The following is a 104,721-nucleotide window of genomic DNA, read 5'->3' as shown; positions in this document are numbered from 1 at the left end:
TTGCTATTTTTAAATGCCCACACCCTCGCGAGGCACTCCTGTTCATTTACATGATAGCAGCAATCTGTTGGACCGAACATACTGCTGGCATACTCTATAATGAGACACTCACCCTGGTCGTCCTCCAGGTACAAACCTGCTCTCATGCCTACGTGACTGGTATCTGTTTGCAAGAAAATTTGTCACTCTTGCTGTAGTCGTGTTAGTGTGTGACACTCAATAAATAGTTGCTTCAGTTTGTCGAATGCATGCTTCAAAGTATCAATCCAGCATAGGGGTATTTTTGTTGACAGAAGATCCCTCAAGTGGGCAGCCATTACTGTGAAATTTAGAATGACATATCTTAACCAATTGACCAATCGTATGAAACACTGCAACAGTTTAAGAGTTCGTGGAAGTGGTTTATTTTCAGTTATGCAAGGTTGGGCTGGAATCGACTGCCCTCGGTGCTAACCAGGTGACCAAGGAGCTCCAGTTCCATAGTGCCAATATAGCACTTGTGCTGAGTGCAAGACAAGCTGTGTGTGACAAAGAATTCAAAGTCCAACATAAGGTGGTGAGCGTGGTCCTCCCCCTGTTCGCCAATTCACTATAACACCAAATAGCCATTCACAAACAGATCTCTGAGATGTTTCTTAGCGGGTTCATTGAGCAGATGCACAACCCATATAACTGTGGCATAGCTATGGCAAAGAAAAAGGACGAATTTCTTAGATTTTATATAAATTTTAAACCAGTCAATGACAGTACCATCTTGGCTCCACTTACACTCATCGTCAGTGATACCATCACCCGCCTGGGTGATGCAAAGGTGTTTTTATCATTGGACATAAAGTCGGGCTACTGGCAGGTGCCAGTATGGCAGAAGAACCATTCGAAGAAAAACTTTACCACTCCTGATGGTCGCAGGTTCAATTTCTGCACCATGCTGTTCGGCTTTCAGTCAATAATAGTACGCGTGCAGGATGGCTATATTGGCAAATTTAGGCACAAGTATCTTGAAAGTGTAATACGTTAGCCATTCGCATGTGGTTTGACAAACACAGGAGTATATCTCACAGTTGGAATGGAGTGTTCTGTGATGTTATGCATCTGCGAACACCTGTGGTTGTTTTTTTAAGAATCTGTCTAATCAGAGTCTGTTTTGGTTGGTGACGATGAGTAGCCTAGTTATTGCAACATGCGATGGTAGTGGGCACCCACAAACAGTTTGCCAATATGCACCTTGAGGTGTGCATTTTCTTGGGTCAACCAGAAGAGCCCAGTATAAAGTCATCCTGCAACCTGGCACGAATAAGTTGACTGAAGCACGGACCTTATTCTAGGTGGTAATGGTCACCTAGGCATGTCCCACAGCATGATAACATCCCTTGATGGTGGCCAGCTGGAATGGTTCATCCTCTCGTACCAGGTTCCCCTCGGGATCAGGCATGCTGCCACATATGTGTGATCCCCAATTGTATCCACCAGTTCACAAATCAGGCGGCCATTGAGCTGAAATGAGATGTGGATCAGCGATGCCGAACTCGATCCCATATGACCGATGTGAGAACACATCACTGCCTTCCTACTCCTAGGTGTCATGGCAGTAGTTGGGCTGGCCGGGAGAGAAGGCATCTCGGTCCTGGGTGTCCATCCCACAAGGTCACCTAAGAACGCCAGAGCGTTACTCGCTACTGGTCGAAATGTTAGCTGTGTTGTCGAGACTCCTGGGCCCATGAAGAAGTGCTTTACACCCTTTGCAGCGTTTGTGGCAGTGAGATCGAGACACATTGCGGTGTTAGGTGCACCGTACCCTCGTCTGGCAGGACACCTTGGCTCAATGGCAGGGGTAGCTTTGGCATTTGGATGCCTGGACTAACTTGGAAGTGCACAATTTCCTCAGCCGGTCACACAGCTGGGTAGGACAGGGGTGGAACCTCAGGGCTGGATTTGACGGTTGGTAAGACAGACATGTCGCGATACCGTACCACGTCAGTTGACAAGTAGGTCAGTTGACCAGTAGGTCAGCAGCCGTTAATTTGTGAAAGGATGCCTGTAGTGGTTCAGCAACACGCCATGCCGTCAAAGAGTGGGGCAGTCATGTGACGCAATGGGTGTAGTACCGGCATGTCAGGGCCAGATCGTGCAGATGGCGTGCTCCTAGACGTCAGGACAGCTTGGCTGGGAGGTTGCACAGTTCATGGACAGCCTGGAGGACAGCCATTCGTACAGCAGTAGCATCGTATCACCTAAACAGGTGCGTAAAATCACCTCATCGGCAGTTTGTAGGATACCAGGGTCAGACGTTGGCAGCAACGATGGAATTTTATGACTAGTGTGGACACGCACCGTGTCAGCATGAGAGAGGGTTGTCAAGGTAGGCAGTGATGGCTGCGACCAGATGACAGTGCTTAAATGAGTGCGCACCGTACCTCCGGCCGACTGGGCAGCTGGGCAGAATGGCAGCGACTGCATCGGTGTAGGTGTGAGCTACGCCGGCCAGTAGAAGGGCGAAATGATGTACATTGGCACCTTCATCAATATATTTATATGAGAAGAAGGAATTTTTAATCTTCTATTTTTTTAGTTTATTACAGTTCATAAAATATTTTTGATAACTTAAAATCAAATATTGTAATGCTTGTGTTTAAATCTGTTTTGGCTAGAAGTTTTAAAAATATCTGATTTTTCTTTTCTTTATATTTTTTAATCTATATAATTTTTACTTTATCAATAAAATGGTCAGTTCAATAAATTTGCATGAAATGAATAACAAAAGTATCATAGTAAACGGTGTAAACAGGATGGTAAGTATTAAACATAGAAAATATTTCATCAAATAAACATGCAAACTAATATCATATTAATACCTGTAAAAACATGTACTTGCTTATATGCTAAAAATATATTTAAAGAAATGGGAAGTTTTCTGTGATTGAGGAAGATATGTTGTTAACGATTATATCAAAAAGCTTAAATAAAATTGATGACATAATATTTATCAAATTCAAAATTCTTCAAATAAGGTCGCATGAATTGCGACTAAATATAATTGTAACGAAATGTAAAAACTGTTTTAATGAATATTTGAAGAAATAGCACAGAAAAAAAAGGGGGTGGCCCGTAAGTCGGTTTACGGACGATAATTTTACGTGATAACGTCATAAGAAAACATTCATGAAAAATTGCATACTTTTTAATTTTCAAATATTATTTACAGTTTTTGCAAATTTAATTTCAATAATTTGTTTAAATAAAATCACGAACAATTCGTTATATAGCCCGCCTTAACCTGTTTGATATTAAAGAAGATTTTCTCGCACGCTGGTTGGCCGGTTCTTGCACGCTCGGCTCAGGCGGAACGTGACAATGAGTCATGCTTTTTTGTGCGTGCAGCCGGCGATCATCGATTTATAAGACGTTATCACGTCTAAAAAGCTAAAAAAAAAAAAAAAGTTAATGATTTTAAATATTTCAAAAATGTTTTAAACTAAATAGTGACTTTAAAATGTCGACGGCAAATATGAGTGTTGTTAACATAAAACAATAAAGATAAAAATTATGAAATAGTACGTCATAAATTAACTAATATAAAAAGAGAATAATTAATATTTTTACTAAACAAAAAAAAATCATATTTTACAGATAGAAAAAATATAATTTTACTAACACAATGATAAAACAATTTAATTACAAATGGCTAATGGGCTTACGATCAACCATTCAACAATTTACCTCCTTCAAATGGTAATGCTAAAAATAAAAATTACCAATGATGAATCTTAATGATTATAAAATGAAAGAAATCAGATCTTCATATACAATAAATGATTTAGATATGTTGCATGAAAATTAAAACTAAACCACTTTCAAAACTAGATAAAGATGATTTCATTATAATTATCGTTGCATATTTAATAATATTACATTGCAAGAAATTAAAATGGAAAAAATTACCATTTTCAAAAATTAATCTTAAAGAGTCATTTATAGAAAAAAAAACAAGAAGCTAGAAATAAATTATAAGAAATATTTTCACTTTATTATGATGATGTTTATGCCGAATCTTAAGCTGTTGAAAACGAATAAATAATATTCAACAAATTAATGAAGCATTTCATTGTAGATTATTAACATTTTTCATAGAAAATGCCAGTGTTATAACCGAACCAATTAATTTTTTTTCCCCATTCATCACACGTTTAGGTATTTAAGATAATCCAAGATAATCTTAGAAGACTTAGAGGATGAATTTACATATTTGTTTAGCTGCTGATTTTCGTATGCTGAAAACAAATGAAATAGATATATTTATTTTTAATTCATCCACATTTATAATAGTTCATTAAAGAGATATAGCACAATTTTAAAGATGAGCTACAGAAGAATTAGTTATACTATTAACAATTTTTGAAAAAACAAAAATTGGATGGACTTCAGAAGAAACAATTGGTTTTTAGTAATCTATTAATAATTATAATCCATTAAGAGGTTTATCATTTATCGATTATCAAAATGGTTTTCAAGATATAAAAGCAAGTAGTAATATAAACAATAATATCTCATGAACATTAAATAAATATGAAAATTATAGCATGTCAAGTTTGGATACATAATAAAAGTTGATGTAGGTACTATTTCCATATTAACATAATGAAATCAAAATAAAATGATAGAGTTGAATTGTGCTATTAAATTGCTTATTCTAAAATTTCTAACATAAACAAAGAAGATTATTTCAAAGATAGAAAAATAAAGATTGATCAACTTCATAGAATGGATTTTTCTTTAGACACAATTGTATCATAACAGTCAGCTAGGTAAAATTAAAAATGAATGTAGTGATAAAATAATGAAATGGTTAGTTAAAGAGCAAAAAATTAAGCTAATAAAGTTGATGAAGTTGAAACAAGCCACAAGGAGTTGAAAAGTGTATAATTAAAAAGAAAATTATATTTCATGACTATAATAATTGTTTGTTTAAAATGAAAATTCAAAATATAACAAAGAAATTAATAAGAAGCAAAAAGCATGAAATTTTTCACATGAAGTTAATTAAAATTGCTTTTAACCCATTCGATAATCAAATATTTATATTGGAAATTTAATTTCATAAGATACTCTGTGGAAAACAACATATAAATATATGTATATATATATATATATATATATATACCAGGACCAAAATTAATTAATTATATCTCCAGTCTCATCTCTAATTTCATCGCTACATCTCTGATTTTAGTGTGAAGAAAACCAATTAAATAAATAGATTTATTTTTAATTCATCTACATATATAATATAATATTTAATTAAAGAGATAGAGCACAATTTTATATAAGCGCAACACGAGAATTAATTGTGCGATTAACATGGACTTTAGAAGAAGCAATTGGTTTTGAGTTATCTATTAATAAATATAACACACTAAGCGGTTCATCATATATTGATCTACTAAATTGTACTCTGTTCCAGTATGCTCCAAACACAGGCTTAGAGTTGTTAACAATGGAGAAATGTTGAAACTTGTTATTTTACAATGATGCAAATAAGGAAGTTATTTGATGAATTAATTTTTGTTACCAATCATAACACATCAAGGGAATTCAATGGAAACAACTAACAATTTTATGTTGATCTTTGATATACTCAACTTCTTTTAAAGACATGATTATGAAAGTACATACAAACAATACTGAATGATTTTTGAAAGGTACATGATCATTTGCATTTGAACAAAATACAAACGTACGCACATGCAACGTAATTCAGCAACAAATCAAACTTATAAGCCTTGATATGCAATAATCATTGACCTTCAAATGGTAGCGCTAAAAAGAGGTCAAGGAAAGGCACGCTTACACAACACGCACAGATTACAAGATTGTACATCAACAAATAGATTATATTACAATTAGGAGCAATAATAAAACTGGCTATACAATGCTGATCTGCACTCAGGTATTATTTAGCTCTGGCAAGAGGTAGGCCTACCTCTCTGAATTACAAATTCAAATGCAACAGAAGTGCAAACTTTCAGGACCAGTAAGCCTTAGCAAATGTTACGTGACTATAAACCCCGGGGGAGGATCGAGGATATTCATGGCATCACTTCAAACTAGGGCTTATTGCCAATCACAATACTAAACTATAATTTAGACGATGATGGCCAAAATAACAATTTATAGACAAACAGAAGGTAATACTCGCTTTACATTTAAGGGCGTGTTCACCTCACACCTTCACGTAAGAAGACTATACTTGATGGTAGTCATGACTCACCTCTAACCACTCGCCGGGAACTCAAGGACTACTAACATCAGAAGATCGTTTGCCAAATGCCAGAAATAAAGAAGAAGAGGGAAGAAAGAGAAGACGAGGAGTCGCGATGACTCCCGTGAAAGTGAACAGTTCAATGTAAACATTAAAATCTGATTGTACATCCATTAGATCACAAAGAGTAACTTAATATGTAAATGTTAGCATGTCAATTTTAGATATATAAAAAGAGTCGATGTACGATTTTCATATTAACATAATGATACCCAAATGTAACTATAAAATTTTATTGTGCTATTAAGAATCTCATTCGTCTATTTATAACATAAAAACAAAAGATCATTTCAAAGATATGAAAATAATTACTGATCAATTTGATACAATTGATTATCCTTAAGGCAAAATTTGTTCATAACAATCCACAAATAAAAATGAAATTTTAAGCAAAATTAAAAATGAATGTAGTGTTAAAATAATTAAAAATATTGTTAGTTTATGAGAAAAAATTTAAGCTTATACCTAAAGTTGATGAAGCTGAACAAGCCGTAAAGTAAATAAGAAATCAAACGTAGTTAAAAAATTTGTAATTAAAAATATATCTTTTTACCATAATTAATGTTTTCTTAAAGAGAAAAATTTAAATATAACATAGTACTAAACAAGAAGCAAACTTATGAAATGTATTTAGTCGAAGTTTACAAAATTACATTAAGCCCATTCAATAAAAAAAGTTCATATAAAAACCAAAATTGATACTGTTACGAACGCGGGAGGTAAGGGCCAGGGCCCCCACATGGACGGTGCTACCGTTGCTATAGCAACGGGGCCCATGGGTCTAGGGGGCCTGCGAAGTAAAGAAAAAAACTTAAAACAAAAAAGTAGACGATTTGAAATAAATCATATAAAACAATTAAACAGTAAGGCCTAAATTTAGTTATCGATGAAATATTACACCAGAGTAATATTATTCGGAATATGCTGTGGGTACAGAACGTGTCTGAATCTACAACTGTAACAAAACCACCACCAATTGACGTGACACCATGTTGACAGTGCAGAACACTTACACTCATTTATTTGCCATTATTCAAAATAAATTTACAATGACAATCGAAACACTGACTTAAAACTATTTTTAATGTGTTTTAAAAATAATTGTGAAAAGGTTAAAAATATATAATTAAAACAATATACATAAAGGAAAAAACTTTTTTTATCTCTGTTAGAAAAAAAGGGGGGGGGGCATCATGACTTCTAGCAATGGGGCCCACAGAATGATGTGGGGGGTCTGGTAAGGGCGCAACGCCCCCCCCCCCCCCCCCCCCCCGCACGTTTACTGACGTCATGCGTGCATTCCTTCTGGGATTACAGCGCCCCGGCCTCGACCATCTTCCCCCCACCCTCATTTTGGTCAGCGTGCTATACTTCCTCGGCTCGGTTATCTATGCCCTGGTGGCCTGTGAATTCCTCGTGAAGTGGCGTGAATAAGCGTCATTATTCTGGATACATCGAGCATCGGGTCGGCCCGGGACGACGCGACACGTCACAGCACTCCAGTCGGTTCCAGAATGACTACCACGGTTATAAAAGCAGTGACGCTGGCTTCAACCAAAGTTCCGAAAGTTTCGAAAGTGCGAGTTGAGTAAAGTGCAACTTCGGCGAGGACGAGAGAAACCCCCCCCCCCCCCCCCCCCTTTCCCAAACAACACAACACCCTTGCGAGCAGTGCGAAGCAGAGCGACGGGACCATGCTGTGTGACCGAGTGGCGCGAGACTGTGTGTGTGGAGAGGTGCGTGGTAAGGGGCGAACCATTTTTTAGCGCTTAGCTCTAGCGCAGAGTGTCAACTGCGGACTGGACAGATATCTAGTGATTAATGAACATACAGTTTTAAGTGCGAGTGATTTGTGAAGAGACATTAAGATTGGTAATTAAATTAGTAATGTAGATATTAGTAGTAAATAAAATTCAATAAAAATTAATTGGGCTATCCTTACGAACCCGTTTTCCCCACAATACAATACCATATAGATATAAAAATGTTTAGTTTTAAAATATATTTTAGTTTTAAAACAATATATACCTGCATCATTTTCATTTATAATTGTTTAAAATATATGATTAAACTGTTCATTATTAAATTTATAAGGAATTGATTATGAAAGTTAAAAAATAATATAATATCCAAACCCGAAAAATTGTTTTTGGAAAAAAATTATAAGGTACGAAATAATTCTTTGCGACTTTATTTATAAACAGTCCGTATGCCAAGTTACGAGAAAATTAAACTAATCTTTTAAACCGTATTACATAAGGTAATTTATTACCTATAACAATTTTTTTAATTGTTATAGTTCTTTTAATACCTAGCGTATCCAAAAGTAGATCATCTAATTCAATATCAAACATAGATTTAACCAATATTCTATTTTCACATTTTCTGATGTTATTTCAATTATATTAGTTGAAAATGGTTCCATTGATTTATAGTATGTTTTAACGATTCGATATTGTATACACCTCTAGAGATATTTATAACATCATTTTTAACAACTAAATTAGTTTGCAGTTTATTTATCACTGTTATAGTATTTAAGTTCATTTTCAGTGTTACATATTATGTATGAAAACTACTCAATGCAATAGAATTTTCTTCATGAATAATATCATAATTTCGTTTCTTGTTTAGTACAGAACTACTATTTGTCTGCTTTAATACTCTGTTTGTAATTAATTACTCAAAATTTTTATTTTAGCTTATTAAATAAAAAAGTTGAATAAGGAGCCGGTGTTTTAACAACCGAAGATAAATCTAAAAATAGAAAGAACCAGCTATAACCTGATAATATACAAGCAATAATTGTTGGAACAAGTAATTGCGGAACAAAAAATATTTTTATGGTTGTAAGAAAGAATGGGGAATTTTTAGTAATTATATATATTTTTTGAATTTAAAATCAACCAAATATATAGAGTTGCAGAACTATTTTAATGAGCTATAAAAAATTGGAATACTTTTAAAATAACAATGATATTATGATTCGATTAGACGATTGCAAAAATTGTTCTTTACTTATACTCGATGTTATTTTAGACAATAATTTTTTTTTTTGTCGTGAGTATTTCACTATAGGAAGGCACACCAATATTAATGTATCTTAATGTATCATATCTATTTCAAATATATTCGAAAGTATAAAAATAACTCGTAAATGATAATAAACCTTTCCTTTGTATATTTAGACCAGCTTAAACCAAATTAATAAATTATTATAATTATGTTGCTGTTGGTGAAATAATTTATGAGAAATTATTGCGAAGGGTTAGGAAGAAGATTATGGGTTTATTACATAAGATTTTAATAAAAATATTAATGAGGGGTAATACAGAAATGAAATCAAATACTTTATTATATATATGTATATATATTTAACGGCTGCTAAACGGCTGTAAATGGTTGTTAGTAGATGTTGTTAGAAAATTGTAAAATATATAATTTAATTAAAATATTTATATTTTCTTTAAAACTATAAATTTTATATGTATTAACTAAAAAAACTATTCCTTACTAAAAAAAGTAGTTTTAGGTATCAGTAACATTAAGCTTGCAGTTAATGGTAAACAAATTTTCGTTATTATTAATGAATAAAATAATTCTAGGTTTAAATTAAAATGAATTAATGAAATTTAAGAAAGTAAAAACACTAAAGTAGAAATTTAAATACATGTTGATAATGATGATAAAAAAAATTACTGAACTTAAACGGATATGCAAAACTTAATAAAAACTGAATTTTTTTTAATATGTAACATTATTAAAATGTTATAAATACTTACGGAATAAGAACTCATCTTAAAAAATTTAAGACACCAAATCAAAAAGTTTTAATGATTTAATTAATTTATAAAACTTACCAGAAGTATGATTATGCCGATCCGGCACCAGGCTTCAGGCTGAGTGCCGAGGTGCCCACAGCCATTTTGGATTGTAACGTCACTCCATCTTGTATGAGCTTGACTTTCTAAATTTGCCCAAAATTGTTGAAATTATCGCAAAATTCGCCAAAATTTACATTATTCACCAAAATAGCCCAAAATATCCCGTTTTTAGAAAGAAAAAAAAACTTTTCACCAAAGAATCTGAAAATTAAAAAAATTCCATTTTCAATTTTTTCTCCTCAAAAAATTTTGAGAGGCCATTTTCCTCAAAGATGTGATATTTTCTTAAAATTGGGGACATTTTCTCAGAAGCATTATCAGAGGTGACCTTGACTTTGATCTGAATCCTGCCCAACATTTCGAATTATGACATCACATCCATCATCTTGTTTTTCTAAAATTAACCGCCAACATTGTTTTCTATAACTCTCCGCCATCTTTGATTCTGACATTTTGAATTATGGCATCACATCCGTCATATCGAACATCTGTAAATACTATCGAAAAAATGGAAAAAAAATTTAAAATTTATAAAAAATTATTTAATTATAATTTTAATAAAAAATCTCTTACATTACGGAACTTGGAGTCCTTGGTTCGAACCTGGTGAGGGCAAAAAAATTATGACTGGTCCTTCCTCCAGGGAGACTACTGGTAGACTTCCTTTTTCAGCAAAGACATATATAACGCAACCACTATGATGTCATGGTAGCCATCTTGGATCCGCCATTTAGTTTTCGTCTACTAGAGGACACTGCCACCATATTAGTTTGATGTTTTCCCACTAGAGTGCAGTAGTGACAATCACCAGATCGTCGCAGCATCCTCCATCTTGTCGGCCATCTTAGCTGCCAGCTTGAAAATCTGTAATAATTAACCTAAAAATTCCAAAAATCATTTTAAAAATCTCCCATTACTGTATTGTTTGATTCGATCGATTCCTGTCCTAGGTTATATCATTTGTCGATTCAAAAAATAATAGTTTTAGCTAAAAAATATTTATTTAATTCAGTATCACTTCATTTAACATTTTACCATAAAAGTGCCAGGTTAAAAAAAAATAAAAGAACACGTTTTCACAAATAAAATGTATTACAGTAGTTCTACACTGCTACAAGTACAAACATAGGAGAAAATAATAAATGTTATTCCTTCAGTGAGCAGTGTCTGCTTGTTCTCAGTGTGCAATCTATCTGTATGGCTAGGTGTCCATTCGATAAATTTTCCCTGGTATGCTTTTTCTTCGCAGCAGATTTTTTCAATACCTTCATTTACAGACACTTCTACATCGTGCGATAGGTAAAGAACAGTATTCTTAGTCTTAAATGCTCTTTTGCAAGTCTGGTCTTGATATGGTTCAGGTTCATCATAAGTACCTTCCAATCACAAATTATACCAAACAGAATGATCATTTTCCAATACTTCAAGTTGATTAACTGTATCTTTCTTGGCATCAAAAAGAAAGTTACAAAAATCTCATGGTGCAAGAGAGCCTTTCAGGTAATATATATCTTTCGGCATTCCAAGGAAAGAAGATTTCGCTAGGAAATATCCAATTTAATTCTGTCTGAATGCACTGAGAACAATCGTAGGCGGAGTTGTACGTTGGGTCGATTTCAAAGCTTCTAGCTGCGGATCCGTTTTACTGTTAGAGTCATTGAGCCTACGATTCTCAACCTTAAATTTTGGGTCATAATGCAACACTAGCTGGTCTGCAGTAGGTGAATGAAACTATCACCAGTAGAATATGATAGCCGGAGGTGGCCCAGAGATCAGGGTGTTGTGCCGGTAGTGTCGTATGTAATCTTCGATTTTGACGTCACGGCGGCCATCTTTTATGACCTTGACCTTTTAACTTTACCTTCAAAATTAGACAAAAATTACACAAAATTTGCCCAAAGTTTGCCTTAATGTGCCAAAATGTCCAATTTTTTTGGGGAAAAAATCAAAACATCTCAAAAAAATCGAAAAATAAAACTTTTCCTATTTAGAAGGAAAAATTTCCGTTTTACGGGAAAATTTCCCGTTTTAAACATCAAAAATTTCTGTGGCTTGAAAAGTCGCAAAGCGGCTTAAAGACCACATCTACAAGCCACCCTAAGCCGCAACCATTAGGATATCATAGTTACCATCTAGAAATTATGACATCACCATTGCATGATGTAGGCTTTTGGACGTACGCCATTGCTTAGCACATGTATGTCTGCAGAAGAAAACTACAAAAAAACACAAATGACAAAAAACACAAATTAAGCAAAAATTGCTGTTGTCAGGATTTAATGCCACACAATATTCCACAACAGGAATATGGTCAACAAACAAGGAAAAAACAAAGAAAAATGTACTAACAGAACGAAAAAACCCCCACAAATGATGACAGCACAAAAATTCCGAACCCAAAAAAATTCAACACAACAGATGAAACGAGACAAAAAACACAGCAAAACGAAAAGACGAAACAAACACAATAGTTTTCCAAAAAAACAAAAAAACAAAAAGAGAAACGAAAAAACCCCCACAAATTATGACAGCACAAACAATATTGAACCCAAAAAATTCAGCACAACAGTCAAAACGACACAAAAACACGACTAAACGAAAAGACGAAACAAACACAACAGTTTTCTAAAACAGAAACAAGCGACGTTTCGGGAACTGCTGTCTGCTCCCGTCCTCAGGCAGAGACGCACATGGTACGGAAACACAGGTAGCAGTTCCCAAAACGTCGCTTGTTTCTGTTTTAGAAAACTGTTGTGTTTGTTTCGTCTTTTCGTTTGGTCGTGTTTTTGTCTCGTTTTGACTGTTGTGCTGAATTTTTTGGGTTCAATATTTTTTGTGCTGTCATAATTTGTGGGGGTTTTTTCGTTTCTCTTTTTGTTTTTTGTTTTTTTGGAAAACTATTGTGTTTGTTTCGTCTTTTCGTTTTGCTGTGTTTTTTGTCTCGTTTCAACTGTTGTGTTGAATTTTTTTGGGTTCGGAATTTTTGTGCTGTCATCATTTGTGGGGGTTTTTTCGTTCTGTTAGTCCATTTTTCTTTGTTTTTTTTTGTTTGTTGACCATATTCCTGTTGTGGAATATTGTGTGGCGTTAAATCCTGACAACAGCAATTTTTGCTTAATTTGTGTTTTTTGTCATTTGTGTTTTTTGTAGTTTTCTTCTGCAGACATACATGTGCTAAGCAATGGCGTATGTCCAAAAGCCTACATCAAGTCATGCACTCCCATTGCACAAATCTTTCAAAGATAAAATCACCATTGCACCTTTCGTTACGGCCGCCATGTCGAAATTCCATAATTATTATCTGATTTTTATGAGGACAAAATTTAAAAATAAATAAAAAATATAATTAACAAAATTTTAGTGAAAAACATTCCGCTATTTTAAAAATCGTCCGTCATCTTGGAAATCCGTAATTAATATCTAATTTTAATGGGGAAAATATTAAAATAAATTTAAAAATTCAATAATCAAATTTTAATTAAACCACGCACTTACATCATGGAGCTTGGAGTCCTCGGTTCGAACCCGGTGAGTTTCTGCAACAAACACGCAGACGTTCATGGTTGAATACTGTGAAGAATAAACAAATCTTTTGACTTACTACAATAAAAGGAAAATATTGCAGAACGCATCCGTTTTCACCCGTTAAAACATAACAAATAAAAAATTAATAATCTTTTTTATATTCAGAAATTCACGTTTAAAATTAGGTTTAGGCTATAAAAAGAGTATGGCGTAATAATAAATTTAAAACATAAATAACAAAAGAATAACATAACCATGTCTTCTGTTAATGGCATGTTACATCCAAGGGTTCGAATAAATTTAAGAGATATCTTATTCGTCAGCAGCAGGCGTACAGTAGCATACATGCTTGATTACGATCGAGAGGTCAACAGCTGGTGAAAAAATTCAGGATAAAATAGGCTCAATGATTGTACTGCTCTGCAAAAGAAAATGTCGACTCGTTTGGTCGTGTTTTTGCCTAAGCTAAACAGTTTGAATTCTGATATCAGTGTCAGGCTAAAAATTGTTACTCGATGGTATATGTAGCTACAACATTCTTGAAATGAGTTCAGAAATTCTGGTGCGCTGATTAAACAGAAAAATTTTGTATCATGAATTTTTAAACTTTGCTTTATACAATTTTACAATTACCATAGTAAATGTTTGCTTGGAATGTAACCTGGATGGATTTCAAGGACACCCTAAACATTATTTTTCACTGTAACTTTCTTGAAACTAGCACTAGATAATACCAGAAATAATAATGTTTTTGGTTTTAAATCATTGAACGAGATGCTGTTTTGGCAAACTACTGGACTCTTAATGTTCGCAAGGACCGCGAGTTAGAATCTTGGCACGGCTAGCCGGCGAGTTTAGTTCTACCAAGTTTCTTCTCCAGGCATATTCTGGAATGGTTTCTTACAAGAGGCCTTGGGTAGTTACTTTATAACAGTCTCGCTGCGTCGATATCGTACGGTACCCTTGCGCGTATGCTAGTTAGCACACTTCATATAGATAGAGACCGGAAAAATTCGCGGGTTCAATGACCTCCAGGATAGACTCAAATATCCTCTACACACTCTGGCAAATGCCAACTGTTCATTGGCTGTTGACTTGTGAGTCGTCTCGACTGGGTGGCCTGTGATTCGACACTTCTATGAGTGAGGGTCTCTAATTGGCCCTCAGTCCTCCAGATTAACAGTGAACCAATGGCAGAAGCAGACTTAGGTATAATTATTTGAATCTTAGCATAACACGAAATGAACCCGCGAATTTTTCAGGTCTCTACATATAGGATAATCATGGTAGGACAGCTGTAACATTGGGTGGCAACCTGTATTCTTAAAAAAAAAAAAAAAACGCGGCTGGGTTTAGTTTTTTTACATTTTGCCTGATAATTATAGCACCTCAATAAAAATGGTAAACACTTTTGTCATCACCCACTGTTTCGTTCAACTGAAGGGATCTTCTTTGACATTAAATATTTGCCTGAAAATATAAATTTCCTGTTAACCGGCAAATCGGTTTTACAAAGATTATGAATTTTAATTTATTACTTTCATCACTTGTCATCTTTTGTCATTATTTTAAAAATTTATGTTATTTCTAAAAAAATTTTTGAAGAACGGTGTCAGTGTTAAATATATTTGTGTAATAATAAAAACTGTATCGTTTTCAAGATTTGGTAAAAACGTCATTTAAAAAAAACGCATCATAATCCTGATATAGATATTATAGCAAGGTCATGTGAAAAATATTGTTTTAATATAATGTTGATTTGTTTAAAATATCTGTTTTTTTATTGTAGCTGAAAATTTATATCGGTGTGATCATATTAGCCTATCTTAAATGGTACAGTGTGTTTGAAACATTGCCTACTTTTTTTGTTCTTTCATTTATTCAACGTTTTTATTAGCAGTGAAGTTTAGGAAATACTTATTTTCTTAATATTAACCGCATACAGTTCTCTACAATTACATAAACTATTACGGGTAAACAACTTAACATTACAAGAATTATGCATTGAAATGTTAAAGAAATTAACAATACGTCCAAAGATAAGAGTAATATATTACATAACTTTACGAAAGAGCTAGTTATCATGTAACTCAAAATAACCAAAGGCATAAACTTGCTGGAATGTAATTAAAGTTAAAAAAAACACTATATATAGAAAGATAACATAAAATAAGTTGAGTTTTTATATTGCCTTGTCACCTGGTCAAGTTCTTTCCATAGCCAGTTACTAGTGGCTGCAAAAGATCTCATAACCTTTAGGCAAATTTACTAGGATTTAAAGCAAAGACTTTTCTGTTTACTGTGTGTCATATGTTTCTGCCATAACTTATAAACACACAACTAAGAAACACACAACTTAAAAACACACAACTTAAAAACACACAACTTAGAAACACACAACTTAGAAACACACAACTTAGAAACACACAACTTAGAAACACACAACTAAGAAACACACAACTTAAAAACACACAACTTAAAAACACACAACTTAGAAACACACAACTTAGAAACACACAACTTAGAAACACACGACTTAGAAACACACGACTTAGAAACACACAACTTAGAAACACACAAAATAAAATTTTATAAGTTATGCCTGTTAAAAGTTGCGTGTTTCTAAGCTATGACTATTATAAGTTATGTGGTTCGGCGTTGTGTGCGCAGGAAGCCTTAAACGTAGTAGTTATTTTTGTGTATTGCAATGTGTGACTCTCCTGTAGATTTGTAGCATTATCAGAGTGTATAATGTTAGTATTTTTAAGAAAATTCATTAATCTTATCCAAAGCCATGGGAATTTCGCTTGCCACACTCATTGGGACTGCATGTCCTTTATAAAACAACAGAGCCATGTCTTCCTATAGAGAGGTGAACTATCATAAATATTTACGTAACGTAAAAATAACTTCAAACAATGAAACTGTAGTTTTTAAATCTATCTAACTAACACTCTCCTTTGAAAAAATTCTTTGTTTGCTATGTTAACAAATGTACCTATAATCTCGAGAATAATTCCACGTATCACTCCGAAATTGGGTTTCGTAGGTCTTTCAACAATACATTTTGAGTATATTTTCTAATTTAAGTGAAATCGATTTATCAATCACAGTCCCACAAAAGAAAAAATTTATAACATAAATGCAAACTATACGTTGAATTGAAATATGTCCTAAGGAAACATTGTAGAGCCATCCAAATACAAGTACATAATTGTATTGTTTTGACAGGTGGTGACAGCGGTTGGGCCAGCCAAGCCTCCGCGCACGCTGCCGAACAAGAAGCCCGAGTGCTTGGAGCCAGAGACGTGTCAGCTGCTGGAAGCCAGGTCCCCGAAGGAAGTGACGCCCCCTCACAAGCTGTGTCTGGAGACGAGCTTCGCCTCGCTGCAGAGCCCCACGTCGGACAGCGAGGGCAAGACAGTGCAGTCGCCCTCCTCAGCTAGTGCCGCGGAGCTGACGGTGCAACCAGCCTCCAGGCAGTTCTCGTCCATCGCCGAGGAGACCCCCGCCCCACAGGGACTGGCGCCCCTCGCGTCCCCCGAGTCGTGGTCGGAGCTCTCCGGAGTCAGCTCTGTGTCCGACCACAGCAGTCCCTGCTCTTCTGCGGCGGACCTCAGCTTCGAGTCCGCCTGCTCCCCGCGCAACAGTGCGTCCAGCGAGCTGTACTTCAGCATGAGAGGCTCGCCCACCTCGTCCTCCAGCGAGCTGTTCGTCAGAGGCGACTGGTGCCTTGATGTGTTCCCGAAACACGCCGCGCCCGGTGCGGTGTGTGAAAAACAACCGTGTCTTCGAATGTGTTCCAAATTCCACCCTGCAGATTGCGATCTGGCACACGAAGATGTATCGCAGATTGCTTCTAGACAAGCAAACATTTTCAACCTTCCTGTTTCATTTCGAAGAAGCAGATTTATGCACAGTGATGAAGTACAAAAAAATAGTTCTTCCACCAACTCTAAAAACACGCTCCAAGAAAATGCTTGTTGTGAAGACTGTAAAGAATTGGCTTGTTTTTCGTCTGAAGAAAGTGGATCCTGTGTGAATGCTCATGAATATCATTCCAGGCACGAATGTGATGTGGAATGTAAAAATAATCTGAACCAGAGGAAAAAAAACTTATTGCATGATTCTAAATTAGATTCTCACTTTATCAAATTTGGCAAAGTTAAAGGGATAGATCATAGGGTAAAGCCAAAAGATCTTACAAATAATGAATTTTTGGAATACTTGTGTGATAGTAATAAATCCAAAAAATCTGTTGTTTTTATTGATGAAATAGTACACGATGTAGAAGAAAGTAACAGTCACAGTTCAAATACTTGTAACAACAATATCCAGCATTATAATATTCTCCATTTTGATGCAGAGAAGAGTTGCGAAAACTCTTGTAATTTTAAGCTAGTTCAGCGAAACACTCTGAAAGAGTTCCCTTTCAACAATCATGTTCAGTTAATGGAATCTTTACCCCTTTTAACTAATATTGGAGAGCTTCCAGAAAGAGATTTATCTGGCAAAAAGAAGTTCACTTTTGCGATAACTTCTGTAGGACGCGGAGAAAGCAGTGTTTGAATTAGTTGATCGAAGGAACAAGATACCCCAGGATTGTGAAGCAATTAATGTTGCTACTCTGGGATTTCATCTTCACTTTGTTCTGTCATTTGTAAAGTCCAGTGTATTGTTCACTTCTAGTGAAAAAGTGGCTGTGCATTTATTTCCTATTTTCTTGCTGCACCAATCAGTGGGCAGTGTATTTATATATGAGAAAATACATAGAGAGAAAGAGAGAGCAGATAAATATTTTAATTCAAGACTATTGAAGCAGCTCTATATTCGGTTTGGATATGTAGTGATTGCACGAAGAAGAATTATTCCTTTCATAGGTTTTATGTATGTATATTCTTGAACTATACAAAAATTTTATTATAGTATTTAAAAATTAAATCAGTTTTTTTTCCAACTTATCAGTTCCTACATTATTTATTAGACCTATTTACCAAACAAATTTATATATCATTTACGATGTCACTTTAAAGAAGCATATAACCAAATTAACGACTTTTTTCCGATATTTAATTGATAGAAATACATCATCCTTTTAATATCCAAAATTATGGTTTTCAATTCACTAATCATTAAAAGAAAATATTTTCCCAAGAAATATTTTGATATAGACATAAAACAAGTTTAAAATGAAGTTGATTTTCGTAAAAAAATGCTAAAAAAAAGATAAGTTTTAAAGGTTTACATATTTTAAAATGAAATGTGGAAAAGATTTAAAAAATATATATATAAGGAATATTGTTTAAATATTTTTGGTGAAACCATGTTAAAAACATATAAAATACTAAAATTATTGCATTCTGAAAATTCTCATGGATAGTATTCCAACAACTTTAAATATTTTATGTGGTTAAAACGATGCATTATAAAAACTTAATAAGTGTCAAACACATTTTCTTGTCTGTTAAATACTCTATAAATAAATTTAGGGCCTACTACACGAAATGTTATTGTTCTTAAATTTTTTTCTACCTGCGATGCGGAAATCAATTGACATCATCTTGAAAAAAATTCTTTACTATATTGTTAATTTAATATTTGTTTTATAGTTATTATATTTCAAATATAGTATTCATTTTTGATAAATATAAAAAAACATAAACCGAATAATTTAAAACATTTAAGGCAGGAATACTGAGGTTCAATATAAAAAAAAAAAGACTGAATGCCCTTTCGACATCAATACATCGTTAATGTGTCCAGATGTCGTTCGAAGTCAAGCTAACGCAAACGTAACCAGATATTGCACACGAGGTCAACACAACGTCCATTTGACCATTTGTCCCAACATTGCCTATGTGGCCAGGTGTTACTATTGAATTCTCAACATTGTACATGTGCCCAGATGTTACTTTAGGTCAACATTGTCCAAGTGGCAGTAGACGGAAAATGGGGGTACAACACCAGGCACAGGAATGAGGAGTACCTATTCTAATTAGACAGGGTTATTTGGCGAGGGGTAGGGGGGTTGAGAAGGGGGAGTTGGTGAGGGGTCGTAATGCGGCAGTCTGTTATGGCTGAAACCCAGGATAATAAAGCGTATAGGCTTCGGCCTGAGAATTACTTAGAGTCTTCACTTACCCAGACCCCTCCGAACCCAGTGGTACACTTATTTAGAATAAGTTAGGTTAGGAAAAAAATCTGTTGGAGGTCGCCATCGTGAACGAGCGCCAACGGATAGTAACGTCACGAATAGTTAGGTCGTGGCGTTGCTGCGAGAGAGCGCTAGTTCAGCGGTGTCATTATTTTTAATTTTTTTTTTCAATCTCAAAAAATCGAAAACAAATATATGAATATAAAAATTGAACCGGCAGAAACCCGTTAATAATCAAATGTAAAAATTAAAAATATACGCCTTTACCCGCTCGACCACCATGACATAATTTAATATATTAGTCTTTTAGAGTTATGTATACAATAAGAATATTTCATAAATAAAAAATATATATTACTAGTCTTTTAATAAATAAATATTTTTGAATACAATATAATTTAAACCTTAAAGTTTATTTATATAATTCGAATTAAGACCTAACAAGTTTATAGTTAATCTTATTGTATAGGTATGTCTCTATCATACACCCGTTTAATATATCACTAATTTAACTAAAATATATTTTGTAATAAAATGTTAATACAGCACTTATCTTATGGCATTAGACTACACCTCTTTACAGGGGCGCAACAACTAAATTTATAAAGAATCATCGATCCCCACTATTGAAGCGCCGGGAAAATTTGTATTTCAAGGTGGAAAATGGTGCTATTTAAGCAGTTTTATTATCTAAAAATTGATTACACAGCACTTTCTTTGCACCCGTTTGCCCCCACTTTAAGGTTTCAGAGGGGGGGCAAAATACCCTTGCCCCCCCCCCCCCCCTGTTGTTGCGCCCCTGCCTCTTTATACATAATTTATAATACCATACATTATGAAAATAGTTTTAAAATATTTTTAGATAAATAATTAATATAGCTTTAATATAATGCATAGGTATATCTTAAGCACTTAAGCTTGAGCTCTTTTCATTCATGCCGTATATAATAAAAATCATATTAATACATTGAAAAAGTTTTTAAAATAAAACCTATATAATTATAATCTTATGACATAGGTAAGACATGTAACTTATAATGCTTTCATTTGTGCCATATATAATAACATATTCTATAAAAACATTCAGTTTTTGTAAATAAAACTTAATTCAATTTAAAATCTCATCTCATAGGTATGCCTTTCACATAAATTCCTTTACCTATACAAATATATTATTTCTTTCGTTAAAAACTGAAATTAAAAATTTTAATAAAATACTAATATATATGTAAGATTTAAACAATAGTTATGTCTTTGAACTTAGCTCTTTACAAGTAACTTACATCCACATTAAGGCTAAAAATATATTAATTTTTTAAAGTATTAAAATATTTAAAATCTTAAGACGTAGTTCTATCTTTTAACATATGTCTTTTTATGTGTATATTATATTGATATGTATGCAAGAAAACTACATTTAAAGTTTTTCAATTTAAAATGATAGTAAAACTAAACTCTTACGACATAGGTAAATCTAAAGACCCCTCGATTCGTTGATAAGATGCTATTATCACAAAAGCAAGCACAAAATTCTTAAAATAGTTATGTTTAGAAGGTGCCATGATGGACGCATCACAAATTGTTCCAAAACTTGTTACAAGCGAGCACTAGTTTCGCGAGCGCTAGCATCGCTTGTTTTAGTTAGAAAAAGGTCTGCCAGTTTACGACACTGGGAAAGTTGCCATATCGATATTAATAACCGACAGTAAAAAGTCGTCATGTACTCAAAAATTAAGTAATATGTTATTCGACACAAATAGGGAAGGGTGGGTATCAAAATGACCGGGACGAGAATGGAGGCTGAATGATAATATTGACTGATGGGGGCTGCCATCTTGGGGCGCGATGTGTCGAGTAGGGTATCAAATTAATCAGATTGATGAAAGAGATGGAATGACATCGCCATGGGGGAGAAACTCTAATTGCCAAGATTGAGACCCAGCTTTTGAAGCAATTTTGGGACTACCCGCTAGATAGTAACTTTCATAATATATTACTAACATACATATCATTTATTATGAGAAGTAATGCATCAGAAATAAATTACCAGGCAAACAAACCAATGAAAATTAATTTACAATAGTAAATAATCATTAAAATAAACACAACAAATAGATTAAAAATAATTAATAAATTTGGTAGCTACATATTTTGTGGTATGGCATACCAGAATTATATCACTAATTAATTTATATAAAGCACACAATTTTATTACAAAACAGCATAATGTTTTTGCACAGTTAAGATCTCTTCTACTAAGTAATTAATTATCAAGTAGTTAAATTAGTATTATAAAACTAGCACTTTAATTTTTATCCTCCCAACAGAGTTTTTATTCTTGTAGTTTGGGGCCCACCCAACAGTTAGCATCACATGTTGCACAAAACATAGTTGCATTTTCCACTTTAAGAGTCTCACTTCTATAGCTCTCTATTTGTTCTATAGACATCGCCACATGCTAGGGCAGCCATCTTGAACATCATCAGGATGAGTGATGCTGGGGATGCTGTCCCATATTTTAACACAAACAACCCGATCATTAACAGCTGATCCGCAATTCAGATTTTGGACTCTTGGGTACGAACCAGGTAAAAACAAAAGTTTACATGTAGCACACGTGACCAGGTGAATGTTTAAAGCATATATATACATATATGTATATATATATATCATGGGCGTCGCAAGGAAATTTTTTTTTTGGGGGGGGGGGGAGACTTCATTTGATTTAGTTGTTGAGGAATATCCATCCCCTGGAAAAAAAAGCGGGGGGTCCGGGGGTACTCCCCCTGGAAAATTTGGGGTTTGAAGATGCAAAAAGGTGGTTTTTAGGCATTTTTCTTTCCAAAATATTCTAATTATAGTTGGTTGCAATATATAATTTATTTTTTCTAAAAAATATTTTCAGAGAACAAATTTGTAAAAATGGTATCGGAGTTGATTTTGATTTTACACGAAGATCGAATTAAAAAGTGCTCACATTACAACGATTAGACTAAATGCTCCATGCGCAACATATGGGTTGTATCACAGAAATCATATTTTTAATATAACTACGAAACTAAATATACTATTGGAGGGGACGAAATTGAAGACTTTTATTATTGGGGGGTACGTGTCCCCCCCGTCAACCCCCCCTCCCGGTTGCGATGCCCATGTATATAAGTAAAGCACATAGATACAAGTAAATCTATAAAGCGCCCAAATTAACAGAATATTGCATGCCTACCAAAGGAACAAATGATGATGCAGTCCAAACACCATAATTTTATGACCAACAAAGCAAACCATAAGCACAAAACACTCAGTCAGACACAAGAAAAGACCACTCATAGCAACGGTACAAGTTCCAACTGGCATTCCAAGACCATAGTCTAGCCAAGCCATTCCACTATCCTTCCCTCAACCAGACTAACCAGTTTAAGGAGTGAATAACAATTAGGCAAGTAAGCCTGTGTTGTAGCATCCAATTTATTTAATCTTCTTTTATTTACTATTATATTAACATCGTGGGTGGTCCTTCGACCAATTACAGACATTCCATGCCAGACAGGTAGACCTACTGTGCTGCCAACTAGTATTTTGGCACAATTTCAAATTAGAATTTTTTTAAATTAACTAATGTCACCAGTCATTCCTTTGCTGCAAGAACTAAAATTTGTTCCTCCTCCTGTACACTCCCATTCAACGTTTGTCAGACTTGTCTCCCCAAGTTTTCCCAGCCCTAGATCTGATTTTGCCTACCATCCAATGACCCAGCAGGGCGATCCTTTTATTCCCGTCTTGGCGCACGGACATCTCCTTAATTCGCCCCCCATTCGTGACGAGAACTGCTAGGCCCTGCAAGCTCCCAGGACAGGACAGTTCCAAGACCTCCCCTGACATGAGCACTTCTTGACATGATCGCGAATCATCTTCGCCAAAGTCTAGTCATGCCTCCGGGTGCTGTAGACCACCTTTCCCACTGTCATCAGCAGCACCACACCCCCCACCTCTCCAAGTTTTCCTGGGAACACCGCCCCGGGTCTTTGACCGGCCACTAACCCCGGCCAGGGTCGGCCTCTAGTAGTACATGAAGTACATACTTATGCCACCTAGCAGTTGTTTTACGAATCACTTCCCCTGGGAGTTCGAACGCCCGCGAAACGCCTGCCCTCTGGCATCTCCCGCAGTAAACAGTTCACGTAGTTCCTTCCCAGGCCACCAGGGTGCTGACTTAGTCCGTCCCATAAGCCCAATGCTGCTACCAGCCGGCTCGCGCGAGTCGACCTCTGCTCAGTTCAGCCACACCTCAGTAGGTCGCGCTGACATCGGGCAGTACCAACAACTTCGAGATATCGAAGTCAGCCTTTCTCTACAAGAACCTCTGTAATGTGCGGAACCTTTCGGTTCGAGAGACGAAGCCTCCCCCCTTTCTTTCTCTAACGTCACCTTTTAATTACGAGTCTCGTCCGCCCCAAGCTCACTGCGCGCCGCGTTTCGGGACTGACTGCATAGTATCTACATCATCGGGACGCCTCTCCGTTTTTCTTTAAGATGTGATCAGATTAGACAAGGGATGATTCCCACCACGGTAGTGTTTAGGTGTTAGTCAGTCCATGTGAATCTAGCTAAAGTAGTCTTGTATAAGTCATTGTAGATAATTTATTTATTTTTAATCATAGATCATCCGTGTCGCGTTCGTCTGCTCAACCATCGGGCAGATCCTGGAAGACATCACCCTGTTTGGTGAGTTTTTACCACCATCACTCCCCTGCCATCATCGTGACTAGAAGGCATTTTCTGCCTATTCCACCAACTGTCTGTGAATCAGTCCTAAACATATGTGTTTGGATCTGTTCACAGACAGGGTACAAGTACCGGACCAGGCACCGAGAACTGGACCCGGGTACTTTTCCAAGGACCAGATAAGTCTCCACGGGGCAGATGACTCAGGCCCTCTGATATCTCATCAGCTGTCCCACTTCATCAAACAATCTTAAAAGCACCAGCCTTTCAGTTTTAAAAAACCTTTTCGGACTAGCATCCAACTACGACGTTTCTCAGATCAGAAATCAAGAAGCTTACTAAGATTATTTAAGATGTTTATTGTGACGAATTTTATTTAAATAATGTTAATTGTCTGCTAAGGGCCGGCCCATCCTTTCAATCATGTGATCTTAAATCCATGCTGTATGTGTTTCCTGTTAATCAAACTATATTATATATCTATATCACATAATGGAAAATAACCAAAAGTAAAATAAATACAGAGAAACTAATGTCTGGACGAAATCATTATCTTACCTTCTGAAACCAAAAGATCCACTGGTTACCCTCAGTCATCAGGTGAGACTGACGAGGCATGACACTACCAACCTGCAATCTCGTGAGTGCACACATGCATTAAGTGTTAGGCAAGTACCGAACTGCACTCTGTGGTCGTATGAAACTATAGTTACGAGTTTTTGAAAGGGAACATTATTGCAAGGATGTCCTTCATACATTTTCAGATATTATTGAATCGAAAATCACCCACATGAGTGCGAGACCACTAATCCCAAGCTCGGACATGTACTTTCCTAAACACACTAGTTATGTATTATACAAATATGCAACTGAAAGAGATTTTAGTTACAGCATTAGTACAATAATAAAAAGAGAACAATGATACACACCACATGTGTATGTGCATATGCAAATACAGAGCAATGTAATACAAAATTCGGAAAAACAAAAAATCTTTTAATAAAAACATCCATCACAGACTTTGGAGTACTTAATTTAGATTCGCAATGAAAGCATGTGTAAATAAAACATACAACAAACCTTCCTCAATAACCCCCTCAAGCAGACTGATCCCCCACTTCTTATACCAAGACATAAATTACTCCTACCAATGTGATGTTATAGCAGTCATATTGGTCACCACACTGTATTCTCTTTTCATCAGATAGTGTAATACTACTATATGCCTTCATTTATTACCAGTAGAATGCAATCGTGTCAACAGATTATCAGCTATCATAGCAACCCACCACACCAATACTCACAAACACATTGACAATACTACAACAGACTATGCAGCAGAAACCGAACATACAGCATTGAATAAATGTAAGAAAACTGATTCTGTTGCAACAGCAGGAAAGGTGGTACTGCTATAATCGATTCCTCGGTGATTTTTGATGTCGCTGCCACCTGGGTCTTCGCCGACGATAGTACACCTTCCATCGAGTTCTACTTGGACATAGCTGACACCGTCAACCATATCTTCGCCAATGATGGTACACCTTCCATTAAATTCTACATGGACATTGTCATCGTTGCACCCGGGTCTACACTGATGATGGTACACCTTCCATCAAGTTCTGCAAGAACTTTGTCGCCGCTGCCACCGAGGTCTCTACGGACGATGGTAAAACTTCCCTCGAGGTCGATATTGAAAATGTACTAATTCAAACCAAATTCTAGGATATGTAGTGAAGAGTGTGGACGTACACTTTACCAAAGCAACTAGTTAACTAGAAGTCACACTGCCCAACATCATGAATATACCCATAGTGATATAGTGATAGATACAATAATATGTGAGTCAATGAAACAACCACTTTCATTAGTTGGAATAAGTAAAATTTTAAATTTTAATGTTGTAGTTTTTTATAATTGGATACTTAAAATAAGAAAGGTCATAAGTGCCAAAAATGTGGAACAGAGTTATAATGAAAAAACTACACACATATTATGTTTTTCTAAATACATGCTTTAATAATAATTTCTCTGTTTTTAAGTGCAACTGTAAACAGAAAAATCGTAAATGCAGCTTGGAAATAATCACTGCGAAGAAGAAATAAAATAAAGTAATTGACACATTGTGAAAAGATATATGTCCTTATAATAAAAACCATGAAAGGGTGCTATGTGCCACTTAAGTATTTTTTTTCAAAGTCGTATGTACAAATGCTATTAAGTATGAAAAATGCTTCACTATCTTATAATAATGTCTATGTTGTATTATATGAAAATATTTTTTTAAGTAAACATTTTTTGTGGTTTGGTTAAAACAAACATAATATTTTTATTACTAGTCACCACACAGATTCTTGTAGAAAGCTCTGTGCTCTTCTTTTTCTAAAAATGGCATTATGGCTCACAAATCATTCTTTTTTTCTTCTGTAATGCTAAGTTTTTAAAAGTAGCTTCTAAAGTTGCATTCCGTATGTCCAACACATTTTTCCCTTTCCTCAATATCTTCATCTTCCTGCATGTTTCCAATTCGGAACGAGAGTCTTTTATACCAACAGTACTTAAGTCAGCAGAATCATAGGTGATAGAGACAGCTTTAGAAATGTTAAGATTCTTTGTATATATTACACTGTCAGCTGTTATCTGACAGTCAAGAAAGTCATAATTATTCATGGGAACTACGTGAAATGTTTTTTTCACTCTAGCATCTCGCACTATTTGGTGTAGGTCACTTGGAATAATGGCTTTAGTGATTCGCTTTCTCCTTTCAATGATAGCAAAATCCGAATCACATGGAAGAAAGCTGTGCCCACTAACAAGAAATCGTTGCTCGATATGCTCAAATAGTCCAACAGCCACCAGAAAAAGGAACAGAAATACTATCATACAGTTCTTATTTTGTCCCACGCAGTTGTCACTCCAAACTATGTCTTTTTTGTTTGTGACATTGCTGTTTTTTAATACTTTTAGAAGACATGAAGCAATATCGTTGCCTCCCCTCCCTGAAATTGTTTCAGCCCACATACACGTGAAGGAATCGTTGGTGTCACCTACAGATATGCCGAAGTTGTAGCAAGACAACTGACGGTGATAAAACATTTCGGCATGGGTTAGTGTGGGCACAAACATAACCTGCTCTAAATCTATTGAAATGCAGCATGTATTGCTGTCAGGCAGCTGTGAAGAAGATATATCGCTCTTTAAAAGTGTCTGTGCTTTCTCTGCTTTCCTGCGGTGAAGCTCCTGTGTTGTTTTGGCCCGTATAGATTCTGGGGTACCACCTTTTACCTCAATGTTCAAGCGATCACACGCTTTACATGTATCTTTCCTAGGTCTCCGGAATGATATATGAGGAAAATCTTTGATGAAAACTTTCCGATAACACATATAACTTACAGTTGACTGCGGGTACATCATTTTGTAATGTGAATGCATTCTGGCAACATTTAGGTCAGGACTTAAATACTCCTTACTGGACCGAGCTCTACTATAATGGCTGTTTTCACGAGGAAAAATGTTTATGTAGTCCCTGAAAATAGATCGATCTTCATCTGAAAACTTTCCAGGGTAATGTCTTGTTGTCAGAAAACATAATCTCTGCGGACTTCTTTTTGTCAATAAGTATTTGCAGTCGCTTAAAACCAAATGCAAAAATTCCTGCAAATGTTGCTTTACAATCATTTACCAGATCACCTTTACCATTTGGTACAGTGTACCAAACTGTTCCCTGGCGACGACTTGAAGTAGGGTTGTCATACGATCCGTGACGTTGACGATTAACTGGTGTAACATGAATTAGACCCATGATGTATATTCCTTGAGCTGCGTAATCTTGCTTGTAGAATTTTTGAAAGAGCATTTTCTTGTGTTAGGCAGTAAGTTCTCGGCACTTCAGTTTGCATCTGCACGTCTCCTGCACAAACGAAATGAGACAACAATGTAAGACTGTGAGATATTACTTCATAAGTGTTTTAGGGTAAGATTGGGTATAATCTGTGTATAGAACTACTACGCAGGAATACCAACCTATTTTAAATGGTAAGTAGTAATTTTTACATTAGGATTTGTGTCTCATTGACAGAAAGGTCATTAGAGATGGTTGCAAACAACTACTGTATTTGTGGGGGTTGCAGTGGTCGAGTGTTTAAAGAACTCAACTTCCACCAAGGCAAACCAAGTTCAATACTTGCCAGGAGTCACCCAGATTTTAGCATCTGTGAATCGCGAGTTTTCTCGGGGATCTCCCACTACTCCCACCCTTCATTCTTTATGCTTCTCCACATTTGCCTCATGATAACCCTCAACGGCATACAAGAACAGAGATTGTTAAGAGCTGACCAAATTTCTCCTCCAGACAAGTGATAAACTAGGGAGAGTTGGGGGGGGGGGGGATCTTTACAGTCGCCTATGTTAAGTAATTATTTAGTTATTCTAGCATTTCCCTGCAAATTATTTTAGGCAATAATGGAAAATCAAAATTAGGATGGTATATTTGAACCCACGTCCTGCAAAATCCGACTGCAACGTGTTACTGTTGCATCATCCCACTCGGTAGTAAGCAGTGCGAATGAATTATTTCATTAAAACTCTGTATATGTACCATTTTGTGTATTGCAATAATGTGTTGACGTCGTCTGGCCGACGACCACCCCAGAGCCCGACCTGCACCCGCCAGTATATGCTCCCGCTAACGGAACACACCCCTGGCCATGGCCCACCCGAGTCAGGCGAGCCGAACAGCAATTAAAGGCAAAACCGCGGAAACCTGAGTAGACAAGAGAAGAACCGTACCCATTCCTCCTGAAACATTAAATTAGGATTTTAGCGACAATAAAATCTCTTCCAGACACACCCGTTTGGAGTCTAGCGTAATGAGGTCACGCCTGGCGCGAGAGAGGCCGAGCCTCCCTCGGACGCCATGCCAGTTCGGCAGTTCAGCGCAGCTCACGGACCGGGGCGGACCTACGTCCCACGGAGAGGCAACATCCTTTGTCTACATCGAAAGTAACGTCCGGTAAATATAGTCACTAATTAACAGAACCCCTTTTATTACTTAACCTCTCCGTGAGTACCCGGTCCCTTTTTCGGTCCAGGACCTAATCCGGCCGCATCAACTTAAAGACACCCCGCACCACACTTGGTCAGCGGGGTTGCTCTTCAGTATACGGCACGGGCCGCCTCCCGCAACTTACAGAACTTTATTTAAGGTCACGCGCACGGCGCTGACCACAAACCCGCAAGGGAACTTGGACAAACTTAATTGCGGTGCGTGTTTCACCACAGTGGGCACAACACCCGCGCCGAGACATTTGCATACGGGATTGGCCGTCTCCAATCGTCCGCCCCCTTAATTCAGTGTATTTTTGTGTCCCGTATTTTGTATTGCTAACTTACGTTACCCGAGTAACGAGTGCCACGTAACTTGTGCGCACCCCCTTAATTCAGTGTATTTTTGTGTCCCGTACTTTGTATTGCTAACTTATGTTACCCGAGTAACGAGGGCCACGTAACCTGTGCGCGCCCCCTTAATTCAGTGTATTTTGTGTCCCGCCTTTGTGTTACGAAATTACGTTACCTGCGTACCCAGTGAGATGTCTGAGACGTAACAGCGTCCGAGGCCACGTAACGCGGAACACAAACAATACGGCGCCACGGAATAACGAGTAAACCCCCCCCGGGGACCTCTGTAGAGTGTTGTATTGTGTACGACTCGTTCCTATGAATAAAAGGTACGACACCACCACCTCAACTCCACGTCTCTTATTTAAAATCATCTCACGCAACACCGCCGCCGGCCCTAGTGGGCCACGCAGGGGCACATACATCCACGACCCCAAACTCACGACTAGAGCCGAGCTAGTCTGGCGCCCACCCGGACAATACGTAGCAAGAACCGCCTTTTCCCACTAGGAGCCACACCGGGACTCGAGCCCGAGACCCCGGACGACGGCAGTGTCACATATTTTTCTACTAATAATATTCTGTGGCATACACCAATAAAATTACTATTTACCATGCCGAGATCATGTTACCCTGATGTTGCTAGATATTAATAGTACGACATGTCGTTGTTAAATATAAATACTGTACGTAAATATAATGTGAGTAAGTGTAGTAAATCTCTTACCTGTTGTAAAGGAAAATTGGCACACATATCAATATTTTTGTAGGTTTTATATGCTAGTCCTCTGATTTTCATATTCTTTGGTTTTTCCTTGAATGCCGCCTTCGTTTTTTGTCGTGGTTTCTCTGCATTGCCACTGACGTCCGCCATTATCTACATTACATTATGTAAATATGTTGCACATAACATAGGTTATAACAAGACGAAACACTTAGCAGTTATCAAAAAACGAGAGAACAGCAGTTTTGTAGAGGCACATATGCCCTTTCATGGAAAATGAAAGTGGCACATATATACTTAACACTCCTGCCATCTTGTGGCAGTTTTTCATACTCCTTCGGGTGGTGCTGGCACATAGCGCTAGAGGTGGGTTGTTACAGCAATTTTCGGTATCTGTTCCAACCTGATACTGATACAGTAATGTACCTAGTTACAAGTCTCTGATACTTCTGTATCAGACGGTCCCAGGAAGCAACAAAGCTCCGTGTACGCAGACCGTGCGACCGGAAAGAGAATCTGATACATTATTTATCACGCCCGGTAATTCTCTACCTCTGTTACTCTCATGCCCGCCTGATACAGCCAGTATCAATCAGTTCAACATTCACTGCAGTTCGTCCTGGCCGTGTATCACCATGTACATTGTTGCGGGCTGTCATGCTTTGTAGTTAGTATCTTTATAGTGAAATAAGGGATGGATAAGTGCACGAAAAAGACTTCATTTGTGTGGAATTTTTTTACGGAAAATAATGAGTTTGCTAATTGTAATTTGTGTAAACAGAAACTGAGTTATAAATCATCATCGACTAATCTGAAGAAACATTTGAAACGTAAACATTGATATAGTATGCTCACTAATGTACGTATCTGTTTTTTTTTTTAGTTTTTTTTTTTTATAAAATCGTAATCTTTTAATGTATGAAAACACTAGTTACTAATTGTTTTCCGGAAAAAAAGTCCTAATGTTGATTACATATGTTATTAGTGTCAACTGAGAATTTATTTGAATTTTCATAGCTGTTAGGTGCACAAATATAAATATTATATCTTGTATTAATGTACTTTTTAATATTAAAATTTCATTAGTTTTATTATTGAACGAGTCTGTGCACGCACTGCTCTCTGAGCGTACTTTGATGTGGGACAATAACCAAACGACTCGTAACAATTTTAGAGCTGTATCAAACCGTATGTATTCGTTACTGAGTAACGGGTGCGGCATATAGTAACGAGTAACGAAACATTACACACGAATGCATTTCGTTACTCGCATCTTTCGTATGTTTTACGCATGCGCGCGCATATTCGTTACAAAGAACGATGTTTGTTTATTAATAAAAGTATAATTTGGAAATTCGTCGTCCAAGTTTTTTACTGTTTATTAAAGGTATTGTGTGTGTAGACAAAGTTTTAGATTCGAACAGAAACAACGTAAGAAAGTATTTTTTACAAATTATAAATATGTATGTTTTTGTTTTTTATTATCGCGTATTTTCACGTTTTATGTTCTTATCTTAAAAGATATATTATAATAAAGCCGCTCTAATGAGATTTAATTGTTTCGTGGTTAACAAAAGCTGTTAATTATCAAATATTTTTAATTGTTTATATTCGATTTATTTTTATTTACGCGACGTCATACTTTACGCGTACGAAATACGACTCGATTCGTTGCTGTTACATAACATAGCATGTGCCATGTTATGCGGTGTCAGAAGTAACGAGTAACGATACGAAAGTAACGAGTACTAATTGTTATAGTAACGAATACATACGGGTACACATTTTTTCGTTAGTTTTACACCTCTAAACAATTTCGCTTTGCGCCTCTCCTTCAACGCCTTCCCCTGCGCTTCCTCCCCTACATTATTTCCCTTCTTTATCCCTTATTCGTCGTTCCTGCTCCCTCCCCTTTCACAAGCTCCGCCCAAGTGACCATCATCTGCGATCGGGTAGCCAGTGCAGCAAATGCCAGCGCTTCGGGCATTCTGGCAGAGGCTGCCACGCCAACGTAGTGTGTAGGTGGTGCAGCGGCGACCACAGCGCAATTAACTGCCCCCATGCCGGTAAAGACACCGGCGAGAAGAAGTGCGCACACTGCGGCGAGCCCCACTGCGCGAATTACCGCGGCTGCCGCGAATACAAGCGCGAGACCCGCCTTCACTTACCGCCCCAGGCTCGCAAGGAACGCGAGCAACAATCTCGCCGCGACATGCGCGCCAATCAGCGCGCAGCTGAGCAGCCCGCGCCCCAGCAGGCCGGCCCTTCAGGCCACCAGGGCCCGCCTAGGCCCGACCACTGGGACCAGCGGGCACACCAGAACAACCTGGGCCAGTACATGCCTCAGGCGTTCCAAAACCGCTACGCGCCCCTCCAACAACACTGCGAACCCAGCTACCGGGATGATTTGAATTTCCCGGTGCTGGCTAACAACCCGCGCCCCCGCAACCAGAGGCAGCCGAAAAAGAATTGGACTGGCCACAAAAATGGCCAGGGCAAACCCCAGCAGCCAGCCCAGGACAAGCTGCTGGCAAGCAAGGCTGCCACAACACCAGCGCCTATTGTAGCGCCGTGCCAGGAAACTGCGGCTCCAGTCGTGGAGACGATGGAAGTTGATGCAACGCCGATGCCGCCAACTGCCCCGCCCGCACCCACAGCACAAAGCCCCGCAGAGCCGGCTGTTTTCCAGAAAATCCTGGAAAGCAACCACACACTCATGACCGACCCGAAATTGGCAGCATCCATCGGCCCTCTATGCGAACTCCTCGCGATATGGTGCGACCCTAGATTTGACCTACCCAAAAAAGTCCAAGCTACGCTGGGCTTTGTTCAGGGATTGAATACCACACTCAATGGTAGCAACTAATCCGGTCCCGAGTTGCTTAACAACCTCGACCAATAGTATTAAGGTCCACTCCCTTCTTTTCTGGAATGCACGCGGAATTAAAAATAAATTACCTGAGTTTATAAACCACCTGGAAAAATACAAAATTAAAATCGCGGCTATAAACGAGACACACTTACAGCCGATAGATTGCCTAACAATACTAAATTACGTAATATATAGGCGCGATAGAAACAACAGAGGCGGCGGGGTAGCCCTAGCTGTTCATAACAGTATTAAGCACTCAGTATGCCAACTCCCCGACTTTCATAACCTTGAAGCTGTTGGAATTAATATCTCAATAAACCAACAACAACTTAAAATCATTTCTATGTACGCCCCACCCGGTAGGTCCCTCTGCCAGGACGATTTCAATGCCCTGTACGGAGCAGCCCCGAGCTTCTTGGCAGTAGGCGATATAAATGCCAAACATACACAGTGGAACTGCAGACGCACCACAGCAAATGGTAGGCTACTGTTTGCCGACCAACAAAATAAAAACTATCACGTGCATGCTCCCTCAGATCCCACTCACGACCCAAATAGCATTAATTGCTTGCCAGATATTCTAGATATCGCCATAAACAAGCGTGTCAACACGCGATTCGAACTCGAGGTTGTCCGCGCCCTTTCCTCGGATCATTTCTCTGTTCACCTAATTTTCGATGACGCGAACACAGACTCAAACCCGCCACGGAAGTATAGAGATTATAAAAACGCGGATTGGCGCGGGTTTAAAAATTACTTGACCACAAACCTTCAGGATGTGGCCGAACTCACTATAGAAAATAGCATTAATCTTGAAACTGCGATAACTGAGTTCACAGTGAAAATCCAGGCCGGTATAGACGCGTGCATCCCAGAAAAGGAAGTTAAGTTAGCACATGACGAGCTGCCAGCTTACATCAGCGATCTTATATCGCAAAAAAAAAACAGATTACGCCGTGAATACACTCGGCGGCGCACACAAGCCACAAAACGCCGGATAAATGAAATCCAAACAGTCATTTCCGACGAAATTTCCCTCTGGCGCAGCAGCCAATGGGAAACAAAGATCTCGCAACTCAAGATCCAGGATGGGAGTGCCTGGGCCATGACGAAGCGACTCTTAAATAAAACGGATAAAATCCCTCCCCTTCAAACAAACAACGGCATAGTTTTTCAGCCCCAAGACAAGGCACAAGCTTTCGCTAATGTCTTAGAAAACGCCTTCCAGCCCAACATGGAGCCCTGCGATAGGCCGTTCACAGCGCAGATTTACCGCGAACTACGCGCTAAACTGCACCAGTCCACAGTCTCCGAGCCCCTATTAACACAGGCCCAGGAAATTAAGCGAGCTTTCAAGCAAATGAAGCCGCGTAAAGCACCAGGCAACGACCGCATCCAGGCAGTTGTCCTAAAACAGCTCCCCGACGAAGCACTAGAATATTTAGCTGAATGCATAAACGCAATGCTCAGACTACATATTTTCCCTACCCAGTGGAAACAAGCACAAGTAATTGTTTTCCACAAGCCAGGGAAAGACAAAACCCTGCCTCAGAATTACAGGCCAATAAGCCTACTAAGCACTGTGTCGAAAGTCGCGGAAAAAATCCTACTATCCAGGCTTAACAAACACATACACGATCACAACTTACTGCCGGACGAGCAATTCGGTTTCCGAAGTACTCACTCGACAGTACATCAATTAGTTCGTCTCACAGAAGAGATCACTAGCGCATTTAACGCTCAAGATTATGTAGTTGCGACGTTTTTAGACATAGAAAAAGCCTTCGACAGGGTATTTCATGTGGGGCTGATCTACAAATTATTTCAAACTAATTTCCCCGACTGCTATATTAAGCTAGTCGCGTCCTACCTCGCAGACAGAACCTTCAGAGTGTCAACTGAAGGAGCTCTGTCTGATATTAAACAAATAAGAGCTGGCGTACCACAAGACAGCATTCTTGGCCCGGTCCTATTCAACATATATACATACGACTTACCATGCCCTGAACACCGCCTAGTAAAGATAGGTTGCTATGCAGATGTTACTATACTTTACAGTAGATCACATAACCTCCAGCTGGCCACGACCAGACTCCAGGATGCATTAGCTGTGTACCAGCAATGGTGCACATCCTGGCGAATAAAAGTAAACACAGCTAAGTCAGAGGATATTGTGTTTACCCGCAAAAACCTTCCGCCTGTAGAACGCAGGCCACCAATACATTTGTTCAACGTACAAATCCCTCACAAGGACGTAGTAAAATACCTAGGCATACACATGGACAGGAAACTGCTCTGGCGCCATCATATTGACGCCAAGCGGGCTCAAGCCCATGCTAGAATGAGCTCACTATACCCAGTCATGAGTAGGCGATGTGGAGGCACAGTAAAAAATGGTCTGCTGCTCTACAAAGCACTCATTCGCCCCATAATTACGTACGCAGCCCCAGTATGGGCAACTGCTGCGAAATCACACTTAATAAAGCTACAACGAGTACAAAACAAATGTATTCAGGCAGTTACAGACGCCCCAGTGTATTGTGCTGTAGCAGCCTTGCATCGTGAAACAAAGTCGGAAACCTTACAAGACTTCTACATCAGAACTACACAAACTTTTTACGATAAATGCGCAAGTAGTTTAAATCCACATATTTCTGCATTAGAAAATTATGATCCAGACATTAATGAGAAATATAAACGCCCAAAATCTATCCTGTCACACCGCCCGCCGTAGACGCGGACGTGGCGGGACTGCTCTCTGATTGGCCGGCAGCCGCGGACCAATCAGCGGGCCCCCTCCCCCTGCTCCAAGTGCGAGAACACGCGCGCGGAGCGCACGCACACAAGCTGGCAGATCACGTACATTAAGTTAATATTAAGTTAAGTTAATATTAGGCCCCAATTATATATAAGCACACATCATCCCACTACACACTGCACAACACAAACCATCAGGCGAATCAAATAGTCGTGCTTTGGCCCAGCGGGGCCCTAATGGAATAAATAAATTATCCTTCGAAGATTAACAGCGTAGATGCTAGGCTAGAGTCTTTCAATGACAGAAGGTGGCGATTTCTCTAACTGACCGACTGCCTTTTGCTGGCAACAGGTCGACCTGAAGCTATGTCACCATTCTGGAGTCTGGCTCGATGCCCTGCTCGCGACCGCAGCTCACACAGCGTAGTACTGCAGCTAGGACTTATCAATGACAGATGGTGGCAATTTCTCTAACTGACCGACAGCCTTTTACTGGCGACAGGTCGACCTGAAGCTATGTCACCACTCTGGAGCCTAGTCCGACGCCACAGTTCGCGACCGCCCCACTTACACGATCATATTACACAGCCACAATGAGTGCTAACTGGCAGCACGACGGGAAACGGCATAAGCCGCCCCCAAAAAGACCAGACCTGACCAAACCAATGCGGACTAAAAGTCCAAGTGCCCCACCCCTTGCATAGTAGAACTTCTACCACGCCCCACTCTTCTTCCAGGACCATCCTTTTATTCCTGTAATCCACTTGCTTGTAATAATGCATGACCTTTGCATCCCGCATGTATGTGCCCAGGGTTTTCCCTCTGTCTATGGAGGTTTTACCTGGGCCCAACTTATCTAGTTTTAGTCTAGAATTAAGAGTGAGGGGAGTTAGTCATGGCGAAAACGTCTGCCATGGCTGGCCAATCCCCTCCTAGCACATGATGCACGTGACCTTCTCTGCATGGTTAAAAACCCGCATGTTTAGAGCGTATAGGGCTTGCCCTGAGACGCACTTAGAGTCTTCCCTACCTAGACCCCTCCCTTACACACATAGTTTTAACTTAGATTAGGAAAAAAAAACATGCGATCGGGTTCTGCGCACATTGGCCGTGGTGTTGTTCCAGGCGAATTCTGAACTGATACTAAAGTACCTGATACTTTTCGAGTGTACTCGTTTGCCATTCCTGATACAGGCGCGTATCAGTGCCAAGGTATCAGGTTGATACTTTTCGACCCACCTCTACATAGCGCTGTTCATGGAATATCGAGTATGACCCATAGAACCATTCTAGATAAAAATCACGATATTGAGCAAAGTGGCACTTACGACCTTTCTTATTTTAGTACCCAATTATGTAGGCATACTTTAATCATTTATTTTTAATCATTTCTCTTTCAGTTAAAATGTTATATAACATGAAAAATATTTTCCTTTTTAAACAGAAAAGTGATAACTATGAGCTTTTGATTCTAAAAACACGCTTATACAAACATGTTACAATTATGTACATTCTGCCCATTCTCCACCAACACCATGCATGACCAATGTAATCGTGGTTTGTGTTGCTTAATGCAATTGGAGACTGTGCAGTGATATGTCATGCCAGTCGCTGGTAGCTGACCAGAAATACATCCCACAGCCCATATCAGGTTACCACCGAGGTGAGAGCGGGGGTATCCTTCCGGAGCTCACAGAGGCCGGCAGCTTCCACGCGACACGGGACCAGCATTTCTTATTTTTAGTGATATGTAGTTTTCAATAGTTGTATAATTCCGTAAACCTTTTCTTCCAGTCCCGTGGTCGGCCTCGACTTACAGAGTGGTATGTAACCTAATTATTCAGTGCTCCAATACGAGCATTCGATGTGATACGTAAGTACTATGTACGAACTGCGAGATGGTACGTCGGCGCTTCATGCGATATCCTAGCCAATCAGCTAATTGGTTTCAGCCCACACGGGGCAGCCAGTAGGCAACATGTAACAAACAATCTTACTAACGCATTAATTTCTGGGACAGTCCTTAGATTCTTGTAGCGTCGCCGGAGTTACGGGCCTACGCGTTCTTAGCCCAGTGTACTACATAATTATAATTGTGAAGTGTAATCTTGCTCAGGATTCTAGTGAGTTATGTTAGGGTTTGTTTTTGTAATAATCGCATCGTGTCCAAAGTGAATAACCTTACCGGGTAGTAAAATCGTGAGCCGCCACTGATTGAGTGGTCGCGCGTGTGACGATTCGTTTCGGGACAACCATTACGGCCAGGACGGGCAGCACTATGTATAGGGCTGTGCCGTAGTAAATTAATAAGAAATCAGTCAGTATTTCCTTGTTCTTTTCAGGTGTCCCGAGTGGCCGAAACAGCTCGGCGGGCCCTACTGTGTCGAACCACTGCCTCTAGCCACAAGGCAGAAGCTACCCCGAGATTCCGAACAATACATACTTAAGTCACTTAAATTCACATAAAGGTAGCGGGGTTCATGTCAGTTATATAATCAGGGTATTATTTATTTTTTTCGCTCGGATGGATATTAAATAATATAAGCACTGAAGGTAATCTTGTTCGTGAAAATATAAATAGAATTGCTGGTGTTGCTGCCTAATGGTGGAATATAATCCAAGTGGTGTTTATGCTATTTTTGAGACAAATAAGAATAAATATTGTTGATGTAAACAATATTTTTTATTTCCAAAGCAATTCAGTTGCCATTACTTTTCTTTAATTTTGAAGCTTTCACTCTTGCTAAATCATCAGCAGCAAGGATTAGGTATGTTTTGCAGAAATTGTTACAGTTGCAACACATTTACTATCCTTTATACTCAATACCCGGCCGATGGCAGGATTTTCTATGTAGGAAGAGCTTTGATAAGGAAGGCCAATACCGCACAGGAAGGCTCCTGGAACACGAAAATGATGCCAACCAGCAAGATCCCAGAGTCCAAGGTAAATGACTCCAATGTCCAAGCTCCATCTGAAAGAAACCCTACTCAGGTTTATTATGTCCATACAGCACAATCCACATCAAGAACTGCCACGAGTCAAGGTGGAACTTAACCCACAGCCCATTCATGCCCTTATAGACTCAGCAGCTACCGCCAGTTACGTGCACAAAAGTATTATTCTTGCGACAGGTACCCTATACATTCACAACTCCTAACTGCACAACTGGTCAAACAGGGAGCCACCCTCACACTACAAGGCCAAGCCAAATTGCAATGTTGCTTAGCAGGTATAGAGATGGATATTCCCTGCTTGGTAGCAGAGGACATCCAAGAAGATCTCATACTGGGCCAAGATTGGCTCACACAGCAACGGGTGATACTAGACTTCGATGCGAAAACTATTCTTCAGACAAACTTCTCGCCGAGCTCCTAACTGGACCACTAAAGAAATTGGTAGCCCAAATCCCTCGAATGAAAGCAACATGGGAAACTCCAAGCAAGAAACCTATGTAGAGCTACCTACTTTAGACCAGTGCCCCCCAGAAACTTCCCCACCAGATGCGGCCAAAACTCTGCTGAACCTTACTAGCTCAAACATAAGTTTTCAGCAGCACCAGGAAGTGAAAACACAGAGGTGATGTCATCTATGCCACCCTGGAGACAACCACAGAAAATCACATATCTCCATCCACTGTTCAACTGGAACCAAGAGCCTTGTCAGCACCCAGAAACAGAGACGTCCTGAAAAACACTTTGTTTACCACCATGGAGACAGAAAATTGATCTTTTCAAGGATTCCATAACCCAAGGCCACCTAAAGCGCCCGTAAGAAGACAGTGCAGTGACCAGTGTAGAGAGGTCAGCCTTGGGAGTGAAAACTAGTGTCTGACCCCAGGCATGTGCGACGATTCCAGCCGAAGCCATAGAGGGAGGGGGAGAGAATTGTCATATCAACCATTTTGGCCTCGGCCGACACAACATAACTAGCACTGAGTGTGCCGCACATATGTCCCTTATCTTAAGGGATAGGTACTGTCACCACCCACCCACCCACAGATGGCAGGTGGATAGATTTGCAATCATTATGTATTAAGCAGACATATAACATCGCCTGTGGATATCTAGAGTAAAAGTATCAAGTAGTATAAAGGTGTATGATGTATTTGTCATTATGGTCAATACCCCAAACCTTTTATGTATACAAGAAATGTAATTAATATATGTATGAATATTCATGATGATGGTGTAACCTGTATATATATATACATATACATATACATATACATAAGTATACATTTTGACGTCGTACCGACCATGGCCTTTAAGCCCGTGCTCCGCACCGCCAGTACCGTATCCCGTTTTCGGAGCGCACCCCTTGCCCAGCCGGATTGAGTCAGGCGAGCGCCTCGGGCGTGACCCCAATAGACAACAAACCAAATTAACAGTCACCGCGGCCACTGGCCTTAATTAAAATGCCCGTGAATGTCGGAATAGGAGAAGTCCCTCTAAAACAATTCACAGTGGGACAACATGGTAGTAAATTTACAGTCGCCAACTTGATGTTTCATTTTAAATAATTAAATACATTAAAACTATTGTTAAGCCTTAAGCACCCAATTACCAGGTGCTACATTTTAATTGGGCACCTGGAACATGTTTTAACTGGTAATATAGTAAATTAAATTAATATAAGTTTTTTGACGCCGACTCACAAAGAAGAGAAAGTTTCTCTTCCTTGCGAGGCGGCCATGTCCGGCAGTCTCGAACCACTCCGCGCCGGGAACAGACGTGTGTCCGTGGGCAGCATCCAAGTTTCTTTCATTTTATTACTTTTTATTCTGTACTAAATCTTTAAATTTAAAACCTTTTGTTAATTCACCGCTGCCCACGTCGACTCGGCGCGTATTTTGCGGAGCTGGGCCTATCCCGACCGTCTTAAGTGTGATACCGCGATACGTATCGTAGCACAAAACGTACGGTGCTGGCCGACTCCAGCGAAAGTGTTTTTACTTAAGGACGCCGTGCATATGCCTGCCGGCTGCACACACGTAAGTGTTTCGCCGAATTTAGGAGCCCGCTCATAGAGCACCCCCTGCACCCGTTAATGTTCGGCGCTGGCCGTCTCCAGCGAGCATCGACCCGCGTCCCGCGAGACTGCCGCGGTAACCATTAATGTCGAGTAGCGTTGTTTTTTCTGTGTTAATCGTGTAACGGCTAGACGTCGCCAAGTGTTGGTGAGAGTGTTTTGTAGCGGGACTAGATTAAAGGTAATTCTCACCAACTCGTGTATACTAATTTTCCGGAGTCTCCCGTCCTCCACACGGCCGAGCGGCCTTCACAGTCAAGGGAGAACCATTCAGGGTAGATTCAAGCCGTGTACCTGGCGGGGCACGCGGGGGCAGAGTACCCACGACCCAACATCAACGGCCTAGCAGTCCGCTAGCCTGGCGCCTCTCCGGACAACAAGAGCACCGCGACGCCCGTAGCGCCCGTCAGGTACCCCCCGGGCCTTTCACATAGGTCGGGTGACGGCAATTTATACATTCGGGGTTAATCAGGCCTGTCAGAGATCATTTCCCCAGAGAGTTCAGGAGAATTCTTCTGAGGGTGGGCACCTATCCCCAGACTGTCATCTCCCCTTCCCCCCCTTACCATGCCGAGAAATAAGGCAGGTCAAAAATGTACAGTGTTGTTAAGTAACGAATTACAAGTAATCGAATTACTTGTAATGATTACTTTTCAAGTAATTTATACTTGTAACGAATAACATTTTAAAAATGTAATTCTTACTTGTAATCGGAATACATAACATTAATTGTAATCGATACATTAAGGTAATCGATACTTTATATTTACTTGACGTTACTTTTATTCTTGGAACGTATACCTAATGAATACAATTAAGAGCAAGAAGATGATACACTTTTGTATTAGTAAAGTTTATAATTTTACGCTTGTACATATGCACAACATATATGATCAAAAATGAAGAGCCCTAGTGACTTGTAGTGTCTCCAACATTACCCAATCCTAAAAACTGCATTTTAAAAATTTAACACATCGCTGCTGTCAAGTGAGCGTCTTTTTAGTGTTGGACAATGATGTTTGTGCCATCAAGAGAGGGAATCTATCTGATGAGAACTTTAAAATGCTATTGTTTTGTAAGGTCAATTCCACTACTTGTATAAAGTCTTTTGATGTTATGCAAGCAAGTTTGTCCTCAAATATTATTGATTTAATTAAAGATAATAAATTTAATAATTACATGAAATCAATTTTTTAACAAAACATATATGTATGTATGTTTATTAATGTAACAAAGTGTAAAAAAATTGAATCGTTGGTCAGTTTTAAAATGGTAGCGGAAAGTAATTGTAATTGTAATAGTAATTTTACTTATTACTTCTATGTAAAGTAATGTTTACTTGTAATTAGTTACATTATCACCACAGTAATTGTAATTGAGCCCAATTACTTTTTCCGAGTACTTTTAACAACACTGAAAATGTACCAGGCAACGCAACTGCCGTCAGGGCAGAAAGGTGGAACAGCGGCCACCCATTCATCACAGCCACTTCTCTGCCTCTCAAGCACACCAGCACCTCTGGCCACCGACGGGAACACGAAAATGAATAAATTTAAATCACAATTATATTTTTTATTTAATAAAATTAATTTTCAGAGATTTTTTAAAAGTTATAGAAACATAATTTGATCTTTACGCATAACATTTTTTTTTTTTGGATATGACAGTCATAGTAAAATTATTTTTGTTGTTTAACTTTTTTTACCCCTTTAGTTTTCCATTTGTTCTTTACCATTTTCAAGAATCATTGAGATGAAAATGGATGTCATATGTATTTTCTATTAAATTTTAATTTTAAATCTTCTATGTGTTTTATTGATTATTAGAGAGATAATAAAATTCGATAAAAAAAAATTATCGAACATACACGAATGCGGTCTCTTTATGGACTTGAGTGAATCTTAGATTTCAAGCATCTATGATAAGTTGTGTTTGGTGGTTGTGAGTTGATAACATTGAATTGTTTTGGAAAAATAATGAAGAAATTTTGTAGAGGCTTATTTTAGATATGTTTTCATCTTTTATCTAAAGTTTCGTGTGAGTTATATATAATACATATATGCATGTATTTTTTACCTCGCCAAATTTTTGGACGTCATGTAATTATGTTCTTGTTCTATAGGTCGTTTTTGCAGGTCATTTTCTTATATTTTTGAATGTGACATATTGTCGAATTGATTCAATTTCATCCAATTTATAGTTCGTTGAATGTTATTTATTTTTCGTTTAGTGATTGTTAGTGGTATTACTTGTTAGAATAATGTGTTTTAAAATATAAATGCTGTAATATCTTGAGAATGGTCGGTTAGGTTCGGTTAGGTTTGGTTAGGCACATTAAAATCACTTGAATGGTTGGTTAGGTATTACCAATTTAAAATGTAGTTAACTTAACCTAACCAACCATAATTACTATTTAATGTACTTGATGGAACTAACCATTCTAAAAATTTCAAAGTAATTTTATTTTACATAAACTTACCAACTCTTCACACTATTTCACTGTATCATAAATGTTGTTGGTAATACTTGGACATTGCGGCTTTTTAGAACAGAAAGAAAAAAATTGGAGGTAACTATGTAGTTGAGCGGTATTTGCGGAAAAAAAATGTTAAAAATCTGAAAATACTTTTATTATATGTTCTTTCACTTCCTCTTTTCATTAAAAGCGGCGGAGATAAGAAATTCCAAATACTTTAGGAGATATCACCGTTCTTATTTTGCTATACAAGACCTGTGTAATCATTCGACCACCGCAATTTTTTTTATTGCCATGTGTTTGTGAATGCCGAATTAATGAAAATGGTCGATTAGGTCAGGTCAGTTACATTATAAATACTTTGAAACTAAGTGTACATTAAAAATAATAAGAATTAATTTCAATGGTTCTTTAGTTTTAAGTATTTATAATGTAACTGACCTGACCTAACGAACCGGGACAACGGATGAACAGTAACAACTCACGTATAAATTTGTTGTTACTTATTACTTGCGCAACAATATCCAAATAACAAATAAGACTTTAAAATTAGAAACGTTAAAAACTCACCTTAGTTGGAGGCGGTAATTAAACACCTTTTTAAAACATAAATGAACTAAATAATCACATATTGGTTCATTTGAATTCTGGCCTATCACGAACAATCACGTGACATCATTATCCAATAAAAAAATAGATACTCGTAAACAAGAAACAATGGTCAATGCCACATGAATGCACTGGTATTGTGATGAAATTTAAAAATTAGATATCTCCTAAAGTATTTGGAATTTCTTATCTCCGCCGCTTTTAATGAAAAGAGAAAGTTGAAGAGCATATAATAAAGGTATTTTTGGATTTTTAACATTTTTTTTCGCAAATACCGCTGAACTACATATGATGAAATTTAAAAATTCTTATCTCCTAAAGTATTTGGAATTTCTTACCTCCACCGCTTTTAATGAAAAGAGGAAGTTGAAGAGCATGCAATAAAGGTATTTTCTAATTTTTAACATTTTTTTTCGCAAATACCGCTTTACTACATATTTACCAAATTGGATAATATGGTTTTTGCACACTACACATGTCCTTAAAATTACTCCAAAGGGATAGTTTCGTAATTCCTACTAGTTTGTAAAAAAAGTAAAATTTTATATCTTACATTACAATACCAGTGCTTATACGCTGCTGCTGCCATTCATTGTTTACCCACAAAAAAAGGAATGTTTCCATGTACTTGAGACAGCCCTGAATTAACCTTGAGAGGAAGGTTTCTTAATTCCTACTGGTTCGTGAAAAATAACAGTTTATAGCTTACATTACAATACCTGTGTTTTCAGTCTGCTGCCGCCATTAATTGTTTACCCGCGATTGTGTATCTCTTTGTTTAGCACAACTGTAGCCAACTATGTAGAATTAAAAATATAATAATTCTTAAGTTTCATATACCTATTGAAGTTTATCCTTTGATCCTTAAAGCTTGATCCTGATGGCATGATCCTGTGGTACACGATGCTTGCTGTTTTAGTTCAGTACGTTGAAAGATCTTTTACATTAAAAAAAGTTTTGCCATATAATAATGAATTATGATCTAAGTCAAATAAAAATGATTATTTTTTCAAACTAAAATCATAATTCTTTATTATTTCACAATTTATTTAATGTGCAGGATCTTTTGACGTACGGAACTAAAATTCTGTTATACATGTGAACGGTTGGTTAAGTCAGAATAGCTACATCTTAAATTTGTAATTCCTAAGCAACCATAAGAAATATTTTATAGTATTTTGAATGTATCTATACTAACCCAACCAACCGTCCGCAATGTTTGAAAGTATTTTTAATGTAGCTAGCCTTACCTAATTGACCATTCACAATATTTCAAGTTCTTCAGAACTAACATGCAAACAGACATGGGTAAACAATTAATGACGGTGGCAGCTGCCATGCACAGATATTGATATGTGTGCTGAAAAATAGGGTTTCTCAGAAACAAGTATGTAGGAATTTATTAATGCTGTTTTCAGTGTAAATACGGAACGTCTATTGTGTTGGAAAATGGTATTTTTGTAATTTTATTTTTACTTTGCAGAAAAGCAGCGACATAAGATATTTGCAAGTATTTTCCCACTGGAAAAGGATTCTCCATAGAGTGGGTGTTTCACACAGAAAGGCAATTTACAGTCAGGGATTTCCCACAAAATATTTTTTTAACTAATAAATTAATTTATTTCCTCTTTTTTTTTTACACTTTTGACTACTGTTTACTAATTAATTTAATTTTAGAGGAGTATTTAGCTTGATATAATTTACAACTTATTCAGAAAATTTAAATTATAAGTATATATAGTATATAATTATTTGTTCCTGTATCACAAGAAACATTAATGAGAAAAGTATTGTTGTTATTAGAGTGGAATTAGATCTTTAATTAAATTTTATTAAGATATTCTATTTAAAAATACATTTTTTAAAAATGCTATTTGGTTTGTTTTTTTTTTTTTTTTTAAAAAAAACACTTGATTTAAACGATGGTGTAAACCGTTTTGTGTAAACCATTGTGGTTTAAATCAGCCAACCCTGCTTTAAAGCTATCCCGTTTTGTTCCTATAAAGTTGTTAAAGAGGTCAGTGCTGAGGCAGCTGTGTTCACATCCAGTCTAGGGTTCTGCAGAGTTTCACTAGTTTTGTTTACTTCTCCCAAAATACTGAGTAGAGCCTGGTTCCATCTTTGAAAGTTGGTTATGCAAACTTAGAGCACTAATACGTCATTTTCCTGAATTATCTTTTTCTTCTTAAATTTCTAAAAGTTCCTATTTGTTTTCTTTATAACAATGCAAGAGGGGTTTTGTAGCATATGCTTGGCATGACCGTGTCCTTTTTGTCTGAAGAATTTTTTTTTCTGTTCCTGCTTTTTCATGCAATTATTTAGAACTTAATATCTGTTTGAGGCTGTAAAATATACTTAAAGTTCTTCCCAAAAGTCAAAAAAGCTTACAGCACTTGGCAGCAGCCTGCACTACAAGATTGAGTGAAGGCCCAGCACAGGGTACCCATAGTGCTTAATTGTTTTCTGCCAGTATCAACGCTTGAAGGCCATTGTAATTTCCACTCATTGAAGAAGACTGACCTCGACAGTTCTTAATGTCTTATGTTATTCTCCTTCAAAGATTTTCTCAAGATTTGAAATATAACGCTAGCTTTGTGGCCTTGGTTAGACATGAATGTTACAAATCTTTCAGCAAGGACGTGTTCGACTCTAAATATCTGAAAATCAAAGTAAACTGATCAATAGGGCCTTCATCAGGAGTTAAACTGTTTGATTCAACATGGCATGTATATAGATTACTTATTGTATGTTTCTTGTGAATGTCATGTTGAATCTTATTTTCTTGTTATTTTAACCACACAATGATCATTTAGCAAAAATATACCTAATTAAAAAAAAATTATAATTTTGTCATATTAAATTATAAAACAAATTTCAGGACAGAATCACATAATATATTTTTTTTAAAAGTTAACACATTAGTTAATTATTCTTGACAAAAATTAAGTGTAAAACACATATGTACAAGCGTGTAGTTTATATCAGATAATTTTTCCTTTGGCTTTCCTTGAAAGATTTTCTCTTATAAAAATAAAATATGATAAAGGTGGAAAATGTACACGAATGCTACTGGTTGAATACTGAGCAGTCTGCTGGTTATTTTACAACCTTATTTCATCACATTTTAAAGAGAAAGCATTTCCTCACAAGATTTAGTTATGTACTTTTAGGTCAGGCCTACTCCCCACATTTATAGGCAGCTAGGTTTGCTCCTGTTGTATTGCATATTGCCACATATTTGATACACAAAGGCTTCCATAAAATACTTTGGATTGTGATAAAATGGTAACAATTTAGGAACAGTGTTTTACACGGAGTCAAGAGGTTCTGTGGTTATACTTAATATAAAATTGTAGTTTTTGAGAGTAGCAGCTTCTGTGAAAATAAAGTAATAAAATTCAGAAAAATGTATTTTTAGTTCCTCTAATTTTCTGGTTGTTACACAATAAGGTTACCTACAATAATGTCTATTACAGTTTCTTTAAGTTATATTCAGGCATTTAATTAACAACACCAATTTCATGTTCTACTGTTTCAAGATTTCGAAATGCTAAATAAATAATGTTATCAGCATATTCGCCCGATACATATGCTGGGGTGCAAAACAGTATAAAAAATACTTGTAGTGCACTAAAAAATATTCTACAAGCAAGTCTAAACATAATGTAATTTAATTAAACAGTTGTAATGGGATGTTGTGCACATTGGGTTGTTTCTGTTATTTCTAACTTCAATGGGTAACAGTAAGTAACCCAGTTATGTTTAAAGCAGGTAGTCTTATTATAATGTTTCGCATTGAGTAGCAAGAGTTTTAGTATTTTTTTATTGGTTTTATCATAGTGTTATATATAAGTAACAAGTGACCATTGAAAACCAAATTAAGAACAACGGACAACAGATTTCACTAGATGGTTTAATAATACCATCATATTAAAAACTGCAAACTTCCACAGTTTTACAAAACATTTATTGAGCCTATTAGATAGTTTTAATAATCAAAACCGATACATATTAAATGATTTCATAATATTGTGAGTCCAAAACATGAAGGATGTATTGCATTGCAAATAATCATCTATAAAACTTACATTGCAAGAAAATCCAGTAGATATACAATGCGTAGTGATATAAATATTGAGTATAATTGTGTGGATTGCATTATTGGATAGAAACTTAAAGCCTAAGTTTTATGAATGTCCACAGTCTTGTTTTTGTTTTAATAGTTTTCTTTCTATTGGTTGTAAATTGTTAGCAGATAAACCAACTGCCAAAAAAAAAAAAAACATTTTTCCTTCAAATTCACTGAAAAACTCTGCATATTATCGAATGCCGAGCCATCTTAGGTACGATGCCGTAGCGGTGAAGGGAGAGTTATGATGGTGGTGAGTAAAAGAACCATGCCTGACCTGCAGGTAGATAGTTACAGTTTATCTATGACCCAAATTTCGGATTTTCACCTGTGAGCGTGTGTTAACAGGCCTGGTAAATCAGTCACTTTTTCACTTTTTGTCACTTTTTTTTACAATTTAGTCACTTAAGTCACTTTTTTCCACTGTTGCAGTGCAATTATTATTAAGCTCACTTGTAATAATTTCCGGCGTAGGGATGTGGGGAACCCATCGCCCAACATATTGTTCTTAATGTGTTGCAGCCAGCCACTAACTGTCTCACTTTTACTAATGTTTCTTGTTCCTATTTTTTAGTACTCACTATATTGTTTCTTAGAATGTGTAGGGTACCTTGCAAAAGCAAGGGAATTGTGTGTTTTTGAGCATATTTGTGTATATTTGTGTAAACACTATGCAGAACATGTATAGTTTGAATGTGTTACTAATCCTTTTTTCTTCCAGTGCATCTTGGTTAACAAATAATGTACTAATGATTTTGAGTGTTATAAAGTATTAATTTTTGTATGTTTAAGATAGAATTTTGACATAGAAAAAAACTGAGAAAATATTTTTTAAAAAAATGGGGAAGTGTTCAGTAAGAGACGAGTGGCTTCAGAACAATGATGGACAGGGGCGTAAAGTGTGTGAGTGGTCAGTAAAACATAGTGACTGTGAATTTTTTGTAAAGTCTGCAACAAGACAATTAGTGTTTCAGGCAAAGGTTTCCAAGCTATAGCACAACATGCTAGTGCAGTGAAGCATATGAATGAATGCATGCATGCAGAATCAAACTTTCACAGAGTCAATTACTACTGAGTGTGGTCCATAGTACACCCAGTACAAGTATGGGGGTCACTGACTTGGGTTTATATTCTACCAAAGACTATGCAACAACAGCAGAACTGATATGGACAATGAAGGCAATTGCTAGTAATTATTCATTCTCTTCTTGTGATCGCATTCCTGCTGTCTTTAACGCTATGTTTCCTGGTGCTGTGCCCAAGAGTTTTTCATTGAGCCGCGCAAAAGTGCACTACCTCATCACTGATGCACTAGGGCCATATTTGAGGGATTCTGTCATTAAAGATGTGGAAGGTTCACTGTATACTTTGTGCTATGATGAAACGACAAATAGTGGTGGAAAGAAGGAGCTCCAAGTTACTCGATATTGGTCGGAATCTCAGCAGCAAATTGTTTCACAACATTTGGAAACATTTTTCATCGGAAGAGCCACAGCAGAAGATATACGTGACAAGTTGATGCTTCCTATTAATGGGGCAAGTCTTCCTCTTCAGAATTTGCTTATGTTGGGAAGTGATGGACCTAAAGTTAACAAAAAAAAGTGTCACGTCTCATAAATGAATAAATTAAGTTACTTCGTGGGAAAGGGCTTGTTGACATAGGCTCATGCAGTATCCATACCATACATCTCCCAAATCATCAATTTATCAAGCATAGAAAATGCAGCAGCTAGGTTATTGGAACAGTAGGATGCTGTTCTATTCTATTTTCTTAAATTTGCCCCACAAAAGAGACCAGAAATATCCAAAAAGAGCAATGTCTTCAAGAGGATAGTAGGAGTGCTAAAATTGCCTACTCTTAAGGCAGAATTGCTTTTTCTGTGTTCTAGTGCCAAACTTTTCACACAGTTTACAGGATTATTTCAGAAAGATACACCTCTGATACATCTTATTCACAGTGAACTGGTTGCATTGATGCAGGCACTAGTAAGCAGAGTATGCAAACAATAAATGGAAAGTTCTTCTAGTATGAAAAGTCTTAACTCGGATATATTTGTGGAGGCAAACCTTCTTACACTAAAGAGCATTGTTTGTGGAGATGGTGTTAAAGAAGCATTGAGTAAGGCACCTGAAAAAGAGCAGTTGTGTTTCTTGAAGAATGTTCAGAGACACTATGTGCATGCATGTAAGCATATCATGGCTAAAGCTCCAGTCTCATCATCTCATTTTGTGAAGCATTTCCGCTGCTTACATCCAGATGAGAGGAAAGTAATCGTAGCTATCAAGACATTGTACGTATTGCTCAAGGTCTTCCAATAAATGTTCGGGAAGATGTATTATTGGATGAATGGAAACTGCTTCAGCTTGAAATAGATGAAGAAGGGAGCAAGGGACAGGAGATTGATATATTCTGGAAACAGTTTTTTGGCAAGACAAGAGAATCTGGAATTTCGAAATATCCTAATGTAGCAAAAGTAGTTAAAGCTTCGTTGTCACTGTCCCATGGAAATGCTGATATTGAAAGGCAATTTTCAATATCAGGTAAAATAATGACACATGAGAGAGCGTCTTTGTCAGAGAGAACTTTGAATGCTGTATTGACAGTGAAAGATGGCTTGAATAAGTTTAAAAACAACCCTGACTATGTTCCTATCACAAAACAACTTATTTCTATGGCAAGAACTGCACACAAAAGTTACACTGACTACTTAGAAGAACAGAAAAGACAGAAAGAATTAGAAATAAAAAGAAAAATTGAAGAAGGGAATAGAAAAATGTTGCAAGTAAAAAATGAGCAGGAATTGCAAAAAGAAAAGAAAACAATAGAGCAGAAAGAAGAAGTGCTTAAACTTCAAAGACTGGAGACATGCTGCTTGAAGAAGCAAATGAGTGTCTAAAAAAGGCTTTGCAGAAAGGAAGTTTGCAAGAGGTAGAAAATATTGCTCAAGCTATGCAGCAAGGTGTTTCTAAAGTAAGGAAAGAAGAAAACCAGCAAAAGTTATTGGCTGATAACTTGCATAAAAACCTGGAAAAAAGAATATATACGTTGCTGACAACCTTCTTTTCAAAGATACCCAAAGCTAAATGTGACAGTTTATAAAAATTACCATACAAAACTTTAGTTAACTTTCAAAAAATATTACTGCACTTGTATTTTTACTTTATGTTCATTGTATTGTTTTTTTTTGTTAACAATTAGTATATTTTCTATTTATGCTTTTGTAATTTTTTTTTAAAAATTGTGATAAATGTCTCAAGTATGGATAGGCCTATGTGATTTTGTAATAAAAAAAAAATGACTGAAAGCTTTTCAGGTGAGCATTGGGTGGCTATGGGGATGGTGGAGGCCGTAGCAACTGTAAATATGTAATATTAGGTGCTTTACAAAAAAATAATTTCATTTATGGCCACTTTTTGGTCACTTTTTAGTCACTTTTTGGTACAAAAATGTCACTTTTCTCACTTTTTTTTTTATTAAAAATAGTTACCAGGCCTGGTTAAGGAAAATATTTGCATACATAACGGTAGACATGGCCTTTGCTAGCCATAGCCATGAACGTTTTATTGTTTCATCATTGTGTTTTTCACCCAAAAAAACCTCACCATGTGGCTTACTACAGGGGGCCAGGACAACAGCGACCCCTCGAGCTGTCAGCCGCTCGAGACACCATTTGGAAGGAAAGACACATGGCTGGTTTGTAGTTTGGTTTAATAGAACGCAAAGCACTATACATGGTGCTATCAGTGAGCTGACCCATCCCGGGTGGCGCCAGCGCGTTCCAGCACACCTTTAATTGACGAAAATGGGTATAGTACACACGGCGTAGCGAAACATCCGGGTTAGAGGTGGATAACCACAACTATATACAGTAGTCCCGATGCTATAACTGTCCGACTAACTTAGAATGCAACTATGGCACGGCTTTCTATCATACCTCCGCGAGTACGTGGTCTCTCAGTCTGTACCGAAATGGCTGCGTGACGTTGGAAGAATCCTAAGTTCACTGGGTAGTTTGCATGCACGTTTAATGTCGTTAAGGCACTGGCTGAGCGCGGCTATGCTAAATGATGAACCATTTACAACTCTGTAGCGGCGAAGCGGGTTGCAACGCTCTGAGGCATCCGTCACGGAGGAAGGACGAGCGAAGACTGACGCCCGCGTACCGGCGTGTGGCGAGCGGGAAGCGGAGGAGGGGAAGCAGTGGAGAGGGGCGCACGAGATGTGCGGGAAACAGTACGCGGTCTGGGTCAACTCGCTGACGTAATCGCACATAGAATAAAGATAATACACAAATACTATTCCAACCAGTCGGTAAATTAAATATACCTAAAAACATAAAGCAATAAACACAAATATATTTACACCAAGGAACTGACGTGGCCGGGGGTTGTTCGGACGGCTTTAAGGCGGTATGTTAGTGGGCGCCACCACGTGGTGAGGCACGTGGACCCGGTGAGACTCCTAACTCGGGGCGTGACATCGCCCGTGTGAGGACATGACTCGTTTCCCCCGCGCGCGGCTTGTAGAATAACCTGACCTCAGCCCGCTCTCAGCGTCTGGCACGCTATGCTTAAGCAGTGGGCTCTTAGGGCGTCCCGCACGCCCGCCGATGAGGGTACACACGTGGTCAATTAAAAGAACAACACGAGTTCGGAGCTTTTGTGGTTTATTAGCCCCTGTAGGAACAGGGGGCTTGCACAACACGTTACATCTACTCACGAAAGAAAGCTGTTCAAAAGCCTCGCGGCGCGATCAGTTTAGATGAGGGCCGGCCACCACGTGGCCGGGATTTAAGATTCGCGTTTATTCAAAGTCCCGCAAACGGGGTTAATTTATTTAATTAAACAGTCAGCCCCCAAGGTAGGCTCCGAGGACGAACGAAAGCGATTAGGATTTAAAATTACACAAACAGAATTACCAGATCAGCGGAAGCAAAGTTGAAGTCCCCGGAGTGCTGGAAGCGTCCTACCTCGGGTAGCGATGAGAAGAGACTGGGGTGAAAAATGGCAGCCGTGGTAGCAAGACAGTCGCGCTGCGCGCCGAAACAGACAGTACCGTTATTCCAACTAGACTACGCCGTGGCCGATTTAAGAAATACATAAAACGTACAAACACCTCTTCACATTTAAAAATAAAGCTACATGCACTGCAATTACATAAAAGTTTAGTTAATCAAATATTAAATATAAAAGATAATATTGCCAAATGGCCTTCGGCAAGTCTGCGTCTATAGCGGCCAGCTAATATTTAGGTGGAACAAAATTGAAGGGAATACTGATATTAAAAGCTATATTTACTTAATAGAGGTTTTTTTTAAAGAAAACAACAAGCATGACACTTAATAATAATCACGGGAGCAAAGCACTGACTCTACTGCGCCCTTTTCCTGTAGTCCTTGGCGCTCTCTCACACGCACACACACTCCCATGACGTCGGCGGGCGGTTCAAATGCCGAGGAAGGAAGGAGGGTGGTTAGGGAGGTGGTGGCATATCGAGCTAGGGCGCAGCCTCGGACGATGTCAGAACAATGACACCGTCGTTCGCCGCACTCGCGCCAGGACAAGACGGCGATGGGCAACAGCAGGCCAGGGACCGTGAGAGACAAAACAGATGTTGGTAAATATGTAGTTAAGTGGTATTTGCGGAAAAAAATGTTAAAAATCCAAAAATACCTTTATTAGATGCGCTTAAACTTACTCTTTTCATTAAAAGCGGCGGAGGTAAGAAATTCCAAATACTTTAGGAGATATCAAATTTTTAAATTTCATCATATGTAGTTCAGCGGTATTTGGGGAAAAAAATGTTAAAAATCCGAAAATACCTTTATTATATGCTCTTCAACTTCCTCTTTTCATTAAAAGCAGCGGAGATAAGAAATTCCAAATACTTTAGGAGATATTGCCGTTCTTATTTTGCTATACAAGACCTGTGTAATCATTCGACCGTTGCCATTTTTTTTATTGCCATGTGTTTGTGAATGCCTAATTAATGAAAATGGTTGATTAGGTCAGGTCAGTTACATTATAAATACTTTGAAACTAAGCGTACATTAAAAATAATATGAATTAATTTCAATGGTTCTTTAGTTTTAAAGTATTTATAATGTAACTGACCTGACCTAACAAACCGGGACAAAGGATGAACAGTAACAACTCACGTAAAAAAATTTTTTGTTACTTATTACTTGCGCAACAATAACAAATAAGACTTTAAAATTAGATACGTTAAAAACTCACCTAAGTTAGAGGCGGTAATTAAACACCGTTTTAAACAATAAATTAACTAAATAATCACATATTGGTTCATTTGAATTCTGGCCTATCACGAACAATCACGTGACATCATTATCCAATAAAAAAATAGATACTCGTAAACAAGAATCAATGTTAAATACCACATGAATGCACTGGTATTGTGATGAAATTTAAAAATTTGATATCTCCTAAAGTATTTGGAATTTCTTATCTCCGCCGCTTTTAATGAAAAGAGGAAGTTGAAGAGCATGCAATAAAGGTATTTTCTAATTTTTAACATTTTTTTTCGCAACTACCGCTGAACTACATATGATGAAATTTAAAAATTCTTATCTCCTAAAGTATTTGGAATTTCTTACCTCCGCCGCTTTTAATGAAAAGGGGAAGTTAAAGAGCATAGAATAAAAGTATTTTCGGATTTTTAACATTTTTTTCCCCAAATATCGCTGAACTACATATGATGAAATTTAAAAATTTGATATCTCCTAAAGTATTTGGAATTTCTTACCTCCGCCGCTTTTAATGAAAAGAGTAAGTTTAAGCGCATCTAATAAAGGTATTTTTGGATTTTTAACACAGAATTTTTAGAAAATATGCAAGGAAGTAAAAGAATGCTGTTTTGAATTCTTTTTCTGGTGCATCCCTCTCCTAGATAATTACCCTCCTGTATCCAAAAAGTATCAATAAAAAAGTTTTGCATATTGTTTGGGGCCAAAATGTTTTGGATGTATTCTGTTAAATGCACCCAGCATTTTTGAAGAATTTCTAGAATATTCTCTATAAGAATGACATAGTCATGAGCTTGAAATTGGCCTGGTGCAGGTGGGTAGGTTGTGTACTGTAGTGCTATTGAAACTCTCATGAAGATAAACCCATTTTGTATCATAAGCTAAGCATTAAAAAAATTTATTTACCCATTGTGCTAAGGGTTGCAGTAATCAAACAACATTTTAGACAAAGTACTTATGTAATATTTATAAGATTTACAAAAATTCTGAACTGATTGGAAACTGTGCCTACTAATGGAGTTAGGAACTTGTTTGTCTTTCAATCCTGATTTTTTTTTCCAACCCCTGCAGTTGTTTGTCATATGAAATATTATCAATTCATACTATGCCTACTAAGGGTGATGTGAATTTTTTTATCCTTCAACCACTTTGTCACCCCTTGCAGTCATGTTTAGTCTTAGAAACCTTTTTTCATAGAACATAGAAAAGTGTTAAGCAAAATTTAAAAAGTTTACAATAAATCTGAACACATTTAATATATCTTAAGGGAGCTATGAATTTTTTGATCCTTTAATCTATATTTATTTATTCAGTCTTTGTAGGAATGTTTAGTTGTTTCGATAATTGTTTGACATAACAGTTTCAGATAATATTTAGTAGGTGTACAACAAATTTGAATGTATTTGGTAGTGCCTTCAAAGGGAGTAATGAATTTTTTTTTGTACTTGCATGTGGCTCGCTCACATTAGCATGCATCTGTAAAAATTTCTGTGCACTTTAAATTAGGTAAAATATTACAAATAATATGCAAAATCACACAGTAAGTAATTCATAAGATCATTATAAAATGCACTATAATATACCACATATTTATAAACAAAAAACATACCTGCATATTTTGTGTGCATTCAATTCTAAGACACTCCTTCAAAATGGCATGAGAAGCAGCATGGGTTTAAAGAGGGAAGGTCTATCATAGACCTGATTTTTGCCATCCAACAACTGATGGATATAAGATACTAATTTTGGAAAGATTAGTAATTAATATTCCTGGATGTGGAGAAGGTGTACGACAGAGTGAAAACTGCTATGGAAGAAGCTGGGATTAAAGAAACGTTAATAAGTAGTTTGAGGAGTATTTATAGGGAAACAGAAGCAGTGTGAGAATTGGAGGAGGGATGAAAAAGTGTTTTAAACAAGCCAGCAGAGTGAAGTAGGGTAGTGCATTATCCCAACTGCTATTTACTATAGTGCTGGAGAGAGTTATGAAGGTATTGGAAGAAAAGCTTAAATTGTAACGAAATAAATCATAGGAAAGTACTAAAATGTGTGGAAATGTTACCTTACTGTACATATTAATGTAAAATAACCTAAATAAACTGAAAAGATACAAAAGGATATGAAATACATCCACATATACCGAAATGAGTCGGAAACCTAATAAGACAATCAAAATCAATTGATACAATACAAATTAAATGATTTGTACCCAAATGTAATTGAATAAATAAAATTAGGCCATGCTATTTGCTGATTTGATGGTGTGGGGAGAAAAGGAAAGTGAGATGCAAGAGCAACTAATGGCATGGGGTGAGGAAGTAAGGAAATGTGGTATGAAATTCAGCACTAATAGGGTGAAGTGATGGTCATGAGGAGGATTAAAAATGGAGTAAGGAGATGCATTGAATTAGATGATGTTAAGTTGAAACAAGTAAAAACCTCAAGCATCTAGAAAGTGATTTAGAGGGATGGGGCAAAAACAAGGAGGAAGTAGTAAGGAGAGGACAACACAGAGATGCATTCTGCAGGTGTGTGTGTGTGATTTGGTAAGGAAGAGAGAGGTGCCATTAAAATGCAAACAGTGTTGTGCAACACGTACTATGTGCCCATAGTCACTTTTGGAGCAGAGACTTGGACTGTAAACAAGAGAGACGCTGGGAAGATTCGAGCAATAGAAATGAAGTTTATGAGGAGAATTTTGGCAGTTACAGGTGAGACAGGATCAGAATTAGTTGATGCAAGCAAGAGCAGAAGTACAGGATGTGAATGAGATCATTGGGCAGAGAATGGGAAAAGAGAGGCTGTGAAGTGTACAGGAAGAAGACCCCAAGGAAAAGGTGGGAAGAGCAGATATTTAAAGGAGTGTGGGAGAGGAGAAGAATGGAATAAAGTGAAGGATGAAGAATGGTGGAGTGACATAGGAAGATAGAGGCATTTTACTTTGCTGACCTGGCCATAGGCTGGAAGCAGTTGATTATATTGATGATGACTAATTTTTAGTGTGTCATCTCTGTTGGACAGGGACATGGCTTCTGTGAATTTGTTCAAATCACTGGAATATAACTATCTTCTCGAACACAGAAGCATAGCATGTATTTCAGTTAAGTGTGTGGTGTAATTTGGCTCTATTTGCAATTGACTGAACTGCCTGAACCTATAACGGAACAACTGAAATTAATAGCTGAAGGATGTAAGAATCAGTGGAACTTTGGTTACTGTATTGGTGCTTTGGATGGCAAGCATATAGGTACAAATTGAAGTTGCCCCCATTTCAGGTTCATTGTATTTTAACTACAAAAAAAAAATTAGTAGATTACAACTATGCATCTGTCATGGTGGATGTTGGTGCTATTGGACGCTTCAGTGATGGCAGAATTTTCTCCAGTAGCTTTATAGGAGAGCTGTTAAAGACAGGATAGTGTGTATCTCTCGACTATGCACTATATGATGGAGGGGAATCAATGTCTTACGTAGCAGTTGCAGATGAGGCATTTCCTCTATTAAAACACGTTATGCGTCCTTACCCAGGAATAATGTAGTGAAGGATACAAGTGACAACATGGTTCATCTGAGTGAAGTTCAGCCTGAGAATATGATATGACTCAGAGCGGTAACCCCCAAGAAGTATTAAAGAATCATTCAAATTGCAAGATTCCTTCATGCATAATTTCAATTCGCAACATGGTGAAGTACCGTGGCAGTGGAATTTAGTTTAAAGACATACTTATTGTTCGTATAATAAATTTATTTATTAAAATTTCTTGTTATATAACAGTACTATGAAGTATCACATTATTATTTAATTTAATGCTAACATGAGTGTGTATGCAGATGAAAATATCATTTATTTAGAAAGTACTGTATCAGCAGAACTGTTGGTGATGAAGTAGCTGTTTGAGAACTGTATAACATTGAACTTTTTTTTCTTTGAAAATAATAGTACGAAAACTGTGAAGAACAAAAATGTAAACCAAACAAAGATAATAAAATATAATACAATAAACTGCTCTGTAATAATAATAATTAAAATGTCAGCATACATTGTTGAAATAGGTAGCAACTGAATGAAATAACACAACACTGAAAACCTTGAAATTAATTAGAAGTAATCATAATATATTTTGAGTTAGAGAAGACATATAACTAAACATCACTGTTTACAGTATCCATGTAACTTCTAAAAATGACAATTATTGGTCCATTCATAGTTTCACTGGTAGGAGTGACATTTATAAATTCTGTACAGTGACGTGTACATGGAGATATTTTAGCTTGTGGAGCTGTAGACAGGCTCTCCATCTGGTCTTCAGCTTCGGAGAGGGCAGCAAACAATATACGCTTAACGACCCTCTGAAGGTGTAAGTGTTTTTGTTGCCGCATACATATAGTCGAAAAATAGTTTGAAACCATCAGAAGGTATATTAATTCACATTGTCATGTCTCTTTTGTGAGCCCTTACCTCTATAATTCTTGCTTTTTCTCTAAGAAAATCAAAGGGGGATTCGGAAACTTTTTCTGTGAAGCTTTGGTAGGTGAAGATATAGCATCAGATTGTGGCTGCAAACTGTTTTCAAATTCATTTGATATGTCTTCTGTGTTTTATCTATCAGAGTAGTGGCATGGATCCTCGTTTGTGTGTCTGGGCCTATTTTTCATGTATATCTGCAGAAATGCCATTTGTTGTGAATATTTCCATAGCTAGAAAGAGCAGCTTCTCTCCAACTTCAAAAATTATCTTTCAAATAACGGTACGCATTCCACACCTTCATCCACATTGTTTTGGTCATATCACCTGCAATAAATATTAGATAACTTGCAACACGTGTAGGTGTTATTACAGGTTCGGAAATTTTGCAGATTTATTGAGCGTCAAGCTTAACATTGAAGTTATTTGTATACTCGAGATGCTCTGTAACGATTTTTGACTGTTTTTATTGTACAGGGAAGTCTATCACTCTTCTGAAAACGGTCTCACAGTTATCCAGGGCGTGACAAATAATTTGTTAATTAATCATGAAACTAATACAGAAATATATCTTACAGTAATTCATAACTGGACATCAAATAAACTCGCTATATTTTCAGGTCTCAATGTATTAAAATCACTAAGAATAAAAAAGTTAAACCACTACTAACTGAATAAAATATTACTACAAACGGCTGTGTAATAATAAAACTAATGATTCCCACCTCATTCAATTATGAATTCAACAGCTATTTCTTTCCATATTTTTAATATCAGTAGTATGTCAAAAAAATGTTTTATCATCAGTATCATACAGCACTTTATTAAAACGCTCAGCTTCAGCCAGAAGTTCTACTGATGTTCCTTCCATCTTGCCACACACGTATCCTGCCAATAACTATAAAACGCACAAAATGAATTTGATTGGGGGGGGGGGGGATTATCTGCGTCCATAGAGAACAAACAAATGGATTTTCTTACCGGCCTCAAGTCAGGTCAAGTCAACTCCAGTCCATTCTCTGTGGTGCCTTAGCTTAATACATTATATTATTCCCTTATACATTCTGTATATCTGGTTTATGGGTAGGACTCATTCTACAGTATAGCATGTATGTAGTCATTTTGTAAACTTTGATTCTAGCAAGCAATCTATAGCAGTGGTTTTTTCATGGCTGGTAGACAGTTATTTTTCACGCTTGGTTCCATATTGAATTGTGTTTACATAAATTTCATCATTTACGAAGTTCCTTAGAAGCTGCTATTGATGGCATTACTTTAATATCATTAGAGTTTTTACATTTTCAATTTTACCAACTTGTGTTTCTTTTGATTTCAGAGAATTTTTGTAATTTTCTTCGAACTGATAGAGAATGCTGGACTCAAGTGATTTAGACCGTCAGATAGAACAACTTAAGAAGTGTGAAATAATAAAAGAATGTGAAGTTAAAGCTCTTTGTGCAAAAGCAAGAGAAATTTTGGTAGAAGAAAGCAATGTTCAAAGGGTTGACTCTCCAGTAACTGTAAGTATTACCTGATAATTATGTTTTCCTAATTTAATTTAAAGTAGCCTTCTCTTACTATAATGGTTCCGTCATCATAGTTTTTCGCTGGCTAACAAAAGGGTCTACATTAAGTTTTTTTTAATGTTTCTGACTATATGTATCATGTTTGATTTTATATAACTTACTAGTGCACAGGGGGAGAGTGTTTATCAAGATTTAAAAATTGAAAAATTCAGAAATATGTTTCTTTCTACAAAGGAAAAACCATGCACTCCCAATTTTTGTAAGTGATATAGGAGAATCCTTTTCCATAATACTAGTCAGTGGAATGGGTCTTTTGTCTCTGCTACACTGGTTGTAGCGATGCATCTTTTATTTTCTATAGACTTGTAACTTGTCTGTTCTTACGTGTTCTCACTTATTGCTTCAGCTATTATTTATGTTTGTCAGCCTCGACAATGATGTGTGATTGCCAAACATCCAAAACTACCGCAGAAAATCCTAATGGCATTAAATTCCAGTTTTAAAGGCAAGGGGATTACATATCCATGGTGAAGTATGCCAGCAGCAGTGTAGTCAGCTATTGTGAAGAAGACTGTGCTGCACAACTTAACAGACTTGAAGTAATCAGTGGTGTAAGATATAGATATATTTCTACATATACACATTCTTTACCTACTACCTAGCAACACAAGCAACAGTTACTTTTGTATTTATATATTTTATTTGTGTGGGAGTATTTTTTGTGATACAATTTTTTTCTCCATTACTATTTGATAGTATTTCTATTGGATACTGGTTATTGGTTGTCATGTATCAGTTACTTTTACTAACTTAGGTGCTCTATGGAAGCAAGTGTTTTATTCTTTGTTTTTCCTTTTTTTTTTACACTTGTTGGTTTTTCACCATGTTTTATGCAACCCATTATCTGCCCTGGTTGCCAGCTGCCAGTAACAACATGTCCTCACCTTCTGTGTTTCTTATAAACACGACACCTTCCCATACATATAGCAAATTTTAAACTACCCGACATAAAAGACAATTACTAGCACTATTATCACTGCCCTTGAAGCTACTGCCAACAGCGAAGTGTCTGCTTAATGCATAGTCTCTTACCCTATTTCCTTGCTGCAGATTTTGATAAGATGGCTTCTAATATTTTGTGTTTATTTGTAATGTATGACTTAATTTTGCCAACTGTTAAGTATGCACTTGGTGCTGGTTCCCATACTCTTATTTTTTTGTACCAATACTGGTTGTCCTTTCACAAATTCTTGTGTTTTCTTTTGTGCCCTTCATGTTATAATGCATTTTCAATTTCATTTACTTCTATTCTTTTTTTGCCTTCACCTGAGGTAATACCTTTGGTAACAAGTTATTTGTGTATACCGGTATTCTTTTTTGCTCTAGCACACTCATTAAGATTTCGGACGATGCACAATCCAGACCGGCCTGTAGGGTGTTCTGTACTCTAAAAGATCCAACCAATGTTATTTTCCAGCCTCCTTGCTTTTTCTTAAAATTTGCATGGCAACCCAAACTCCTTTTTTGCCATGTCATTTGGTTTATGGTGTTAAGGCCTAAAAGTGTGAGATTTGTGCTCATTCTCTGCTGCTAAACACTGATATTTATGTGACAGGAAAGACATAAGTCACTATGGTCGTTGGTATGCAATGAGTACTCAACATATTTTTATTGCTGGTATGACACTGCTGGGCTGCTTATTAGAAAGACACCTTATTTCAAGCCACTTGGACAAATAATCATACATCACTATATAGTTTCTACCTTCAGATTCAAGAATATCTGCTCCTATTTTTTTCAAAAAGCAATGTAGGAACTGGATGTGGAATCAGGGGTTCCTTTGTGTTCGATAATCTATATTTCTCACACACTTTACACAATGCCACATGATTAATATTAGTAGACATGCTTGGCCAGAAGAACAATTTACAAGCTTGAGCTTTTGTTTTACTGACACCAAAATGTCCTTCATGCAGTGCCTGTAGCACTGATGGTCACAGTTTCTTGGGCTCTAAATCTGATCCTCATGGAACAGCAAGCCATCTTCTTCATAAAGGTCACTCTGCATCCTTCAATATATTTAACAGTGTGCTGGGACATTTGTCTTATTACGAGGCTATCCTGTTTTCACAAACAGGAAAACTTCCATAAGTGCAGGATAATCAGTTTCTTCTCTTCTGTACTCAGATTTGCTAGATTCACTTACTAGAATGTGCCTGCTCACATTATGTATTACGTTGTAATGTTGTGGTTTCCACAATGTCATAGGAATAGACAAGGGTATACTGCACCAGTGAGTGCAACTCATTTTCATTAATGGCATTATTATTTCACAGTATTTATTAAATATAGCATTTTGAACAAGATTACTGAGCCTTTTCCATCTCGATGACAGGATCTTATTTAGAGACTTGAAACAAGTCAATTGCAAACATTAACCTTTGACACACATTCACCTTTAAAGTTTAACCTTGCTAATTAACAAATGAAACTAATATCATGTGAAAAATAGTGCAAACAATTATTTTCCCGGGCTTCCCAAAGATTAAGTTTTAAGACCATTCTTATTATGTCATGGGACCACACACAAATTTAACCTTATTTAAATTACTAGACAGTTTCTCAAAATAGAGCCAGCAAGAATGTTTTATTGTTTTAGTCTCAACAAATTCTTTTCAATGGTGGCTCTGCTATCAATTAGAAAACATGGGTCATTTAATTTTTAGTCTCTTCTAATTTTTATTATGTTTTTATTATCGGGTTCAGGATTTAATTTTATCTTAGCTGAAAATATGTGGCCTAGAAACTGCCCCTCAGGTATTTTGTATTGAAGTTTTTTTGGGTTGAGTGTAATGTTCCCTCTACATTTTCTCAGTTAAACTTGCCTCACAATTTCGTTATGTTCATCATGGTGAGTCTGCTGCTATTAAAATGTCATAAAACTAAGGTATTTCACCTTTTATATTTCCAAACACCTTTTTTCATTTAGTTTTTGGAATTTTTTTTGTAGCACAGCCCAGTCCAAATGGCAGATGAAGGAACTTGAAACATCACCATGGCATTGAGGATGTGCACAAATCACTTCTTCGTCAAGCTCAACCTGCCAGAAACCATATTTGAGATTGAGCACTGGGAACACTTTTTGTTCTGAAAGGCTGCTTGTCAGTTGTTCAACTGTGGGGTGTCGGGTAATATTATCTTTTTATTTCTTTATTTAGGCCTTCAGGATCAAAACTTGTAACAAGTCATTAGGCTTTCCACTACCACAAGGTTAATAACCAAGTGCTTGGCCTACTGACCTGTCCTAATTTTTATTTTTTTTCCCTTCCTTTTTTCCAAGATGACTGAGGGTCTCTTTTAACTTGAAACTGTGTCTAGAAGTCATCTTGGTCTTGAATGTGGATTTGCTTTTTTATTAATACTTATTTAACACTTACTCAGAAATCAACATAGTCCCTCAAAAACATAGATATTTTTCTGAATAAATTTGATTTTACAGTCTGTATTTGCCTTGTGAGATTCAATGGAGTGAACATTTTGAACTAAGTTCAAGTGCACATAATGCATCTAATAATCCCAATATTGGAATGCGATCTGCATCCATGATTTGAAAATCCAAGTATTCCACAACAGTTTTAGTCTTATATCGCATACTCACAAATGCCCTTTGGTTTGATCTTGAATCCTCCATATCACTCTAGTGTCTCGCTGGTATTTGTAACCTTGCACGGTTTGGCAATTTTCCTCAAAATCACCTTTGGGATAGTTTTACTTCAGAACCAATTTCCAGTTTAAACTTAACTCTCTTGTTTTCAATACTTACTACTTTGTAGAGTTGCTGTGCACATTCAGCTCATGATCCACACTGTTTACTTACATATTTTTGATTGCTGCCTTAACCAGTATAGTGTTTATCAGGAAGGAGTCCTTATCCTTACTATCAGTATAACTTTTGCCATGTTGACAACATGAATATTATTGGTATTCTTACATACATTCGCGAAGTGATTGAGTTTTCAGTACTTAAAACATTGTTTCATATGCTGGGCACCTGTTCTTTGCATAACTATAGTTACATTGTTTACATTTTGCTGTACCATGTTTACCTGATTTCTGGGATGCTCCACGCTTTTGATGGAAAACAGCACTTTTATATTTCACCCTGCATTAACCAGTAATATATCCTTAGACTGTTTTCCCAACAGTTTTGATACATTTACCATGTTAAGAAATTTTAAAAATGGTGACACTCTTGGTTTTTATAATTCTATAAAAAATCATGACTGGTCAAATTTTTACTAATGCAATGTATGTCAATAGTTTTGTTGACCAACTTTACGATTGCCGTAATAAAAACATTAATTTTTTCTTCCCACTTATTTTAAAAAACCTGTAAATATCCATCTTGGTATACTGTTGACTTAATGAAAGCCTTGAAATCAAAGAAACATTTCCATAAACTGTATAGAAGAAACAACTATGTATACTACTACAGTAGGACCCTGTTATAATGTTTTTCAAGGGAGCATTAGAAAAAAACATAAGCAGGAAAACGATATAAGCAGGAAATCTCAATTTAGCACTTAACAATGTTTGAGCTTTGTACCAATGGACTCACCAAGCTATGTAAACAACTTTAATGTTAAAACCAAAGATAGTATACTTGATACATGAATTTTCTGAAACAAGCCAACAATTTTTCAACTTCGTCTTGTTCCCTAGTTAAATTTTGTTTGTCTTTAAAGATACACTGCCACATTTTTTGTAAAATTGTCTCACGATTCATGATGACAACATTAAGAGTGAGAACATCTACTCCTTCGCCACCTGAAAATGTTTAATTTTGGGATTCCTACGTATGAATGAAAAAAAAATTATTTGTAAGCAATAGAAAACACTTTTAATTATGCCCTCGCTCAATGGTTGGCAACTTAAATATCGTAGGACTATGTACATGCATCTGAATACCCACTGGAATGGCAAGGAAGGGTGCCAACTGACATGTAACTATGAACATTGTGTACCTTCAGTATATTGCATAAAATTGTATTTTAACAAACTTCTTGTATTGTATGGCAGTGAGTGTAAACATAAACATACATAAAGGAAACTTTTTATCGTAAGTGTTGGAATAATTTGGTTTTAAAACATTTTTTCCCCATTTATTGAATGTTAGAAAGCAAACATTATAAGCAGGAAATTACACTATTTATGAACGTTATATGCAGGAAATAAATACATTGTCCTTATGGGGGAAATATTGGGACTTTAAAAATATGACATTATAAGCAGGAAAACATTTTATGCAGGAACATTATAACAGGGTTCTACTGTATACATATTTTTCTCATTTTCGTAAACATGTACTTAATAAATAATGACAAAATTCAGTGGACCCGAACAATCAACAGTAATATTAAGTACAGTACAAAAAAATTTTGGCATTATGTAAAGTTAATGACAGATTATATGAACAAATCCCACTTTAAACCAATGGTGCAACTTGCATGACCCTATGGAATTACCAAATGTTTTTGTGGATTATTTTTAAAATGTATATGAACCTTCTAGTTTTACTAATCAAGTTTCTTTTAATGATATATGCTTAATATAATTAGTTCTCCTATTATCACTGAAAGTTTTACTATGGGGTATTAAAGCCTTAAAATCTTCAAAAACAGCCAGTCCTGATGGGAGACCAAATTTTATTCTGAAAGTCTGTTCTTATTTACTGGCTTGTCTTTTGAAACACACATATAATACCTACTAGTCTCAATCTCAAGTTTTTTCTTACAAATGGAAAATGGCAAAAAAAATTTTCCATTTACAAAAATGGCTCTTAATTAACTGTTTCTAACTATTGTCAGTTAGCCAAACATGGGGGAAAGAGATGCGCGCGCAGGTCTGTCTATGCTATCGGCTGTTGAACAAACATCAGCTATGGCAAGTTAAATTGCGGCTATGGAGTGTAAAGGACCAAATGTTTTTATGTCCGCGCGTATGCCGCCGTGCTGTACCATTATCGCCTCGCCACAGACTGGCCCGTGAACTCAGTCTAGCCAGTGGCAGGGAATTCACTCAAACAAAAGCAACGTCTGCCCATTCAGATGCCGGTAACTGTACGTGCTAAGCAAGTCAACTGTGCGCACAATCGTACAAAATAAGGACTCTTACCAAAAGTTTATATAAGTCTGATGCTGTTGGTTGTACTAGCAGGAATATATTTGACATTAGATACCGGAACAGAAATGAACAGATAATTCACATGGAAATGGTTGTTAAATGAATGTTGCAATGAAAAAATAACCATTGACTTGACATGATTGGTGTGAACCAGGTGGTGATACGCGAATAAGCACTTTAATTTTTGAAAAATTAAAATGAAGTACCCGGACAGTAACATCGGTTTCACTGTCAGTAAAGGATGGTTTAGAAAGGTACGCGATGTGAGTTGAAGGTCACGCCCGGGCGGGCAAGTCAGCCAGTCGACTGACATTAAAGTACATAACCACGTATCTCTTGTTACGCGGTGTCGTATGTATTTGTCACACAAAGTGCGATGGGAGGCATATAAAGATAAATTGTGTGACATATTTATAGTTAAGTGTTATTCAACGCATTTATATTACGTAAAGTAGATTATCCTACACAATTTTGGAACACATGAAATAAATTAGCCTTGCTATTTATGGAAACTAATGCTTCAGAATACGCGATTTCGAATAACACTAGCATTTTTAGGAACAAATTAGTCATGCTAAGTGAGGGATAGGTGTAACTAATTTCAGCAAACATCTTTTAGAACCTCAATATGCAAAATGGATTATTGAAATTTAGGGGAAAATATAAACGAGTCCCTTGGTATGATTCGGCCGTGGTTATCCAGTGCAAGGGAACCGAGAGCTGGCTTCGCTTCATCCAACCATCTAAGCAGTGAAGGGGGAAGTTGGGGAGAGAGCTTAAAGGAGGGGAAGGAGGGCAGCAGTGGGTGGAGGCAGGAGGGAGATAGATTGCTCTAAAGACAATAGAGTAGGCCAGACTGTGCAACTGTGGCATCGTGTTGGAAAATTTGTTATTTAACTCTCCTGGTGGTAAGATATTTGAATTAATTTCAAGTGTAAAAATAATTTCAGACATGATGCATAATTTTTATTGAAAATTATTTATTATTCGAAAGGTGGGGAAAAATTTATTGTATGAGCTTTGTTTGTTTAATGTGCACTAATGAGAAAAAGATGTGGATTAACTATGGGATAAATTAATAATATTTTTCTCATTTGTGGCATTGTGTAATGCATACATTGTGTGTGTGTGTGTGTGTGTGTGTGTGTGTGCCTGTGTCTGTGTGTGTTTGTAAAATGTAGGCCTCCATATGATCGTAAAATTATACTTTTGCACCTACCTATTGATTGTCATTTTTGATAATTAAGAAGGATATGGTTAACAAACATTTCAGTTATGTATGTTAAAATTCGAAAAGCATTTACTGGTGCGACAATGACCACCACCACAGATTCTCCAGCTTGAAGCCTTTTACATGGTTCTAGCAAACATTTCTGTCTCTCTCAAACTCATGCTGACAATATTGTCTGTCATTTCGGTTGCACAGTGTCCCCTGCCTTTCTTTTTTTCTTTAACTGAAAAAAAACTGTTGGATGTTACGTAACCAACTGATACTAAATTTAAAAATCACCATACTAACACAATATTCATAGGAAAACCACTTTGTGCACACTTAAATTAGTGAAGTGAAAACATATTAAGTATCAAAATGACTAGCTAAACTAACCTACTCAAATACTCCTAAAATCAATATAAAACATCTACCAAATAAATAAATAAATACTATTAATTCAGGGCATCATGACGTTGAACTATATTTTAACCATATGTAATAACTACATTACTGAAAAATATTGCACCAACAAATTCCTCTGAAAAATTGATCAGGGAAGGGGTTCTGCAACATCACAACCTTTACAATATAAATATTTGCATTACAATATTTATGCTCAGAGGGCAAAAAGGCCCATAATGTTAACGCAAGTACCTATTGGGCAAAAATTAATACAGATAGATACTAAATTTAAATAAACAATAAATCTTAGTTAACCAGTAGTTTTCAAAGTTAATGCTATAGTGTTTAAAAAAGGAAAAATGTAATTTAAATGCTTGAATGACAGCATACCATTTTAGCAATCATAAGTTGTTACAAATAAATAACTTCAAAGAAATTATGACAAATTTTCAAATATCTTTCACTTACAAATTAAAATAGGGAGTGCCTTGTGATGTTACTACTAATTGCACTCCACCGGGTATCTTCTGCATAAATAAGTCCATTCAGAACTTAATGAAGAAAGTACTTCTAACCACATTAATGTCTACAAAAGTACTTCAATAATTTATAGTGTTCTTTCAGCTAGATAAGTCCAAAATTATGCACAACATTCATGTAGCCTTCCCATTAGCCAAGCAGGTGAGTCAAGCAAAAATTTGTACTCGTGAGTAAAATTAGAGACTATATTCCATCCGAAACACACAATAACGAAAATTGGGTTATAAAATGTGAGATTTCTGTGGGATAATGGAAGACTATGGAAGGCAGTAGCATTTGACTGAATATCGTAGGATTGAGAGAAGTGAGATAGAACGAGTTAGGGGAAATGGTCACTCATGATTGAGCTACATTTATGTACTCTGGGAAAATTGAGGGAGATAAAGCAAGTTGTGAAGGTGTGGGTATATTGATGGATAGGAGCCTTATGGAGTGATATCTAGTGTAAGAGAGGATAAGTGTGCACATTTCAAGACCAATATTAGAAACATCGTGATGATAGTGTGCTATGCACCCACTAAGGCAGCAAAGGAAAAAGACAAGTGGTGTTTTATGTGCATCGTAATAGCACGATCAAGAATCAGAAGAAGAAGGATATCATAATATTTGGAGGAGATTTGAATGAAAAAGTGGGCCAGGCAATGAAGGGTTTAAGCATATGATGGGAAAGCTTGGCTTAGGAGAACTGAATGAGAAGGTATAGCTGTTTGTGGACTTGTGTGCCAGCCATTATTTGGTGATTGGTGGTACTGTGTTTTCGTATAAATATTGCCGTAAAGTGACCTGGGTATCACCGGATCATAGGACAGAGAATCAGGTAGATCATGTGGTGATTAGATGAAGGTAGAGGCAATCATTGTTGTATGTCAGAAATAAGAGAGGCGCTGGCATTGGTAGTGCTGATCATCTTGTTTTTAGAATGAAGATCCAGGCACGGAGTAGAATGGAGCAGACAAGGAAGCGGTATGATGTTGGAAAGCTAAAGGATGACAGAAATGTGAGGGATAGAAATAAAGAATCAATTTCAAGCACTCACTGAGGAGGGGGATGAAAAGTATTGAGAGAAAATGGGTGAAGATTAGATCTGTCTTTACCAAAGTAAGTGAAAATATCGGGGTTTTTCAGGATAGGAAGAAAAAAGACTGGATGACTGAACAAACATAGTAAATTATCAGAGAAAGGAAAGAGATAAAGGAAGCAACGAACACATGTAAGACTCGGGCACAGAAGACAGAATTGCAATCAAAATGTGCTGCGGAAGACAAGGAAGTTAAGAGGAGTTCAAGGAAGGATCCAAGAAACTGGGTAGATGACTTATCGCAACAGGCAGAGGAAATCTCAGAGAACTCTATACCATTGCTAGAGTTCTAGCAAGGATGCATATGCAGAGAAACCATCCAGTTAGAGGCAAATATGTTATCCTCCCAACAAACCCTGGGGATCAACTGAAGTGATGGCAGGAACATTTTTCTGCAGTTATAAACTGTTCCCTAGAGGGCCAAATGAATGTGGAGGAAGAAGAAGATATTCAGCCTGACCCAAGGATTAAAACCTGTAATCCAATGGTGGAGGAATTTAAGTGGTTATTGAGAGATTTCCCTATTGGTAAGAAAGCAGTTCACAAAATTCCATCAGAAGTTATGTAGGTTGATATGGTAACCACTGCCAATATTTTGCAGCCACTATTCGAGAAGGTCTGGGTGAATGGAGAAATAGCAACAGATTGCTGGTGAAGTTGCCAAAGAAGGTAGATATGTAAAACTGTAATGAGAGGGAAATTACATTTCTCTCAATACCAATCAAAGTCTTTTCCAGGGTTCTGCTGAACAGAATTAAAGAGGTTGTCAATTTGAGGCTCTGACGGGAACAGGCAGGCTTTCGTCCGAATCTCTCATGCGTTGACTAAATTAACACTTTGAGGATCGTTCTGGAGCAATGTGTCGAATCTCGATTCTATGTAGTGTTCGTTGCTTTAGAGAAAGCTTTTGACTTGATCAATAGAGAAACCTGTGGAAGGAAGTGAAGCTGTATGGAGTGCTGTCACAAATTATTAATTTTATTAAGAAACGTACCCAGATTAAACATCAGAGTCATTCATAAAGGCCCTGTATCTGAGCCAGATATCTGTATGTTCAGGAGTACATCAAGGTTGTATTCGTCCGAATGGCTCATGTGTTGACTAAATAAACACTTTGAGGATCGTTCTGGAGCAATGTGTCGAATTTCGATTCTATGTAGTGTTCGTTGCTTTAGAGAAAGCTTTTGACTTGATCAATAGAGAAACCTGTGGAAGGAAGTGAAGCTGTATGGAGTGCTGTCACAAATTATTAATTTCATTAAGAAATTTACCCAGATTAAACATCAGAGTCATTCATAAGGGCCCTGTATCTGAGCCAGATATCTGTATGTTCAGGAGTGCATCAAGGTTGTATTCTGTCACCAACCATGTTCCTGGTTGTAATTGATATGGCAATAAGGAATATGACAAAAAATGTAAAACATAGTATCAAATGGGGACTAGCTGATAGACTGGAAGATTTTGAAATTTGCTGAGCATTTGTGTTTCCTGTCTGAGGCACATGGTGAAATGCATGCAAAGCTTGAAGACTTGGTAGAAGAAGGTGAAAAATGTGGGACTAACTATCAAATCTTTAGAAGATGTGGATGGCTTCCCTTGCTAAGGATGTCTCGCAATGCATTAAAAAAAAATGTGAGTCTTTCAGTTTTCACCAGTGATGTGTAAACATCTAACCTCGGTAACGAGAAATTCCATATGTTCTCATGTTGCAAATAAACTTATAGTACAAAACTTGGACACAGAATTTTACGTAGAAATCTTTGAAATAATGCCGAGCGTAATAAAAACAAGTACATAAATGGTGTTTTCAACTAAATCTCTGGACACAATTCATACGTAGTTCCGCATCCACCGCTAGAATTTGGTGCCGGAGCAACTACTTACAACAGCTATTGAATCATTCGATTTACAGAGCTAAACTATATAAACTGTATAATGAAATGGCTTTGATAAAAGTGAAAAAGACTTGAAAAAACATTATATTCCAGCTTTGGACCTGTTTTTTAAGAATGAATTTTACTGAAATACTGCCCATCCGGTTAAAATTCATTTTCTGCACGTGTTAGATGACTTTAAAGTATAACATTAAGTGAAAGTTGTACTATTATAAAGTTTTTATTTTTTCGTACCTACGTGAATTCATGGGCATTCCTTTCCTCATAAAAGTAGTTAATTTTAATTTATTTTAAGTAAAAATAAACTATATAGGCCTAACTAGTATTAAATAATCCAATGCACTGAGCTATGTATTTAATAATACTATAGCAATAAGATGAATTAAATGTGTTAATTTATATTTGCTAAAAGCATAATTTGTAAATGGAGTAATCTGTTATTAAAAAATTATGGAAAATTGGTGCGTGTACTTATTGTATGCACGTTAGAAGTTATACATACTTACTTGGCTGGTAAAATACTAATTTTGCTTGTAAATAATTCATACAAATAAAATAATAAAAGGACTGAAGTGATATTATAAATATGATGGGTAAAGTATAAATTGAATCAAATAAATACATAATTAAAATAAATACTCAGTACTAAATATTAATGTAAATATGTGTATAAAATTTATTATTTAATTTAGTAAAATAATCTAAATAAAATTTAATTAATAATAAAAATCAATAAAAATGCTGAATTTTTATTTTCATTTATTAATTTTAATTATTTATGAAATAATGCAAGAAATTATAATGCAAATAAACTATACATATGGTAACACATCCTCACTAACATAAATATGCTGGAAAAAGTTTATAAACAGAATTTATATCACTAATATTCAGAATAAATTTATGTTTTTTAATTATATAGACTTGAAATATAAATCACTAAAGTATAAGATTTAAAAGCACATATGTAATTTTATTTGTATGTGGATTTTTTTCATCCTGTAAAAATTTTGTTGCATGGTTCGCATGCATCGTAAGATTTACTCTCACCAATTTTTCAAAATGTGCCTAAAGAAGTATAACTTCAAAAAGTTTATCCAGTGATGAGGTTTGAACCACATCAAAAATTACCCCTAGAGTTTGTCAACCACGCATTCTACCACTGCACTATCAAAACTATTGGGATTTGGGAAGGAGAATATGTATTATCAACAATCTAATGCCAGTATTTAAAACTTAGGATTACTTTTTACTTCTACTTATTTAGTTTATAAAATATATTCCATGGTAGTTTCACTATCATAAAGTTTCACTTGGCAAACCAACACATTTGTTATGTACCCTAACATTTACGAAGTAACTTTTTATGGGTTTATGTGTGTACACGTGGGTCCATAATATTTTTGTCACACTCCGTTCATCGACTTCCATTCTATTTTCATGAAATTATGCCCATCAAATGCCTATACTGAGAGCTAAGATGTTTACGAATCAAATGGTGTTTTTGTCCGACTATCCAATGTGGAAAATCAACATAATCTGTATCAGAACCAAACTCCACAGCTTCCGAAGTAATTTCAAGTCTGTTCTGTTATATGGGTCTGAGACTTGGAAAGTGACTAAATTAATTACCTCCAAGTTGCAGACCTTTGTTAACCGCTGTCTACAAAAGATTCTCAACATCGATTAGCTGGAAGTAATCTCCAACCATGAGCTATGGAGAAGGATGAGAGAGACCAAAATGGCTATACAGATAAAGTGGCTGAAATGTAAATGGATCGGGCATACACTAAGGAAGGGAAATGGAGCCATTGAGAGAGAGGCATTGGGTTGAAACCCACAGGGTAAAAGGAGGAAAAGGAGATCAAAATGAACGGAGTGAAGATCTATACAAATGGAAGCAATAGAAAGTAAGACCTGGAGAGAGATGAAGAGGTTGACTAAAAACAGGACCAGATGGAGAGGTTTTGCAGTTGCCAATGTCCCACGAGTACCCCAGGAATTAGTCAAGTAGTCAAGTGCACCCGGCAGCCCAAAAAATTCAACACAGTCTCAAACATATAAAATCCTAAAGGGATTAAATTCTGGTATCGTTTTAAGTTCCTAAAGGAATCTCACAAAATGTAAAACAGTTAACACTGTTGCAGTTGTACTGGATTGTACTGATACATGTAACTATGCCATATTTTCTCAATTTTACGCACTGCTCATAATCCAGAAAATTGGAACATACATTTTTGGCTTGGGGATAATTTTACTGCAATTCAAGTGCAAGGCGGATTTCTGTAAATCTTGCATGTAGTTCATCAAAAAATTGGAAAGCATAGATTATAATTATTATGTATTGAAAGACAGTTCACTTAAATTATGGTATTGAGCAGCTCTAGTTACTTGGCTTGTCGGTTGCATGCCTCGTAGACACAGTGTCATGCATCACAGGGCCCATTCTTAATGTGCTGTGCAAGGTACTCGACAATTACCACACAGTCACGACAGCTAACCTCTCATTGCTCGTTGATAAATGAGTCCCTAGCGATACCAATCGACATTCGTTCCTTGCCATCAGCGCTCCAAACAACGATTACGTGCAACACAGCCTAGAGCTTCCAGCAGCATGCAGCTCGCAGCTCAATCACAACTCAAACCAAATTACACAAAGCTTATTTTAAAAAGAAAAAAAACTTTTAAATATAAATATTATTACATATATACAATGGTTAATACATAAAAGTAGCTTTAAAATTCATGATTATTTTACGGATTATTTGGAACATTTCAACTAACAAGGTGTGTTTAGAAATTAGGGCAAACAAAAAATAACAAATATTTTCTTTTGAAAATCAGCTAAACAAGATATGCAAAGTAGCAAGGCCACCACACCAAGGACAGCACAAGGTAGTTGACATAAGCAGACACAATGTAAGCAAGACACCTGCTTCGGGGTAATTTTCCAATCCAGGCCAGAACTAGGAGTGGGGGATGGCATTTCTGGGATCAGAGAGGGGGTAATAATGCCAAATTCAAGGCAGTGTGATGCAGTGAATACAACTGGCGGTGTTTAATTACCAGTCTTGGGTGTTCAATTCATAATCCAAACCTGTAAACATGTTACAGCGCAGCACAGAGTGAACTGAACTATGTTCTATCCAAGTGGTCAACAAGAGAACATTGACTGCTGGCTGTTGTGTTCATTAGCTTAGTGTACAGAAGTTAAGCATTCACCATATATTTAGTTTTGTTGATAATTCATCACAAGTTCTGAAGTTTTTTAAGGGGGTGCATCCCATTTCAGGTCATGATTTGATATTTATATTAATCACAGATCAACTTTTAGACTTTTTCAATTGTTTAACTTTCACGAAATGAAAACTGTATACAGCGCATACTTGTTGCATAATTAGCTGCCACAGTTATATTTTTAATGTGTTTGGGTTGTACAAATAAGGAGAATTTTGAAATGCCAGGTAAAATTAATTAATATTTTCTGAAAGAAATTCAAAACATTTCTTGAAGTAGCCAGTGGCATCTCAGTTAAACCTAAAAAGTTTCAGTTCTGCAATCAATTTAATTCTCCTTATTTGTACAACCCAAAAATGTTAAAAATGTAACTTTGGCAGCTAATTATGCAAAATATCTACAAGTTTATCTGTAATTACTGTAAATATCAAATCTTGGCCTAAAATGGGAGGCACCCCCTTAATGTAGTAGGTAACACATAAAATCCATTCTGAGTCTTAAGTGTGTTAAATAGTGATAAGAAAGGCTAAAAATAACCCCGTTTTAGTGTACTCCTCAATTTATGTACTTAAGTGTAATAGACATTTCTCTTTTTTTTTCCAGGTTTGTGGCGATATCCATGGACAATTTTATGATTTGAAAGAGCTATTCAAGGTTGGTGGTGATGTGCCAGAAACTAATTATTTGTTCATGGGAGATTTTGTTGACCGTGGCTTCTATAGTGTGGAAACATTCTTGCTTCTTCTGGCTTTAAAGGTACTGTAATGAACATAACAGCTATAATTAGAGGCTTTAGCTTTAATTATAATTGTCTTGGGTATAATTTTGAAGTCAATGATCATATTGTGTTAACTGTATGTAATTAATTTAAACCTAAACACAGGCCTGCAAATATTCTTGGTTAAAGCCTTTAATTATTTTCATTTTTAGAATGGTAGGTTTTGTTCCTTAGCATTTTAAAAAAACATAAACCACTTTGCAATGACTTTCCAATTTTCTAATTTCTTTTTTCAGAATTGTCATTAGCCTGCTATTTCATAATACAGAGAGATTGTTTTGAACTGTGTAATGACATGTTCAGCACTGCACTAATTAGGGAAAAGCACAACATGCCACATTGCCTGTGTCACCAATCAGCACATACAGTGTTGAGTCTTTGGTGTCAGAGTTACAAAAAGACATGGTCAAATGTACAAAAACAATTTTTTTTATGACATAAACTTTTCCAAATTGCTACTTTTCAATAGCAAAATGATAAAAATACATTTCAAAATGCTATTTACATCTACGTCTCTCAATAAGTGTTTCTTACTTCATTATGTATTCATAAGGAATGCCTCTGCAGCAGTTGTTTCTCTCGAAGGTAGCTTGGAACAACACTTCTCGTGCAGGAGCATACGCAGAATTTCATTTTTTGAGGGGGATGGGATAGAACCACCTTGTCTGCTGTTTGCTTTCAAATTCTTCCCTTTTGTTTGTGGGAATGATAGATTTTTTTAGGATTTTGGGGGCGTGGTATATCCCCCCTTTGTGTACGCCATTGATCTCATGTGCACATCTTGTAGCTGTTCTGGTGTAGTGACATGCAACATCACAGTTTTGTATTGACTACAGTTGACTTAATTCACTGCTGCTGGGTGGACAAATTGGCTCATATTGATACAACTGTGACGTTCTGCACAGCCCTATTTCTCCATAAGGATGCTGTAATTGTTTCTCTTTTTGGTTGTGAGACATTGCACATAGCTGTGACACATAGCAGTCACAATAAATCATGATACATGCTGTAATAGCAGTCACAATAAATCATGATACATGCTGTAATTTCCGTTCCAGGTCATGCTCGGCACAGGCGTTCTGTTTTTTTTTTTACCTTTTGCTATGTACTCTGGGTTTAACTGCATTTTGGTTGAGATGTGTGTGGCTAGTTTAATTTTTATGGGTAAAGTTCTTATGTTTGTAAATGTTTGGGTTTCAAATTTTATTTTATTTTATTTGTGCAAGGTAGTGATTGGTTGGTCATTTATGCTGCTCCCCATTCAACTTAAATGATTTCTGTGAGATTGTGTTGCTAAAGTGTCACTGTTTTAATTTTCTTCTTAATTGTACATATTTATTTTCAGCATGACTGGTTTGTATTTTATATGTACACATACATTTGTTGTAGATTTAGTTGAATTTTTCAATAACACTAGTGTTTTACATCTAAATACTTATTTACAGTGTTATTTCTCTTTGTTTATTCTGTCTTTCTTGCCAGGTTCGTTATCCAGATCGTATTACATTAATTCGAGGCAACCACGAGTCACGACAAATCACGCAGGTTTATGGATTTTATGATGAATGTCTTCGGAAGTACGGAAGCATTACGGTATGGCGCTACTGTACAGAAATCTTTGACTACCTCAGCTTGTCAGCAGTTATTGATGGCAAGGTATTTGAAGTGTCAGTATTAACTGCATGAACTGTAGATTTTGCTGCACACACTTTACATGACATGCAAGATAAGCTTGAGATTGTCATCCTCCCTGTGCTCTTGCTCGTCAACTGACATCCTCTGGCCCTTCAGTTGCAATATTGAAAACTGTAAATATAAACAAATAAAATTAATGAAATGTTTCGGTTACTTGACATCATAAAGCCTGTACTGTAAACAATAGATTTACAAAGCACATTTTGTGAATTAATTTTTTTGTAAGTAGAGCTAGGACAAAAAATTTAAAACACATGGACCTATGAACTAGAAAATTGCATTAAGATTACTCATTTTATGTTTTTTAGGTTGTGCAGAAGTTACTTTTACAAGTCTCTTTTGAAAAAAAATTGATTCTCTTTTAATGACACTATGTTTTATTTATTAAGTTCACATTTTCAGGTTAAAATGATTGTTAACTATGCTGTTATGGCCATTGAGTGAGTTATGATTACTTTAAAACCACTCATCGACTAGGCCCAATATAGGTGCCCAGTGTGCCATGTTCTTACTGTTTTAAAAAGAAATAATCTTCCAATTTTGTGAAACAAGAAAGAGTAATTTTTACAAAAAAGTGTGACAATGAAATTTAATATTTTACTACACAGACGTGTTCTGGCTTAAATTATGTGCAACAATGCGGATATGAGTTAATAATGTCGTTGTTTAGCTAAATACCGACTACTGCACTGTGTCTCAATAGCCTAAAGTATACATATGCACAATACACCTTTTTTTTTTACAGTTTACAGGAAAATAAGATGTTGTTTGTTAATTAAACTTATAATTTTAAATGGGTAGAGTTATTACTATCAAAATTAAATCCCTGGAGAATTTACTTAAGTGACATTTAACATAAAGATGAAATACTTAGATTGTGATTCAGCAAAACACTACTTGACGAAGTGTATTTTTTTACAAAATAATATAATATTGCGTACTAAACACTTTAATTTATCAACTAGCAGACAGGTCCATGACTAAGTGAACGGCGCAAAACAAAACAAGCAGAGGACAGCATTGCACACCATAATTAGCAAGTTCCTTAAGCTGGCATCAGTGAGCCTGTTAAAATCTTTCCTAACTGTGTTGTTTCATAGGAGAGAGAGAGACACACACACACACACACACACACACACACACACACGCACACACGCACACACACACACGTATGTGAGGGACATGAAAAAAATTAGAGCGAGGGGTTAAAAGACCTGCCAACTTGTATGGTAAAGCCATAATTTTTACGGAAAATTGTGTGTATTATGTTTTTATGAAAATTCATACACTTAACGTTCTATCTTTCTTTCTCAGTTTTTTCCTGTTTAGCCGTGTTTTATCTAGTGACATGTACCATAATTTGTTGTGCCAGACATGGTATGCATCAGTATTTATGCAATTAATAATAATAATGGTTTGTTTTATGGTACTAAAGAAAATGTACCATGCTTTGTACAAAATTGCATTATTACACTGGATCTATTTAATTTTGTTAATAAGAGTAGTATAGAATACATTGCCATAAATACTAACTGAGGTGTTGTTAAGTTTCGTATTTATGGCTTAGATACTAGATTTTATAGCTGTTTTGGTGGGGTGGATCATGGATGCCTTGTTATTTGTTTTTATGATTCATTCAATATCAAAAATATATGGGTTTTTCATAAATTTATATGAGAACGTTGCCAAAACGGGGTGAAGTGAAAGAGTAATATTTGTGACTGTTAATGTAACAATATCTAGCCTAACATGTACAATCCTGTGATGAGTTAACATTTTCATTACGTGAATTAATAATTATCTGTTTGGACGTTCTTACAACACATGTAAACTGTTTTGTACAAAAAATTTCTTTTTGATGTGAAAATGTGATAAAGATGGAACACATGGGGTTGACATCGTCTATTGTTGATATGAAAATACTTTTCATCTTGTATAAATGGCTTTACACTAATATCATATGCATGCAACATGCAAGTTATTATTAGGCCGGTTTTATAAACTATGCAAGTAGCTTAAGAATGCAAGAAACACAATGCTCAATAAGTTGAATAACAACATTTTCAAATACCAGTTTATAATGTATGCAAGACGCAAAATTTCAACCTAAACATCGACCATTTTTCAACTTCTTGTGTTTGAGCTTGCAATTTCACTCTCTGTCATTAAAGTGAAGTGTTACGAAAACTTTTCAAAATGCATCCAATTTAATTTTTGTCAGATACATTACACTTATAAATAAAAATTTTAAAAATTTCACATGTTTTGTGAACAGCATTATTTATGATAAAAGCTCGATGAAGACATTTTTCTGTATAGTTTTACAGTTTCAAGTTGAAGATTTGGTGAGGTCTTGCGACTTGCGTGTTTTATGAACTATCATAGTTTTCTTGCGTTTGTTGCATGCTACATCATTGTGCTCTAGCCTAGTTTATAAACCCAACCTAAGGTTAACAAAAAATTAAAAGTTAGCAGGTACTTTAGTTACACAAAAAGGTTTGGAAAATTATGTATTTTCTCTAATTTTCCCCCCATTATTATAGAGAACAAATACAATATAGTGTGGCAGGCTGTATTTGCTCACTACTTAAATTATTGTGTTGGTAAAGTACAACTAGGTTTATGTACATGTGTGTGATTCCATATACTTGTGTACTAAATCCTCTCAACACATTTATTATTGTGACATTTTATGAATGCAAAATTGAAATGAAAGCTCACAACCAATTTATGCACTTTATGAAGCATTTAAAAATCTTATTGATGTAAAGCTTTGGAAGTTGGTAGGTATGGGATTAATATTACGTATAAGTTTCCTGTCACAGATTTACTCATGTTTCTGTTGAAACAACATGGTTCTTACATTAAAAAAAGATGATTAAAATACATAATTGAGTAAGTATATATAAGAAGAATGTTAATATACAAACTCATAATATAGTAACTCTCAAAAAAGGACCCGGTAGTACCCTATAAATTAAACATACTGTGAAAATAACTTGTGAACGTCAAGGCCATATGCAAAATGGCTGTATTACCACAACGAAAACAATGAACCAATGACATTGAAAAGCAAACAAAGTATCAAAAACTCAAAATTACAAGAAGTGGGTCGAAAGGGAATTTTAAATTTATCCCTACAAAACACTGGTCACTCATCCTGACCAAAGACCGAATACCCATAGTGGGTTAAGTGACGAGAGAGAATATCACTAAAACACTGAATCTAAAAAAAAAACTAATGCAAAGCTATCACCTGAAGTCAGCAGTCCTCGGTTTTGACTAATGGCCGAGCGAATCATAACACAGCAGCCTACGAGGTAGCTAGCCTTGACAACAACACACATCACACTAGCAGTGGTCTACAAGCAATAAAGACAAAAGAAGGATGGAAAAGAGAAAGGGTAACCATGTATTTTGTGTAGAGGGGAAGGGAGGTGCTCAGCAGAAGGTCTACAAGCGAACTAAGGTAGAAGGGAGAAGGAAAGGAAGGAAAAAAGGGAAGGGGGTAACCACATCACGAATGTGGAGGGTAAATAAGGTGTTAGGCAGGTAGTCGACCAACACTAAGGCAGAAGGGAGAAGGAGGAGGAAGGAAAATGGTCACGAGTGTGGAGGGGCAGAAATGAAACATTAAGGGGTAACCATGTCTTGAGTGTGGAAGGGAAGGAAATTGCTCTGCAGTAGGTCTCAAGTAAACTAAGGAAGAAGGAAGGGAATGAAAAAGGGAAGGGATAACCATGTCACGAGTATGTAGGGGAAGGGAGGTGCTTGGCAGGTGGTTTACTAGCGCACTAACCAAGAAGTGAAAAGGAGTGGGAAGGGTAAATATGTCATGAGTGTGGTGGGGAAGTAAAGTGATCTGCATGTGGTTTACTAGTGCACTAAGGCAGAAAGGAGAAGGAGAGGGAAGGAAAAGGGAAGGGGTAGCAATGTCACAAGTGTGGAGGGAAATGAGGGGCACTCGGCAAGAGGTCTACAAGCGAAAAAGGGAGAAAACAAGAAAAGGGGTAACCATGACACGAGTGTGGAGGGGAAGAAGGTGCACTTCTGGTATTCTACAAGCGGACTAAGGCAAAAGTAGAGAAAATGAGTAACTGAGCAACTATTGATGACTGTGGTAGGGAAAGGAGATGCAAGTCAGGTGGTCTATATGTAGATCTGTTGGGAAAAATGCTCTATAAAGGAGCAGTGACACAATAATTACTTCGATAGTTTACTTTCCACATCTGCTTTAGCATCAGAATTCAGTTTGTAACTGTGATTGACCATCTGCCACCATAATATTCTTTTGGTTTTTGGTGTTGCCATTATTTTAGATGATTTATTTATCGTTTGGCATGCGTGCATTATGTAGAGTGATCACTGAAAGCTTCTGATGTTTCATGAACAACCACCTTGTATTGCTACTATTGATTTGTTGTCTGCTTTGATTTTGGTTAGTTCTCTTGAGGTATTCTTTCAGATTTTCTGCGTCCACGGAGGTTTGTCACCATCGATACAGACGTTGGATCAGATCCGCACAATTGACAGGAAACAAGAAGTTCCCCACGACGGGCCGATGTGTGATCTGCTGTGGTCCGACCCTGAAGGTACAGGTGGTAACTCAGTGACCATCAGGATTTTTTAAGATGTTATTTTTGTAGTTAGTTGTATAATTTATTCGTTATATGTCTGTCTGTGTTGTTAGTCGAGTGAAAGCAAGGGTGTTTATTTATGAATATATTTGTGTTGAGTGTCAAATACCAAATTATTCTGCCAAAGATCTGAATGATGCAAGTAGTAAACGTTCACTTTTTCTAAACCATAAATGTACTGTAACACATGTTTAAATGTTTACGAGGGGTGTCCAGAGAGTATGTACTGTTTCGTTCTACCACCACCGCATTGGTAGTGTTTCAATTCTCTACTCTATAAAATCTATAAATCTTGTTTATCTCTATCAAATTTTTTAGTTTTGATTTTATGACTCTTTATAATTTTGATTTAATGAATGGCTACTTGTGTCAGTGTCCATTGTTTGTTGTCTCCCTCTTGTAATGTATTTAAATTTAACTTTTTTCCTTGTATGTTTCGTGCACACCCTTGCAATCTCTTCAAGGAGTGTTGGTGTGCATGTGACAGTTGTAAATAAATAAATAAAATAAATAAATAAATTTTACAGATGTGTTAGTTCTGTTGAATGTATGAGTATCAAGCTAGAAGGCATGGTATTTGTGATCATATATATATGTAAATAAATGTAAAACTATTTTAGACTTTTATTACAGACTTTTAATAGCTGAGAAAGACAACACAAAACATGGTTATGTAAGGATACAACCGACTTCACCATAATAATAAAAAAACTCTTCCTGTACCAACATGACAAACATTAACACAAACTAATATAAATGTTAGAACCATACATAATAACAATAATCCTGTAAACTAAGTCATACATAATAAATTGTATTGTTTTCAACATATCAATGTTATGTTATGAAAGTGACTGGCTGTAGAGCACTCTACCTTCACTACCAGATTTTAAATCTGCAGTGGGACTGCTATACCAAATATGTATGGCTTTATTTAGATTTGTTATGTTTTTGAATTTACACCTGTTATATCTTGTTGAAAGAATCTATTTTCTGCCATCTCAAAATGCAAGACGTGACATGCAAGTCTGCGCTGTAAGTCTCGCTAGTCTCAGCAGCCATGCAGTCCGCAAGGCGATAAAAGTGAGACGCATGGGCTGGCACAGAACGATACATGAGGCACGTTGGCGTGGGCTCACCATGCGTGTGACGGGAGCTGCACAAGCTGACACCCATGGTGAGAGAGAGAGAGAGAAGTAGAATTAGTGAGACCCGGAGGAAATACAAATTGAACAGTCCTAAAGTATTAAATACAATTAAAATATAAAAATACCCCCTTAGAATAAATATATTATAGAAATGTTAAATCTTTAAATTTTAAAAAATTAATGGTGCCATGAAATTAACTATCACTGTAAGTGGAACAAATTACAGCGTTATTTGAAGTAGCGTGGTCGTATTTTCAAATTAGCATTCTTTTTCAGCAATTTTAATGTCCGTGCACGTACAATGATGACAACCGCACTTGTTTGATATGACTTTATTTCAGTAGTTTCCCATGTAAATGAATTCCATAGAAGTGCAAATAGGGCCTTTTGTGACCAAAAGAAAACATTACCCAAGAATTGCACTTAGCTTTTAGCAAGTGGACAGTGAGAAGTGGCTTGATGCAACAAAATAAGAAATTGTAATGTTGAAAAGCAAATAATTTTGCTGTTCTCATGTTTTTAAAAGAAAGCCTTACCAAGACGGGAATATTCAACACCTCATTTTTACTAAAAGAAAGAAAACCTAGAGTGCTGCACGATGTATAACGAAATGCGCATGTAAAGTTAATAAAAGTTAATGTGGTGTTAATGAGTAGTTGCATGTGGGAAATGAAGGATGAGTGAGCCAATCCAGTTTGAGATGGCTGGCAGCAGATCATCTCTGTCAGCAGGGGAAGTGAGGGGCTTGTATTGAGCAGCAGTCAAACTGAATATGTTTTTTGTTTCCATGCAGTATTGCCACACACTGGCTTACAAATTAAATAAAGCATGCTTGTGATGTTATTTTTATTTACGTATATGTTTTTCCAGTTTTAGGGATTAAGTGTGACACTTGATGTGTGCAGATACCCAAGGTTGGGGGGTGAGTCCTCGTGGGGCTGGCTACCTGTTTGGCTCGGATGTCGTCGCCCAATTCAACGCTGCCAATGACATTGACATGATATGTCGTGCTCACCAACTCGTAATGGAAGGATACAAATGGCATTTCAATGAAACTGTATTAACAGTGTGGTCGGCTCCCAACTACTGTTATAGGTATGCATAACAGTTTAGTTACAAGTCCATCACTGTAACTTTGGTCAAATGTTAAAAACTAAAATTAACAAAAATATTGAAACAGCCTATCGAGTGTTACATGTGTATAGACTTAAATGATATGTATGGTGTCTAGAAAATATTATTTCCACCCCAGGATTCATATTAAAGAAATTTAAGAAACATTTGATTTCATCCCATGCATGCATTTCATCCCATGCATGCCACATCATCATAATAATCATCATCATCATCATCATCATCATCATCATCATCATCATCATCAATATCAATAATCATCCATCCATCATCATGTTGATTTTTTATTAACACTTTGAAGGCTAGCTCTGAATTAATGGTTCTGACCCAATGGACATAGCATAATTGAACATTTTTGTAACTTTTAATAATGTTATTTAAATTTAATTGTTTTAGTTATATTTTATGTACATATATCATTTTTTTAGATTTAATATTCCTCTATACAGTGAAATAAAAAAAATAAAATTACATAGTTTATAAAATCTGTGTATATTTTATTATGAATGTTGTATTTTTAATTAAGTAAAATCCAAAATTTCCTTTAAAACCTCATTTGAAGGCAACAAATTACAAGAAAATTATTAAAATAATATATATTCGCAAAATTTCATTATAATCATAATAGCACAGCTTCTACTAAGAATGATATGTACACAATTGTTTACAAGTTATGTAGAACTTGTGTTCTGTACATTTTTCACAAGATCCAATGCACAAGTCAACATCATACTCTGACCATTGGTAGGTACTGCATGTCCTTTCCTCTTGATACTCTACTGTAATAACAATTTCTAGAGCTAAACTTCCTCTTCATACTAAAATAAAAATAAAATCAATATATTTTTATTTTTTTTTATATAATTTTTATATAAAATCCAAAAATATTTGTTTAAAAAATATTTTGAATGCAATAAATCACAAAAACACTTATTAGAGTTATCCATGAAAATGAAAAATTCAATTCTAAATCTGAAGACAATGAATTCTCTTACTAATTATTTGTGTAAAACGTTATTTACAAGTCATATCGAACTTTAGTGTGGTAAATTTTGAAGCAAGGTGTGATGGACAAGCCAACATCATAGTCTGAACAATGGTACTGTGTGTCTCTTCTTGTTGATGTGCCACTGTGTGTTTTTCCTTTTCTTGAACACACATGACACCTCCATTGTGCTTTCTTCTGACCTTCATTGCGGTGTACCAGTTCTGGAAAATGCCTCTGCCTTAGTCTTGCAAGTTTGCCTCCTCCAACTGCTGAAGTGCTTACTTCTTCACTTTGTACAAGATGGTTGCAAACTTTCGATATGAAGTCAGTGGTTGTGATATTTTTTCCTTTTATTTTCCGGAACAGGACACAACTGTTTACCACAACCATCATAATAAAATGTATTGTCAACTTTCGCCACTACTTGACTGATCGATGGTCAAATGAACCATATGACATACGTTGATATACTAAATCACTCCAGCTTTATGATGATTGTAGTCCATCATTACTTAGGGTTTTTATACACACTGTCCTCATTTGTTTGTCAGTGGCACCATGGTAGGCTTGTGTCTCGTGCTTATCATCCAAACATCTCGCTTATCATGCCATCTTTGAACAAGTGTATTTCCTCTGCGACTGTGAATAGTCTCCCCCTTCCGCAACCGCTTTTCTTTCATCATAGCCGGAATTGTTTTCTTGACTTCATGATTGTTCCTACTAAGCCAGTCTTAGCTTCAGCTAAGTCGTCGGCAAGCTGTATACTTGTAAAGAACCGATCCAGGTAAACTGTATGCCCAACACCAGTAAGCTCTTTGAGTAGGCGTTTGACAATCAATCCCTGAAGCGCTGTTGTCTTTCCCTTCAATTCTACCAGTGTATACTTCAAATTTACAAATGTAACCTGATTTACTATCAGCCACCATGAAAATTTTGATGCCATACTTGTTCGGTTTTTGAGGCATGTACACCCTAAATCCTACTCTGCCTCTGAAAGGGCATATCCCTTCGTCAACTGTGATTGCTTCTCCAGGAGTGAAACTGCTTTGAAATTTTTCAAGGAGTGCATCTAACAAAGGTCTAACTTTGTGAAGGGAGTCAAACTCAGGATCATCCTTTCCTTTTGCTGTAGCATTATCGTTTATGTGAAACATTGACAAGATGAGCATTAATCGTTATCTCTGCATTACGTTGGGGCAAAAAGAGCATTGCATTACCACATTTGTGGTCCAATGATTTCTCAAGCTTGGCCTTGAACTCACTGACATGTGAAAAAGTATGGCAAGAAAAATTTTTATTTCCAAGAGTGTGACAGTTGTCGAGTTTTGAAAATGCGATTTTGGAGACAGATTGTTTTCCGCTCTAAGTTTGGCCAATCTTCTACGTGCAAATAAATTAGTTTGTTCCTTCATATTTTTTATTACACTGTCGTCAAAAAAGTACTTGAAGAAATCTATTTCTTCGCAAGTATCATCTAAAAGAATATCTGGATTAGGTCTTCCTATGCCTCCAAAAACTTCAATATCTGGGACGTCAATGAGATCATCAGTTGTCCATTGTTGAACAGTATCTGCTCTGTTTGTCCGAACTCTCTTCCGGGCTGGACTTAGTTCATGTTGATGACTGGGTCCTGGCAATACCTCTTCAGAAATGTCTTCTTCTGATTCTTCTGAATCAGATTCATCTATAAATGAAAAAAAAATTCAAGTATGGTACACAGATATAATTATAAAAAAATATATAACAGCAAGTTTCATTTTATTTATGAATCCAGTAGGTATATGCTAAATATTGTACAGAATAGTATGTAAATAAGGTACTAAAATAATGTGTAAATACCGTATTTACCCATGTACCACCCGCCCCCATGTATGACCCGCACCCCAAATTTTCAACATACTCTCTGGAAAAAAATTTTTTTCACTGTAATGTCTATTTACATGTGCCTGCATAAATAGGGAAAAAGAGTCTGTCATTGTAACAACAAAGAAAACTCTTTATAACTGCAGCACAGAATTTTACTAACACAAATGCATGAAATATTAAGAAAAAAAAACCAGTAATATTCATTGTCAAAATAGTAGATCAATTTTGCTAAACAACAGACGTAAATTTGGTGAAATAAATTTTAAAATGTTTGTATGCAATAACCACAATTGTCAACTGTTCAGTCCGTTGCAACATCCTGCAAATAAAAATAAAGCTCGTAGTGCCAAATAATTAAAAATAATGAGTGATGCCATAAAACCATTTTATTCAACGTAAAAAAAACCGTAGCAAAAACGTGAATTGTATTGATACGCATAAAATGGCGCGGGTTGCCAGTTATAGTTAACTCGGTTGTAAACAGAGCGCGCGCGTAGCAAGAAGTTTGCGAGCTATCGCTATCGATCTTCGACTACGTGCGCGCGCTCTATACCGAATGATGCCAACTGGCGCTGTTTACGTTTTATAGGTGGATTACAGCGACTCCCGACACGTTACGGATAAAGTTTAATACTTTTAAAAAACGTCTTGAAAACACATCAGAATACGTCGTATTACGATTATTTAAATTAGAAAGCGTTAATCTCAGAATAAACCGCGTAAATTGCGGGAAGCAGTTTATACGCGCGTTGTAAACAACGGCAATTTATTGCATTGCATCATATGAGGTTAAAACGGGACCGAAATAAAATGGTGCAAATATCGGGAAAAAGTAAATAACGGTAACGTAAATAAGGGGTTTCGCTGTATTTTCATTGTAATAAATGCGTCCAGCATTCGGTAATGTACTATAAATCCAATTTTTTCAGTCTTCATTGTTGTCCAAAACCTCAAATTTCGTGTATGACCCGCACCCCGACTTTTGAATGTTGTTTTTCAGAAAAAATGTGCGGGTGTTACATGGGTAAATACTGTAAATATTACAATGGATAGTAAATAAATAATCCAAATACCGTATTTACCCATGTATCACCCGCACATTTTTTCCGAAAAACAACATTCAAAAATCGGGGTGCGGGTCATACATGGAATTTTGAGGTTTTGGACAAAAATTAAGACTGAAAAAAATGGATTTATCGTACATTACAGAATGCTGGAAGCATTTATTACAATGAAAATATAAGTATCCAACCCGTTACTATCATATTGTAGCGCGGGTGAATAGCAAACAAGCAATTTTGTTAACTACGTCGTGCGCCGCGTGTACAGCTTGCGTCGCCCGCTGGGATGTGCCAAGGCGGCACCGAACCGTGCCGTGCAGCGCCGGACCGTGCCGTGCCGCGCCGGACCGTGCCGACCTAGCATTTCAGGCAGCGCCGGACCGTGCCGAGCAGCATCAAGCCAGTACCACCTACACCTCCACCCGCCGTTATTGTTCTGTTAACGGTGAATAAGTAGTGAAAATGAGTGCTAAGCGATTGCGATCATTCACTGTAAGTGAAAAACTGAAAGTGGTAAAAGAAGCAGAAGAAATTGGAAATCGTGCTGCGGGTAGGAAATACAACATTGATGAAAGCTGTATACGAGATTGGAGAAAAAAGAAGGACATATTTTCTAACAGTGCGGGCAGTCGGAGAGCATTCCGTGGAAAAAAACCATTTTATCCGGAAATAGAAGAAAAACTGAATGAATATGTAGTTGCAAAACTGCAATTTGAATACGCAGTTTCAACAGAAATGTGCACATTGAAGGCCACACAAATTGCAAGAGAGTGTGGGGTGGATAATTTTAAGGCCAGTCGTTCGTGGCTAAACAAGTTTTTTATTCGGTTTGATTTGTGTTTGCGCCATCGTACCAACATCGCACAAAGACTTCCAGATGCATATGAAACAAAACTGACGAACTTTCAGCGCTTTGTGATTCGGCAGAGAACGGAACATTCGTACCTTCTCTCTCAAATTGGGAATGCGGATCAAACGCCTGTTTATTTTGAAATGCCATTGGATACCACTATTAACAAGAAGGGGGAAAAAAGTGTCTCCATAAAAACCGGTGGTAACGAGAAGCAACGCTGCACAGAAATGCTACGCATTACGGCCGACGGTCGCAAGCTCCCACCCTACCTCGTGGTGAAACGTAAAACGGTGCCTAAAATAAACGTTAAAGGTGTTATCGTGAGAGCGCAAGAACGTGGGTGGATGGACATTACGCTCGTTGAAGAATGGGTAAAGTTAGTGTGGCGCAGACGTCCTGGGGCACTTCTGAACGTTCCCAGCATGCTCGTGCTAGACAGTTTTCGCGCGCACACGTCGGAAAGTGTGAAATCTGCCTTAAAAAGGCAGAAAACGGATCTTGCAATCATTCCCGGTTGATTGACGTCCCTTCTGCAACCCCTCGATGTCTGTGTAAACAGGCCTTTCAAGGCAACTTTGAAACGCCTGTACACAGAGTGGATGGCAAGTGCGGAGCATCAGTTGACACCAACGGGCCGCATTAAGCGACCTGACGTATATGTTATCTGCAAGTGGGTGAAAACAGCATGGGACAACATACCCGCAGAGCTTGTTGTCAAAAGCTTTAAGAAGTGTGGGATTTCCAACTCACTTGATGGGAAAGAAGACGACGCAGTCTGGAACGACAATGACTGTTCTGATGACAGCATGATAGATGATCTTAGTGACGGCAGTGTAAGTAGGCCCTATTTTTACTTGCAGTTGTTTTCTTTTGTGGCAGGTTTTATGAATGAGTTTGTTAACACTACGATCTTTATTTTTCTTTGCAGGATGTTGAAACGGACTGAACAGTTGACGATCGTTTTTATTGCATACCAACATTTTAAAATTTATTTCACCAAATTGACGTCTGTTGTTTTAGTAATTGAATATTACTGGTTTTTTCTTAATATTCCATGCATTTATGTTAATAAAATTTATGTTAATAAAATTTTGTGTTTACTTTGTTGTTACAATGACAGACTCTTTTTCCCTATTTATGCTGGCACATGTAAATGACATTATAGTGAAAAAAAAATTTTTTCCTGGAGAGAGTGTTGAAAATTAGGGGTGCGGGTCATACATGGGGGCAGGTGGTACATGGGTAAATACGGTAATTTTTAATTTTATCAAAATTGATTTATTATTTTGTAGAGAAAACATATACCTACTACATTGAGAATTTGATTGAATATGAATAGTGTATGAATGAGGGACCCCAGTAGTATAAAAATAAAATTTTCTAATGTTGGAATAAATAATTCCATGATTTTATAGTCAAATATTTTACTTTATAGTGTATCCACCACTGTTAACAAACAGCATCACGGACCTCCCACCCACCACAAATACAGCAGATTTTTCTTCTCTGACGTAAACATTTGCATTCTTGATTAAATTCATGAAAATGAAAAATATTAGAGTAATTATTTTTCGAAAAAATTATGAATAATGGGAATCTTCTGTGTATTCATTTGTAAATCTAGGCGAGTTGTAGCAGAACAAACCACTGCAATTCTCACACATTGCAGTACACTGCAAATTTGATTTCCGGCATCTGCAGTAATTTCCACATCCTAATTTACATGAGCAGGACACTAGAAATAACAGGTCGTTGGGTGCGAAAGGTTTTGAGCTGATGGTTGGTTTCAAGGTTTTTTTGAGACATCCATTCTTTTTGGCCACTTCAATTTACCATCCCCATTCATTGGGCGGAAGTCGGTTCCCTAACCATGTTTGAACTTGTAAGTATACCCTAAGGAGATGTTCACGTCAGGCTTCTGACTTTGGAGGAAGTTTCGCTAAATCAAAATTTGATCTCAAGGCCGACTTTTTGGTTAACGTCGAAAACCTGTAGTATCTGTCTTCATTCAAGTGCGAGTATTTACTCGACCCATACAGTCCAAGCACAAAGTTTTCTCCATCTACCAGTAATTCGGTTTTAGTAGTAGAATGTGCTATGAAAGTTCTAGCAAGTTTCTCAGCTTCCGGTGACTTCAACATTTCAGTAGCTTTAGTTTTGCCTACACCAAAGAAACATAAGGTTGTATCACAACCAGTCAATATGAGTAAACAAAAGAAGTTTTCTGGTGTGTTTGAACTTTTCTGTCAAAGTTGCTATGTCATAAAAAAACTGTCGCAGGGTTTTCACCTCCCTTATGTTTGCAGAAAAACATTGATCGTTTTTCTGGGGCAAGAGCAGTTAATAGTACTGCCAGGTCTGTATCAGAGCCACATACAACTACTTCAGCAAACATGCTTAGTTTTTTGATAGCTACATTTACTATTCTGTATCTGCATCTCCTTCGCTTATCAACGTCTCAATTACTTTCTTTTTTTTTTTTTTTTTCCCAGTTCAGATGCAAGTAAAGTTATCATTCTTGTCTTGTTCTTTTTATTACTCAAAAATGCTTCTTTTCCTGTAACACACTCGGTGTTTTCGTCAAAATTTATATCACATGAAGATTTCTTCGCGTATCTCCGGTTTTGTTCTTCTTGTTTCGTCGTGAAATCTTCCGGGTATCCATCAAAAACAACTGTTGTGTTTCCTCCGTATTTTGTCTGAACAAATGTACAGTAACTTTGCATTATGACCCTGTATGTACAGTGTTTTGGCCAAATAATGCAATTAAGAAAACCTCCATCCAAGACAATTGCTGCATCACTTAGATTTAAATCATTTACAATTCCCTCCTCAAAATGTTTCATCAGTTTTGACTTGGTCCCCTTCCTTAGAGAAACGGCATCAAAAAGGGATGGTGGACGAGGTGCCAATTCATACTTAAGATATGAACTTAATTTTGTTGGGCTGTCACATACACATAAGATGTGGTTAAATAGCTGTTGTGAATTCACAATTACCTGCTTTGACCAAACATTAACAGATTTTTGCATTGCCTGTGTTTTTACCATGTTTTTACCATGTTTTTCCTATGAAGCTTGAGCTCCTGAAAATTTTTCCCTTTCATATTTTCCATCGCTGCAACACCTTTTTCGTACGCTTGGTCACAGTCTACAGAGTCGTCTGATACCAGTCCAGATGATAACAATACCAGTTGTCCAGAAAATTTTGAGAATGATTATGTTCTTCAAGTCATGAAGTAAACTTTTCGACATCTGCCAAGTCTCTAGTTTTTCTTGACTCACGGAGCTCAACATGTTGTTCACTGTAGGTTATGGAAGTCCCCAGAAATTCCTCAACAGCTTTGTGTACTTAAGATAGAAAGGTGCTCCAAGAATCCATTTTGACAAAGTGCTGTCTGTAATACCTCTACCATGAGTCAAGCCTCCAACAGCTTTCATGGGACGCATGAGGCACTGTTCAATACACATGTTGGACCATGTTCCAGACCAAAACTTGCCTCTTCGCCGTATTGTGAACATTCCTTTATTTACGAACAAATCAAATTCCTTCTCAAATAGCTTCGTATGAAGTTTTATCATTTCCTGCACATACAGATGAGCAGACTTCGCATATGGCAAGTGTCAAGCAGCATGGAAATATGGAAGAATTTCGATAGTTGTATTTAAGTGTAAATCCCAATTTGCAGACCTTTCTGCAAAAATGAACTGTAGAATGAGGTCAATGCACTTCAAGAGATTCACCCACAGCTTGGCAGTTTTGCTGGTTGACTGTATGTTGGTCAAGGAATCGTTTAAATTTTGTAAAGCACATAATACGTCAGGTTTTTCCAACATTTCTTCGGGCTCTGTTTCCTGAAGAAGTAACTGTTTGGAAAAGTTCTCCAAATGAATAATGGCATTTTGGAAATCATCGAAGCTGTTCCTCATTACATTAATGATCGCAGAGGCCGTAAGAGTGTAAAGCTCTGATGCATCTTGAATATGCACGTCCATTCAACATGTGATTAACTGTTGTTTGACCATATACAGCAGCCCACAAACTTTCTAATCCAATTCCTTCCATTATTCGACCTATTGAGCCCATAAACGACATTAACAAATGAAAACCACCCAACCTCAGAACAACATTTGATATGTCACTTGATCCTTCTGTAGAAGCCAATATTTCAAAAGCTTTCAGAAAAAGGGGCTGATCAAATGTCACTATGCATGCCTGGTTGTCTCTCTTGCACTGTTCTGCTGCAAAACACAGTGCTGTGAAAATCGTAGATGTATTACTGGGATCCAAATTTATGAATGGTACACCCATTATATATGAGGATTCACGATCTTCCATATGACTTGTTATTGTGTTCATAAAACCATTCCATCCTTTTTGAACCTTTGATCCAGCAAGCCACATCCAATTTTGAGGAAACAAACTGTTTGATGGCTCACTTATAAGACTTCTAGCTGATTTCAGTTCGTTGAAATCTTGAAGTATGACAGCCTTAAAACCACTACGACTGTTTCTTTTAGGGTAGGAACTTAAACGGATACTTTCTGTATTGAATTTTCCAGATGGTATTCTTTCAACCTGAGTATGTGTTTCAACACTTGCACTAGGTGTAATACACTGAATTTCTCCCATTGCATGAAAGGTGTTTAGGCCGTCAAGAGTACGGATATTTATATCAGCATTGTCAAACACATACTGTATGAATGCTTCTTCATTTACATGAGGGTAACCAGCATTTATAAGAGAATTCATGTAAATAAATGCTTTGTGATACGACACACATACACCCATAGATGACAATAAGTCAATTAGATGTTTAGATCCATACAGTCTATGAAGTGTTAATGCTAGGCTAGTTTGTATTGGAGATGATAATGATCTCGGGCGTAGCGCAGAAATTACTGCATGATTTATTACATCACACTTTCGACTCGCTGGTTTTGAATCCACAATGTTTTTTTCTTCTTCGTTACTCTTTGCATGAAAACTTTCAAACTATCTGGAACCAAGTTTTCTGCACCTGACATAATCTCATCAACATTTGGGTATGTACGTGAATCATACATCATCTTCTGGATATCTTCTTTAACTATATCTGCAGCAGCTAATACTATTCTCAATCGCTCTGTTGCTGGGTCACTTTCCCTATTGCAGTACCACTCATCCATAATTTTGTTAACTGTCTCAGACAAACAAAAAATATTTTTTCGTCCTGGTGTACATGACACAACTTACCTTTCCTTAAAATGTTGCCGTAGAAGATTTGTTACATGTTTATCTGAGTATGTTTCCTCTTGACCAGAAGGTTTTTTCAGAATGTCTTTTATCTCGCTTATTGTGTATTGACATTCATCACTGTTCTCGATATGCTCACACAGCATAGCAAATTAATCTCCAAATTTACATTTTGGTCTTCCAACAGGTCCCTTAGGTGATCTAATTTTAGAAAATTTTGTGTGACAGTGTCTGTGATAGCGTGCTTCAGGTGAAACAAGGTCATTTACACTTAGCAGTCTGGCTCTGAGTCTCTCACTACACTCATCATTTCGTTCATCACATTTCCTTAAAACGTTTTCTTTTATTTCTAATGTTGTTATTTGGTGAATTCCTACCCTACGCTCCAATGGAACTTTTAAATCAACAATGGCCATCTTGCCACAAATAAAGCAATTACTTTTGAAATCAAACCTTTCTTCTGAACTTTTTAAATAGCATGAAGATGTCGGCAACTGTAGGTCACCGGATTGTGTCGATGCAATAGCAGCTTTGATACTTGTTGGTCTTGTGTAATTTTGCCTGCACACACTGTGAACCCTAACATTAATTTTTTCCTTCCAATATTTCATGGAGTTTATCTTTCCGGGCTAAACTAGCACCAATAATCGTCTGTATACCTTTCGTCAGAACTACAGTCCCTCCTTCAAGCTCCTTGCCACAAAAAATACACAGTGAATTAATTGTGTCCATTGTTGACGTCAATATGTGCAGATCAAAAAGCAGATTTGTTTCATCTGTAATCAAAGTTTTAGCATTAATGCTGTTTCTGTAAGTAATACTAACAGTACTAACAAAGCTGGCTAAGCCCGTGGTTTTTATTATTTGGCATTACTTAAACCAATTGTCTTCACACTTCAGTATATAATTTTGCATTCTGCATTTTGCTAAGTTGTATGAAAATCAACAAGCGCTACCAAATACACTATCATTAGCTAAAACAAATAGGTATATATTACCGTCGTTAATAGTAATGCAATTAGATACGTTAAGATATATTAATGCTAAAGGGACTAACTATTAAGACACAGGTCTCCCACTAAAATAGGGTTTTTCATGTTAAATAATTTTCGGCGTTTATAAATTTATTTTTGAACGTGCATGTATACCACCATAAACAGTACACTCGTCTAGGCGCGAGATATATTAGACGATACATTGGGTACAAATTTTCTTAATATCCCGAAATACTATATCAAATAACCATTGAATATTACAAAATAATAGTTATTTAAATAAATATTATGGGCATTATTCCAATACAGCAAATGGCTTAATAAATTAGATATAAACGCATACAAACACAGGCCCAGAGAAACAATTAAGAATTTGTTTTCTTTCTGGGTAATTTTATGTGCATTTTCATGTTTACTTAGTTAATTATGACAACTTTTCTTAGTAGGAACTTCTCAGCATGTGTCTGCTTGTGTGCGTACAACACTGGTTTTTTGTGACATACTTTTTTGCTGCAGTGGTGTAAGTCGATTGAGAAGTTACATAATTATAATTAATGTCATGAAGACATTCACATAATTAAAAACGTTAACCAGTTACTCACATAAAACATGCTTCTTCAAAAAAAATTAGCAAGACGTTTCCAGTAGCACTGACATAATACAGTATACAGTTTCCACACGCTAAAGATTTCACAACCAAATCACTTTTCACGTCTAGCAGCTCCGGCAGCTTCATGGTAACTGATGTTAATGGCGACTGTTTCTATTGTTGCGCATCTTCCACGTGGAGTCGGGATTGACTCACTCGACACTAATCCATGTCGCTTGAAATGTGAGTCACTGGTCCAAAAGCTATAAATAGGGCATCGTTTTAAAGAATTTAAAATGAGCTACAACTTCTACTTGGGCAGTATTAAGAAATTTTTGTTGACGTAAAAACTATAGGATAAAAACCATTCATGTGGTAAGCTAAAATCTAATATGTGACACCTATTTATTAGAATTACGGCAAAACCAGTAGCTTTAGCATAATTGTTAACAAGAGTATTTTTATGCAGTATACAATAAGTAACAAGCAACAAAAAATAATTAATCCATTTATGACTATCACGTACGGTGATATTGGCATATAACCAATACACAGCGTATCCGAACTTTGAGGGTGTGTAGCAGTTTGGACTTGGAGTGGGTCATACTCACCGTAATGTAAGATAGTCCAGTGGTAACTTGAAGCCATCGTTAGAAAATACAGTGGTTCTGGGAATGAAACTTCAGTAATTCAGAGCACACTAACACAAACTAACAAACACTTTATAGCATAGTTAAAAAGAGGGAAACATTCCTTAGTCTAGTGACTACATCTCATGATGAAGTCTGTCGTTTGGCTCGCAAGAGACGCGGTAGCGCTCACTTAAGTGCAGGGGGCTGTCTAACACACTATCTAGACGAAGGTTGCCCAGCAACTCCCCGAGTGGGGCAGATGAGTCACTTAGTTAAAGTCCCTATGGGGGTCTCAAAAGGAGGGGAGACTAGAGAAAAAAAGAGGGCCGGACTACTTGGAAGTTGGGAGGAGTAAGGCTTCCTGAGTGGCCGGTGGTCCTGAGTGGTAGAGGCACAAGACAAACAAAAAAAAAACTTTGGCTTCGCCAGCCTACAGTTTGCACTATAGCTGTTAGATATCACGCCAAGTGGCGGCGGTAGTATATATAGCCTGGAGAAAGGAGATCTTGGAGTGGTCACTCCCTGGCGGGGAGCACAGGAGTTAATAAGTACGGTACTAAAGGTGAACACCCTGAGTTCTCAGAAAGCCAGCGAATAACCAGGGGTGTGGGGGGAAATATGCTGGCGCTGTGCAAACGCAGTCAGACATGCTACACTAGATGTGCTCTGGAGCACAAAAACAGGAGCTGTGCAGTAAAATGACTGATGCAAAAAACCTGTTATAGGAAAATTTGTGTACTCACCAATACTGAATGGCCTGTGAATTTTAGAATGCTAAAATCTAAAGAATGATGTACAGTACATACTTACCTTTTGAAATTGTAAATAATTTTAGTTCTATGTTTTTTTTTATTTAGTAAACAATGAAAATACTGAGGTGGCCTGGATTTGAAAGAAAAATTTTCTCTTATATTTTATGTTTACACTTAAAGCAAATGCATTTAATGAAACCTTCTAATAGTTTGTTGGGTGCAGTCTGGGATTTTTTTTAATTAAATAATTTTTTTATAAAAATCTTTTTATACCTTCTTGTGGTAAAATGTTGAAAGTTACAGCTTATTGGAACTAAGTAAGAAATTAACAAATTGTATCGGCTTTTAGAAACATTACTAAATTGTTTGCTGAGGGGCTTGAAATATTACAAGTTATATTTACCTGTGAACATTGTAGTCTCACAGGTTTCAGGAAATAAGTCAAATAGCAACTAATTAAAGGCTTGGTTAAGTTAGGTAAGCTACATTAATAAAATGTCACTTTTGTTAAAACAAAAAAAAAATACATTTGTTTCATTAATTCATCTCACTTAATTTCAATAAGCATGTATTTTCAACATTTACCCGTGTTATTTTACTTTGTACAGTTAATTACCACAAAACCTAATTTAAATTTCAAATACACCAATCCCTCACTTAGCACGACTAATTCGTTCCTAAAAATGTTCGTGTTAATCGAAATCGCGTATTCTGAAGCATTAGTCCCCATAAATATAAGGCTAAATTATTTAATGTGTTCCAAGATGTGTAGGGAAGTAATCTTTACATAATATAAATGCGTAGAATAATACTTGAAAATGCCTATGTCATATCATTTATCTTTTTAAGCCTACCACCGAATACGTTAGATAAAGAAAACATGGCACAGTGTAACGGGAGATAAGTGGTAACATATTTACCGTCAGTCAGCAGGTTGGCTTGCCCGCCCATGCGTGACCTTCAACACGCGCGAGCGTCTGTCTGCCTGCTGTTGCAAGCAGCTGGATCCTTTGTTATTACGTTTAAAACTTAACAAAATTAAAACACTTTTATGAAATTAAGAACCGGTTTTATATAACTTTAAAACACACAGCCATATGTAAACATTTAATTTGTTATGCACACCTCTTATAAAAGCGGCTATGTAAACAAATCAGTTAACAGATAAACAGATATAGATTTTCCCTAGAGCACAAACATAACATTAAAATACGGGTACACTCCCTATTTAACGCGGTTGTCGGGGGACATAACTTTTACCCGCGTTGTTGCATAACCGCAATGTTTCGATGTGACCAAGGTCAAAAGGCATAAAACACCGCCTGTGTTCTAATAGGTCGGCAAGCACGCACAGTATAGACGGCCCGCCTTTGTGCGGACTTTGCATCCGCAGTTTCCACTAAACACGGGTGAAAAAATAAAAATAATAAATTTTAAAGATAAATATTAAATGTTGAATTGTTTTTATTTTTCCGCGTGCCGCGCACAGTTTGTCGCACGGCCTACGAGCGCGCCACACGCCGCCATACACATGTGCGGCACACAAGCTGCTGCTGCCAGTCTCGTGGTGTTAGCCACAGTATCTGCTTCGTCAGTGTCCGTAACAAAGTAAGTGCAGTGTGTGCGGTTACACACGATTCTGTGGTCAAAGTCTTCTAAAAAGAAAGGCCGTAGTGATACTTCAAACCGAATATGAATCGCAAAGTACCGAGTTTGATTGACAAAATAAAAATTCTAGATTTACTTACAGATAGCTTGTCTTTTGTAGAAGCAGACCGCAGATACAGGAAAAAAACGATTCTAGCATTCGTACAATAAAAAATAAAGAATCGTCTATCGTGTCAAGTGGTTAAACTTCATTATCCATGCTTACAGTAAATTATAAATGGTCACATGTGGGAAACAAAAATTGTGCCAATTTAATTTTAGCGCAATCAGTGACGCCGTATTAAAAACCGTGTTAAACTTTGTCTTTACTTATTTCACCATACGCTGTGTCGAGTTGCTGAGTGTGTGTGGCTCGGATCGGCAAGTGTTATATTCCCCAGCCTCTGTCGGGAGACCGCTACACATAAACATTTCCAGGACTTGTTTACTACCTCACGGCAAAAGTGGTACAGTATGGTTCACGTAAATATTGGACCACTGGGAATTCCTGGGCAAAGATTAAAAATACGCTAGCCGATTTACTTTACTATTTAATGTTAAAACATTATACCAAAGTAAAAAGATGAACTTGTATAATACAATGAATTACCCAATAATATTACGTCTGTAGGTTTAAGTTGTAACAAAACATTTATATACAGATGTCCAGTAAAGTACCAATTAAGATTCTGGAGTGGAATTTTAAACACCGGACTACCTGATTTTGCCTTGTACGCAGCGACGCTGCTCAGTCAAGTGACTCATGCTCTGCCTGTGTGCTGCGTGAACACATTCCCTCCCCCACTCCCCCTGGTGTTTCTGCCCGCTCTAATCTCTACCTCTCTCCATGTTCTCGGCTAGCCTCTCCCTACCCAGCGCTTGCCGACAACCAAGCCTATCCAACATCAATCCCCAGCCGAGTCACGCTGGACAATGTCTCTGGATGGTGGGCTTTATCAGGTCCCCTGTCCGATGCTTCATTTGTGAGATAAAGCGACGTTAAGAACTAGTGTTTCAGAAAATATCACTGGGCTGGATTGGACTATAATTTGAAAACCCTACAAGATAGAGGAATAATGTACGGAGATATCTTGTTTAGAATTTTACTGCGGACATTTTCTACGCCTAGGCTTTTTTCTGCCCGATGCTTAGTTTGTTAGTTACAACGCAAAATTATCCTAATCGGCTGTCAACCACTTATTCCATTATTATTATTCATTTCTGACTGGGGGACATGGTTTGACCCGCGATATACCCGATTCTGCGATCAATCGGGGCGCAATATACCGGGAGTTTACTGTATGTACAATATGTACATATACAAAACATAAAAGTTAGTTAAATATTTTCTGGGGTGAAATTAACACTATCATCTTGCTTTTTTTTAAAAAACGTGTCCAATTTCATCTGCTTTGGTTTCTGTACGGTACGGCCTGGTCTGCAGCCGGGCATCAACGGTACGGCCTGGTCTGCGGCCGGGCATCAACAGTACGGCCCGGTGTTTGTTTATCTGCGTGCGCATCTCTTTCCCCTCGCATTCCAAACCACTCTTCCCCCCTCGAATTCCATACCTGACGTCGCGTCGTTTCCGAGAGTTTTTTTAGCCTGTGGCGATTTCGTGCTAACTGAAATTTACAGACGTGCTATTCGAGACTTGGGCAGTAAAATTTACATCGTGCTAACTGAATTCGCATTAATTGAAGACGTGCTATGCGAGGGATTGGTGTATTACAGTTTTTAAATACTAGGAACAGGATTTGGAAACAGATATTGGTGGCAGGCCTGCCATATATAATGTGTTGTTGCGAGAATATTTTTAGGAATCTCTGTTCCTACAAAAAAAACTAATACGTGACTTACTTTTATGTTTTAGATGTGGAAATGTTGCAGCAATTTTGGAGTTGAATGAACATTTGCAGCGTGATTTTACAATTTTTGAAGCAGCACCGCAAGAAAGCAGAGGAATACCTTCAAAGAAGCCACAAGCTGATTATTTTCTGTGATCTAATTTATGAATACCATTGAAGTGAAATATTTCTAGCAAGTGATGAACATAAATATGTTAATGACACTGTAAACACTGTTGTAAAAACATAATTGTGTGTTTTATTTTACCCAACTGTATGTTTTGCATTTAAAATAATTACTTGTGTCCTTACAAAGTTCAGTATTTAGTTTTAGGGATGAGTTTTGTTCTTCCAACCTCGTTTTAAAGCAGTGTATGTATAGTCGGTGTATTCCAAATACTGTTTGTTGGTTTCATTTAAATTAAAATAATTCGTAAGTACTGTGTGTTGTGTCATACTGTTGTATAAATGTAATTCTACACAAACAGTTTCTTTGTAATGTCAGACACACACATTTAACAAATTTTTTTTTACTGAAATTGCCCTAGTTATGCATTTATAAGGATTGTCAATTGTACTTTATTTTTTAATTACATTCTTTGTACAGTCGAGACTTGATTCTTCAACCCTTCATAGTTCCCAGAGTAAAGGGTCGTTGTTTCAAAAGGTGTCATTATTTATTTATTTATTTATTTATTTATTTATTTGTACCATGCCCATGAACAGTTAGGAATATTTTGTGGTGGGGCACAACATAAAAACATTATTGGAATTGGACTGATTTTGACCCATCCTCATCCCCCAAAAACCCAAAAATGACATGCTGTTTTATTTAATTATAACATTATCATAATAGGCAGAAATACTGCGAGAAAATTAATACCTGTCTAAATGCATTTATGACTTCATCATTTCACAGAAATGAGTTTACCGTGTTTTATCGCATAATCGTCGCACATTTTATACTAAAATCAAGTATGAAAAGTAGGGATGCGATGTTTATGCGAGCAAAAAATTTTGTTTGTTAGGTTAAGTTATTTATAAAAACCAAATCCATTCATGGAAAGTACGTTTATTTAACAATTGAAGTATAAAAGAGCACGCCAAATAATTTAAATTAATAAGTCATGCAACAAAAACCTTTCTTCAACTTTAAATAGAAAAACAAAATCCATGATCCGAACACAAGCCTGAACTAACGCATAACTATCGTAGTACACACCACGAAAGAGTAGTTAACTCGGCAGTTGATAGAGAGCACGCGTTTCATGCAATCGGCGAGATATCGATATTCTACTACGTGTGCGCGCTCTATACGGGAAGCAACATAACCAAACATGAATGATGCCAAATAGCGCTGGCTACATTTTTATAAGCGGTACACCGCGGCGACGCAGACGTACAGATAATGGTTATAACGTTTAAAAACGTCTTTAAAAGAAAATTTACATTTTGTATTTCCGTTAATTAAATAAGTGGTAATGTCAGAATAAATATTAGATTTCTACTTTAAAATACATTGTTTTATACAGAAAAAATACCCACACAAAGCGCTTGGAATCTAATAGCGGGACCAAAAACATAATGCAACGTTTACGCTAGCGGTTTTTTTATCCAAATTCTGACACCCTAAAATATAGGTGCGACGATTAGGCGATAAGAGGGTAAGCATGACATATCACATAAATTTTTATGCATGTATGAAGTCCATTTTCAAGTGTTTCTTGCACTAAAAATTAAGGATTTGAAGACCTTTCCTATGAAGACACAACCTAACCGAGAGGGAGGGCCAAATTTGGAATAACTGGGTGCTATATGTGTTTAGAGAGAAACCAGTTCAACAGGTAGTCAATTCCTTTTATTTTTAATAATTATCAAAAAATAATATTTTACGTATACCTCAACGTTATAAATAATATCAGTATTATTAAGTTTCAAACGCACCAAGCTTAAACAAAATAAATAACAGAGCATTTATAACAAACTATCGCCACAACGATTCAGTAATTTATGAACACATTCAAATAGTTAATCTGCAATGGGAAATTATTCCCGAAAAACAAGAACACGAGACAACAAATGCTAGCAAGCCTTACAATACCATTATAAGAACTAGAAGTATTATGAGTTATATTGACCCCTCGCGACCAAAGTAGGGACGCGTTACATAAGACACAGTGAAAGACTTAAGACATAATTCACTTATGCGTTAAACAAAACACGTGAATTAGAATATACGTGTTATACATAACTATCGAAATTGCAAAGTTACTGCATTTTTTAACATCTCGGGGAGACCCAAAATTAACAAATATACGAGGTTAAGCAAGCCGACAAACAAGAAAGGGCAAAACATAATTTAACTCAAAGGAATTTTCAATAGGTGACATCCGAAAGAGAATTTAGAAAACAGGAGCATTTAAGAATTAGGTCGCAATCTACATTACAGAAAGTTGACTACATGATACCTATTTGGTTCTAGCTCTCAGATGAGCTCTACCCAGACTACCTATGAGAATAAGGTCGAAAAATGGCTTACCAAGCCTTATAAATGATCGGCCTGATGCAGCGCACATGCGCCAAACCCCAGGAGGGGAGGCCAAGACTGACAATGTACTAATTAGTGGGGAGGGGAAAGGGAGGAAGGAAGTGCCAACGCCCGCCGCGGCGCGCGAAGTTCAAAAGCAGCAGACCCGACTGCTTCAGATTTTTTTTAGATATTGAAATATTATTTTTTTTTTTTTCCAGTTTTATTACCTAGTCGTCATGTCAATTTATACCGGATTATTTCAGACATGTCTATCCTCCTATCCTCCTAGATTGAATCACGATGAGGGAATACTAGGAGATTTATGGTTATTCTTGGTCACATGATGTCTTATTTATTATGAGTCAATCTTCAAATCTTATAGGTAGGCTTTCTTATGAGAACAGGTTTCATATTACAATTACTGTTTATTGGAGTCTTTCTGGCATTATTAATTCTTTATACATTCTATCTTCTCTATTACCAAGCCACCATGTTGATAACTTCAGTAACACTTAATTTATAATCACTGCTGGTTTGTACGTATTCACATATAATAATTAGAGGAAACACTAATTAGTATGGCTCTTGCAGAATATATTCTTGTACATAATGCTGTGTCACTTATTCTAAGTAATTCCTGAGCTCCAAACACTTCATTTGGCAAGAACACCCTCAGTAAGGTTCTAAAAAACACTAAATATTGCGTAAATCATACACGATGATTCAATCAGTGTTAGTGAAACCTTCACCATAAGTCCGAGTTGCACTTAAGCACCCAGGCTAAGCGGATGTGTATTTTGGGCACTCCCGACATTCTACTCAAAAGGGCAAGTGAAATATGGGTAAGGGTAGAGTCATAGGACTGTCTCCCCTGGGGGATATGAGGGAATCATCGTAAGATAAACTCACGATGCTGGTGCATAACCAGCTTGTGC

The 104,721-nt window shown here is 36.7% G+C and overlaps 1 protein-coding gene across 4 annotated transcripts; it reads left to right on the top strand.

Moving 5' to 3' along the window:
- Positions 1-43,113: 43,113 nt before the first annotated feature.
- On the top strand, positions 43,114-101,862 carry LOC134529610 (serine/threonine-protein phosphatase 4 catalytic subunit). 4 transcript variants are annotated; one of them, XM_063363893.1, is made up of 7 exons: positions 43,114-43,420; positions 60,662-60,845; positions 76,003-76,155; positions 77,660-77,833; positions 82,338-82,464; positions 84,563-84,752; positions 101,283-101,862. In XM_063363893.1, exons 2-7 carry the CDS (start codon positions 60,696-60,698, stop codon positions 101,410-101,412), a joined length of 924 nt encoding a protein of 307 aa, XP_063219963.1. In that variant the 5' UTR covers positions 43,114-43,420; positions 60,662-60,695; the 3' UTR covers positions 101,413-101,862. The 4 variants fall into 4 exon arrangements, with proteins under 4 accessions (XP_063219963.1, XP_063219965.1, XP_063219964.1 ...); XM_063363895.1 differs by having other exon boundaries at positions 43,275-43,420; positions 77,660-77,770; XM_063363894.1 differs by having other exon boundaries at positions 43,275-43,420; positions 77,660-77,770; positions 82,338-82,470.
- The last annotated feature ends 2,859 nt before the right edge of the window (positions 101,863-104,721 follow it).

This window comes from Bacillus rossius, chromosome 2 (genome assembly GCF_032445375.1).
Source record: "Bacillus rossius redtenbacheri isolate Brsri chromosome 2, Brsri_v3, whole genome shotgun sequence".
NCBI lineage: Eukaryota > Metazoa > Arthropoda > Insecta > Phasmatodea > Bacillidae > Bacillus > Bacillus rossius.
The sequence above is the reverse complement of the archived record's forward strand: the minus strand, read 5'-3'. Positions and strand labels throughout refer to the sequence as shown.

Excerpts from the sequence above, each read along its gene's own strand:
- LOC134529610 (XM_063363892.1), top strand. The coding sequence starts at position 60,696 with ATGCTGGACTCAAGTGATTTAGACCGTCAGATAGAACAACTTAAGAAG. Across the intron at positions 77,834-82,337 it reads CAGCAGTTATTGATGGCAAG|ATTTTCTGCGTCCACGGAGG; the intron begins GTATTTGAAGTG and ends GTATTCTTTCAG. Across the intron at positions 82,471-84,562 it reads GTCCGACCCTGAAGGTACAG|ATACCCAAGGTTGGGGGGTG; the intron begins GTGGTAACTCAG and ends TGATGTGTGCAG.